Source organism: Suncus etruscus, chromosome 16 (genome assembly GCF_024139225.1).
Source record: "Suncus etruscus isolate mSunEtr1 chromosome 16, mSunEtr1.pri.cur, whole genome shotgun sequence".
In the NCBI taxonomy this organism is placed as follows: Eukaryota; Metazoa; Chordata; class Mammalia; order Eulipotyphla; family Soricidae; genus Suncus; species Suncus etruscus.
The window spans coordinates 9,619,915-9,764,093 of record NC_064863.1 but is presented as its reverse complement, the minus strand read 5'-3'; the positions used below and the strand labels follow the sequence as shown (position 1 = coordinate 9,764,093).

Here is a 144,179-nt window from a genome sequence, read left to right as displayed (position 1 = left end):
CTGCACCATCCTGACTGCAATATAGGATATGCAGATTCCAGGATCTTGAATACAGAAACATGAGAGACTGTGTGAAAAATAAAAGTGTATTGGCACTACAGACAATGACCTGGATTGGACAAACTAGTTTGCCTGGAGCCTAGAGTTGGTATTATGCCAGGAAACTTCAGGGGTAGGGTCTTCTTGTATTTAGGCCAAGGCTTTTCCTTTCCATGTCCCTCATATTTTGGTGGGCCTATGCAAACAATAATTGCCACTCTAACACCATTTTTACTGTACTCCTTTGACTCTAGTCCTCTAGAAAAACAACCCACTTAAACATTTGAGGTTAACTTAAACTAATATGCATGTGCATGAAAATGTAATAAAGTACTTTGCCTTCAATGTTTAAGGAGTTACATAAGTTTTATGTCTTTAGATTGTTTTGTATGCTGCTAAGAAATATTATGTACTATAATCTGAGGACTTGAGGGATAAAGTAATTGTACACGGGTTCTGCTTTATTTTTCTTAATGTTTTCTGGCTGAAAGTTCAAAGTTAAGATATCAGCAATGGGGGCTCCCTGTGTGTGACACCAGGCGGGGAAAATCCGCGAAAGTACACCGGCCCAGTGGGGCTCAGCTGTGAAAGACTGTGAGTGTGACCTGTCTATGTCTGTCTACTGTCCTCTTGCGTGAAACTCTTGCGAGTGGGGCAAAAAGAGGCTCAGAGGAGGACGGCCGCTCCGCTTCGCTACGTGGCCGTGCACTCTTTCTAAGGAAAGAACTCCATTGCAACAAGAAGGAAAAATCACACTAAGAACGGCGCTATATCACAGAAGCAAACATTCCTCTCTGGACTGTCTTCTCTGTTGCAAATCTCGGGCCTAAGATTTGACCCAGTGTGAGGCTTCATCCACGGAGAACTCCCCTCCCATAGAGGCAAGTCAGCCCATCCAGAAAGGGAGGAGCCAGAGGAGTGTGCTGCCTACATCATATAGACAATGAATACCACTACAACACGTAGAAAAACCCACAATACAAGTGTGACAATGGGGAAACAACGCAGGCCAGCATCAGACATAGAGAATGAAGATGACAATTCTGAGGACCAGATAATGACTGAACAACTAATCAACCTCTCAGATAAGGACTTTAGACTAGCAATATGGAAGGTGCTCAACAGACTCCAAGAAACCATGGATCGAGTTGAACAGAACACTAATAAGAACCAAGAAAATATGAAGGCAGAAATGACAAAACTCCAAATTGAAATAACATGTCAACTAACAGGACTGAAAAAGTCAGTAAACGAAGTGAATGACAAAATGGATAAGCTCTGGGACAGGGTATCAGAAGCTGAGAATAGACTTGGTGCTGTGGAAGATGAGATACATAACAATTCCATACAGCAGGAGAGATTGGACAAAAAACTTAAAGCAAATGAGCAGACAATGGAAAAATTAGTCAAAGAATGGGAACAGACGAAAATAGAAGTCTATGATAAGATCAACAGAAACAACTTAAGAATCATTGGAGTCCCAGAGACCCAGGAAGAAAATTTCCAGGAAGAATCAATGGTCAAGAACATCATTAAAGAGAAACTTCCAGAGCTAAAGAATATATGTGATCAAATCCTGCATGCCCAAAGAGTACCAACCAAAAGAGACCCCAGAAAAACCACCCCAAGACACATCCTAGTTACAATGACAAATCCCACAGATAGAGACAGAATTCTGAAAACAGCAAGATCAAAAGGGGAAATCATGTTCAAGCAAGCTTCCCTGAGATTTACAGCAGACCTGTCACCAGAAACGCTCAATGCCAGAAAGCAGTGGTGGGATATTGTGACAAGACTGAATGAAATGAATGCTTCACCCAGAATACTATACCCAGCAAAACTCACTTTCCGGTTTGATGGAAGAATACATGGTTTCACAGACAAAAAACAGCTCAGAAACTTCACAGACACAAAACCAGTCTTAAGAGAAAAACTGAAAGACCTAATCTAAGACAAGACTACCCAAAAGACACACCAAATTTTGAAATAAAGATGGCGTTAAATCCCAGGACAATTCTTTCTCTCAACGTCAATGGACTAAATGCACCAGTTAAGAGACACAGAGTGGCTAAATGGATCAAAAAACTCAATCCAACCTTCTGCTGCCTACAAGAAACGCACCTGAATAGTCAGAACAAACATAGACTCAAAATAAAAGGCTGGAGAAAAGTTATCCAAGCAAACAACACCCATAAAAAAGCTGGAGTGGCCATACTAATATCAGATAATGCAAACTTTATACTCAGGAAGGTTGTAAGGGACAAAGACGGACATTTTATATTAATCAAGGGGTTCGTAGAGCAGGAAGAATTCACTCTCCTAAACATATATGCACCGAATGAGGGGCCAGCAAAATATTTAATACAACTGTTGACAAATCTGAAAAATAATATCAACAACAACACAATAATTGTGGGGGACCTTAACACGGCTTTGTCAACACTGGACAGGTCAACCAGACTGAAACCCAACAAGAATATACTAGACCTGAGGAGAGAAATGGAAGAAAGAGGCCTAGTGGATATATATAGGACACTCCATCCCCAGAAACCTGGATACACATTCTTCTCCAATGTACATGGGACATTCTCTAGGATAGACTACATGCTGGCACATAAAACATACCTCCATAAGATCAAGAGGATAGAAATTTTGCAGACTACCTTCGCTGACCACAAGGCTCTGAAATTATTTGTGAACTCCAAAGGGACTCAGAAGAAACACTTTAACACCTGGAAGTTAAACAGCCTCATGCTCAATAACCAGTGGGTCCGAGATGAAATCAAGGAGGAAATAAAAAGGTTCCTGGAAACAAATGACAATAAAGACACAAACTCTCAGAACTTATGGGACACAGCAAAAGCAGTACTGAGAGGAAAATTTATAGCTTTGCAAGCACACATCAGGAAGGAAGAAGGAGCTTACCTGAGTAGCTTAATGACACAGCTAATAGAACTAGATAATGCTCAACAAAAGGACCCAAGAATAGGAAGACAGAAGGAAATAACAAAGCTGAGAGCAGAAATCAACGAAGTGGAAACTCAAAAAACAATCCGAAAGATCAACGAAAGCAGAAGTTGGTTCTTTGAAAAAATAAACAAGATTGATAGACCACTGGCAAACCTAACAAAGAAAGAGAGAGAGAGAAACTTGATAACTCGTATCAGGAATGAAAAAGGAGAGATCACTACTGATATGACAGAGATTCAAAGGGTAATCAGAAACTACTTTGAAAAACTCTACGCCACTAAAAATGAGAACCTGGAAGAAATGGATAAATTCTTGGACTCTTATAATCTTCCACGGTTGAAGGAAGAGGATGTAGCATATCTAAACACCCCCATCACCATTGATGAAATTAAAACAGTAATCAAATGTCTGCCGAAAAACAAAAGCCCGGGTCCAGATGGATTCACTAATGAATTCTATCAAACTTTCCAAGAGGAACTACTGCCAATCTTGGCAAGACTCTTTCATGAAATTGAACAAACAGAAACACTTCCAAATAGCTTTTATGAAGCCAACATCACCTTGATACCTAAACCAGACAGAGACGCTACCAAAAAAGAAAATTACAGACCAATATCACTGATGAATGCAGATGCAAAGATCCTCAACAAAATCCTGGCAAATAGGATTCAATGCCTCGTTAAGAAGATCATCCACTACGATCAAGTAGGTTTCATCCCAGGAATGCAAGGCTGGTTTAACATCCGTAAATCTATCAACATAATACACAACATCAATAACAAGAAAAATAAAAACCACATGATCATATCAATAGATGCAGAGAAAGCATTTGATAAGGTCCAACACCCATTCTTGATCAAAACTCTCAGCAAGATGGGAATGGAGGGAACCTTCCTCAATATAGTGAAGGCCATCTACCACAAGCCAGTGGCAAATATTATCCTCAATGGAGAAAAACTGAAAGCCTTTCCTCTAAATTCTGGCACAAGACAAGGCTGTCCTCTCTCACCACTCCTATTCAACATAGCACTGGAAGTACTTGCTATAGCGATTAGGCAAGAAAAGGATATCAAGGGAATCCAGATAGGAAAGGAAGAAGTCAAGCTCTCACTGTTTGCAGATGACATGATACTCTACTTAGAAAACCCTAAAGACTCTATCAAAAAGCTTCTAGAAACAATAGACTCATATAGCAAGGTGGCAGGCTACAAAATTAACACACAAAAATCAATGGCCTTTCTATATACCAATAGTAATAAGGATGAAATGGACATTAAGAAAACAACCCCATTCACAATAGTACCACACAAACTCAAATATCTTGGAATCAACTTGACTAAATATGTGAAGGACCTATACAAAGAAAACTATAAAACTCTGCTCCAAGAAATAAGAGAGGACACACGGAAATGGAAACACATACCCTGCTCATGGATTGGCAGGATTAACATCATCAAAATGTCAATACTCCCCAAGGCACTATACAGATTTAATGCCATCCCTCTAAAGATACCCATGACATTCTTCAAATAAGTGAATCAGACACTTTTGAAATTCATTTGGAACAATAAACACCCTCGAATAGCTAAATCAATCATTGGGAAAAAGAATATGGGAGGAATTACTTTTCCCAACTTTAAACTGTACTACAAAGCAACAATTATCAAAACAGCATGGTATTGGAATAAGGATAGGTCCTCAGATCAGTGGAATAGGCTTGAATACTCAGAAAATGTTCCCCAGAGATACAACCATCTAATTTTTGATAAAGGAGCAGGAAATCCTAAATGGAGCAGGGAAAGCCTCTTCAACAAGTGGTGTTGGCACAATTGGATAGCCACTTGCAAAAAATTAAACTTAGACCCCCAGCTAACATCATGTACAAAGGTAAAATCCAAATGGATTAAAGACCTCGATATCAGCCCCAAAACCATAAGATATATAGAACAGCACATAGGCAAAACACTACAGGACATTACAGGCATCTTCAAGGAGGAAACTGCACTCTCCAAGCAAGTGAAAGCAGAGATTAACAGATGGGAATATATTAAGCTGAGAAGCTTCTGCACCTCAAAGGAAATAGTGCCCAGGATACAAGAGCCACCCACTGAGTGGGAGAAACTATTCACCCAATACCCATCAGATAAGGGGCTAATCTCCAAAATATACAAGGCACTGACAGAACTTTACAAGAAAAAAACATCTAACCCCATCAAAAAATGGGGAGAAGAAATGAACAGACACTTTGACAAAGAAGAAATACGCATGGCCAAAAGACACATGAAAAAATGTTCCACATCACTAATCATCAGGGAGATGCAAATCAAAACAACGATGAGATACCACCTCACACCCCAGAGAATGGCACACATCACAAAGAATGAGAATAAACAGTGTTGGCGGGGATGTGGAGAGAAAGGAACTCTTATCCACTGCTGGTGGGAATGCTGTCTAGTTCAACCTTTATGGAAAGCGATATGGAGATTCCTCCAAAAACTGGAAATCGAGCTCCCATACGATCCAGCTATACCACTCCTAGGAATATATCCTAGGAACACAAAAATACAATACAAAAACCCCTTCCTTACACCTATATTCATTGCAGCTCTATTTACCATAGCAAGACTCTGGAAACAACCAAGATGCCCTTCAACAGACGAATGGCTAAAGAAACTGTGGTACATATACACAATGGAATATTATGCAGCTGTCAGGAGAGATGAAGTCATGAAATTTTCCTATACATGGATGTACATGGAATCTATTATGCTGAGTGAAATAAGTCAGAGAGAGAGAGAAAAACGCAGAATGGTCTCACTCATCTATGGGTTTTAAGAAAAATGAAAGACACCCTTGTAATAATAATTTTCAGACACAAAAGAGAAAAGAGCTGGAAGTTCCAGCTCACCTCAGGAAGCTCACCACAAAGAGTGATGAGTTTAGTTAGAGAAATAACTACATTTTGAACTGTCCTAATATTGAGAATGTATGAGGGAAATGTAGAGCCTGTTTAGGGTACAGGCCGGGGTTGGGGGGGGAGGAGGGAGATTTGGGACTTGGGTGATGGGAATGTTGCACTGGTGATGGGTGGTGTTCCTTTTATGACTGAAACCCAAACACAATCATGTATGTAATCAAGGTGTTTAAATAAAAAAAAATTAAAAAAAAAAAAAAAGATATCAGCAATGGGACTACCGAGAATTCTGTTTATGGGTGATTGTCCTTCCACTGTAACTTTACCTTGTCCTCTTTCTTTGCATCTTTGTTCTCATAATTAAAAATAAAAAATTAATAAACTTAAAAATAAAAGAAAAGACCATTATGAGAAAGATAGTTGGAAATGGTCTGGTCAAGAACTGGGTGCTGAAAGAGGATAAAGTGATATGCATGATAATCCTTTAGTAGCAATGTTGCAAATAATATTGTCTAAAAGAAAATAAAGGAAGAGTGAGATAGAAGAAAAATGTCTGCCCCAGAGGCAAGCAGGGGAGAGGGCAGGGGGATAGGCAGGAAAGAAACTGGGGACATTGGTGGTGGGAAATTTGCATTGGTGAAGGTTGTTGGACTTTATATAACTGAAATTCAATCATGAAAAACTTTGTAATGTGAAACAGCTATATTATGAATAACTTTGTAAACCCCTTTGTTTAAATCATATTTAATTTTTTAAAGCATCCATCATATATATGTGATATGAGAGTTTTGCTCATTTCACATCCCCCTGGGATCACCACTCAAAAGGGAGAGAGAAGATTTTTCATCTGCTTCAACATTCCCTTGCTGGTGAAATATTTCTTATCAGAGTGCAAGTTGGCAACCACACCAAAAGTGTGTAGATAACTCCAGATTCCTAGCTGGCTTGTAAAATTGCTCTCCTGTGAAGGATGCCTCTGACTCCTGTTATAACTTCAAATCGTGCCTGGTAATTTTCAATCTAAAACAAAGAAAACTCCATTTTGTTTCTGTCCCTGAAACTATTGAGTTTTATCTCCCCAGATTTAGTTGACCTTCCAGGGTTTTTTTTTATATGTTTTCTTATATTCTGTTTCTTCCACTTATCTAATTTATTGAAGCATCAGTTTTGCAGAATAGACTTTGTAAGTCATTTTGTAGCAGAGCACAGCAATCTCATATATTAGGTATCAGTGGGAAACGGTGGTAGTGATGGTACCTGGGATCTGCTGTCATATTTTTGTGTATGCTCTCTATAATATCACACATTATTAGAACTTATGGCTTAAAATCCTTCCAGTTCTCAACTTATTGCATAGGTGGTATGCCCCCATAGTCCCTTTCCAAACAACTCTCAAGTTTTTAGCAAATCCATCAGCCCCAGAGAAAGAAAAAGTGTTTGCTAGAAATGCAGCTAAGAGTTATGATATGCTTCCCACTATTAATAAGGCAGAGCCATTTTTGCCAGATGATGAAAGACTTGCCAAGTTCTGTTGTTCCATATATTTGTCAGTCTCTATGCCCGTGCAAGTTCAAAGCAAAACATTGCCAGCTGTTTCTAAGTTCTGACCAGCACTAACCTAGAATGTGTTAAGTGTGAAAAATATTCATTAAATTATTCATTAAATGTGAAGGAAAGAACCAGAAGATCATGTCATCCCTGCTGCTTCTCCATCGCACAACAATGCTACCCTCCAGACCCTACCAAACTCTTAGCCCTCTGCCACCATCTTACTTGGTCCCCCATCTTGTCTCACTGACAATACTATCTTTCTCATTCATTTTCTTCCCAATGAGTAACTTTCCTTATATTTCTGAAAGGTTTCCCTGTGAATGCAGATTAATGTTTGCATATATCATGCTGTTTAATAACCTCCCTAGAAAAAGTTCTTTCCTCTGGACTCCTTCCCTTCATTCCTATCAGTACATACAAACATTCCCTTTTAATATTCAACAACCAAGCTCAAGATAATTCAGCAGTCCTGAAACCTTTTACCTATGCTGCAGTTCTCTTCTGCCTGAAATGTATTTCACTCTCTTTCATCACCATCACGAGTAGGCTTAAAAGGCACCTTCCCCAAAACAACTTCCAAATACTTACGAATAGCTCGTATCTCCTCCTACCCATGATAAAGCTCTTTGTTATTATTTTCCTGGGTGCCTCTCTCTTTCCCCCACTGCAGGGGTTCCGTTCACACTGCACATATCAGAGTGAAGTTCCTGGGAGTTGAACAGCATGGAGGTTGACCCCCTATTGTATTCCAGGCACAGAACAGAGCTGGGGGTACACGCTGAGCCCTGCTATGTTCCAAACCCCTCACTGTTAGAAATTTAGCTAAATCAATTCCTTACCTATCACTCTTGTCTTTCACATCCTCTGTTTTTGCTTATCACCATGACTGTTGGAGGCCAGCTCTGAGTGAATGAGCCTGAAACAGGGTTGCCATGAAGATTAAGAAAACAAGACAGACATTAGAGAGAAAGCATGAAGGTCAGGGGCTGTCTGTCTCATGAATACAGAGCCCCAACTGTCCTCTCCGTTGGATATTTATTGTTCAACAATAAATAGTCACAGAAAGAAGGGTAGATAACAAATAGATTCTCAATTAATGCTAACACTAAAGAAGTTTAAAATCTCATAAGGGAATGTGAGGAATAAGGAGGTTTTAGGTATAATTTCTGAAGGTCATCTTCCGGGGGAGATAGACAGATAGACAGGGTGCCCATCCTCAGGGCAGCATTCCCTGAGTGGCCTTGGCATTCAGATAACCTGCTTTAGGAGTCCTTTATTTTACTCTCTGTATTATCTTTCAGGTTCCTAAACATCTAAATAAAGGTTTGGGTTTTTCTACTATGTAACTTCCCCCTATAATATCCACTGTCTTTTTCTAGAGACTCTTCTGCCTGGGAGTCTTCTTTCTTCTGAATCTTTCCATTCTTTAAAGCCTGCTTTATTAATCAAACCTTTACAGGCCCTATACTTTGGGATCTCAAAGTATTCATTCTTCCAATAATTCTCAAGTTCAAGTTTGCCCAAGTCAGTATATCCTTGATTTCCAGTATTGCCCTATTTCACAAGAATAGACACCACCATTTTCCCCCATAGACCTAATTCCCCAAATTCTACTTGAGCCAAATTATCAAAAATCAACTGACCAATAATAACTCAGCCTCAGAGAGGTGCTCAGGAAGAGTCAGAAAACCTGAGTCCTTTAGCTATCAACATTAGATCCTTATGACAATGGTCAAAATTTCTATTTCTTTGAGTGTTTTCTTCCTCCCAAAATTGGCTTAATCATAAGCTGTACATAGCAAAATAGTCAATTATTTTTTAGGTGAATGCACCTGAGACTTAATGAGGCATTTTGAGCTCTGAAGTATTATTTCTCTTCAGTTGAGATATTCACTCTTAACAAAATAACAGAAATTAAACCAAAGGCTTCTTTTGAGGCATGAAGAATTAATGCAACATTTTGTTGATTTTGTTACTAGACTTTGTCTACAGACCCGAACATTACTTACCAAAGCCTGGAAAAAGTAGTTATAGTCATGTCTATTTGCATCTGTATAATCAATAGACAATCTTTTTGACAGATAACCTATTCCTCAGTAAACAAATAAGTTTCCTTGGTTGAGGGTTGCTTATTCTCAATTTGATGAGGACACAAAGACTGAAGTCTCCCCCAAAGTGGTATATATTTTCACATATAACATTGCTCAACTATAGAAGGTGAAATAGTGCATGTGCTGCCAAATTCGTGCATTTGATTGCCTTGCACACAGCCAACCCGGTATGACCACTGGCATCCCATATGGTCCCCTGATCATCCCCTGATCTACTCTGAGAGCAGAGCCAAGAGTAATCACCTTTGAGCATCACCTGATGCTGGGGCTGGAGTGATAGCACAGCTCTAGAGCATTTGCCTGGCATGAAGCCTCCCTGGGACACTGGGACAGACCTGGGTTTGATCCCTAGCATCCCATATGGTCCCCCGAGCCTGCCAGGAGTGATTTCTGTGTACAGAGCTAAGAGTAACTCCCAGAGCACCACTGGGTGTGGCCCCAAAAAAACAATTTAAATAGTGCATTTAATAATAATATGTTTTAATTTAGAAGGGTGTATGGTTAGTGAAATAAGTCAAGCTGGATAAAGAGATGAATGGCAGGCAATTTTTCTCATAGATGTAGGAGAAAGAAACAAAACAAACAAGCAAACAAGGCCCATATGGTAACAGAATGGTACTAGCAAATGGGAAGAATACTGGTAACATGGGCAAAGGGGGTCATTGCATGTGAAAAACATAAAACAGATTTGTGATGGTGATAACAACATAAAATATACAAATGTCAAAATATAATGCTACTTACTTGAAGGGTGGGTGAAAAGCTGGAGACATTGATGGAAAGAAGGGCACATTGATGGTTGAACTGGTGTTGGAATATTGTGTGCTTGAAACAACTCTATTAAGAACAACTTTGGAAATGTATCTTTTTTTGTGTGTGTGGTTTTTTTTTTTTTTGGGGGGGGGGTCACACCCGGCAGTACTCAGGGGTTATTCCTGGCTCCAGGCTCAGAAATTGCTCCTGGCAGGCATGGGGGACCATATGGGATGCCGGGATTTGAACCATGACCTCCTGCATGAAAGGCAAATGCCTTACCTCCATGCTATCACTCCGGCCCTGAAAATGTATCTTAATAAAAATATTTTTTATTAATTTCCTGGCAGAAAAAATACCAAGATCATGAAGGTGGTTACCCCAGGGTGAGGCTCATCTACTGCACTTTGGATGTGCTGACCCTTCGATTTCCCCAAAATATGAAACTCGACTCCATAATTTGTGATAGTGGGGGACTGCATTCACAAAATTTTAAAATGTATGTGTGTGTGTGTGTGTATATATATATATTTAAAAGCTATTTACCTGAAACCCATGTTATGAGTAAAAGTAGATGCACCCAGGGTCAGAGTGATAGTACAGTGAGGATGTTTGCTTTGTATAGACCTGGGTTAGGTTCCTAGCCCCTACAAATGGTCCTCTTGAGCCAACCAGAACTGATCCTTAAGCATAAAGTTAGAAAAAAAAAAAACAGACTATAACTGGGTATGGCCAGAAAATAAAACCAAAAAGTGCCAATATATGGAGCTAGAAAGATAGTACAGCAGGTAGGGCATTTGTCTAGCATGAGGCTGACCTAGTTTCATTCTTCAGGACTTCTAAGCCTTGAAGGACTGGTTCCTGAGTGTAGAGCCAAACCAGATACATTCTGGGCCCCACCTGGTGTACCCCCCCCATACACACACACACACACAGATAAACAGTTTTAAAAAAGGAAGATGGGAACTGGGTAACAGGGTGTATACAATGACTGATTTTGTTTCCAACTATAGGAGTAATTTCTCTTCCTCAGTTCTGCAGTTTGGGGAACAGCCTAGAGAACCCATTCTGACCATTTAAATTTTTCCTCATTTAAAAAAAAATCAACATTCTCTGTTCAAACCTCTAATGGCCAGTTGAAAACATTCAGCTCTTGCTTTGGAGTTTCTGCTCTGCTGGCAGATCACAGGTGCCAGAGGTGGGCACCCGTGCGTCTTCGGTCAAGTCTCAGCTCTGATCTCATTCTTAATCTTTCATCATAAATCAGTTCTGCTGGCCTTTTCATCACTTGATGCCATGTTTGAAACTGCTTTCATGGCAATAAATCAATTAGAAAATGTTTATAAAGTGACTTAAAGGATAAAAAATAAAATGTGTTCAGAGCTGCACATTACAGGAACAGGGCCATGCACTGAAGCAGAGATTTGCAGCTTTACAAGTGACCTTGTATGCATGGGGACTTGTTCCCAATAAATTTCACAGTCGTCTTGCAAATTTCTCCTTTGATAGTTTGGTTGTTTCTTAGAATAACAAAAATATCTTTACAGCAGAAGATACCATGTTTGGAGATGAGAGCTTGCTGGCTACTGAATAAGAAAACAAAGGAAGGCTTGGAGATTAGGTTTCTATCCATGCAGATCTTTGGGATAATAATGGGATAATAATGAGAGACAAGTCGATTGGGGGAGGTCCTCCTGAATTAAGACTGGAGATATCAAAGAGGCTTCAAGTCAAGTTCAATTCTAATGCATTTTATACTAGTAATGGCTGCTTGTAAAGATTCTTTGTAAAAACACAGATCCATGCTCTAGCAAGGTGGCAAGGTGTTCTGACTTATTAGCCGTGTCTGCCTGAATGAGGAGAAGCAGAGAGTCCTGCATGCTCTTTCCTAAATTAAGATACTCAACAGCCTAAAATATAGGTGTTGGTCCTACACCAGAAATACCTTCTCTTGAAATAGTCTATATTTTCTTTTAAAACAACCTCTCAATGAGCTTTTTGTTCTATAGAGGAATCCTGTATCCAGTTTTTTAACCTATGTAAACTGTAGCCCTTCTTGACAGTTGGTTCTATGGTTGAGTTCTTATAGGTGAGTAAAATACATTACAGTTATATCATAAGTTTACAAGAATTGTTATCCATGCTTTATTTTTTATTCTTATCAGTAAGGATGCACTATGCTTACAAGGTGTTAGATGGCGACTTCAATGGAATTGAGGCATGGATAAATGCAATCAATATTATTACTTAAAAATAGTTCTTGCACTTCTGGAAACATAATAAAAGACTATCCTATGCCACAGCATGCATAAACTTTTAGGGGAGCTCAGCCCACCAGAAGTATCCTCAGATTTTCCTGGTGGAGAGAACTGAAATAACCCCCACAGGGTTCCTCAAGAGGCCCTCTGTGGATGCCTTTTTTCCCTGCTTGGATGGTTGAGGAATTTTCAAAGAGATGCTTGGCATTACATTTTCAGCCATTATTTGGCTATCTCTCCTTTGTAAAATCTCAGGCAAAATTGTGGCCTCTATCAAATAATTTGACTCAAAAATTCCAGCACCAACGATTACTAAGAGAACCCCTTTTTCTGTATAATATTTAGAACCTATAAATTAAGACAATGTTTTTTCTCTTTTTCAAATATGTCCTTGTAGCTGCAGTTTCTGGTAATCAAGGGCGAAACCAGAGAGCAGATCCCTGGGCTATTGACTCTCCTTAGAAAAAGGGAACCACACCTAACCATAATTTAGGGGATTTGGCTCCTTCCTTTACTTGACCTCTAAAACAATAGAGTCCAGCCCAGTGAAGATCAAGATCTTAGATAATTCCTACTTCCTCCTTATCCTGATTTTGCATTTGAAGTAAGCTTGCAAAGAGCTGCCTTGAGTTGCACCTTCTCCTTTGTAACTTAGATTTTTTACAGTCACACCTATAGTTTAGGTATTGTTATTGTTGTACTTTGCTTTGTGATTATAATTATTCTTCTCTATACCTATGGCTGGTTTTACCCCTATAAAACCCCTTGCCTAAAGGTTAAATTTGTTGCAACCCTGCCAGAAAACGTGTTGACCCCACATACTCTGTGTGGTTTCATTATTTATACTTCATATTTCGCCACCCGTGCAACCCACTCTCCCTAAAATGGATTCACCGAAATCTCACTGATGGCTGTAGAACAGAAGCCGCCTACAGCAATCCTAGACTTCATCCTAGGATTGGTGTAAAAAATCAAGACCACCAAGTACAGAATACTCATTAAAACTACAGTGATAAAACAGAACTTCTAGAACCATAAATAAAGACTCCATCCTATGACATGTGCAAATACCAAGATCTCTAGTTACAGAGGCTGGATTTTATCATCCACAACTGAGCAGAAAGTTTCCAGACATCACAAAAAGACCTAGGGGAGAGTAAAAGTGCATATACAGAGCCTGTAGTTATTCCCATGACAGTATGCTTCAAGGGTGGAGTAACCTTATCTCTCCAAGGGAATTCCCTTTCTAATCTCCCCAATATTTACTGTGACTATGCAAAAAAAAAAAGAAGTTCAAATTAATTTTTTGTTATTGTTAGTTGTTGCTTGCTTTTTTCTTCTTTTTTTGGGTGTGTGTGTGCTTTGTTTTGTTTTTATTTCAGGACCTTCGTTATTGTTTGGTTGTTGTCTTTATTGCTGTGGTGTTTTTTAGATTCTTTTGTTAAATTTTTGTATTGTTTTTATGTTTTTCTTCCTTTTTCCCTTTCTTCTCTTACATTGATATTTATAGCCTCTTTACAAGGAATTTTTTTTTTTTGCTTCTTTGATTTTTTTGCTCTCCATTTTTTTTCTTTCCACCAAACAGAACCACATAACTTGAACCATCTTGTTCTGGCTCACAAATTGGGGGGGGGGGGGGGGGAATAATGGAGGGTACCAAGACCAAACAGTTGTATGAACATTGAGTAGAAATAATAAATGATCAGACTTAAACACCAAAATTCAAAGCCAATAACAACAGAATCTATATCCAATCTACAACAAGCTAGACACAGAGGGGACCACTTAAACTAGCAGCCTAGGGGTAAAAGGAGGGGGATATGAGATGCATGCTGGGAACAGGGGTGGAGGGAGGAAAACATTGGTGGTGGGAATGTCCCTAATTCAATGTCAATATGTACCTAAAATATTACTGTAAAAGATTTGTAATCCACTTTGGTCAAAATAAAAATTATTTTTTAAAAAAAGTTCTTGCATAAAGGTTAGAAAAACAAAAAGCAATATAAATATGTTTCTTGCCTTATTAGTCTGTGGAGATTACATTCTCATGAGAGTAGGAAGAAGATGGTAAATATCTTCTTCACATTTTGTAAAATTATGTTACATGGGCATATCAGAACTCTAGCCAGAAATTCCAACTATAATTTTTTGTTTACTGATATTATCTCTGTAATCTTCTTTCACAACAGTCATGATGCTGAGAACCACATCTTTCCTGGACCATACTGACTTTCTGGGGCTCCATCTGATCTCACCTGGGCTTCCCTGGAATTTTTGTCCTCAACTATATAAGGTTTAATGAATCCTTCAGAGAATAATACTCTGAGCATATATTTGAGAAGATCTCACACAGAGTTAAGCAATAGGGAATCAAGACCAATTCCAGAAAGCAGATAGGATCCAGGTTGGGGAAGAAAGAAGAAGGCATTATAAGTGGAGACTGGGGAAAATAAGCATAAGAGTTGAGTAATGCCTGAAAATAGAAAGTTAAAACAAATTAGTGACTTCAGGAAACAATGAGAAAATAAGTTTGGTTGATTCAAAGCAAGAAAGTATTTGGTTTGTGTCAATTGCACATGTGAGTACACACATGTGTATATATATACATATATACACACACGTACACACACATCAATAGATCTTTAATTGCATGAGTGGAGATGACAGACAGTTCCTCATTTCTATCCTTATTAAAAAACCTGTCAAAGTTCACAGAATAGAGGCAGAGCCAAGATTCCTGTCCAAGTCTTTCTACCTTCATATTCAGTTCCCTCAATTCATTGTGTTCTTGATAATAGGAAAAGCTCACAGGGTACACAAAAGTGATAGTAGAAGAAGAGTGAAAGTGACACCAAAAAAACAGAGAAGAAAGACTACCTGTTCTAATTTGAGGAGTTCTTTCCAACTCTTGCCCAATACATTATAACTTCCAGCAAAGATGGGACAACTCTAATGAATCAAGTCTTCCATGTGAGATACTTGGCCATTTCTACTCAATACATGTTATAAATCAAGACGAATTCCTCTAAGGACCTTTCCTCTCTCCTGACACCTTCGATTTCCTTCCTTCTCTGCTTCTGATTGAAGTTATACAACTGATAGATTCTTCAAGATTGGCCTGTTCTACTTACTTTCTATAGAACCTCAACTTCACTTATATCCACCCTTCAGTTAGAGGCATTAAAGAAGCAAGAGGTACCCCAATCCTGCTCAATGTAATCAATAGTAATTATAATATTCTAACCAGGGCAGATCAGACATGAGAATAAGTACACATGAAAATTCTGGAAGATATATGTGTACAGTTTAAGGTACACAAGGAAGAGATCAATTCTACTGTCTTTGAATATTTTTCTATTCTTAGTGTCTTTACCTGTAATATCCATTTTGCAAACAAAAGAAAACTAGAACAAAAAATAATCAATCTTTGCCCATTTGGTGGTTGTTGTCACTCTTACCTACCCTTACCAGACAGATATGTGATATATTGAGAGAAAGATGATTTACTATATGATTTACTATATGATACACAATAAATTACACATGGCTGCTCTAGGGACATTGAAAAATAAAAAGTATGGTCTTTAGAGGTCTGAAACAGAAGTTAACATTTTAGGGATCAAGGTAATTGTATAATGGGTGCTATGTAAAGGATTTTGAAAAGATGAGGAAAGTAATAAATTTTTTAAAATAATTTTTGTTTAGAACTACTCTTCTTGAGTACAAGTACACTCAGAAACTAGACAACAAATGTAGTTTAGTATTTCTATTTTCAACTATATGAAAGCAGGTAGGTCTGAGGGAAATGAGTCCCAAAACAGAAGACAGCTGTTATTTGCACATTTGTTGATCTTGTACAGACTCTTCTCTGTAGAACAGGGATTTGCCAACTATAGCCTTTGGGCCAAATCATGCCTGCTGCCTCTTTTTGCAAATAAACTTTTGTTGGAACAGAGCCAAATTCACTTGTTTACATATTTCCTGTGACTTCCTTCTGTGTCCAAATGTCAGAGTGGAATAATTGCTTCAGAGTTTGCAAAGTCCAAACTTTTTTCTACATCATCTATTACAAAAAGTTTGTTCCCCTGATTTAAAAGAAGAGGCTTAAACTGACAGAATGTATGAATGACGGTGGCAGGTAACAATGACCTATAAGAATTCTGATCCATAATCTACAGCCATCAGTTCAAGAAACCAATTTATCATCTACAGTAGACAGCTCAGAAAGCAAGCCTGCTCCTATAAGTCAAGCCTGCAGGAAGAAGTGTACTGTCTTTAGAGGTCCAGGAAACCAAATAATAACTGCTATAACCATCAACCCAACATAGCCAGCACCTGAATAATAACTAACAAGTTTCCTTTGTTGTTGTTTTTTTTGTCCCCACTTTAAACTCAAAGTCAAACTTTAAGTTGGAAAAAAAACAAATATGAGATTTTTCTCTGAAGAATAAAATCCAACATGAACCTCAACTTACCATGACATAATATTCAATGAGTCTAATGAAGAGTATCCATCCCAGAATCTCCTTCTTTGAAGGCTCCTGCCCCTTTTTTTAACGAATTCTTTTTTTCATTTATTTATTGATTAATTGTTTTGTTTTGTTTGGATTTTTGGGTCATACCCGGTAGTGCTCAGGGGTTACTCTGGCTGTCTGCTCAGAAATAGCTCCTGGCAGGCACGGGGGACCATATGGGACACTGGGATTCGAACCAACCACCTTTGGTCCTGGATTGGCTGTTTGCAAGGCAAACGCCGCTGTGCTATCTCTCCGGGCCCCTATTTATTGATTAATTGATTGATTGGCTGGTTGTTGGGGCACACCCAGTGGAGCTCAGGGGTTACTCCTGGCTTTGCACTCAGAAACCACCCCTTGCAGGCTGGTGGACCAAATGGGTGCCAGGTATAGAACTGGGTCCCTCCCATTCTTTAATAAATTCTTCCCCCTTTTCTAAAAATCTTTCAATCTCTGATAGAATGTCATCAATGGTTGCTGATTTCTTTTTTTTTTTAAGCAGGTTCAAAATAAAAATGTTTTGGACTGAATGCATCAAAGTGGTCCAGTAACAGAAATGATATTGGAGTAGGAAGTCCTGAGTCTGAATCCCAACACAATATAAAATCAAACAGTCTTTGCTTCTCATTTGTTCATCTTCATTTACATCCACAAAACTTGGAGTACAAGGATTCAAATGCCTGGATCTAGATCTCCCATTTAGTCTATCAGTAATGTTGATTAAATCACCAGCTGAAAATTAAAAAAAATAGAGCATAGGGTTTGTGTCAAATGTATTTAAATGGAGATATAAACATGAAGGGTGAAATATTATTGCAATATTAGAAGTGTGTGTAGCAGATAGGTGCAGCCTTGGAGTAGGAGTGCTTGATTATATCTGGGTCATATAGCTGGCAATTATCTAGCATTGATCAACTGATTATCATTGCTACCTTTAACCAGTAATAACAGAGCTGTTAGAAAATACTTTCCTTAAATTCACAAATTTATTTCTTTCCAAGAAAAACCATGCAGTTCAAAGTACTGACTAGTCATTTATTTGACAGTTCCTTTCCACAAATGGTTCATGTGGTAAAGGAACATTTTAATGGATTTTTATTTAAAGCTTGACTCAAGCTCTCTTTTATATGGTCTACATTAATGGGATCATTTGAATTTGTCCAAAGGACTGTCTAGTTTGTTTTGTACATGTTAGAAAAATGTCCACTAATATCACATCTAAAATTTTGCTTTAGTAGAAAAGCTACGTGATTTATGGGGTGCAAAAAGAAACACTAATTGTACAGAATGTTCACTGAGATATAACCCAATGCTTTGATTAATACTTGCATACTTTTATTATCTGTAGCATTCAGCAAATATCCTTATGTAAATCCTAAAAATTTTCATTGTTAAAAAATATTATTAATGGGGCCAGAGAGATAGTACAGCAGTAGCGTGTTTGCCTTGCATGCAACAAACCTGGGAGGACCTGGTTCGATTTCCAGCATCCCATATAATCTTCAGCCGTCCAGGGGCAATTTTTGAGTGCAGAACCAGGAGTGACCCCTGAGCGCTGCTGGGTGTGGCCCAGAAACTAATCAATCAATAAATAAATAAATAAAGTTTAAAATATATATATTATTAAGCCTGCCACTGCCTTGATCTCCTTGCTATCCCACACCCCATCTCAGGTCTGTGTTTGTGCAGAGAGAGGGATCCTCTGATCCCTTCCATCAATCATGGCCAGTGCTGCCTATAGTGTAGTGTCTTCTCCCAGCCTGCTTCCACATCCTGCTGCCAACCCTGATCCCCCTGCCATCTTGAGCCCCATCTCAGGTCTTTGTGTGTGCAGGGAGAAGGAAACTAAGGTCCCTCCCATCCACCCTCCTCTTCCCAAAGCTCACAGACATTTCAATTTATATAATATATTTCCAGTCAGATTGAGCCTAGCACTTCTTTCTTTTAGAATATATACAGGTCAACACAAAATGGACTTATTACACCAGTAGTCCATAGGGGCTAAGAGTGGAGGTTTGGGATAAGTCAGGAGTAACCCCTGAGCACTGCTGGATGTGACAAAACACACACACACACACACACACACACACACACACACACACACACACACACACACTGGTGGTGGGAATGACCCTGATTCACTGTGAATATGAAACTGAACTACAACTGTGAAAGACTTGTAAGTCACATTGTTCTCAATAAAAAAAAAAAAAAGAAGAATATACCTGGGTCAAAATTCAATTGAACAAACCAATGAATTACTTTGCAATATTTTTGAAATACTTAGATAACCTCGCTTGTTTAGGAAAATAACTTCTAAAGTAAATATAACTCTAGCCACATGTTTATAAAAATCAAGTCAATGGATAAAAATGGTAAAATGTTTGTCTTCTGGTGTTAGTCTGACCTCCAAATGAAATACATTTTCAAAAAAAGAATCAATATTATCAAAATGACCATCTTACCTAAGCTACTATACAGCTTCATTGTGATCCCTATTCTAATTTAGATATCATTCTTCAGGGACTTAGAACAAACAATTATAAAGTTTGTATAGAACCATAAAAGACCTAGGATAGCTAAATCCATATTGAAGAACAAGAAACTGGGAGTCATCTCATTACCTAATTTGAAGCTCTGTTAAAAAGCCATAGGGATCATAACAGCATGATATTGGAACAAAGACAGACTTTCAGATCATTGGGTCAGAATAGAAAATCTAGTGACAACCCCCCATGTATATGATCAATTAATCTTTGACAAAGGAGCCAGAAATATAAAATGGAATAAAGACAATCTCTTCAACAGGTAGTGTTGGAACAATGGGATAATCATGTACAAGAAATGAATAATTATCCATATCTCACACCTTTCACAAAAGCCAATTCAAAGTGGATTAAAGATTTTGAGATTAGGCCAGAGTCTATAAAAATTATTGAGAAAAACAACTGAGTGGATCATGAAGATGTGGTACAAATATACAATGGAATACTACATAGCTGTAAAAAATGATGCAATCATGCAATTTGCAGCAACATGGATGGAATTAGAAATTATAATGTTAAATGAAGTAAGCCAGAGGAAGGATAAATAATGATATCACTAATATGTGCTATTTAGAATAACTGCTTGCAAAAACAGAGTGGACCAAATGGTAATTGTCTTGAAAACCATTAGCTCCAGAGTATATCGAGAAGGAAAGAAACTGAGCAGGAGAAACAAAACTTTATACTCTCTTTTAAACTTCAAAGAGACCTGCAGCAACAGACATGGCTGTTTAGACTGAGCAAGTGTCCAATAAACTGCTCTTTATATATGTTTATAATAATATTTTAATGTTTCTATCTACAGGAAAAAATAACAGAAGGCATTTGATTCTGTATGTCTGCAATCCAACTATAAAGGACTTTGTAAATCACAATTTTTCAAAAAAAATAAAATTTAAAAATTATGTTTAAGCCACAGTTTTTATTTAAAAATGGATATAAATATATATTTGGAATTTACCAAATTAATTCAAACATGTGATATTTGAAGCAAATTTTAGTAGAAAATCCCTAACATTCCTAATTTTCTTTTTATAAGCAAGTTGCAAAGCACATGGGATAGTGTTAGACGATCTAGTTTCTAGGCTGGAATCTACCCCTGACTTCCAGTTTCAGCTCTGGAAAGTAACATCACCTCTTTGGATCTCAGATTTCTTTGTTATTGGTTATCACTAAGGCTTATTTCAGACCAAACAAAAACTATCGTCAGAAAACCTAATGATTATCTGAGTTAGAAGTGGAAGAAAACTTGTTCCAGGCATCCAACTAGCTGGTTAAGATCCTGAAAGAAACCTAAGATAATGAGGTTTCAACAGACATCAAATCAAGGAACTGTGAGTTCTGAGTGGAGTTTAAGAAGACTTCTCTCCAGAAGATGTTCCTAAACAGAAAAATACTTTGTAAGTATCAGCAATAAGGTATGATGGAAAAAAACAGTGAAAAGAAAGCCTTTACTACATTACCTTAGAGCAAGGTTCTAGACTAGAGCAACTTCTGGAGGTTACAGAGTATATAAAACATAGACCTTCCAGATGCCTACAGGAAGTTGAGACGATGACTTAAAAACAAACAAATCATTTAGTTGATCCAGATCTCATATGATCAGTAAGAGGAAAAATGGGTGACTGTTAAGAGTCTAGAGAAGATAACACAGTGGGGAAGATAGTTTTCTTGGCTTGCCCCCAGCTGACCCAGGTTAGATTCCCACACCCCATATGGGCCCCTGAGTACTGCCAGAAGTGATCCCTGAGTGCAGAGATAGGAGTAAGTCCTGGCTATGACCCAAAACTAAAAAACAAACAAACAAACAAAAAACCAGAAAGAAATGTGTGATTCTTATTAATATCAGAGTTCATGTAGTAATTACTAAGAAGTATAAATAAAATCAGCCTTCCTTAGTTCATATTCCCCCTTTTGCATTTTCAACCAAGCATTGTATCTTCACCTTACTAATAGCCCTTTATTTCCCTTATATGTAAACCAAGCATAATAATGACACCTGCATCATTGAATTTTTCTGAGTTAGTAGTTAATGAATTTTAAAAAATCCTTATATGTGTGTTGTTATTCTCCATTACCACCTGATTGAGTTTTAACCAAACACTATATGTGCATGGTGATGCCTGTTCACTAAGGTAGGTCCTATTATTTCTACTGTCTGAATAAAGAGACACTTAAACCACTTTGGTGAACCATGACTCAAACTAGAGCCAGGCTCTGTGTAACATGAAAACATACAATATTTGGAGTATACAAATGATGAATACACAGTTTTAGCCATAACAAGTCGGCATTTCACATTAAAATTTACATAACATAATCATAAATTTATTAGATAGTTGCAAAACACAAGTGATACCACTCTTGCCCACAAGAGGGCCAACAGCATAAGGTATGAGCAATATCATACAACAATCTAAATCAATAACAATGAAACAAACAAGTGGCTATTTATTTTTAGCAAACATGAACACAACCAATATACCATGTTGGTGAAACATAACTAATGATGTACCCAGAGAGCAAAAGCACAAGCCCCTGGAGGTGGCCATCCACTGAGAGTTGGGAGGCCACTGACTTCTTGCATAACATCAATTCCAAACGTCCTAAAATGGGGGCAGCTAAGTTCAGTCTCTAAATGCTAAAAGTTACATAACTCTCTGGAAAAGTAGAAATATATGGTATTCGCTCATGGGGAAAAATAGGAAGAGAGAGTGGAAGGGAGAGAGGGAGGGAGGAAGGGAGGGAGGGAGGGAGGGAGGAAGGAAGGAAGGAAGGAAGGAAGGAAGGAAGGAAGGAAGGAAGGAAGGAAGGAAGGAAGGAAGGAAGGAAGGAAGGAAGGAAGGAAGGAAGGAAGGAAGGAAGGAAGGGAGGGAGAGAGGGAGGGAAGGAAGGAAGGGAGAGAGGGAGGGAGGGAGGGAGGAAGGAAGGAAGGGAGAGAGGGAGGGAAGAAAGAAAAGAAGGGAGGGAATGAATGAAGGACAATTTTTAGAACTTTTCATTATCCAGAAATAAGAACTGAGGGATAAGTAATCTTTTATTCTAAAATCTTAAGTGCAATCATAGCTATCTTTGTCTGTTCTTCTCACTGGAGTTCATGAACTTTAAAGCCATGGTCACTCCAAAAGAAGAAATCTCAATTATATTTTTCTTTAGAAACTGCCATTTCTACTTTACCAGCCAATCCATGATTAGGCCCAGAGTGTAAATTCCTGACTTATTTCCTTCTGTACTTCCTCCTAGGATGAAATTACTGGTAGTACAAGAAAATCAGTATCAGCTTTCCCAAATACTGCCAAATAAAGCTTGTAGCAAATATCTGGACCTCCGTTACTAAAATGGCCTATCTAGGAGCCAGGAAGGAAAACGAATGATCAGTGTATTTAAGATTCAAAAGATGCTGGTGGCTATTATACCTTTAAGTTTAAGGTTGTTATATTCATACATCTTTATCTCCTCATCCCACCCTCTACTGGCCTGGTTCTCTGCTCAGGCTCCCTGATTCAAAGAATATGCTTTTGAATACAAATTATCTCCCTATGTGATAGGCATATTCCTTTCATTTCAGCATGTACCAATATTGAATTTCAGCCCAAGTCTTAGTGAATATAAAATGTCACATCACCCAGCATTTTTCATTAGTTTTTTTAATCTTTTATTACCTACCCATTTGTATGGAAATTCAGAGACCATAATTCTCATCTTCCTTTAAAACTGTTCTTTCTTATAAGCCCTCAGATACCTTCTGTACCTGCATTTTTCTCAGAGTTATATGTATAATGCTCCAAAGCAATTATTTTTATGAATATTTCTAACTTCTCTTATATATTCATTTCAAGGGCTACCTACCCAGCACATTTCCACATTCTTTCATATTAGAGAAAAGCGTTTGCCTTTGTAGAGACTAGAAATACCAAAACCAAGATGCTAGCAAGATTGGTCTTTTCTGCAAGTTCTGGGGCATAATGAGCCCCTTACCTTTCTCTTAATTTCTATTGGTTACTAAAAATCCTTGCCGTTCCTTGGCTTGTGTAGGAAAACTCACCACTCCCTGCATCCATTAGTATGTGACAGTCCAACCCTGTTTATCTCTCTGTGTCTTCACATATCTTTTCTCTAAGTCAGTGGAAATGGGCAAACCTAGCTCAGTACAACTCATTTTCTGTACCTGCAAAATCACTATTTCCTGTTCACTTGAAGGTTATGAACTAAGAATTTAATCAACCTTTGTGTTGGTTGTTTAATTCACAATACCTCGACATTGGCTTATGTCCTTGCATTTCATGAGCAAGAAGACTTGTCTTCCTTCACTGAGAAGGAAGCATCATCAGCTCTGTCTTTGCCCCATATCTCAGTCTCATCACCCAACATCATCTTTGCAGCCAGCGTTTCAGCTCCCAGATCTTTCATTCAATCCCAAGACCAAAACATCTATATAAAGTATATTTTTTAAATTGTCTGAGTTTTTTCAGTTTCTAACTTTCTGAAATTCCTTTCCTACTTAGTGCAGGTCTTCCAGACATAATTAGGAAAAAAGTAATAATAAGGTAATGTAGGCCCTTGATCAAAACTCAAAATATAGCCATGATGTAATACAGTTATGTTCCAACTGTCCAGATTATAGATAGAATTTAAGACTGTTATCAGATGAACCTGGATATTGGCTCTGGGCATTTTCCACCTGGGTGATCATTAACAAGATATTTAATCTCATTGGGCCTCAGATTAGAAATAAATCTAAAAAATGAAGTTATGAAGAGTACCAGTCATTATTTGCACAATGTAAAATGTTGGGTATGATGCTTGTTGTGAGCTAAATGATGTTCTTCCAAAATTCTTATCTCTAATATATTGTAACTCAGTAAATGACTATAGTGATTGGCAGGACATTTAAAGAAGTTGTTAAGTAAAAGAATGACTTTAAAGGTGTGTCATATTCTTATCTAGCTGAAATATATACATAAAGGTAAATTTGAATCTACAGCAAGATATCACGAAAACATACACACAGGGAGAGCTGTGTAAGGACATAGGACACAGCATCAAAGTGACCAGCTGCAAAGACATATGATTTATAACTACTTCCTCCCACTCTATATATTTTCTCTGTTCATAATTTTGCACGCTGGAGTTTTCTTATTTCATACAGTTCCACTTGTCTCTTTTTATTTTGTTTCTTATCCTATTTTTACAAATATTTTCTGTATCTATTGATATAATGGTATTTTTGCACTTTAGTTTTTATAAAGTCTTTAAGCAACATGATTATTTTTGCACTTTAATTGAAATTCTGTGGTTTATAATGCCATTAATAATGGTATCCCATATGCATCATTCCAACACCACACCTATTACCAATCTACTTCCATCTTCTAAGTAGCCCATTAATGTTTTGTACCCTTTAGTCTGTTAATATACATATTTATTTGCATATACTGAATCATCCATGCATCCAAGGAATAAGTTCAAATTGCTCATGGCATATGGTCTTTTTTAGTGCACTGTTGCATTATGTTTCCTAAAGTTTTGTTAAATTTTAAATCTGTGAGTAGTAAATATAATAACAAAATATTTTGGAAAATATTTCTCTAGTTTTGGTACAAAGGTAATTATAACCTTGGAAAATTATGTTAGTTGTATTTATGTCTTCTCAGTTTAGGGAAAGAATTTGAGAAAGTTTTGTTTGACTTCAACAAATGATTTAATTGCAAGACAATTCAGCTCCCATTGTTTCAAAACAATATTGAAGTAGATGGTTATAACTTGTTTAAAATTTACTTGACATATAAAATTCGCTTGACTTAATAAAATTTACTGACATATGCATATGAGTTTTGCATTGTTATATTGTGGTTCTTGTATCACTCTTCCTAATTTATTGTTGGTCTCTTCAAATTGGCTATTTGAATTACCAGACTTGGTAATTTGCATGCTTTAAGAATTTAACAATTCTCCTGGTATCCAGTTTTGTAATAGTTTATTATTCTTATATTTCTGTAGTGTTTGTGGAAATAAATCCCTTGCCTAAATTTTATTCTTTGGTTCTTTCTTGTTTTTTAATTTAGCTCAAGATTTGCGTATTACATTGATCTTTTAAAAAATAATCACACTTAAACACCCTATCTACAACATGGACCACTTATACTAGCAGCTTGGGGGGCAAAAGAGGGGGCTATGGGATGCATGCTGGGAACAGGGATGGAAGGAGGACAACACTGGTGGTGGGAATGCCCCTGATTCAATGTCACTATGTACCTAAAAATTACTGTGAAATATTTGTAATCCACTTTGGTCAAAATGAAAATTAAAAATAAAAAGAATTAAGGCCGGAGAGATAGCATGGAGGTAAGGCATTTGCCTTTCATGCAGGAGGTTATCGGTTCGAATCCCGGCGTCCCATATGGTCCCCTGTGCCTGCCAGGAGCAATTTCTAAGCCTGGAGCCAGGAATAACCCCTGAGCACTGCCGGGTGTAAGCCAAAAACCACAAAAAAAGTAAATAAATAAAAATAAAAAAATAATAAAATAAAAATAATTGAGAATGAAAAAATTCAGCCTTGCTCTTTTCTATTGTTTTGTCACATATTTTTCATTCATTTATGCTATAAGTATTACTCCTGTTAGTTTTGGGTTTCATCATTAATTTCATATTTCTTGAAATTTTAAAGTAGGGTGTTACTTGAGATCTTTCTTCTTTAATACAGGCACTATTACGATGAAACATCCCCCTTTGAGCTGCTTTTGATACATCCCATAGTGTTATGTTATGCTTCCATTTCTTTATTTTATTTTAATTTGTTTAATATTGCTTATTTTTATTTTATCCTTGTTGCAGAATGTGCTATTTTGATTATCAACTACTTGAAAATTTCCCATTTTTTCTTCCTTTAGTGTTTTCTGTCTTTATACTATTGGAGTTAAAAAAAGATATTTTTTTAACCATTGTTAGTTTGTTAATATTGGTTTTGTGGCATAATATAGCATATATTCCAATGATTGATCTATAGGTACATGATAAAAATGTATATTCTTCCTGTCACAGAATTCTACATATGCCCACTCGGTTTTTTGGGTCTTTATTGTTGCTCAAATTCACTTTTTCTTTCTTTATTTGTTTATTTATTTATTTTTATTGTGACTGAAGTTCATTACACAGAATTATTTATGGTACATAGTGACAATGAATGAAGGGCATTTCCACCACCAATGTTGTCCTCCATCCACTCCTGTTCCCAGCATGTCTCCCACATATCCCTCCTTTACCCCCCAGATTCCTAGTGCAACTGGTCTCCACCTTACAGCTTGTTACAGGTTGGGTATCTATTCTGTTTGATGTTCCAGTCTGGTCATTTTTTATTTACACTACATGTTAATATGACTGGTCCAGGTATCATTCTTTTCCCCCTCAATTTATGAGGCTGAATGATTCAAGTTATGCTATTCTGTTGGAGATAAAAAGATTAAGGAAAAGAGAAGAAAAAATTTGGTATCAACCACTAAAAAAGAAAAAAAAATCACCGAATTATATCCACAAAAGTGAAAAAGAAAGAAAATGTGGAAGTAAAAAGAGAAGGAAAATAATATCAAAAAACAAACAAAAAGTAAAACAAAACAAAACCAGAAAAAGTGCTGCAGTGGCAGGGTTTGGTGTTACCCCGCCATTTTTTTTTTTTTGTATAGGCACAGTATCACTGTTCCTTTATTAATTTTCTCTCTAGGTGGTTTATTTATTGTTAGAAAGTGGTATTAAAATTTTAGTGTTATTATATTGCTTGTATTTTTATTTATTTTACTATTAATTTAATTTGGGCATTTTGATGTGGAATATATATGTATTAACAATGTTATTTCTTAATTAATTGACATTTTAGAAAATAATGATTTACTCTGTATCCTTTAAGATTTTCTATTTAAAACTATTTTTTCTGATATTAGTATAGTCTTCTCCTGAATCTATGTGCTACCATACAGCACATAATTTCTTTCTTTTTTTTTTTTTTTTGTCCTCTTCTTGTCTGTGTGTGTGTCAAAGATAGAGTAAACCCTTTGTTGGTTCCATATTATTGATCTTTGCTTCACTAGGCATTCAGCCACTCTATAAACACAATGTATTTTATTGTATTTCTTTATGATTCTTAGATACAGCATTTTTATAAAAATAAAGGTTTACAGGGGACCGGAGAGATAGCACAGTGGTGTTTGCCTTGCAAGCAACCGTCCCAGGACCAAAGGTGGTCGGTTCAAATTCCGGCGTCCCATATGGTCCCCCGTGCCTGCCAGGAGCTATTTCTAAGCAGACAGCCAGGAGTAACACCTGAGCATTGCCGGGTGTGGTCCAAAAACCAAAATAAATAAATACGTAAATAAATAAATAAAATAAAGGTTTACACCACAAGTGGTAAATGCAAATAAAAAGTTCTTCTGGGGGCCGGAGAGATAGCATGGAGGTAGGGCATTTGCCTTTCATGCAGGAGGTCATCGGTTCGAATCCCGGTACCCTATATGGTCCCCCGTGCCTGCCAGGAGCAATTTCTGAGCCTGGAGCCAGGAATAACCCCTGAGCACTGCCGGGTGTGACCCAAAAACCACAAAAAAAAAAAAAGAAAAGTTCTTCAAGGAAATGCCAATGGTATTTCAATGAATGCACAAATGCTGAGAACATGAAGCAACTGATAGAAATTGAAAACTGTCTGTACAGACCAAAGCAGTTTTTAGTCTTTATTTTTTCAAATGGGTGAGAAAAAAAAAAGAGCAGAAGTTGCAGAATAAATCTTGTACACTAGCAGAAATTGGTTCATAATATTTAAGGAAAGACCTCCTATCCAGAACAAATAAATGTAAAAAGTGAAGTTTAAAGTGATGATCTAATAGATGCAGCACTTTCTCCACATCTAGCTAAAGTAATTAAGTGGACTAATCTAAATTAAAGATTTTCAATATAGATGGAATAATCTTATATTGAAAGAAGATGCTATCTAGACCTTAATAGTTAGAGGTAACTTTCTAACTTCAGAACTTTCCAGAACCATCTTAGCCCTTTTTTATTTCCCTGAAATCTTTTGTAGAATATTGTAAGTGGTAATTTTAAGTAGAATCCAATGCTCATTTACCATTCTGAAAATGTTTAGGGTACTTAAGAATTATGCTAAATCAATTCAGCCTGTGCTCTATAAATGAAACAATAAAATCTTGATGACAACACATCTGTTTACAATATAGATCACTGAATATTTTAAGCCCGCTGATAAGATTGATGCTCAGAATTATAAAAAAAACAAAGATATCTTTTAAAATAGTATTGCTCATTTAAATGCATATGGTCAACCAAGAACTCTGTTGGATATGTATAAGGAAATCATTGTTGTTCTTATGCCTGATAATATAATATCTATTCTGCAACCTATGGGTCAAGGTATCATGTAGCATATGAAAAAGTTTCCATAAGATGATTCTTGGGATTGTTGTATATAAAAGTGTTTACTTAGGATTGTTCTGTGACTATTGCCCCACCTAGCCCTTTCAGGTGGGCACTGTGGACTTGGCAATAAATAGCTTGATGGACAGGGGAGAGGGGACCTTTTGTGAAAGCTGCTGGCTGCAGGAGGATTCTCTGGCTCTCCTTGCCCGATTTTTTAAACCCTATTCTTCTTGTTTGTGTGGATTATTATTTGCTGCGGATAAATATTACCAAGGTTTTTCCCCGAAAGGGGACAAGGGGATGGGAAGTAATTTCTCATTTTGGGGACTGTTCTTGGATTTACAAATACCCAGCAAAGTTAACAGCGAAGATACATTGCAGTATCATATTAACTTGTAAGTCTTATTATTTAAGAACAATACTTTGGGGCCCGGAGAGATAGCACAGCAGCGTTTGCCTTGCAAGCAGCCGATCCAGGACCAAAGGTGGTTGGTTCGAATCCCTGTGTCCATATGGTCCCCCGTGTCTGCCAGGAGCTATTTCTGAGCAGACAGCCAGGAATAACCCCTGAGCACCGCTGGGTGTGGCCCAAAAACAAAAACAAAAAAAAGAAAAAAAGAAAAATACTTTGGAACTGGAAAGATAGTACAGCAAGTAGGGCTCTTGCCTTTCAATTGGCTGACCCAGGTTTGATCCCAGCACCCCATATGATTCCCCAAGCTCAGCACACTTGAGCGGTGCCTGAACACAAAGACAGAAGTAAGCTCTGAGAACTTCTGGGTGTGTTGCAAAAACCTAAAAAGAAAAAATACATTGTTAAAACTATTACTGCAAAAAAAAAAAAAAACCCACAAAACTATGACTGCAATAAAGACTAATTCTTCTAAAGAATCTGGTCAAAATTAGCAGAAAATCCTCTGGAAATGATTCAGTCTTCTAGATGCCATTATAAGTATTCATGATTCATGAAAGATGGTCAAGTATCAATATGGAGAAGAGTTTGAACAAAATTGATTCCAACTTTCATACAACTACTATTTTTCATGTGACAATAAAAAAACATTTAAGTATCCCTGTGACTGATAGTTTATGTCCATAGGAAGGCATGTCTCTAAAGCTGTTGACTAGAAATCACTGACCATAGCTTCACTCTTTTATTTTGAAGTCAACAATGTGTTACTAGCTCTTATAAACTGGTTCCCTCCCCTACATGGTACCGGCATGTCACGAGGAAGTAGGATTTTTCAAGCACTTCACACAGGATGTGGGGTGAAACTTGTGATGCAGCCTTCCTGCCCTGAAAAATAGGGGTAATATTCTCTGAAGAGTAATAACATAGATATCATGTTTAGCATTGTCCTGGGCAAGCAGAAGGTATACAATAAAGGTTAACTCCCATTGCTAAATTCATAACACTCAAAGAGTTCTTCCAACTCCTATAGAGGTAAAGAGTTCTCATGTGAAATTGATGAGAAGAAAAGGAAAGAGCATCCATTATGGGGCCACTCTAGTAGAACCCAAAAAAAGTTTAAATAAATATCCAAACACATCCTTCACTCTGCTACAAATATAGATTTTAAGGTTTACTATGTCCATTGAGTCAATTTTGTGAATTTGACTCAACTTAAGTTTTTCATGCAATCATTGCCTTCTTCCGTATATATCAAGATCTAAATATCTTGAAAATCTTCGCTAACAGCCTACGTCCCTCATTAACTCTTCCCTTGGGAACCATCTGCCCTTTTTCTAACATATACCAGAGACCAGGAAACACAGTCTGGTTCCTGTTCAATTTACTTTCTCTGCATTGCTCAGTAATGGGCCCCACTGATAAATCCTTTTGGCATAAGGCAGAGTGAGATTAAAACTTGTGGAAGTACCAAGACACTGTCTACCTAGGAAATAGCTTTATGTTAGAAAATTTGGCAAAATATAAAACTGGAAACCTTGACAATTAGATTTTCTAATTCAATTGCATTCACCATGATGGAATTCTACCAATATCTCCAAGAAAAACACACCCTTAGTGTACAACAGGAAATGAACTCACCTCTCCTGAGTAAAAATAAAATGTATGCTAAAGGATAATTACATAAGAACTACACCCCAATTATCTCTGCAGTGGTGAAGACCCAATGCTAAGATAGCTTTGAACAAAAATTCAAATTAATAAATGAAGAAATATTCTGTGTTGTCAAAGACAAGTTATAAAACTAAAAATGAATGTGAGGGGCTGGAGCAGTGGTGCAAGCGATAAGGTGTCTGCCTTGTCTGCACTAGTCTAGGATGGACCGGGGTTTAATCGCCCAGCATCCGGTATGGTCCCCCAAGTCAGGAGCTATTTCTGAGTGCATATCCAGGAGTAACCCCTGAGTGTCACTGGGTGTGACCCCAAAAACAATAAATAAATAAATAAATAAATAAATAAAATGAATATACATTGCTCAAAGAGATAGCTAAAAGCTCTGAGAAACCAACTGGGATATAGGTAGGCAATGTGTGGGATAGAAAGGTCTAGATGCTACAACAACAATGCTTACATTCCATCTCAGCCTCATCCCATAGAGAGCAGGATTCTGGACATGTTATTTCAATCTGTTGTGCTGTCATTTCCATTTATATGAAAATTTTTATGTAGTTCAATATCAAATGAATTATTATTGTGTTAGATAATGTACGGATGCTTTTCATGTATCCATGGAGCATAAAACAGAATGAACTGAGTTACATAAATTCTTGGTTGAGAGCACTTAAGATAGCAAATAATAGTGGTTGTGATGGTGGTGGTGATGATGGTACTGGTGATGGTGGTAATGGTTATTAAGAAAGATATTATCGGGCCCAGAGAGATAGCACAGCGGTGTTTGCCTTGCAAGGAGCCGATCCAGGACCAAAGGTGGTTGGTTCGAATCACGGTGTCCCATGTGGTCCCCCGTGCCTGCCAGGAGCTATTTCTGAGCAGACAGCCAGGAGTAACCCCTGAGCATCGCCGGGTGTGGCCCAAAAACCAAAAAAAAAAAAAGATATTTTCAAATAAAGAAAGATGTTATCCCTATTTTGTATAAAATAATTTTAATCATTTAGAAAGTTGAAAGACTTGCTTCATTCCCCACCAATTATATGACCTTAGTTTAAATTTATGAAACATATTAGCCTTCATGTTTCTGAAATTCCCAACTGCATAACAATATCTTTTTTACAAGATTATTAGAAGACATAGCTAGGTTTTTTTAGTGGTGTAAACCTCTAAAACTTAAGATGAGATTATCCTGATTACTACTCTCATAGCTGACTTATTTTCTTGTTTCATTCCATGACAAATGGCCATGAGTTCGCATTTAAGAGGAGAGGAGAAATATACCCAGATTTCCCATGGATAACTGTATGGAAGCAAGCTGTTACTATGTGATGTTATTCTAGAAATCAAAGTCAGAGAATACTATAAGACAAACCCCAAAGGAACCATAATAATGTGATTTTTTTTTATCAATATATGCCTAGCCCTTAAAGTTGCTATCACATCACCTTGGCTGCAAAGAGGTGCTATGTAGGTCAAAAGTAGCTGAAATGATAATGTATGCCAAGGTAGAAGGTATTAATAACATGGAAGTTTTATCAAACATTCTAAATCAGTGTTTCTCAAATAGTGGGGCACTCCCCCTGGGGGAGGGTGCAGCTAAACCCTGTGTTTATGTCTCTGTATGTCTCTGGAACTGAGAGTTACTGTGTCCTGCTTCAAACCCAGCTTAGAAAGCTATGCATTGCAAAATGTGCTCATTGTAGCCATTAATCCAGACATCACCTCTGATTAAAAAATCAGCTCAAATTATTTTATATATTTTTGTTTTGCAGGTTAAAGTTTTTTTAATAAAGATACTATTTAAAGTTGCATGAGGAGGGAAGCAAAAAAGTTTTCTTCTTTCAAGGGGGGCATGACAGAAAATAATTGAGAAGCACTGTTCTAAATGTAGCAGTGAGGTAAGTGGAAAGGGGTTCATGGATTTTAAGGATACAACCATAAGAAGAGTACACAACAGTATCCTGACTAAAAGTCACCTTTCCTGATTTTATTATCTTTAAAAAATATCACATTTATCCTCTTTACTTTATTTCTGTGCGCTCAGTTTTTCTATTTGAAAAAAGTAATAACTCCACCTACCTTTTAAGGTGATAGTAAAGAATAAATCATACAACTAAATGTTTCCAAAAGATGTGGTACAGTGCATTTAATGGGTGTTAGCTTTTTATCAGTATGATTATCATTACTAACTTTATATCATCAGTATTTTATTCCAACATGGATGAAATTCTAAAAGCATAATTTTGGTTATTTACTTACTTTCAGAGTTATCTGACTTTCACGCTAGGTCTTAATCTCCATAAAAAGAGGCCCAGGGTCTCTATCTACTCTCTAAGTACTTCATAAACATCACTTTGGCTTTATGAATAAATGATTTAGTGAGTGGCTTCATGAATAGGCAACGATGAAGCTCTCTAAACTAATGTTTCATCTCCCAATAACATATTTGAAGGTTATGGTTTCTTATCTAAATTTCAGGCATGATGAAATGATGTCATTAAAAATCTGAGTGACATGTGTGTGAAGAAATGTAAAGAACGAACCACTTACTGGTTCTGCCAAGCACCATGAGGAGGAGTTGATTGATCCAGGCTTTTGGTCATTTTCTCTATAACTCTACTTCCTGCTCTGACCCATGCATAGGCTCCCCAGCCTCCACCCACAAGTGATGTTGACCATGCATGACATCCTACCTTTACTGTATCAGTCTATCCATAGGAAAACAAGATTATTTTTCCCCAGCTGTGAAGTTAGTACATCAGTAATTTTTCACATCTTGGTTTATATATCTTTCAAGAATAGAGTGAGTCTGTGGAACTGACCAAATGCAAACATGGCAACCTCATTTGTAGGTATGGTTTCAGTTGCCAAAACTTTTGGAAGTATTAGAAGGCAGCAAGAGTGGGAGACTGGCAGAGGATGGGGAGAGTTCCTGCACTCACTCCTCTCTTTTCTTTTTAAGATTTTTTTAAAATAATTACTTCATTTAAGTATACTATGATTGCAAAATTGTTCATGATTGAGTTTCAGTCTTACAGTGTATACAGCCCTTTATTAGAGCACATTTCCCACCACCAATGACCCCCGTTTCCCTCCTACTCTCTCCCACCCTTCCCTTCCTGCAGCTTGGCAGACATTTTATTTCTCTCTCTCTTTCTTCTTCTTCTTCTTCTTCTTCTTCTTCTTCTTCTTCTTCTTCTTCTTCTTCTTCTTCTTCTTCTTCTTCTTCTCCCCATTTTCCCTTTTTTGACAGTGGGGTTTGCACTATTGTTAATGAAGGACAAAAGTGGCGTGCTAAAACAGAGGTAAAGGATAAAGGAAAGCAAGATTTAGAGCAGACTTCACAGTATGAAGGAAGCAGAGGAGTGTAGAAACCTCTCCTGCCCCATTCCAATTTTGAGTCCTGAAGCATCTGAGGTCCCGATGAATCTTTTCACCCTATGACCTGATGTTCTCATTGATTTCAGATCCAGAATTCAATCCCCCCCAAACTGAGGAAGGATGTCTGGGTTTGGGTATGTGAACCCCAAAAGTCTAGCTTTACAGCATTGTTCATTCTGGTAGGGTGAGGGTGAGGGGCACTGGGTTGATAAGCATCACCACAATCAAGACTTGCCTCCCAGGACTTACCATTCATTTCCTAATCTGTCATCACATTTTGTTCCAGACTTACGCTGACCTATTGTATTCAATGCCACATTCCAGCAGAAAGCTGCTGCTGAGTTTATTGGGGGGAAGCCAGCCAGCTTCTGTCTTTGCTGCCTTAGCAGACTTCAGCAGTTAAGACTTAAGAAGCAAACTCTCCTAATTATCAGGAAATTTGCATTTAGAGGGCTTTGGGGTGTTTTGTTTTTGTTTGGAGGCCATATCAACTGATGGTGCTCAATGCTCCTCCTGACTCTGTGTTCAGGGAATCATCCTGCTGGTCATCCTATGTCAGGGAATTACATGAGGGTGCCAAGGATTGAATTAGGCTAGGCAGCATAAAAAGAGATAGTACCTATCTCTCTGGCCCAGGTGCTTTGATCAAAAGGTTGTCTCCTTCCAAGAAGAGGGTGAGCCAAGTCCCTGCCCTGCAGAAGCCACACCATCTGCACCCACCATCCAAAACCATTTATTTCACAATAGTTCAGCTTCACTACTCAATCACGGATTTCTGCAGAGAAGACAAATCAACCAAAACTCCTGATATGCCAGTATTTAGGCTGACATCTCCAAGACTTTTTTGGAGTGAGTGCAGGCACCCTCCCTGCATCTTCTTATACATCTGGAAGCCCAGACAGACAAAACCACACCCCACAAAATCTACAATAGCCAAAGAACTTGGAGTTCCTAGATCACACAGACACAATCCAAATTTTGTCTCTACTGTATTCATAGTAGGAACATACTAATTTAGATGTAAAATGGATTCAAAGCTACCTAAATGTTTAAATAAAACAACAGAAAATCAACCAGCAACTACTCAGTAAACCTTCTGACAATGACTTTATAACCTCCTTGTGAGATACATTAATTTTCACAAATTTCCTTATTATAGTAATTTGCCTAAAAATATTTATTTCCACTTACCTGTAAACAAGCAATATAAAGTATATTATTTCATGCATTCAAGGAGTAGGGAATGGGTGGGAATCTGGGTATAATGGTACAGAGAATTTTGCACTGGTGGTGAGATTGGTCTTAGAACAAATGTGTTAGGAGCCACTATGTAAGACATGGTCTTTAAATAAAGTAATTTATCTATAAAAATGAACGTCTCCCTCCAACTAATTTGCTTTTTCCATCTATGATCAAGAAAATCTGAATTACTTTAAGTAGCTCTATTACTCCATATCTAGGTTATAATAGTATTCTACTCTTCCTCACTCCAGTTACCCACCTCCACTACATATACACAAACATACCCACACTTACATGCACATGTGTTAGTAGAAAGAACCTTAACCAAATCACATCACTGATTAGTTATTGGGGAGGTTGAAGCAGAACTTTCTGTTCTGCATTACACAGTTCTAATGTTCTCTTGATTCTCAAATTCAAGTTGCAAATTGTCTGAAATGAAAGACATGACTAGAAATAATGCACTATTATACCCCATATGTCAATCACATTGCATCATTTGTCACAAGTAGAATCATCACTAATGGAAAATTAATGCAGTTTGAGATCATTATAGCTGGGTGTTCTTACCAGTCCAATGCCCACAACCTGCTCTCTTTTAGAAAATATTAAAAGTTGCTATGGTTATGTTCATACCAAAGGAGACATTCTCTTCATTCTACCAAACATAGAAAAAAGGCATAACTCTCTCTAGAGAAGTTCTGGTACTAGTTCATAATAATAAAACTGAACACCACCCATCAGTACTTCTAAGAACTTCTTTTGTCATTATGGTTCTTTTTCACTACTGTCATGAGTCCATCTCATGCTCCAAAGGATCCTCATTCCATATTTTCATTATAGTCTTCACCTATGGACATTCCCAAGAAGCTGGGATGAGAGACAAGAAACCACACACCTTGATCCATACTCACCAGCACAAAAATGTTTCACCAAAAGCTAGAGCGGTGGTGCAAGCGGCAGGGCATTGGCCTTGCACACACTGACCTAGGATGGACCTCAATTCAATCCCCTGGCATCCCATATGGTCCTCCAAACCGGACATAATTTCTTTTTTTTAATGTAATTTTTATTTTAATTGTAGTGGCTTACATATCGTTCACAGTAATATTCCAGGTACATATTTACATTGAATCAGGGGTGTTCCCACCATCGAATTGTCCTCCCACATGGCTCCCATTCTGCCTCCCATGTCCTCCACCCTTCCCCACAGGGGCTGCTAGAATGCATGGTCCCCTCTCTGTCTAGTTAATTACTTAGTGGGCTTATACCTGTTTGGTCTTGGTGCCTCCATTATTTCCCCCTCTAGTTGGGAGGCGGGGCTAGAAAGATCAAGTTATGTGAATTTGTTTGAGAAAGAGAAAGGCAGTATAATGGGGTAAAAATCGACTACGCAGACTATGAGTGGAGTCATTCTAGAGGCTCTCGTCCTTGAAACCAGACATAATTTCTGAGTGCATAGCCAGGAGTAACCCCTGAGCATCACCAGGTGTGGCCTCCCCCCCAAAAAAAAGTTTCATCAAAAATATACCCAAAGGACTGAACTTCGCTGGATCTCAGATGCCAGCACCCTTCTGCCTCTCTACTCTGTTGTCCTGCATTTTCGGTCTGATTTCACCCTTGGTGCGGCTCATCAGCCAGCCTGCTTTCCTGTGAGCTTTCCGGGGAGTCTGCCTTCCCGTGAGCCTTCCTTGGAGGTGAGCCGACACGCCCAGAAAGGGAGGAGCCACCGAACTCTGCTGGATCTCAGATGCCAGCACCCTTCTGCCTCTCTACTCTGCTGTCCTGCATTTTCGGCCTGATTTCACCCTTGGTGCGGCTCATCAGCCAGCCTGCTTTCCTGTGAGCTTTCCGGGGAGTCTGCCTTCCCGTGAGCCTTCCATGGAGGTGAGTCGACACGCCCAGAAAGGGAGGAGCCACTGAACTTCGCTGGATCTCAGATGCCAGCACCCTTCTGCCTCTCTACTCTGCTGTCCTGCATTTTCGGCCTGATTTCACCCTTGGTGCAGCTCATCAGCCAGCCTGCCTTCCTGTGAACTTTCCGGGGAGTCTGCCTTCCCGTGAGCCTTCCGTGGAGGTGAGTCGACACGCCCAGAAAGGGAGGAGCCACTGAACTTCGCTGGATCTCAGATGCCAGCACCGTTCTGCCTCTCTACTCTGCTGTCCTGCATTTTTGGCCTGATTTCATCCTGGGTGCGGCCCATCTGCCAGCCTGCCTTCCTGTGAGCCTTCCGTGGAGGTGAGTCGACACGCCCAGAAAGGGAGAAGCCAGAGGAGCATGGTTGCTCCGCTCCCCTTCGCGACGGTGCACAGCATTTAGCCAATGAATACAATCACAACACGTAGAAAAACACGCAGTACTAGTGTGACAATGGGGAAACAACATGGGCCAGTGCCAGACATAGAGAATGAAGATGGCAACTCTGATGACTTGAACATGATCAACCACCTAGTCAGACTCTCAGATAAGGAGTTTAGAGTTGCAATATGGAACATGTTCAAAGAACTCAAACAAAGTATAGAAGAGAAAACTAAAAAGAATCAGGAGAATATGAAGATAGAAATGAGAAAACTCCAAACGGAAATTTCAGATCAAATAACAGGTCTGAGAAACTCAGTAGATGAATTGAAGAAAAACATGTTTGAGATTTCCCACAGGTTAACAGCAGCTGAGGATAGAATCAGTACACTGGAAGATGAGATACATAACAATTACATACAGCAGAAGAAATTGGAAGAAAGCCTCAAAGCAAATGATCAAACAATGGAAAAATTACTCAAAGAATGGGAACAGATGAAAATAGAAGTCTATGATAAGCTCAACAGAAACAACTTAAGAATCATTGGAGTCCCAGAGACTCAGGAAGAAAATCTCCGGGAAGAATCAACAGTCAAGAACATCATTAAAGAGAAACTACCAGAGATAATGAATACATGTGATCAAATCCTGCATACCCGAAGAGTGCCAACTAAAAGAGACCCCAGAAAAAACACCCCAAAACACATCCTAGTCACAATGACGAATCCCATAGATAGAGACAGAATTCTGAAAGCAGCAAGATCGAAAAGAGAAATTACATTCAAGGGAACATCCTTGAGATTTACTGCAGACCTGTCACCAGAAACACTCAAGGCCAGAAGGCAGTGGTGGGACATAGTGACAAAACTCAATGAAATAAATGCTTCGCCTAGAATACTGCACCCAGCAAAACTCACTTTCAGGTTTGAAGGAACAATACATAGTTTCACAGACAAACAACAGCTCAAAAACTTCACAGACTCAAAACCATTCTTAAAAGAAAAACTGAACGGCATACTTTAAGACAAGGCTTACCAACAGACACAACAAACTTCAATATAAAGATGGCACTAACTCCCAGGACAATTCTTTCTCTCAATGTCAATGGACTAAATGCACCAGTTAAGAGACACAGAGTGGCTAAATGGATCAAAAAACTCAATCCAACCTTCTGCTGCCTACAAGAAACGCACCTAAATAGTCAGAACAAACATAGACTCAAAATAAAAGGCTGGAGGAAAATCATCCAAGCAAACAACACCCAAAAAAAAGCAGGAGTGGCCATATTAATATCAGATGATGCAAACTTTATACTTAGGAAAGTAGTAAGGGACAAAGATGGACATTTTGTATTAATCAAGGGATATGTACAGCAGGAAGAAATCACCCTCCTAAACATATATGCACCGAATGAGGGGCCAGCAAAATATTTAATACAACTGTTGACAAATCTGAAAAATAATATCAATAAAAACACAATAATTGTGGGAGACCTCAACACGGCATTGTCAACACTAGACTGGTCAACCAGACTGAAACCCAACAAGAATATACTAGACCTGAGGAGAGAAATGGAAGTAAGAGGCCTAGTAGATATATACAGGACACTCCACCCCCAGAGGCCTGGATACACATTTTTCTCTAATGTACATGGGACATTCTCTAGGATAGACTACATGTTAGCACACAAAACATATCTCCATAATATCAAGAGGATAGAAATTTTGCAGGCTGCCTTTGCTGACCACAAAGCCCTGAAATTATATATAAACTACAAAGGGACACAGAAGAAAAATTTTAACACCTGGAAGTTAAATAGCCTCATACTGAATAATCAGTGGGTCCGAGATGAAATCAAAGAGGAAATCAAAACCTTCCTGAAAACAAATGACAATGGAGACACAATTTATCAGAACCTATGGGACACAGCAAAAGCAGTACTGAGAGGAAAATTTATAGCTTTGCAAGCACACATCAGGAAAGAAGAAGGGGCATACCTGAATAGCTTAATGACGCAGCTCATAGAATTAGAAAGTGCTCAACAAAAGGATCCAAAAATAGGGAGGCAGAAGGAAATAACAAAGCTGAGAGCAGAAATCAATGAAGTGGAAACCAGAAAAACCATCCAAAAGATCAACGAAAGCAGAAGTTGGTTCTTTGAAAAAATAAACAAGATTGATAGACCACTGGCAAAACTAACAAAGAAAGAAAGAGAGAGAAACTTGATAACTCGTATTAGGAATGAAAAAGGAGAGATCACTACTGATATGGTAGAGATTCAAAGGGTAATCAGAAACTACTTTGAGAAACTCTATGCCACTAAAAATGAAAACCTGGAAGAAATGGATAAATTTTTGGAATCTTATAATCTTCCACGATTGAATGAAGAGGATGTAGCATATCTAAACACACACATTACTATTGAGGAAATTAAGAAAGTAATCAAATGTCTGCCCAAAAACAAAAGCCCAGGCCCAGATGGATTTACTAATGAATTCTTTCAAACCTTTCAAAAGGAACTACTACCAATCCTGGCAAGACTCTTTCATGAAATTGAAAAAACAGGAAAACTTCCAAATAGCTTTTATGAAGCCAACATTACCTTGATATCTAAACCAGACAGAGATGCTACGAAAAAAGAAAATTACAGACCAATATCGCTGATGAATGCAGATGCAAAGATCTTCAACAAAATCCTGGCAAATAGGATTCAATGCCTCATTAAGAAGATCATCCACTACGATCAAGTAGGCTTCATTCCAGGAATGCAAGGCTGGTTTAACATCCGTAAATCTATCAACATAATACACAACATCAACAGCAAGAAAAATAAAAATCACATGATCATATCAATCGACGCAGAGAAAGCATTTGACAAGGTCCAACACCCAATCTTGATCAAAACTCTCAGCAAGATGGGAATGGAGGGAACCTTTCCCAATATAGTTAAGGCCATCTACCACAAGCCAGAGGCAAATATTGTCCTCAATGGAGAAAAACTGAAAGCCTTTCCTCTAAATTCTGGCACAAGACAAGGCTGTCCTCTCTCACCACTCCTATTCAACATAGCACTGGAAGTACTTGCTATAGCGATTAGGCAAGAAAAGGATATCAAGGGAATCCAGATAGGAAAGGAAGAAGTCAAGCTCTCACTGTTTGCAGATGACATGATACTCTACTTAGAAAACCCCAAAGACTCTACCAAAAAGCTTCTATAAACAATAGACTCATATAGCAAGGTGGCAGGCTACAAAATTAACACACAAAAATCAATGGCCTTCCTATACACCAATACTAATAAGGAAGAAATGGACATTAAGAAAACAACTCCATTCACTATAGTGTCACACAAACTCAAATATCTTGGAATCAACTTGACTAAAAATGTGAAGGACCTATACAAGGAAAACTATAAAACTCTGCTCCAAGAAATAAGAGAGGACACGCGGAAATGGAAGCATATACCCTGCTCATGGATTGGCAGGATTAACATCATTAAAATGGCAATACTCCCCAAAGCACTGTACAGATTTAATGCGATCCCCCTAAAGATACCCATGACATTCTTCAAAGAAGTGGACCAGGCACTTTTGAAATTTATTTGGAACAATAAACACCCTCGAATAGCTAAAGCAATCATTGGGAAAAAGAATATGGGAGGAATTACTTTCCCCAACTTTAAACTTTACTACAAAGCAATAGTTATCAAAACAGCATGGTATTGGAATAAAGACAGGCCCTCAGATCAGTGGAATAAGCTTGAATACTCAGAGAATGTTCCCCAGACATACAATCATCTAATTTTTGATAAAGGAGCAAAAAATCCTAAATGGAACAAAGAAAGCCTCTTCAACAAGTGGTGTTGGCAAAACTGGGTAGCCACTTGCAAAAAATTGAACTTAGACCCCAAGCTAACATCATGTACGAAGGTAAAATCCAAATGGATTAAAGACCTCGATATCAGCCCCAAAACCATAAGATATATAGAACAATACGTAGGTAAAACACTCCAGGACATTGAGGCTAAAGGCATCTTCAAGGAAGAAACTGCACTCTCCAAGCAAGTGAAAGCAGAAATTAACAGATGGGAATATATTAAGCTGAGAAGCTTCTGCACCTCAAAGGAAATAGTGCCCAAGATACAAGAGCCACCCACTGAGTGGGAGAAACTATTCACCCAATACCCATCAGATAAGGGGCTAATCTCCAAAATATACAAGGCACTGACAGAACTTTACAAGAAAAAAACATCTAATCCCATCAAAAAATGGGGAGAAGAAATGAACAGACACTTTGACAAAGAAGAAATACAGATGGCCAAAAGACACATGAAAAAGTGCTCCACATCACTAATCATCAGGGAGATGCAAATCAAAACAACGATGAGATACCACCTCACACCACAGAGAATGGCACACATCACAAAGAATGAGAATAAACAGTGTTGGCGGGGATGTGGGGAGAAAGGAACTCTTATCCACTGCTGGTGGGAATGCCGTCTAGTTCAACCTTTATGGAAAGCGATATGGAGATTCCTCCAAAAACTGGAAATCGAGCTCCCATACGATCCAGCTATACCACTCCTAGGAATATACCCTAGGAACACAAAAATACAATACAAAAACCCCTTCCTTACACCTATATTCATTGCAGCACTATTTACCATAGCAAGACTCTGGAAACAACCAAGATGCCCTTCAACAGACGAATGGCTAAAGAAACTGTGGTACATATACACAATGGAATATTATGCAGCTGTCAGGAGAGATGAAGTCATGAAATTTTCCTATACATGGATGTACACGGAATCTATTATGCTGAGTGAAATAAGTCAGAGAGAGAGAGAAAAACGCAGAATGGTCTCACACATTTATGGGTTTTAAGAAAAATGAAAGACATTCTTGCAATAATAACTTTCAGACACAAAAGAGAAAAGAGCTGGAAGTTCCAGCTCACCTCAGGAAGCTCATCACAAAGAGTGATGAGTTTAGTTGGATAAATAACTACATTTTGAACTGTCCTAATAATGAGAATGTATGAGGGAAATTGAGAACCTGTTTAGAGTACAGGCGGGGGTCGGGTGGGGAGGAGGGAGACTTGGGACATTGGTGATGGGAATGTTGCACTGGTGATGGGTGGTGAAAAAAAAAAATATATACCCAAACAACAGTATCTGAGCTATAACTTCTCCAAGTCACAGCACTAAGAATTTCTGATCTGGGGCTAAGAATCTCTGACCTGGGGGTATGGAATACCATTGTCTTTTCCAAAGGGATCATTAGTGTCCTGTGAAATGAGGATCAGCAGCCACTAAATACCTGGGGAGCTTAGTGAGCTGGTATCTTTCCTCTCTCTCCTCTAGTTATGAGCACTGTAGAATAAAGAAAGACTTCACACATCTGTAAGGGAAGAGGTACAGATGGGACACATGGGAGGGAAAAATGAAGCCCAGGGAAAGCACCATCTTCCACAAGTTGATATGGGGAAGAGAAAAAATAATTTTATATCTTAGCTTTGAATATAGTCTGGCTTCAAATTCTGGTTCGAGCACTTTGCAGCAGCATGATGCTTTGTCTCTGTGATTTTATCTTGTCCAGCCGCTATAACTAATGTCATATCCTGCCACTATTTTTGTCAAGATAGAAAGTTGCAGGAGCTTCAGTGCCAGCCAGACACAGAGACAGTCACTCAACACTTTTCTTCCCCTTGAGCCTCCTTTATGACCATCTCAAATCTGCCCTGTTTTGACTTGCTTGTTTGACTGTTTATTTTGCCTTACAAATCCTGAATCTCATCTGCAAAGTCAAAGGAGAGACTAGAAGAACTGTGAATTTTCATCATTTAAGGCTTCTTTTTTTTCCTATGAAGAGTCATTTTTCATGAAAACTGATGTATGGATTTGATACAAAGGGGGACAGAGAGAAAAGATATTCCACCTGCCAAGCCCTAGCCAGCTCCTTTGGGAATCAGCATTAACAGTCTGGTAAAAGTTCCAATTCCCTCAAAAAATTTGATTGGAGTGGGGGATGAGAGAGAGCAATGACGTGAGTCTAAAAAATGTGGTGCATTTTGTATGTAAATTTGAACTTAAGAATCATTTATTGCTTTTGCTTAGGAAGTTGGGATAAAAGAAAAAAGCTAGAAAAACAGAGAAATACTGTCCTCTGCTGCATGCCTAGTAAATGGCAGCACTGATGTGAAAATTTTCCATGTCAATAAAAAGACTCTCCCTAAGTATTTGCAAAGGAATCATTTTCATCGTTATTCATTATCATCCTGCTCTGATGACACTGATTGGAATTTTTGGGGATTCATGTTCCTTTCTGAAGTTACTTTCAGATATTACAAAGCAAATTCTCAGGGGCCAGAACAATAGCACAGTAATTTCTGAGCTCAGAGCCAGAAGTAACCCCTGAGCACAGCCTGGTCTATCCCTAAAAGAAAAGAAAGAGGAAAGAGAAAAAGCTCCACAACAATAAAGACACCAACCATACAATAAATATGGTCCTGAAATAAAAACAAAACAAAGTACAAAAAAGAAAGGAAAGAAAGAAAGAAAGAAAGAAAGAAAGAAAGAAAGAAAGGAAGGAAGGAAGGAAGGAAGGAAGGAAGGAAGGAAGGAAGGAAGGAAGGAAGGAAGGAAGGAAGGAAGGAAGGAAGGAAGGAAGGAAGGAAGGAAGGAAGGAAGGAAGGAAGGAAGGAAGGAAGGAAGGAAGGAAGGAAGGAAGGAAGGAAGGAAGGAAGAAAGAAAGAAAGAAAGAAAGAAAGAAAGAAAGAAAGAAAGAAAGAAAGAAAGAAAGAAAGAAAGAAAGAAAGAAAGAAAGAAAGAAAGAAAGAAAGAAAGAAAGAGCAAAAGTAAAAGTACCTGGGAATTTTGTTTTTATTTTTTTTTTATTTCATAAGAACAGAAAAACCATACCGTGATTTTTATTTATTTATTTATTTATTTTTGGTTCTGGGGTCACAAAACAGAGTTACTCTCAGCTCTGAACTCAGAGATCACTCTTGGCAGGCTCAGAGGACCATATGGGATACCAGAAATAGAATCCGTGTCCACCCTGGGTTAGCCATGTGCAAGGCAAATGCCCTACCACTGTGCTATTGCTCCAGCTCCCAGACCATGATTTTAAAGTCAAACAATAATGGTATAAAAGTAAGAATTGAAAATTTTTTGTCCTTGAGTTTCTTATCCAAAGTGATACCATTATCTGGATTTTATGAACATTTCAGCAGATGTGGCATGATCTTTATGTCCTTATCTCTCATCCCCAAGACTGTTACTTTTTTTCTCTTAACATTAAATTCTGGCCTTCTTTCCATTTTAGGAGAAGCTCAGCATGCTTTGTCTTGCTTCACTGAGTATTTTAAATGTGAAAAGACAAGGCACCAGTTGGGAAAACATACAAATTGGTAAAAAGCATTGCAAAATGTGAAAGCTACAAAGAAATATTTTTCAATATAGAAACATATAGACCAGCACTGTCCCTGACCTTTTATAATGTCCTGCTCTCCTGCCTATATTTTACCCCAGTGCTTCCACTGATGGGATCTCACTTGTGGATGTCTACCATGTTCCAAGGCACATCAGAGCTTGTCATCACTGAACTTTGGAAGCTGGTATTAGAATTAAAAGGTCTTTGTACCACCAAGATTTCTATTTTAAATCACAAGGTAAAGGAAAGAGCCTTTGGTTTCTACTAAAATGTTCTTGTAACGGGCAAAACAGAAACAATAAACAGCCTTTTTATTAGCCTTTTTCCTAGTAGAACCCCACCACCAGCTCTCTCAGAGACTTCCAGCTCTTTCCCTATTTGTTTGTTTGTTTGTTTGGGGGCCACAAACGGAATTGCTAAGGGCTTACTTCTGGCTCTGTCCTCAAGAATGCCCTCATGCTATTCTCAGGGAATCAGATAAGATGCTGAGAATCAAAGTCAGCTCAGTATTGTGCAATGCATCCTACCTACCCATTGTACTACCTCTCCAGCCCAGAGACCTCCCAGCACTTAACAGAAGCCAGAAAGACCTCACTTTTTTAGAAAGAGTTCTAGAAAAAGTTGTAAACAGTGTCTTCAAAGCATGCAATGAGCTAGTAAGACTCTCAAGGTCAAAGAAAAACGCAATTACCCATGGTCCGAAATCTGCCATGTCATTAAATTATACCTGTCAAGAAACCATTTCATCCTAGGCAACCGATTCTTCCAGAAAATTTGCCCTTCAATCAGTCTGGGCTATTTATTGACACACAGTTTACCAATTTGCTTCTATGGAATGGTACCCCACCATGTCCACAGCAGAAACACCAGTGCTCTCCCTTCATTCTTCTTGACCCTCCCTGGAGCAGCATTTTGAAGGCCCTGTTTTTCTCTCCATGAAGCCGTTTCTGCTACATAAGGATGATCTGGGCAGTCCTTAAGGCAGAGGATGACAGAAGAGTCTAGAGTTACCAATGCCAAGAGCAATACTCAACTGGTGACAGAAGTATGGTAAATACTCAGACCCTGTCTCTTGCTGAGGTACCTCTAAATATGCCCAAGACCCATTCCCCATATGTCTCAGAGAAACCCCAATGTGCTCACGATGTCATGTGGAATTTCTTTACTTTTACTTGTCCACTCTCTGATCATCTTCCAGGAATGGCTTCTAGTGGTCTCCTGGGTCTGATCAGGAGATTCACCTACAGGGATGTCAATATAGAACTGGAGCCAGAGTACAAGAGGGAGGGCATTTGCCTATGCACAGCCTACCTGGGTTTGATCTATGGCACCGTATATAGTCCTTCAACTTGCCAAGAGTGTAATCCCTGAGCACAGAGTCAGATGTAAATCCTAAGCACCATTTACCATAACCCAAAGCAAGTCAACAACAAATAAACAACAACAACAAAAAATCAATGGTGATACAATACCAAGAATCATGAATTATGATTGTTGCATTCCCCTGTGATGCTGTTCTCAAATAGCCTGGCAAATAGAACCCTCATAGTACAACTATTTCTGGGAGAGCCCTGTAGAGCCATTTCTCCAGGAATTTTTCTTGAAGCAAAAATCTCCAAGGTAAACTGCTCCAGAGATAGGGAGAGACAGCACAAAGATGGGCTCCATGTCTCAATAATCAGAGGTCATTCAGTCTTAACTAATCTGGGCCTTCCATCCTGCCTCACAAAAAACTCTGCTTAAGAGAGATAAAGTTACTTTTATGACCTGTTGTGTTGTTCCCAAACATTCTCAGTCCCCAGTATTTATAGTTAACTTCCCCCTGGTGCCTTATGTCCCTAGTTGCCCATCTTTGTATCCTGGGCTCTATCACCCTGCATATTTTCTAGTTTGTCTTCTAGATAAATATTGTTAGAATGGAATAGTGTCTTTGGTCATCAACCTCGGTCCTGTTCTTTACTGGACATCAGCTGGGGGTGGGGAGAGAAATCCTCATCCTGGATGCACCAAGAGGAGGGAAGCTGACACTTGCCAGTCAACAGAATAGGATGATAAAGATTAACAAAGATATAGAGTTGAGGGTAAGAAGGACCCAAAAGAGACAAGTTTGGAAGGGATCCAGTCATCTTTGGGGAATTGGCTTCCAGCCTATGAGCGAGCAGAAAAGGGTACTATTTGAGTTTGGCTGGAGTAGATCGGAGGTGCTTCAGACATGGGAGCAGGGGTGACCTTGGTCCAGGGTCAGCACTTATGAAGACAACAATCAGCCTCTCCTGGTGAAATATGGAGGCCAGGAATTGAGGCGGGCGGGAGTCCTTTGGAGCATGTGGGCTAGTCTGGGGCCCTGGTTTCCAGGCTGAGATCATTTAAATCACTCAGAGACACAGAACTTTTCACCTCTCAACGGCAGTTCAGTCCAAGAACATGCACACTTAGGGTGATGGCTGGGGTAGGAATCAGAATGTCCTCAGAACTCCCATGGAACCACATGGAGCACAGAAATGGGCAAGAAGTCCAGGGATCTCTGCTACAAAAGCTTAGTATCAAAAAAATTTTTTTTGTTTTATTTAAAATAAATAAAATAGTTTATCATCATACTCATTCTCAGGGTAAAAATACCCGGACCAGGGGTCACTTGCCTAATATGCATTCAACCTAAGTTTGATTCCCAGTTGCATGTTGGATGAATATTCGGGGAATAACTTCGGCCTCTTTTGAGACTGCTTGAGAGGATCTAAATAAATACCAAACAAAAAATAGTAAATGCCTGGGAAATGCCAACTATGGTGCTGAGAAGCAATAAATTGCTAGCAAATACAGCTCCCCATAAAAACTACTTGCACTCATCTCTACATTTAAGGCGTTTGCTTCTGAAAGAGCCCAAGTCACGAGAATGCTTATCAGACCTAATTTTAATCTGGCTCTGTTTGAACTCAAGGATCTGTAAAATGGAGCTAAACATAAACAAAACCCAACTCAAAGGGAATTGAAAGAACAAAGGTAAAAAAAAAAAAGACCCTCACAAATGCATTGTTTGAAGACAAGATAAAAGCTTTAAAAATTATTTTTGTTTCCCTTCCTCCATTTCAAAGCCAACTATAGCCTCTGCTGTTTCTCCACAGTGTCCACAGGCTTGGAGATAATCAGTTCAAGACATCTTGTCCTTGACAGGGTCCAGGATGGATTTGATGAGGTGGGGTTAGAAGGACACTTTGCCCTGGAAAGAGCTTTTGAAGCTCCCTTTGGAAACAAAGGATAAAAAAGGAATTGCTGCTCTGCAGAGAAAAGCTCAAAAGGAGAATTGCTCCTGGAACACAATACATTCATCTCTGTTGCTACATAAGCAATAAGATTTAAAGGTCTGTAAAAATAGCTACTATTTATTGAGATAGCATCGAAAGACAGAAATTTATAGCTATAATTTCAGCTAATCCTCCCAGTAATTCCTTCAAGCAAATACTGGTATTTGTTTCTTTTGGGGAGCGAGGGGGTTGGGGTTACACCCAACAGTGCTCAGGGGTTATTCCTGGCTCTGCATTCTGGAATCCCTCCTGGTGCTGCTTGGGGGATCATATTAGATGCCACGGATCTAACCAGGGTTAGCTGTGTACAAGGCAAGTGCCCTGCCCAGCAATTTCTGTTTTGCAAGTGATGAAACACACTCAATAATGTTAATGAGTCAGGATTTGAACCCAAATTAGATGAAAATTTCCACACAGCAGAACTGAGGATTAGATTCTGAAAATTTTTTTTTATTTTGTTTTGTCTTTTGCTTTTTGGTCACACCCGGCAGTGCTCAGGGGTTACTCCTGGCTCTATGCTCAGAAATTGCTCCTGGCAGGCTCAGGGGATATATGGAACGCCGGGATTCAAACCACTGACCTTCTGTTTGAGAGGCAAACACCTTACCTCCATGCTATCTCTCCAGCCCCACATTCTGGAATTTTACACAGCACTTCCTATTCCTGTAGAGACAGAGATGCAGGCCCATCTATCAAATACAAACTCTATTAAAAAAATATATATATATAGCTCTGTTATGGTCCACAAATTACTCTTTGGGGTGAAGGAGTCAGGAGGTCTTTTTTTTTTTTTACCTCTAAATTCTTTTTTATTTTTTGGGGGGGTGGGGCTCACCCAGCGACGCTCAGTGGTTACTCCTGGCTATGCGCTCAGAAATCGCTCCTGGCTTGGGGACCATATGGGACGCCAGGAATCAAACCCAGGTCTGTCCTGGGTCAGCCACATACAAGGCAAACACCGTACCACTGTGCTATTGCTCCGGCCCCTCTTTTTTATCTCTAAGTTCTTATATTATCTTGGTAGAAGTTATTCCTTATCCAAAACTGGATCATATGCTTTGCCTCTGGCAGACATAGTTTGATCCCTGACACTGAATAGTTTCCTGAGCATTGTTGGGTATATTTAAAAAAATAAATGGGTCTCCTCTTCTCCTCTCTCTCATCTCTCCTCTCTCTCCTTTCTCCTCTTCTCTTTCTTTCCTCTCTCACTCCTCATCTCTCTCCTCTTTCCTCCTCTCTCCTCTCTTTCCTCTCCCTCTCCTCTCACTTCTCTCTGCTCTTTCTAAAAAGAAAGTGAAAAAAAAAAAAAGAAAAATGGGGGTGGTAAATTTAGTTCTTGGAGATTTTTCAAAGTTCAAGTTTTCAGTTGGATGAACTGTTTAAGTGCACATGAGAAATTTATATGTATGATTTATATGTATGATTACCAGCCCAACCTGATAAGGGCACAGAATGGTCTCCCCTCCTTTTATTTTTGGTTTTTGGGTCACACTTGGCAGCGCTCAGGGGTTACTCTTGGCTCTACACTCAGAAATCGCTCCTGGCACGATCGGGGGGCCATATGGGATGCCGGGATTCGAACCACCGTCCTTCTGCATGCAAGACAAACACCTTACCGCTGTGCTATCTCTCCAGCCCCATGTTCTCCCTTTCTAATAGAAGTTTCTGCTGTGCACACTCCCAATTTCTCCACCAAGAGATAGCCACTCTTTTGCTATGTATTGGTTAATTTTCATGCTAACATCACATCAGTGACACAGTAATTTTATTCCTGGGTATGACTTCTTTGTTCAATATCAAGTTTCATCTATGTTGCTGTGTTAGGAATTCCTTTTAATTTTTTTTAGTGAGGCCATTGTGAATCACAAGTCTTTCAAGGTTGTATTTCAGGTGTTTAATGACAGTGAATTAGGGCTATTCCCACCACCAGTGTTGACCTCCCTCGACCACCAGAGTTCCCTGCATGGATCCCAAACCTTCACCTTTAGCTGCCTGGACTACTAGTGTAACAGGTTCATTTTGTGTATAGCTTGCTGTAGTTTGGGTCTCTTGATTTTAATGCCATTGACTTTGGCTTTTGTATTTAGACCTGATCTCTTTTATTTTTTTCCACTCAATGTTTCTGAGATCACTTGGCCCCTGGGCCCCATCCACTATTTTTTTTTTCTTTTCTCAACTTGTAAAAAGACATAATGTGTTAGGACTCCATTGTGTTAATATACCATGATTTCTTTTCTCCTCTTGGGAAAATTTTGATTTTCAGTGTTTCACTATTATTAATAAAATTGCTACAATATTTGTTACACGGATTCAATAGAGTTTTAATGCCTCTGGAATGTTATATATACTTATTCCCTTGAGTATATAATTAGTAGTTAGGATGAGTAGGAAATCATGTAAGAATTTGGCTTATTTATTTATTTATTTATTTATTTATTAAGAAAAATAAAAGACACTATAGTAATAATATCCAGAGACAATAGACATGAGGCTAGAAGGACCAGCCCATAATATGAAGCTTACCACAAAGAGTGGTAAGTGCAGTTAGAAAAATAATTACACTAATAACTACCATGACAATGACAGAGAAAAATGCAATATCTGTCCAAAGACAGGCAGGGGATAGAAGAGGAGAGGATTGGGGACACAGGTGGCAGGAAAATTGCACTGGTGAAGGGGTGTGTGTAATTGGCTGAAACCCAATTACTAACATGTTTGTAATTATGGTGTTTAAATAAAGAAATTATTAAAAAGAAAAATTTGATTTATTTGAGGGCCAGAGAGATAGTACAGCAGGGAGAGTGTTTATCTTGCGTGTGGCCTATATAGGTTTGATCCCCAGCATCTCATATGGGGTAATCCCTGAGCATTATTGGATATGTCAAAAAATACTTGTTTAATTTTTTGAATGAATTAATATGTAGTGTCTATTAATAAACTGAAAGGTAAAACTCTCCTCCCTATAATCAAATCCCCCTTTTAAAATAGTTTATAATTGATACTGAATATCTTGATAAAGGGTCACATATAGCACAATCCACCTGCACACATATTTTTTAAAATATCAGTATGATATTCTATTGTGTAAAGGAAAAAATAAGAAGAAAGTAATGAGACACAGGCTGATAAAAGTTAATCATTGAAAAAAAACGGAGGTGTAGGGAGGACAAATTGGTGATGGAAATTCCCCCTGATTTTACGTAAATATGTACCTAAAATATTATTGTCAACAATATGTAAGCCACTATGATCAAAATAAAAATTATATTTAAAAAAAGTTAATCATTGAAAACACAAATCTTCTGGAATCAGGTAAATTCAAATTAAAAACCTGATTCCATCACTTCCTACTTTGTCAACCATAGAAAAAATCCTCAACACATCTGAGTTCAGGTCTCCATTTAGTCATTAAATTTGGATAGGCATTGCATTGAATCTATATAGTAGATTACAAAGGTTAGATGGCTGTTTTGATAACATCCATTTTTCTAATCTGTGAACATGGAATGTTTTTTCTATTTCCTTGGGTCTTCTTTAATTTTTTCTTGTGTTTCAAAGTTTTCACAGGATAGATCTCTCACCTCCTTTGCTAGGTTGATTCCTAGGTATCTCAATACTCAAGTATAAGCCGAGTTTTTTCGGTACAAATTTGTGCCAAAAAAAACAAACTTGGCTTCTACTTGGGTCATACAGGTTATTTGATTTGATGCATGCACAAAAACCAGATCTAATGCATATAGTCAGTCTCCAGTCCTCTTCTGCCTCCAGTCTGCTGGAGGGGGTGGTGCTTCAGCTCAGTCCAAAGTCGTTCTGAGCTAAAGAGGTAGGCAGCTGAACTGAACTGGATGCCGCTAAACTATTGAACCCACAATATTCTGTGCTTTGTATGAGACTGACAGCAGTGATGATGATATCTGCAAACTCAGTGTTGATGACAATGTCTATGCTGATACCCTCACAGTAGATACAGCTGAAGCTCCTTTTGGACATATAGATGAGGAGGAGGAGGAGGAATCCAGTTTTGAAGGATTTTTAACCTTTATGATTAAGCTTGATTACCTGTTAAGCTAGGGTTTTCTACACTTTATTTGAATTTTAAAATTATTGTTGCTAGTTTACAGTTTTTCTTTAGCGATAAGTATTGCATTTTCCACCTTAGTTTATACTCAAGTCACTAAGTTTTTCCAGTTTTTAGGTAAAATTAGGGGATTGGCTTAGACTCAGGTAGGCTGATACTTGAATATACAGGGTACTTGATAGTTTTAGACACTATTTTAAATGGGATAGATTCTGATCTCTTTCTCTTCTGTGTCTTATTTGTATAAAGGAATGCAACTGTCTTTTGTGTATTGACTTTGTAGCCAGCCACTTTGCTGTATTGGTTTATTGTGTCTAGGAGCTTTTTTGTAGAATTTTTAGGGTCTTCAAAGTATATCATCATGTCATCTGCAAATAGAGATAGTTTGACTTCCTCTTTTACAATTTGGATTCCTTTGATTTCCTTCTCTTGCCTGATTGTGATTGCTAAGACTTCTTATGGTATGTTTAATAAGAGTGGCGATGATGGACATCTTTGCCTACTGTCTGACCTTGGTGGAAGTGCTTTCAGTTTTTCACCATTAAGAAAAATGTTGGGTGTGGGGTTTTTTTGTTTTGTTTTGTTTTGTTTTGTTTTACAAGATAGCTATTACTATCTTGAGGAAGGTTCCTTCCACATATATTTTGTTGAGGGTTTTAATTATGAGTGGGAGTTGAATCTTGTCAAATGCTTTCTCTGCATAATTGTTAAAATCATGTAAATTTTATCTTTCCTTTGACTGATGTGGTATATGATGTTGATTGATTTGCATATATTGAACCATCTTGCATCCCTGGGATGAAACACAACTGGTCATTTTGATGTATAATCTTTTTGATGTGCTGTTGGATTTGGCTTGCTATGGCTTTGTTAAGGATTTTTTGCATTAATGTTCATTAGTAAGATTGATCTGTAATTTTCTTTCTTGGTAAGATTTCAGTCAGCTTTGGATATAAGCATAATGTTAGCTTCATAGAAGGTATTAGGGAAGATTCCCATCTCTTTGATATTTTGGAAGAGTCTAAGGAGCAATAGTAGCAATCTTCTCTAAATGTTTGATAAAACTCACCCATAAACCTATCTACCACTGGGCTTTTATTCCTAGGGAGATTTTTAATTAGTGTTTCAATTTTCTTACTTGTGATTGGCTTATTTAGGCTTTCTACTTCCTCCTCATTCAGTTTTGGAAGATTATAAAAGACAATGCTCCCTTTTAATGCATCACTAGAGAGAAAGCTAGCCAGGAGGAGGCTTATTGCTCTGGGGCCCAACTGCTACAATAAATACTGTTTTGGATTTCTGGGGGTCCTTTTGTAATCTCTCCCCTTTTGTTTCTGATACAATTTATCTAAACGGTTTCCCTTTCTTTCCCTTGTGAGTCCTACCAATAGTTGTCTATCTTGTTTATTCTTTCAAAAAGCCAGATCCTGGTTTCATCATTTCTTTGTATTGTATTCCTTGTTTTTATATTGTTGAAATCTGCTCTGGTTTTTATTATTTCTTTTTTTTTCCTGATTGTGTTTGGGTTCCTTTGTTGTTGGTTTTCCTGATATTTAAGGTGTGACTTTAGGTTGTTGATTTTGCCTTTTTATTCTTTCACTATGTAGGCCTGTATCTCTATGAGTTTTCCCCCAATTACTGCTTTTGCTGTGACCTATCAATTTACGTAATTTGTGTTTGTTCATCATTAGTCTCGAGGAATCTCTTTATTTCTTCCTTGTTTTCCTACTTGACCCAGCTGTTGTTGAGCATTATGTTGTTTAGTCTCCAGGTATTAGATTTTCTCCACATCTTTTTATAATCAATCTTGATCTCTGTCGCATTGTGGTCTGATAGGGTGCTAGGTATAGTTCTTATGTCTGTGAAGTTTTGTAAGTTAGACTTGTATCCTAAAATGTGATCTAGCCTAGAGAATGTTTCGTGTGCTCTTGAAAAGAATGTGTATTCATCCAAAAAGAGGGACGGGGGTGGGGGAACAGAGTGATAGCACAGTGATAGCACAGTGATAGGACGTTCCACACAGCCAACCCAACCCAACCCCAGTACGATCCCCTGCATCTCAAATGGTTCCCAGAGCCTGCCAGAAGCGATTTCTTAGTACAGAGCCAGGAGTAATCCCTGATCGCCACCACGTGTGCAACTTTTTGAGGATGAAAGTCCCTGTATAGATCCATTAGTCCCAGCTCTTCTAGTTTCTCATTTAGGCTTCTTATTTCCTTGCTAATGTTCTGCCTAGTGGATCTGTTTAGTGACAAAACTGGCATGTTGAACTCTCCCACTGCTATCACTTTTCCATCCATATGTTTCTCTAGGTTTGTCAGCAAAGGTCTTACATTGCTGATTCTACATTTGGTGCATATATTTTGATCAGAGTTAGTATTTCTTTGTCTATTGATCCCCTGATCAAAGGGTAGTGTCCACCTTGACTCTAAGTACTTTCTTGAAGTTGAATGCAACTTGGTCTGATATAAGCAAGGCTGCCCAGCTTTTATTTGTTTTGTTTTACAGTAGCTTGTATAATTGTTTTCTATCCTTTTACTCTGAGCCTCTGTCTATCTTGAGATATTTTTAATATATAAAATCTTTAAGCACCATGATTACAAGCATGATTGTAATTGGATTTCAGTCGTAAACAGAATACCCCCTTCACCAGCACAACATTCCCACCACCAATGTCTTTTTCTCTTCCCCCACTCCTGCCTGTATTCAAGACAGGCATTCTACTTATCTCTTTCTTTAACATTGTCATGCTAATTGTTAGTGTAGTTATTTCCCTAATAGCATTCACCACTCTTTGTGGTGAGCTGGTCCTTCCAGGCCTTCTGACTCTTAAATCTATTGTCTCTGGGCCTTATTACAATAATGTCTTTTATTTTTCTTAAAACTCATAGATAAGTGAGACTATCCTGTGTGTGTCTCTCTCTCCCTCTGACTTATTTCACTCAGCATAATAGATTCCATGTACATCCATCTATAGGAAAATTTCATGACTTCATCTCTCCTGACTGCTACATAATAGCAAATGGTGGATTTTGTTTCCTCATCCAATCTGCTACGTTGTGCCTTTTGATGGGAAAGTTTAGTCCATTGACATTTAAGGAAACTATTGACAAAGGAGACTCTAGTGCCATTATATTGTGTTGCAATTGAAAATTTTGGTTTATATAATTGATTTTTAGTAGTTCATTTAGATTTGGTTTGATTAGGAAGAATGTTGCAAGCTCTTTTTTTCTAAGAATGTTTTTATACCTCCCTCTCATATGAATGAGATGTTTGCTGGTTAGTGGACAATAGTTTGAAATTTTCTTTCATTCAGTAATTTGAATATGTCATTCCACTTTTTTCTTGCTTGGATTATTTCAAATGAGAGATCTGATTTAATTCTTATGTTCTTTCCTTTATACTTAAGGTTTTTCTTCTTCCTTACTGTTTTAAGGAGTCTATCACTCTCTTAATTAATTAATTTATTTATTTGCTACTTGGATTACTATATATCCTGGCTTTGTTCTGAAAAAATATGAAACACATCACAAATTTGTGTGTCATCCTTGTGCTGGGGCCATGCTAATCTTCTCTATATCACTCCAATTTTTGTATATGTGCTGCCCAACAGAGCAATCCCTTTTTTCTTTTAGACACTGTGGTTTGCAATATTGTTACTGAAGGGATATCATGCATTTCTTCTTTCAGCACCCAGGTTTTGTCCAGAGTGATTTCCAATTATCATTGTGATAGCATTTCCTTCTTGACCTTAGCTGCACTCTCCCACTACTTGTGCCAAACTTCCTAGCATGGGCTGGTCCTCCTGACCCTTGTCTCTATTGTTTTTGTATATTATTATCATACTATCTTTTTTAGTATCCAAAAATGAGTGCAATCATTCTATTTCTATCCCCCTGACTCATTTTGCTCAGCATAGTATTCTCCATATCCATTGATGTATAGGCAAATTTCATGATTTCATTTTTCCTAACATCTGTGTAGTACTCTATTGTGTAGATATACCAATTTCTTTATCCACTCATCTGTTCTCAGGCACTTCAGTTGTTTCCAGATTCTGGCTATTGTGAATAGTACTGCAATGAACACAGGAGGGGCACACATTTCTTAAAATGTCAGCGGTCACTAAAACCCCAAGCTTTTCAACAACAAAATTGTATGTTTAGTAATGTCAATGACAAGTCACAAGCCTTTCAGATTCTTTTGAAAAAGACAAAGATATCCAAGGAACCCAATTAAAATATTTCTAAAAAGCCTGTCCAAAAAATAAAATAAAATAAAATGAGGAAATACAATAAATTCACTAGTTAACGTTTTGTTCTGTTGAATTTACAACTGGTCTCAGACCATATTTTCCTCTCATCTTTTCATACTCCCCACAGGACCTTTGGGTCTATCCAGAGAAAGAACAAACCCAAAGAAATCTTGGCCAAGAATTGATCTCCTAAAATATTATGATAAATCGGACTAAAAGAGACAGCAAATCACACTGGATGTATAAAGCTTTATTTCAGCAAAAAGACCATGTCCCTTGTCCTAAGGTGTGATTTCTTGGTGAATTTTTCTTTCCTAACTTGTTTCAGCCAAGGAATAAGGAGCCCAACTATGGTTCTTCCCATCTGCAGATTAAAAACTAAGACTCTTGGGCATCTTCAGAGAGGTGTTGAAGACGAGAAGAGAGTTGCACATGCTGGTCATATGAGCATTTGGAAGATTACAATCGCTAAGAGACTTAGCATAAGGGAGCCCTTTTTGTATCTGATGAGCTGTTGGGGTCTAGAGACTTTCAGGAGATGAACGTGGTGGACCAACTGGGGTTTAGAAAAGTTTCAGAAGAGGACTCCAGCGTTTCTTAGCTCTCACTGCATAGAGAATTAATTAGCCTGGGGAGCTTGAAAACAGACTGATGCTTGGATTGAAATCCAGCCTTTTGGAATAAAACCAAGGAAGGGGTGTGTGTTTTTTAATGCCTGAACCTCAACTACAAACATGTTTGTAACCATGGTGCTTAAATAAAGACATTTTAAAAAGGGGGGGGAGAACAACTATTTTTAAAATATAGTCTTAGATCAATGTAACATGTAAAAAGAATAAAGGAGAGGGGAAAGAGGAGGGAGGAGGAAGAGAGAGAGTTAAGTCAAGAATGATCAATAGATGCTCCCAATTTATGATTTAGGAAACTTAGAGTTACAATTTCAAATGAGCAATCTCAAGTTATTCAGCCTAAGTAGCAGAATCATATCTAATACAGGCCAGACTGTTGACAATAAATTAAAAAGAAACCAAGACAGATTTAAAAAAAAATGTCCTAAAGATAGGTATAGGACTTTTCAAAATGGCTCATATCCTCCCAGGCAACAAAAAAGGAACGTTTTGCACAGAGACACAAAATACTCTTTCTGCAAGTCAGTGAAAAACCCATTCAAACCAAATCTAAATGTTTGAAGGAAGCTGTGTTCTGCCCTTCATCCGAGGGTTAGATGCAACTGGGGCAACCCCTGCGAGGCTGAGGGGGCTTGAAATCCCGGGTAAATCCCACCCCTTGAGCCACAGGCAGAGGGAGAGTGCCACCTGGTGGGAAAAATTGGATAAAACGGGCTGGCTGCTGAGTTTTTCATACCCAAAGCAAAAAGGAAAGGCTCCTGTAATTGTGAACTTCAGAAACAGGAGACTGTGAGCCTATGAATCTCCAATTAACAGCACTGTAAAGTCAATTAGGGCTATCACTCATCAAACGTTTACAATGCACCTATTCTAAGCAAAGCTTTTCATGGGAACCCTCAGCATCTCCTCCTAGGACATCAACATTCAAATATACATAGGCTGTAAGCTTACCTATATTCTCTTTACCAGGATGAATCCCAGACATATTCATAACTGACTAGCTGCAGAGCAAGTAATTGGAAGAACAAAGCCCTGGGGTTAGGGAGGACTCGGAGTCCAATTTGCTTCCAAGAACGTGAGGTCCATTGGACCACCCAGCTAGCTCTTTGCAAGGTAGGAGCTGGTCTTGTGGGGTGAAAGGGCACATAACTGAATGCCAAACGAAAGCCTGTTCAAGAGACTGAGCCTTGTTTTATGACTAGACAAGAGAAATGGGGAACCCTAGAGAATAGGAGAGGGGGATAGTATAGTAAAAACCCAGCAACGGGTTGAAAATGATTGGGCAGGGGTAGGGGTGGCACATTTGCCTATTTCTGTGACACTACTAGACACACTGCAGACAATTGCACCCTACCAACTTGGTGTCAACAGAAGAGCTGATTCTAGCATGTATGTGTGGGAGCTAGTGCCAGCACCCCAGGTCATCCCCACTCTCAGGGAAGAATGCAGTTGATTAGAGAAAGGGTCTTCCTTCCTCATGCTCCAGGACAAAGTAACCTTGAAGGTTTTAGCATTACTTAGTTTCAGGTCCCTCCACTTCCCAAGTACCATCACCAACACACACACACACACACACACACACACACACGCGCGCGCGCGCGCGCGCGCGCGCGCATGCAAGGCTAATGGTTAAATTTTTTTCTTTTGGTAGATACGACCTGGCTGAGGGTGATGGCGGCGTGTCTCATATGTTAATAAGTTGAAGCTCTGGACTTTGAAAGATTGAAGTCTAGACAAAGAAAATTAATTCATAAAATATGGGTAGCCAGAGAAGAGGTACAGTACAGCCCACTGTTACTGAATTCAATTAGTAAAAAGACAAAATAAAATATTCAAAGCAAACCAATACTTACAAATACTCACAAATACTTGTGGGGAGAAAAGAGGGTCACAATGACTCACAAAATAGGTCTTTTAATTTGGTTTGTCTTAGTTTTGGTCCACACCCAGAAGCCCTCAGGGGTTACTCCAGGCTATGGACTCAGAAATTATACCTGGTATGCTCAAGGGAACATATGGGATGCCAGGATCAAACCCAGGTAGGGCAGTATGCAAGACAAATGCCTTACCCACTGTGCTATTGCTATGAACCAACAGAATATGTCTTTAAGAACCATCATTAAGTATGGTTATCAGTAATGAGATGGCAGCCAAAGAGACAGAACTTCTGTCTTTCCTTAGCTTCTGATTGTTTTTTTTAGGCCTGGATTAAATTGGCTCTTTCTGGAATTAGTACAGTGGTATGTTTCAATACACAGACTTTGGGTGGAAACATGGCCTTGATCTAGGTAGTCAGTATAGCTAAGCCTCAGTTTAATTGTCTGCAGAGTGATACTAGTGATACTGCCAAAGATTTTTCTCAGATGAATTGAGTATAAAAATATATATTATTGGGCCCGGAGAGATAGCACACCGGTGCTTGCCTTGCAATCAGCTGATCCAGGACCAAAGGTAGTCGGTTCGAATCCCGGCGTCCCATATGGTCCCCCGTGCCTGCCAGGAGCTATTTCTGAGCAGACAGCCAGGAGTAACCCCTGAGCACCGCCAGGTGTGGCCCAAAAACCAAAAACCAAAAACCCAAAAATAAATAAATAAATAAATAAATAAATAAATAAATAAATAAATAAATAATAAATAAAAAATATATATATATAATTGTCATTTCAAGCTTTCTGGCAGATAGATAGGTAGGTAGATAGATAGATAGATAGATAGATAGATAGATAGATAGATAGATAGATAGATAGATAGATAGATAGATAGATGGATAGATACACACACACTGAAAGAATGCAGTGAATACAGCTTTAATATAGTTTTAAAAGAGGATTTTAGTGTAATTTTAAAAGAATATATTTGACATTAATTAAAACATTAATTTTTCATGTTTTAAATATTATTTGATCCTTGAATGTCTAGATAAAGACAACTGACACATCTAGTTGCTAAGGCAGTAGAATGGAGTCCATCTCACTTCACAGCAGGACTCAAAAATGCATCCAAGTCCATCTGAAAAATACTCCATCGCTTTATGAGAAGAACTAGCTCCTTCTCAAAGGAGCAGGAAATCACATCAGGGTTACACAATTGAGCCCCGGATCAGGTTTGGAATGATTTCCTTTCACAAGGAAATCATAGGGCTGCATAGGGCTGGGAGCAGGTGAAATGAATGAAGTGCTAAGAGCAGCTGAAAGACACTGGCTGCTTTTCCAGGAATGGTACCAGTGGAGAGCACTCTGACTCCATTGGGGAATCATGTCACGTAAAGTTTCAAGGTCTCTGAGGGATCTTCACTACCTTCAAAACAACACATGCTCTCTCTCCTCGTGGTCAGGGTCTTACAAACTCTTCATTGACTCCTTGTCCAATAGCCTCCAGTTAGATTGCCCTTATTTCTGTTCCTCAATTGCATTGAACTGGCTCGTGCCCTGGAACCTTAGTACAGCTCCTCCCTCTGTGGTTCCTCAAGTCTAGGTTGACCAGAATACTCAGATCACGGGCCGGAGAGATAGCATGGAGGTAAGGCGTTTGCCTTTCATGCAGAAGGTCATTGGTTCAAATCCCGGTGTCCCATATGGTCCCCCATGCCTGCCAGGAGCAATTTCTGAGCATGGAGCCAGGAGTAACCCCTGAGCACTGCCCGGTGTGACCCAAAAACCACAAAAAAAAAAAAAGAATACTCAGATCACAACCAGATCTTCCCCCTATGTTACAATGCTCATTAAAACATTCCTCCCAATCCCCTATAAAGCCCTTCTTTCTTCTCTATCTGATCCTTGATTCAGGCCTTCATGTTTGGGTTTTATTTCCCCTTGAATTTTTTTTTTCTTTTGGGGGCCGCACTCTGTGATGCTCAGGGGTTACTCCTGGCTATGCAATCAGAAATTGCTCCTGGCTCAGGGGATCATAGGGGATGCTGAGGAGGATTGAACCAAGGTTCATCCTGGATTGGCTGCATAGGCACACACCTACCAAAGTGCTATTGCTCCAGCCCAAGGATTTTTTTTTGTTTGTTTGTTTTTGGGCCACACCCAGCGGTGCTCAGGGGTTACTCCTGGCTGTTTGCTCAGAAATAGCTCCTGGCAGGCACGGGGACCATATGGGACACCGGGATTCGAACCAACCACCTTTGGTCCTGGATCAGCTGTTTGCAAGGCAAACGACGCTGTGCTATCTCTCCGGGCCCCCCAAGGATTTTATTATTTTAAAGAAGGGAGAGGATAAGAGAGACAATAATAAATACCTCAAGAGAGAGCATGTGCTTCCCCAAATGTAGAGAGAGCCCTGGTACACAACCCAGCATGAAAGCATGACAGTCCGCATTTCAAGAGGGGAAATGCAGGCTACATGTACCCAGGCAGCACGTATGTGCCTACCCTTAGACTTTTGGGGCCACACACACTGTTGTTCAGGACTAAATCCTAACCCTGTGCTCAGGGATCCCTCCTGGTGGTAATCAAAGAATTCTTGTTACATCCCATTTAAGGAAAGCACGCACCAGACATGGTTTGTTCCTTCCCTGGTGCAGTGCTTTCCTCTAAAAGAATTATTTGCCAAAAGGCCCGCTTAGCGAAGTCAATCATTTGACCCTTTGTGTCTAGAAAACATTGGCGGTAATTCCAACATGGCTGTAACATTACATTTTTCTCTCTATTTGGCCACTATAGAAATCCAGTCTCAGCTCTCCTACAGACAAAAAAATGTCAGTGCCAAAAGCCCGCCAAAAGTCTCCTGCATAACCTGGCACCAACAGCTTGTTTTTCTGAGTCTAGCTCTATGATGGTAAACAATTATTTCTGTCCCCCCTAAAATCTATTTTGCGGCTACCACAAAGACATCAAAAATATCTCTCTCTCTCCTGGTTTCTTGAAAAACCTGCTTTTGGCTAAACCAAAAACATCTCTGGCTCTGGTTTCGCTGCCCTCCAGCAGAGTTCTTTCTCACCTGAAGAACAGTCTTTTAATATGTTAATTAAGGCTTATTTGCTCTCCTGCTCTTTGAGAACACCCTGCATTCCAGAATCTGTCCTTATAAAATGTCATCGGCTGAAAAATAAATTTATCTCTCGTCCCTTGGGCGAGGGTCCCCATACAAAGCATTCTGTGTGGTCTCATTTATTTCATATTTCATATTTGTCCACTCGCACTCACGCTTCTCTCCCCGTGAAAGGTTTCCCGGACTCCACAGACGTTCTGCTTAGCAACGCTAACCCGTCTGCAGCAGATTCTAGTTACCAGCTATTAAACCTAAATGGGTTAGGATTGAGAGTTAGCACAATGGTAGAGCATTTGCCTTGCATGTGACCCGCCCGGGACAGACCTGAGTTCAATCCCAGGCATTTCATATGGTTCCCTGAGCCTGCCAGGAGTGATTTCTGAGTGCAGAGCCAGGAGTAATCCCTGAGCACCAGCGGATGTAATCCAAAAACTAAAAATGAAACAAATAAACCTGGATGATTTATGAACAAAGGAAAGGCCTTATCTGCTAAACTGTCTTTCCAGCCCTGGACTCAAGCTTTTGTTGGATGGACAGTTAATTCTACTGGAACCAACCCCCTGGCTGGTTGTATATGGGATCAGGGTTTGCTGGCTTCATTCATCTGCTTTCTCTTTCATACCTAGGATAGTACCTAGTCAAAAATATACCATTAGAATGACCCATCTCAATGCACACACATCCCGCCCAAATCTCATGGTAAGCTTTATTGTCATTTTGTTTCTTGAAAAAGTATATATGAACTTAAACAATCTGCCCAGAATCATAAAGTAAGAAAGCAGCAAAGCTACAAGCCAATTCAGGTATGTCTTCTAAGCTTTCAGATTCACTTCTTCATCCATCATCAAAATGCTTAAAGAAATAAGCTGGCCCACTCATCCTTCCTTGTTTATTTATTTATAGTTGGTCTAGAAAACAGAAACAAAGCTGCCTCTGCTTTCAAGTTTATTCCAATTCTCTGGCATTCTTTACCAAAAGTTTACCCACTTTTTCAAGCACAGCAAAATTAAAAGTGCCCTCTTGAGAAGTGAATAGGCCTATAATAGTAAGGCTGTATCTTTTCATGAAGAATTGAGCAAATTCCAGTTTACTCCACCCTTCCTGCCCCTCTGCCAAGTCAGTCTCCATGATTCATTTCAAACCCACTTCAAGGCCACTTTTCTGTGACCCAATTCATTCCACCTCAGCCACTCCCCACCCCCCCTTGGTGTTTTCATCTATATCTGTGTCCTTCTTGTTTCAAAAGTAGCCAAACTCTGTATTTTATCTCCTGTGTTTTTGCTTCTTAGTAACAAGCCAGTTTTATCTTTAGAATTAAGCTCTGGTTCCCACAGATCTTGAATCATCTTGTTCTCCCTCATAACTTGAGGGGGGAAAAAAGTGGATGGTACCAGGCAATCAATGGTATAAACATTAAGTGAAAATAAAAAATGATCAAACTTAAACACCAAACCCAAAGTCAACAACAATAGAATCGACACCCAATCTACAACAAGCTAGACACAAAGGGGACCTGTTATACTAGCAGTCCAAGGGGCCAAGGGGGGGATGCATACTGGGAACAGGGGTGGCGGGAAGATGACATTGGTGGTGGGAATGGCCCTAGTTCTTTGTCACTATGTACCTTAAATATTACTGTGAAAGATTTGTAATTCTCTTTGATCACAATAAAAATTATTTTAAAAAAGTATTAAGTCTGAACGGTCCTTCAGATGCAGAGGCCACACTTGCTGGTCATCTGACTCCAGTTAAAGGGACAACTAGATGATATAAGACACTATTCATTGTCTGACTGCCCAAAAGGTGATTGTTCAGTACATAAACAGACATTTTCTTATTCCTTTCTGGTCATAAGTTCTGCTTGCTTTCTTGAAAAATTCACTGTTTAATTTTCTTTTACTTGTATTTACCACATCAAAGTACATATTTCTTTTTTGTTGTTGTTGTTTTTGGTTTTGGTTTTCTTTTTTTTTGGGGGGGGGGGGGGCAACACCTGATGGTGCTCAGGAGTCATTTCCTGGCTCTGCACTCAAAAATTACTCCTGAGAGTCTCTAGTGGGACCCTATGGGATGCCAAGGATTGAACCCAGGTCAACTGTGTGCAAGGTAAATGCCCTACCCGCTGTGCTCTTGCTCCAGTCCCTCAAATAAGTGATAAAATACAAATTCAGTTATGGTCCATCAAATAGAATTTTGTGGAGACAGAGAAATAGGACACAGTAAGATTGTTTGCCTTGCATGCAGCAGACCTGGGTTCAATCCCTACTGCCATAGATGATCCTTGAAGCCCTACCAGGAGTGATCTTTGAATACAGATTCAGAAGTAAACCCTGAACACCACTGGATGTGGCACCCCCCCAATAAAAATAATTTCAGTAATTATTTAACCTTTTTATTTTGATTTTTTGTTTTGAGGGGTCCACACCCAGTGACGCTAAGGGGTTACTCCTGGCTATGTGCTCAGAAACCGCCCCTGGCTTGGGGGACCATACCGGACACTGTGGGATCGCACTGCGTTCTGTCCTAGGCTAGCGCCGGCAAGAAAGGCGCCTTATAGCTCTGTGCCACCACTCCAGCCCCAACCTTTCCATATTTTTTCAACCCCTCTCCCTTTCCCTTTGTTGTTGATGCTGCTATTGCAACAAGCCTAGAAACTGCCACAGTGCTTGCAGGTTTTTATTTTATTTTATTTTATTGTTGGTTTGGTTTTTGAACCACACCTAATAATGTTTAGGGTTCACTCCTAGCTCTTCACTTGGGAATTATTCCTGGTGGTACTCAAGGTACCATATGCAATGCTGGTTATCCAACCTGACCACACACAAGGTAAGCACCCTACCTGCTTAGCTGTGATTCTGGGTAGATGTCTCTTGTCAGTGCTCACATACTCAAACACCTACTCAGAAGGCTGACACTCTTTTAGTTGCAATGCTGGGGGAGACATTTTAAGTTAGACACACAATGTATGGAGGTGGTGCTCCCTGGGCTCACTGTGATGCGCACACATGTGTTGGGCAAGGATTAACCTCCTGGGTGCTCACACAGTTTCTAGGATACTCACAGATCTCTTTTTGCTCATTGTGCTGTTTGCTGGATGTCTTTCCCCTTTTCGTGGTGTTTACATACCTGGCTGTGAAGAACTTGTAGCATTGGAAACCAAGGACTTTGAAGGTGCCAGGATCAGACAACTGAGCTGCCAAGGTCTTACTTGGCACATGTGGTACACCAGGGATTGAAGCATTGGCTTCATGCTTGCAAGCCAATAGCTCTCTAAGGCTCTGCATGATTCTATACTTCGGGGACATGTATGTGTTGCCAGAAATTGAATCCAAGTATTCCACATGCTTGTATGTGCTTTACTTCTGAGTCAGCATCCCTGACCTTTTTATCTTTTCTTTTCCTTTTTCTTGAGCATTTACCTGAATCTCATAGTTTAATCATGGCCAGAAGCCATATCACAAGAAAAAAAATAAAAACAAGTGGCATAAAGCCACTATACAAATCCTCAATTAAATCCAGAAAACACACGATTGTCAATTTGCTACTCATGGCCTCTAATCACTACCAAAGGATATTTCTATTTTTTTTTTCCCCAGAGTGAGCATATCACTTTTTTTTCCCCAGGCAACTCTTGGCTCTTTTCAGACATATGGCTTGATTCCCTGGCAATCAATCATTCTTTCATCTTATCTTTCTAGCAAGAGGGTAACTCCACTTTCTCACTATAGCCATGAACTCCTGGAGGGCCTAAGGTTCAAATTCTTCCCAGGCGACCCATCTGCTGTGATGCACAACAGCTCTATTAACACTGCAGTACGCACAACACCCTGTTGGTTGGAAAGTGCCAAGTCAAAGTCCAGTTTGTTCCTCTCTGCTAAAATCTTGAGCTGCCTAATAAATATTGTGCTCCCATTGGCTGTACCTTCCGGCAAACCTTTTACCCGGAAGTGATTGTCAGCATGAAAGATAAACATGGAGGAATGGTGGTTTCTGGCAGGCTCCTGTGAACACCGCACCACTTCCCACAATCCCTTTCCATTTGAGTGTCTTCCCATCACCAGAACAGAGAGTGTGCCACAATCAACAATGAGAATTGTGGTGGAGGAAGCTTGGGGTTGGTGCCCAGAGAGAGAGCAGCTGTCATGTACACTTGAGGCTGACAACTGGATCCCCAGAGACCTCCCTGTGCTGAGTGTGATGATAGAACACTACCATTGGGACTCAAGCTCCACTCAAGCAGCACACAAAGTTTTGTATACTTTTTTTTTGGGGGGTACACTATATGTTAGACATACAAGTTATGGTGGTAGTGCTCCTAGGGATCACTGTGGTACTCACACTTGTGTTGGGCAAATATAAACCTTCTGGGCTGATATTCACACAGCTTCTGGGGTACTCACAGATCTCATACAAAAGTATACAAAAATGTACAATTGAGGTACCCTAGAACAACTCAACAGTAATGGGAGAAAATGTGTGTGCATATGGAGGAGAAAGTGAGAGTATTAGGATATTTATTAGAATTTTTTTAATGCATTGGACTGGAGAGATAGGACAGCAAGAAGGGCACCTGCCTTGTGCGCAGCTGACCTGGGTTCAATCCCCAGCATCACATATAGTCTACCAGGAGTGATTCCTGGGCAGAAACTCAGAAGAATGCCCTGAGCATAGCCAGGTGTGGGCCCCAAAAAATATTTCCTAAGGACCAGAGACATAGTATAAAAGGTTAAAATTAAAAACCACTTGCCGGAGAGATAGCATGGAGGTAAGGAGTTTGCCTTTCATGCAGAAGGTTGGTTGTTTGAATCTCAGCATCCCATATGGTCCCCTGAGCCTCCCAGGAGAGATTTCTGAGCATAGAGCCAGGAGTAACTCCTGAGCGCTGCCAGGTGTGACCCAAAACAAAACAAAACAAAACAAAAACCACTAGTCCTGCATTTGACCCTGTGGGCCATAAATCTGGTTTTAATCCATTCCTGGCACCACTTATGGTTACCCTGAGTGCCACCAGGGGTCAGTCCTGAGAGAAAAGTCTAGAAGTGCTCAAAAGTACTGCAAGGTATGACCCAACTCTCACTTGCCATTGTTTTCCATGACAAATGGAGAGTCAGATCATGTGCAAGTGGGCTTCACAAAAAGATGTACACGAAGACCTCTGCTAACTATCTCTTTTTTTCTTAAAATAATTATGTTTTATTGAATCACCCATGAGTTACAGTTCCAAAGTTCATGATTGAGTTTTAGTCATAAAGTGTTCAACACCCCTCACCAATGCAAGTGTCCTCATCACCTATGTCTCCAGTTTCTCTCCCTCCCTCTCTTTTCTTTCTTCCTCCCTCCCTTCCTCCCCCTCTCTCTTTTTCTTTTTTCTTTTAGGCACTGTAGTTCACAATATTATTACTAAGGGGGGATCTTTCATACTCCTTTCCCTCCTTTTAGAGTCCTATTCTTGTCCAGAGTGATCATTTCCAATTCTCATTGCCATAGTGGTTTGAACTTCTCTGCCCTCACAGCCCTCCCCACCACCCTCATTTGGGCAAGTTTCCTACCAGCTCTTATCTGGACTTCACACCCGCACTTGGAAAATGCCTTTTTCTATGCAAGACTGGCTCTGTCCACGTGGCACAGAAATGGACAGAGAACCACACCTGACACCTGCGTATCATGCTGTTGCCTGACCACCAGAAAAGAACCCTGATGACTTTCAAAAATCCCCGGGATGGTTCCAAATAGCACAGCTTGGATGCAGGGCTTATCTCCCCCTCCTGTTAGCAAGCATCTGGATTTTCCTAATTTCCTACAAGCTACCAGTAGTCTGAGCCAACAGTATATTTACTGCCACTTGAATCTGCAATGTGTCCAATCAAATCGCATGTTATCGGAGAGAGACCAGCTGGGCTCTGCAGACTGGCCCCTCTGGCGATACTTCAATGTGGCCACCATGATGTGGGGCCAAGTATTCCAGTCTTGCAAGGTCAGACGGTCAGGCAAAGAATGCCTTGGACTCCCAGGTGGTTTCCTAATTAACCAAGCTTTCAGGGACATGAATAAAACTTATTTCCACAGAGAGGGATAATTGCCAAGGCAAAGCATCTCTGGTTTGCCAAGTAGCACTTCTCCTTAGTATAGACAAATCTAAATATGGAGCCAGATATCACTCAAAGGTTGTTCAATGACCTCAGGATCAAAAAAATAAAAGGAATGAATTGGATGCCCCAGTGACTGGAACCTCATATGAAATGCTTGTTTTCTGCAGGGCGAAAGCCAGTTCTAGACACTAAAACACTCTCCTTGACCTAGGCATGAATGTCATCTTTCTTGTAGAAAGATTTTTCTGGTGGGGCCACCCCTGATGGGGCTCAAGGGCTAATCTTAAGTAGGTGTTCCAGAAACACTCAGTGATGGGGAGAAAAACCACGTTTTCCACAGGCAAAGCAGGAACCCGTCTGCTGAGCTATCTCCAGCCCAGACTTGGAAATTCTTTTTTCAGAGGTAGAATATTCTCTCATTACTTAGGGATATGCTTTCCGGGTTTTAAACCCTATTTTATTACTCTTCTTAGAATTTTCCAAGATGCTCTGGATTAGGCTTAGTCTACTACAGAGGTTTCATTTCTAGTTTTCCAAAGATCATGATTGATGGCATCACTTTGGATGTTTATAATATCTATATTCTATCTAGGATATGAAGGAAACATGATAAAGGTAATAGAGATAAAGACAATCTTTTCAAAGACAAATTTTTTCAAACCTTCTTTTCCTCTATAAAAACAAACATCTGTTTGGTCTTGGTACCCTCCATTGTTTCCCCCTCAATTTATGAGGCAGAACAAGATGATACAAGTTGTGTGGTTCTATTTGAAGAAATGGGGTGGGGGACAAAAATTGAAGAAGCAAAAAACAGGAGGAGTCCTTCTAGAGGCTATAAATATTTTTAAGTGCATAGCCAGGAGTAACCCTGAGCATCACCGGGTGTGGCCCAAAAAACAAACAAAAAAATGCTCTTTAAAAAAATATTTGAGGAAAAGACACACCAGCAGTGCCAGAAATTATCCCCGCCTTTGTGCTCATGTCTGACCCCTGTCAGTGCTCAGGGGACCATATGTGATACCAGGAATTAGAAACCAATTTGGAGAATTGCAAGGAAAGTGCTTTACTGTAAAATTTTGTTTGTTTGTTTGTTTTTGGGACCCACCCAGCAGCGCTCAGGAGTTACTCCTGGCTCTATGCTCAGAAATCGCTCCTGGCAGGCTCAGGGGACCATAGGGGATGCCGGGATTCAAACCACCAACCTCAGGCCCAGAGAGATAGCACAGCGGCGTTTGCCTTGCAAGCAGTCGATCCAGGACCAAAGGTGGTTGGTTCAAATCCCGGTGTCCCATATGGTCCCCCGTGCCTGCCAGGAGCTATTTCTGAGCAGACAGCCAGGAGTAACCCCTGAACACTGCTGGGTGTGACCCAAAAACAAAACAAAACAAAAAAACAAAAACAAAAAACAAACCACCGAACTTCTCCATGAAAAGCAAACACCTTACCTCCAGTCTATTTCTCCGGTCCCAGCTTTACTATAATATTTACTGTCTGTTCCCTGTACTATTTTTCAGTCCAACTCCATCCATTTATAATCCTTCATCTTAATCATTTCATCTGAGCAACATTTTACAAATCTTTGTCCTTTACATGATCTGGTTTGGTCCCTACAACAACCTTAAAAGTCAAGACATGGGGCCGGGAAGGTGGCGCTAGAGGTAAGGTGTCTGCCTTACAAGCGCTAGCCAAGGAACGGATCTCGGTTCGATCCCCCGGCGGCGTCCCATATGGTCCCCCCAAGCAAGGGGCGATTTCTGAGCACATAGCCAGGAGTAACCCCTGAGCGTCAAAGGGGTGTGGCCCAAAAAAAAACAAAAAAAAAAAAGTCAAGACATTGCTTAGCCCAGAACAAATCATTACCCATTGAAAGGCAACATTCCATGAAAGTTTCCCAGTTACAAAAGCTCATAATCATTCTCGTCTTGATTTTGAGCAACAGCCTAAGGGGTAACAATATTTTTTTTAATTAAGTATTGAAAGGAGACTTTTCAGTATCAAATGATTTTGTAAACTATACACTGTCTCAACCTGACCTCAGAACAAAAGCCGTTCAATCAGTGGAAACAAACCAAAGCCAATAGACAGCAGCCATGTACAATAAAACTTTATTTCTAGATACAGGGTGCATAGATTAAACCTGTGAGTCAGTTTGGCTGGTTCTATATTTTCTCAAGAAATCTTCCACCTTGGAGCTGGAGTAATATCACAGGGGTAGAGTGTTTGCCTTGCACGCAGCCTACATGGGACAAGCCTGGGTTTGATCCCCGGCATCCCATATGGTCCCCCGAGCGTGCCAGGAGCAATTTCTGAGCATAGAGTCAGGAGTAATCCCTGAGCACCGCCAGGTGTGACTCAAAAAAACAATGAAATCTTCCACCTTTCTTTAGAATCACAACATCCCAGTGCCATACCCTACACCTTCCAGCAAAAGTGTCCCTGCTCTGTGGCTTAACCTTATCAAACTGCCAAGCTACTAATTTGTTTCAGATCTATAAAATCTAGACTGTAGAGCTGCTCCACCCTGTAGTATCACAGCAAATCTCATTGGAAAGTTCCACAGAAATCTACAAAGGTGAGTGAGCCTAAACAGTTCCACAAAAACTCAACTAGCATCAACCATTCTCAGTAAATCCTTAGACAACTTTTGTAACAACATGAAAAAATCAGACTATTATTTCAAATTGACCCCTGTTGATCTAAGTTTTCATCATTTCATTTGTGTTGTAACAAGCAATATGAATTATATTTGTTTGTGCCTAGGAGGCAGGCTATGGTGATTGGTGAGAAATTGAAGACACGATGAAAAAAATGTGCATTGATGGTGGTATTGGCATTTGAACATTTAATGCCTGAAATGCCCATTTTGTTAACAACTGGTAAATCACAATGTTATGATTAAAAAAAATTTTTTTAAGTCTTCCACCAATATTTGTGACATAGACTGTGGGAGACGGAGCATCCCACATATCAAAGGAACTCTGAATGAATTTTCCATCGCCTGATTCAAGCCATAAGTTTGCTTAGCCCCGAGCCAAAAAGAAACTCTGCAAATAAATTTAGCCCGGCACACAGAATCTGGCTTAACCAGATTCCTTAACCTTTCCATGGAACCTGTTTTTGTAACTGCTCTCAAAACGTAATTATAGATAGGTTTTTGTAAAGTTTAAATTATGATCCTTATTGCTTGCACAAAAGAAAGATTTAAATGGAAAATAGGCTAAACAAAAATTGTATTTGCGTAAATATCAATTAGCTATTTGTTTAAGGATTTGCTTCCCCTCCCCCCATCCTGCCAGGTTCCTCTTTATCCTTCCCGCCATCAAAATGTGTTTATGCTCCCATTGGTTAAAATTGTTGTACTTGTACAAATCTGATTGGTTTATATTTCAATCCTATGTTACTACCCCTCCCACAGGAGCAGAGCATATAAACCCTGCTCTCCCTCATTAAAGCCTCTTGACTGGAACACACCTTGAGCATTCTACTAATTTCTACAGCTTAATTTTTTAGGTGTTCACAAAAGAGCTTAACACTAGCGAATTATTTGTAGCTGCTTTCTGCCTTCTGTCCCGGTTGAGAGAAAGCTGCTGGCCGGAATTCTCTCCCAGCAAAGGGCAGGAGCAGAGGCAGTTACAATAGACAAAGTCTCAGGGCCTGCCTCAGACCTATCAAATCAGATATTGACTAGGTTGGGCCAACTTTATCATTCAAAAATCACTGTTCAGGAGATTCTGGTGAGTGCTAGCTTTTGAGACTTTGCTTAAAAATATTTATTTAGGTGGCCGGCGTGGTGGTGCTAGAGGTAAGGTGTCTGCCTTGCCAGTGCTAACATAGGACCTCGGTTCAATCCCCAGCGTCCCATATGGTCCCCCAAGCCAGGAGCGAATTCTGAGCACATAGCCAGGAGTAACCCCTGAGCATCACTGTGTGTGGCCCAAAAGCCAAAAATATATATATTTAGTTATTTTTTTGTTGTTGTGTTTTTTGTCATTGCTTGATTTGTTTTTTTTTCTTTTATTCTTCTTTGAATTTATAATTTATAGCTTCTAGATGGGCTCCTCCCAGCTTTCTTTTCTTTTTTTTCAACAGAACCACAGAACTTGAATCATCTTGTTCTGCCTCATAAATTGGGGGGGGGGGGAGGAGAAGGGAGTAGATGGTACCAGGAGCAAAGAGTCGCATGAACATTAAATGGAAATAAAAAATGATCAACCCTAAATACCAAACCCAAAGGCAATAACAATAGAATCGATATATCCAAACTACCCAACCTACAACAAGCTATCCGCAAAGGGAACCTGTTACACTAGCAGTACTGGGGCAAAGGGGGAGTTATGGGGTGCATACTGGGAACTGGGGTGGAGGGAAGACAACACTGGTGGTGAGAATGGCTCTAATTCACTGTCACTATGTACTTTAAATATCACTGTAAAAGACTTGCCATTCACATTGATCTCAATAAAAATCTTTTTTTGAAAACTATTTAGATAAATTTAAAGGTATTTAATGCATCAGGCAGCATTTATCTGAATGTAGAAAATTCATCTGGAAGTAGGAAAGCTCTTTGAGGGATTGTACGAAATGAAAGGATTTCTAGAACAGGAGGAGATAAGATCTTTCTTTCAATCATATGTTTTGCACCAGGCCAGGTAAGCTTACTCTCGAGATAGGCAGACTTTATCAAGAAAAGAATCTGCCATGGTTGACATACACTTGTTAGATGACTTTTCTGGAAGGCTCTAGAGCCTTCAATGTTCAATCTACTTTTCATCTGGTGTGGCACAAGTGACTCAGTTTTGGGGGATAGAATAGCTTATTTTTTCTTTCTTTTCTATTTTGTCTTTTGATACAGCTACTGAATATCTTTTGATCATTCTCAGGGGATTCTTCTGTCACATTAAGTATTTATAGATTTTTTTTTTATCTGCTGGTCTCAAAATTCTTTTTTAGTCATGGAAGGAACTCATTTAGCAGCAAAGACTTCCAGCTTCTTTATTGTTTTAGAAGCTTAATCATTACATCCAAATAAATTTGTGAAATCTTGCTTAATATAGAGCACTGTTGCTGCAGTTTACATTAGTTAAACGACATGCAACTGTCAGCTACCTATAGGATATGCTGAAATCAATGTTTTCATCTTTGTCTTGTTTGCGGGGGAATCACATCAGGCATTACTGGATGCTACTCTCCACACAATACTAGAAGAGAGTTCACTGCCTGACTTGGGGTCTAGTGTGAAGCTATTTCCAACATGCAAAGTATGAGCTCTAGTCCTTTGAGTCTCTCCCCAGTCCTTGCTGGATTTTGTTTTGTTTCGAAGTTATCCCTGATCTTAGTCCTTCAGGGTTGCTCTTGGAAGTACTTCAATAACTGAGGTGCCAGAGATTGACCTGGACCTCCTGAACACAAAGCATGTGCTCATACTTCTGAATTTTGTCTATAACCCATGCAGTGTCAGAGATTGAACTGGGCCTCCTGCAGGCAAAGAGTGTACTCACCCCTTTGAGCTATGACTCCAAATTTTGCTGAATGTTTTGACATAATTTGTATGCTTCTTCATTGGTTGGTTTGGTTTTGGGGTCACACCAGGTGGCCCTAAGGGCTTATTCCTAGTTTTGGACTCAGAGATCACTACTGGCAGAGCTCTGGAAACCATAAAGTGTGCAGGGAATAGAGCCCCTCATATGGGTTGCACGCAAGGCAAGTGCTCTACCTACTGTACTATGTCTAACTTCTTGTATGTTTGGCTTTTACCATGGCCAACTAAATGAGTTACAGTCAGATAGCTGTAGAAGTACCATGATTTTGCTCATAGTCATATTTCATGAACAATACACATTAACAACACACTATATTGCATAGCTGATAATTAGGCAAAGGAAATAATCATATTTTTAGTGTTCTCTTGTGAATAATTTTGAAAATGAATGTCACAATAATATTCCACATCATTTGAAGATTTATTGCTTTTAAGTGATGAATCTTTTAAAATTCATTGCATGGCTGTGGCTCTCTGTAATTCAGTATATTCTGAAAAGTGCATGACAACTTATTTGAATTGAAACGATAAAGTCAAACTGCATCTGACAGAAAGCAAATTTGATTGGGTTAGTTTGAGGATGAAAAAAGATTGGGAATTAGGTTACACAGAAAACATCTATATTGGACATACAGTTTTTATTTAAGACAACTTTATTATTAGCTGTGAAATTCTGACCCAAAAAAGCCCAAAACAAAACAACCACCCAATTAAAAGCTAGAGAGATAGTTCTGAAATTTCGATTCCCCACTTTTCATATGGTTCCTTGAGAGTGACCCTTGAGCACCCACCAATCATTGTCCCAAATGTCCATCCTATCCCCCGAAAAAAAAAAAAGGTTAAATCACCATAAAAGCATTTTACCCAAACCTGTCTATAAAAATGAAGAATTTAATGGTGTTCCCAGTTTTGAGTATATCAGGTTAAACAAGGTACTTTTTGTTGTTGTTGTTTTGTGGCCACACCCTGTGACACTCAGGAGTTACTCCTGGTTATGCACTCAGAAATCATTCCTGGCTTGAGGGACCACATGAGACACAAGGGTCCATCCTAGGTCAGCTGTGTGCAAGGCAAATGCCCTACCTGCTGCACTACCACTCCAGCCCCTAAACAAGGCATATTTAAAGATGAAAAAAAAGTTGAGATGACCTAATTTGGTCTATTTTCCAGAAAATAAAAAAGTGGAAATTTAGGGTAAGTGGAAAGAAATTCATAGGCATGTCATGCTTTAAACACAATTGAAGGAGGGCTTGAGTGTATAGACCAATAGTCATAGGCCATTAATCTGTAAGATCAAGTTCAGAGATCATAGAATCCAACTTTTTTAAGTCTAGAATCTAATGACATCAAAATTCCATTCCAAGGTACAATACTCGTTTATAGGTACACCGGCTTCTGGGCATTCAGCTCTAAAACCCAGAAAAAAAGGGAATAAAACTAATGCTCAAACTTCAGAGTAAGCCTAAATCCTTCTCCCATAGATGCATTTTCAACAGCAGCAATGCTCATGGCACTGAAAGACATCTTAATACTGCTCCATAGTATTCCACCTTGAGAATGTATAATTAATTTTGATTTACTCATTGTCGAAGAATATTGAAATTGTCAAAGAATTTGTCTACTCATTGTCAGCTCAGCCCTGAGTCAAACATGGTGCCATCTGGTTGCAACCTTGGGCACATATCCAGTAGCTCCAGGGCTTCGATTCTTGCTTTGCAAATCAGTAAGTGCAGCAAAACCTGTGGGAAGTTCTGTGGGATGAACTGAGTTAGTGTGTTCAACTCATGGGAAAGCCTTGAACTTCTAGGCCCGGTGCCAAGTGAGCACCCTAAAGAGCAGCCTTCACCTGCCTTGGGCATGATTCCCCGAAGCAAAGCATTGACACTGATAGCCTGTGAGTTGCTACTTTAGGGCATTAGCTGGATGGGAGTCACCCAGAGAGAGATAGGAGGCCTAGCTAAGATGGGGAGAAACTGGAGGAGGACATGGAGCTTCGGGCTGGGAGGAAAACTGAGCAGAATCACCAGCTACAAACAAAGAGGGCTGGGCATTTAAGATGGAGGTGCACATAGGCTGGTGCCTTGGCACAGCAGATACTGTGTTTGCCTGGCAGGTGGTCACCCAGGTTGAATCATCAACATCCTCCCATGTGGTGACCAGAGCCTGCCAGAAGTGATTCCTGAACTCAGAGTCAGGAGCAAGCATTGAGTACTGCTGGGTGTGTGTCCCCACGCCCCCAAAAAAACAAATGCACAGACACTGAGCATTTAAAAAGTAGAAGTGTTGGGGCCGGAGAGATAGCATGGAGGTAAGGCGTTTGCCTTTCATGCAGAAGGTCATCGGTTCGAATCCTGGTGTCCCATATGGTCCCCCATGCCTGCCAGGATCAATTTCTGAGCATGGAGCCAGGAGTAACCCCTGAGCACTGCCGGGTGTGACCCAAAAACCACAAAAAAAAAAAAAAAAAGTAGAAGTGTTGTGTGAAATAATTAACGATGGGGCTGGATGGCGGTGGATTTCTCTCCGTGCCATCCCAGTCCAAGTGGCTCTGCAACCTTCATGCAGTCTGCGAGTCCCAGGCCCAGGTGAAATCACTCACTCACAGTCAGGCGTCAGGAAGCAACAACTTTATTCAAGCCCTAGCCACCACGTGTGTGTGGCCTATTTCCTAACCTTTCAAGCACAGCCATTCTTAGCTAGCCCTGCATCTTATCTTCTGTTAGCCATCTTCCCTTTGGGTTCCATGCTGGTCAAAGACCAGAACACAGAAACCCAGAAGCCAGAGCGCACAGCAGCGCAGAAAGGGCAAAGAGCCAAAAAGGGGGCCGAATTCCCTTGGTTCAAGCCTTATCTAACATTTCCAAGACCCCTCCCAGGAATGGGAGGGTCTCGCAGGTAAGGTTACACCTACTATCCGGTTCCCAAAACCCCTCCCAGAAATGGGTGGGTCTCAGGGTTAAAAATAGGTACACCCACAAGAAGTATATGGCCCGGAGAGATAGCATAGCGGGAGGGTGTTTGCCTTGCATGCAGCCGACCCAGGAAGGAGTATGGTTTGAATTCCAGCATACCTTATTGTCCCCCAGCCTGCCAGGGGCGACTTCTGAGTACAGATCCAGGAGGAATCCCTGAGCGCTGCCAGGTGTGACCCCTATCCAAAAACAAACAAACAAACAAACAAGAAAGAAAGAAACAGAAGTATATACTATGGGTTGTGTTGGGTTTTGGTGTTTTGTTTTGTTTTGTTTTTTAATATCCCCACAAATGAGTGCAGACCTTCTATGTCTGTATTTCTCCCTTCGACTCATTCTGCTAGAAACAATGGGTGGGAAGTGCAGTTAATTCATGACAATGATAACTGCACATGATAAACTCTGGGCCAAAATTGGGAATTGAAAGAAAGTAAAGTGATATGCATGATACCCCTTCAGTAATGGTGTTTCAAACCACAGTGCCTAAAAGGAAAGAGACAGAAAGAGGGACACTGAGAGGGAGGGAGGGTGGAATGGAGAGAAAGACCCAGAGAGACAGAGACACACAGAGAGAAACAGAGGGGGACAGAGACAGAAGAGACAGAAGAGACAGAAAGAGAGACAAAGACAGAAAGGAGGATCAAAGTGTCTGCAATAGGGGCAGGCTGGGGGTGGGGTGCAGGGAGGGAAACTGAGGAAATTGGTTTTAGTGGCTGGAAATGAACACTGAAGAAGAGATGGGTGCTGGAATGACCAAAATTCAACTATCAACCACTATTTTTATATTGACTTATAGTGTTATTACTTCTCTATTAAACCTATTTCTTATTGAAACACTGTGGTTGTTCATAGTACAATTTTCCCCCACGAATAAAGTTGTTCATGATTGAGTTAATGTCATACAATGTACAATTCTGTCTCTCTGTCTCTGTCTCTGTCTCTCTCCGTCTCTCAATTTTGTTGCATGACAGTTAATGAAGTGGGGGTTCATACATGTCACTTTATCCTCTTTCAGCACCCAGTTCTTGGATAGTTGGATCTTATCATTCTGAACATGGTGATTTAAATCATCATAATAATAAATTAAGTAAAGTGTGGGTGGCAGGAGACAGGGTGCATTGGTGGTGAGAATGTTGCCCGAGTGGGGAAGGGGGCTGTCCTTTTTGTGACTGAAACCCAACTACAGTTATGCTTGTAATCAAGGTGTTTAAATAAAGACATTTAAGAAAATAATTAATAATGATGATGATAATGAAAATGAATAATAATAGTGACATAATAATAAAAATAACAATATTATAATGGTAATATAATAATAAGAGTAATAAGAATAAGAATAGACCAAAAGGCTGATGCAGAGCCCAGCAGCCAGCTGTAGATAGATCTCCCCTTTCCCGTAGGCGGATTCCCGACTCCAGCAGACGCCCCCAAGTCCCCCACCGGGACCCCTTAGCCTTGGCAAGCATGCTAGCTCGCCCTGCTAACTAGTTTCCTCTTTACTTCCGCGCAGCGCAGTCGGGTGTCGGGAACTGTCCCTTCGCGGCCACCGTCTTTGCCCACAACCGTCATGGCCGCCGAGGCTTCTTCCGCCCCTTTTCCCCTTTCCCCTCCCAGGCTTCCCCTCCACTTCCGGGTCAGCGGCGCCGCTTCCGGGACGATCACAACAACCCGTTGGCTGCGCGCGCGCGAGCGAAGAGGCGAAGAGAGGCGGCGGCTCCGCGGGCCCAGCTCAGGGTCCGACGACTCCGCCGTCGCCGCCGCCGCCGCCGTCGCCATGGCCAGCAACCCGCAGCCGCAGCCGCCGCCGCCCCCGCCGCCGCCCCAGCCGCAGCCGCCGCCCCCGCCGCCCCCGCCGCCCCCGCCGCCGGGCCCGGGCGTGAGTGACGCGGGCGGCGCGGGCGTCGGAGCCGGGGACTCGCAGCTCGTGGCCATGATCGTGAACCACCTCAAGAGCCAGGGCCTCTTCGACCAGTTCCGCAGGGACTGCCTGGCCGACGTGGACACCAAGGTGCGCCCGGGGGCGCCCAGGCACGGAGCACCCCGAGTCCTGGGGGGACCCCCCCAAACCCTCTCATTTTTGCAGATCCTGAGCCCCCCTGCACGGCTGGGCTGCATGCAACGCCGAGCCAGGCGCCTCCATGCATGCATGCATGCATGCATTCATTCATTCATTCATTCGCTTCTTCAGTGACAGGGGTCCTCCCACCCCCAGAATGGGGAGATTCCCTCTCCCCCTGCCCCAAGAATTGGGCCTGCCCGCCTACGCAGGCCATGCTCTGAGGTGAGTGGCCTCAAGTGTGGCTCGAACCCTGAACCCCTCCTCCTTGCACTCGGAGAAGCAAGCAGGATGGATGGTGGGTGCAAAGTTTTTGTGTGGGTGCCCCGCCCCTCCCACGCCCTCTCACCCCAGGTTCATTCACTTGGGTGTTGGGATTTGGGGAGATCGGTTTGCTGGAAGGTTGTTTATTGTTGTTGTTGTTGCTGTTATTGGGTTTGGGGTTATTATTATTATTATTATTATTGGGTTTGGGGTCATACCCAGCTGAAACCAAGGGGTTCCTTCTGGCTCTACGCTCAGAAATCGCTCCTGGCAGGCTGGGGGGGATCATATGGGATGCTGGGGTTCGAACCACCGTCTTTCTGCATGCAAGGCAAATGCCCTATCTCCATGCAATCTCTCCGGCCCCTGGGAGGTTATTTTTTTAATAAAAAATCTTTTGATTGATTGATTAGTTGGTTTTGGGGGCACACCCAGAGACCCTGAAAGGGTTGCCCTTGGCAGGCTCAGGGGGGACCCTACGGGATTTCAGGGATTGATTGAACCCGGGTCCATCCTGGGTCAGCATAGCATGCAAGATAAACTGCCCTACCGCTGTGCTATCTATCCCTCCGGCCCCTTGAAGGGTTTGGGGGGGATTTGGGGGGGTGTCTTTTTTCTTTTGCATTTGTGCTTTGAAGACACACTGAACACACCTTCTAAGTGGACTGCTGGACAGTCCACTGCGGAGTGGGCATGAAAAGGGGGGACTGGATAGGGTGCCCCAAGTCTGCAGGCAGCGCTGGGCATGGGAAAAGGGAGTGGGAGGACATGGGACCTCGCTTTGCACCAAAGGGCTCTTAAAATCCAGGTTGTGGGAATCGAGGATCATTGTTGGGGAGATAACATCTAACATGGGGGGTGTCGGCTGGACAATACGAGGAACCCTGGATCAGCAGAATGGAAGTTAGTTGTTCCCCACACTTTTGGAAAAGCGCTGGCAAGGGACTGCTGGATTCCAGAGTGGCCCAGTGCAGTGAGCTTGAGATGCAAAACCAGGTTCTAACCACTGACCATACAGCGAGTAGAGAGCCAGTCGGGGGCATACAGCAGGGGTTGGAGGGGCAGCACAATCCCTCACAGCTTGCATCTGAGGGTCGGGGTGAAGCCAGAAGCTCCACGGAGCAAGGCATTGGGGGTTTCTCTCGGTTTAGATCTGTTCGGTTCCATCAGATTATGGAGAAGGGATGTTTGGAAAGTTACTGGGCTCTGCAGGGGCTCAGAAACTCCTTTCTGTGATAAAGGGATGTTGGCAGCGAGTGTGAATTCCTCCCCAGAACCCACTGCTGATGACCCTGACATGCTTGGGACAGCCTGTTCCATGTTCCCGACAATCTGGCCTCTTCTTGGCTTGCTAGAACCCTGCCCTGCTTAGAGACCAGAAGTAGAAGGTGGAGCCGGAGTGGTGGCACAAAGTAGGGTGTCTGACTTGCACAAGCTGACCTAGGACGGACCGTGATTTGATTCCCCGGCGTCCCATATTGTCCCCCAAGCCAGGAGCGATTTCTGAGCACAGAACCAGAAGTAACCCCTGATCATCACCGGGTATAGCCCAAAAATAAAAATAAAAAAAAAAAAAAGGAAGAAGTAGAAGGTGTCTTTTAAGGAGCTGGTGGCATTGAGAATTCACCGTACTGGGGATGTGTCTAATGGAGGAAGCGCGCTTTGGTTCCTTCTCCATCATGCCCACCCTTCTTGCAGACTCTGTGTCTGTTAGGTGAGGTGCGAAGTATAGACCAGCCTGGCACAGGTTAGTGTGGAGCAGACGAAGTTGGTGTTTGTGTCTGGGAAGTAGAGATTTCATCTAAAAACCACCCAACCTGGAAACCTGGAAAGGCAGGAGGTCTGGCCCAACGCTGGACAGTTCCTAAGGCTGCTCTTTTTCTTCCCCTCCTCTCCTGAACCTCACTGTGATTTTCTGCTGTCATTTGCCATATCTCAGTCCAAATTCTTCGTGCCAGGAGGGGTTGGGGGGAGGCACTGTCGCTTTCAACAGTCGGATGACACCTGGGTCCTTCCCGTCAGAGGAAAGCCAGTGCACAGCTCTTCTTCCCAAGGAAAGAAGTTTCCTGTGTGCAACTCCACGCATGTCAGCACTTCATCCTGCTTGCAGGCACCCAGAGCAAGTCCTCGCATTAATGTTGGAGGGATCCTCATCTCTGGGCAGCAGGTGCTGGGGTGCTGGGAGGTGTACTTGATATCTCTCTCTGTCTCTGTCTCGCTCTCTGCTTCTGTCTCTCTCCCCTCCCCTTTTCCTCTTATCTCCCTCTCCTTCCCCCTTTCCCCTTTCCTTTCCTTCCCTCTTCCCTCCATCAGTTCCCCCTCTCCCCCTTTCTGAGCACCTTCCTGTCCTCTCTTTCCTCCAACTTTTCCTCTTTCCTTCCTTCTTCCTCTCTTCCCCTTTTTCTTTCCTTCCATTCCCCTCTTCCCCTCTGTTCCTTCTTTCTCCTGTCCCTTCTCTTCCTCCCTCTCCCCTTCTCCCCCCTTTTACTTAACTTCTCCCTGCCTTGCACCCTCCTATTCTTCCCCTTCCTACCCTCAACTTCTTCCTCCCATCCCTCCCTTTCTCTTCACTTTCTCTCCTTCCCCCTGCTTATACCTTCTCTCCCTCCTCCCCTTTCTCCATTCTACTGCTACCTTTTGTTACTCTGTTTTGTTTCTTTTTTTTTTTTTTGGTTTGGGTGCCACAGCCAGCAGTGCTCTGGGCTTAGCCCTAGCTCTGTACTCAGGGATCACTTTTGTGGCTGTGGTGCTGGGGGATGAGAGGGGGCAAGAGAGGGGTGACCCTCTGAGGAACCCCTGATCAGGCAGGGGTCAGCAGCCCACAGGGTAAGTGCTGTAACTCTTACCATAACCTTGTGTAAGCCTCATGCTGTGTTCATTTACTTCTAATTTCTGCTTTTTAATTTTGTTTTTTGGGCCACACTTGGCGGCATTTGGGTTAATTCTGGCTTTGTGCCCAGAAATTACTCCTGGCAGACTTGAGGGGACTATATGGGATGCCCAGATCAAACCCAGGTCGGCCACGTGCAAGGCAAACACCCTACGTGCTGTGCTATCACTCTAGCCCAGATTTTTACCTTCTTTTTTTTTGGTTTTTGGTTTTTGGGTCACACCTGGGAGTGCTCAGGGGTTACTCCTGGCTCTATGCTCAGAAATCGCTCCTGGCAGGCTCGTGGGACCCTATGGGATGCTGGGATTCAAACCGCTGTCCTTCAAACGCCTTACCTCCATGCTATCTCTCCGGCTTCTTTTTGGCCCTTTTTTAAATCTTACTTTTTTCCTTTGTCCTTTCTCCTGCTGCTTTTCTTCTATTTAACCTGCAGTTCTGTGGATTTCCTTTTTTTTTTTTTTTTTAAGTTATTCTTGAGCAATATGCTATATTCTCTTTATCTTTTACCCGTTTTAAGTGGTCTAAACAGCAATGCAAGGTCATTTTTCTCAGACCCTTTTTGTCAGTTCTCAGTGTTCAGTCGCTGCGAGCTGAATGGGCCCGACCTAGTTGACCGGGGATCCCCAGGTCCAGCCCAGCACTGGCTGCAACTCTGAGGCCTTCTTCTCTGGTTGAGAAACTTCTCGGTTTAGACCCTTCTCAGTTCAGCCGTGGGGTGCTCTCCATCACTGAACCCCGATTTGCTTTCAAGTTATCCGAGACACCAGCTCCTGCTGCTCCTCTCCACCCCACACGCCTGTGTCACTGATAACCCTGAGGCATCAGCCCTCCCACTCAAACAATTGCCTCTGCAGCCCGAACCCCTGCAGAGCTGAGGCATCTCCACTGGAGACCCCCAGATTTCTGGGGTCAAGCCCCAGCATCCAGAACTACTCTGCCCAGGTGATGCCACAGGTCTAGTTCAGGGCTCAGAGAACAAGCTCAGCTGGCCACTGCCTTGATTATCTCATTGTTTTCTTTTTGTCTTTTTCTTTTCCAACTCAAAAGGGATGTTCAGCATATAAGTACCGAGCTTGACCCTCCTCTAGCCCTCAGGGATAGGTACTTCCCAAGGGGAAGAGGGACAGAGACGGGGGCCCAGGGGAGGACAAGTTTGGATCCTCTCCCTACCCTGACCACCAGCCCTCCATGTGTGTGTGTGTGAGCAAGCTTGTTCTTGACTCCGGTTAACTGCAAGAGCATCTGACGGTAGACCCTGTTAATTTCTGGCCTCCCCTTTCCTGCAGATGGCCAGTTGTGGACAATTTTGTGGTTGCCTGGACTGCCAGCATACTGAGCCCTGGGCAGAGGGAGGGCATGTCAGGGGTGGCTGGCCAGGCTCCCCCTAGCATCAGTGTGAGCCTCGGCAGGATTCGCTGATGGATTTGATAAGGGAAAGGAATAAAAACAAAAGGAAGGTGCTACCTGCTCCCAGGCTTGACTAGTCTGGGAGTTTCCACTTCTCTACCGATGCCCACAGCACCTGTCTGAGCCTGGGCAGGGCCTGGCCGGTGCTGGATGAGAGGATGGAGCCTTTTCATGGCTGCAGTTGGGGCCTAGAGGTTCACAGGACCCCCCCCCCCACCCCCAGTTGGAAAGTACAATTAAAGGGGGCCAGAGTGTTGATGTTAATGTAATATTTTCCAAGAATAGATTTCTCTAGTCACATTGCTTTTTACTTGGAAACATAAAAATCACCTATTGCGGGCCATAGAGATAGTACAGTGGGTAGGACACTTGATTTCATGTGGCTCGCTGACTTGGGTTTTATCCCCGGTGTCCCAAAGAATGCCACAAAGCGCCCCCAAGCGTAGCCCCTAGGTATCACCAGGGGTAACTCAGAAACCAAAATAATGTTATTGTTGGTTGAACTTGTTATACAGGGGTTATAGTTTGTTGCACATTGTGACTCTTGAGAAATGAGAGTATCGGAAAGTGGAGCTGTTGGAAAGAATGCCAAAATATTGGGGAGAAAATTTTGTTTGAGGCTCTCTCTTCGGGCCCACGTTCTCTCCTGAACACACATATCTTGTTGGCTTGTCTTTTTCTTGACTTTCCACTCAGAATTCCTTGTTGTCTCTCAAACTTAAACTCTTCTCCCTTTCTCATCCCCCAAAAGAAAGAAAATTAGCACGAGTGATTTTGGGGTGAACTGAGAGGACCGTGAGCCATGACCTTGAGCCTTTCTTAAAGAATTGAAACTAGGTCTTGGCAAAGGTTTGGAAACTCCAGGGCCTGAAAGCACACGGAAAAGGACCTGGCTGGAGGGTACCCCGGGCCCCATTTACCTTGGCTTATCTGCAGCATGACCTGCTGTGGGAGCTCAGAACAGAGAAGGAAGATTTGAGGGGAGGGTTGGAACAGGCTCCCACATCAGTAGGGAGATAACTCATCCTTGCCTTCACAAGATACAAAGTATTCCAGAATGTTCCCCAGGATGGCTTGTACAGAAGACAGGCAGGGCTGGGAGAAAGAAGGGCCTGAGAACTCCAGAGAGGAAGACCAGGAGGCCTCCCAAGGTGTTTGAATAAGGGACAAAAAAGGGTGAGCTGTGAAGCGTGGGAGTTTGGCCAAAAGCCTGAATTGGGGGCACATTATGGGGTTCCTTGGTGTGGAGTCTGAGGTCTGAAAGGAGCACCAGAGCACAGGGCAGAATCAGCCTGGCCTTTTGCTCAGCTCAGGACCCTTCTTCAGTTACCTGCCCTGTGTGTGCTCTGTGTGTAGTGTTATTCTTATTACTAGGGTGGGGGTGCCCCTGGGAATGGCATGTGCTGTCCTGGTCAGACTCTGGGCTTGTCCTTTCAAGGAGAAGCGATGCTGCACGTCTCCTCTCCTGCTTTGCTTTCTTCTATAGGTGCTTTTCGAAGGCCTCAGCACTGCTGGGGCAACTGGGACTAGTGGTGCAGTGCGTGGAGGTAGTGGCCATCCTGGCTGCCACCCATTGGTGATGGTCATGCTAGCCCCTCAGTTGGGCCTTCAGAAGGTCTCCTGGTTCCTGCAGTGTGGATTTGGGCCTGATCCGGTGTTGCAGCACCCGGGATTTCTCTTTCTCTTCCTCCACCCCACCCCTGCCATCCCGCTTCCCACAGGCTTGGCTGACTCTGGTCACTCACTCCAGCACTGTCATATGTTACTCTGCTCATCTGGGCAGTGAGTCCCCATTCTCTTTCTGGAATTCCATAGATAATGGATGCAACTGCCTAAAGCCTTCTGGCTCTAACTCCAGCCGCCTTTGCTTTTCTGTGTGCTCTTCTCCAACTGAACTCCCCAGATTGTTGGCGGGGGGAATGTCACTTGATGCTCCCAATTTCATTTACTCTTCCCTCTTGATGTTGCTGTCCTTGCAGGACTCTTGATGCTCCGCTTCGTGCATTGTAATGACCTTCCCTAGATGCAACTCACGTGACAAAATCCAGACAGACGCCGCCTCGCTTTCCTTCTTCCCTGACACCTAACGTTTATTTGTGTTTTATATTCTGGTGCCTTAGGTACAACATAGAGGGTATGTCTTTTGTCTGTGGATTCTTTGAAGTCATGGTGCATCTTCTTGGATATATTTGAATGTATTTTAATGTCCCTTTTTTTTTTTTTTTACCGGTGCAGGACTTTCAGAAAGTGAGATTTCTGGGCAAAGTGACAGAGTAACTTGCGAATTTTAATATTGTTAAAGATATTCGCATCCTGGAGACCGTCAACTGTTTCGAATTCAGTGGTCCTCAAACTATGGCCCGTGGGCCACATATTGTATTTGTATCTGTTTTGTTTCTTCATTGCAAAATAAGATATATGCAGTGTGCATAAGAATTCGTTCATAAGGGGCCGGGCGGTGGCGCTAGAGGTAAGGTGCCTGCCTTGCCTGCGCTAGCCTAGGACGGACCGCGGTTCAATCTCCCGGCGTCCCATATGGTCCCCCAAGCTAGGAGCGACTTCTGAGCGCATAGCCAGGAGTAACCCCTGAGCGTCACCAGGTGTGACCCAAAAAAAAAAAAAACAAAAAAAAAGAATTCATTCATAAGTTTTGTTTTTACTATAGTCAGACCCTCCAGTGGTCTGAGGGACAGTGAACTGGCCCCCTGTTGAAAAAGTTTGAGGACCCCTGGTTATAGGATGTTCAGTTTTCCTAATGTTTGTGGATTTTTTTTTCTCTCTCCGTCTCACTCTCTCACTTTCATTCTCACTCTTGCTCTCATTCACTCTTTCTGTCTCTCTCTTTCTCTCTAGCCTGCTTATCAGAATCTGAGGCAGCGGGTTGACAACTTTGTGGCCAACCACTTAGCAACTCATACCTGGAGTCCTCACCTCAACAAGAACCAGCTGAGGAACAACATTCGACAGCAAGTGCTCAAGTAAGTGTCGGGTTTGAGCCCCTCTGGGGACCTCGGGGTCGTTTGGCAGAGCAGAACTTCACCTGGAAGCAGAGACATTCATTGCACAGAAACTTATTCGTGCAACACGAATTCTGTCAGGTCGGGGGTGTGACAATTTCAGAGTCTATTGCAGTGTGGTTCTGAGAGTGTCCTCATTGCTTCATGTTTTCATGTTTTAAATTTTAAGAGTCAGGCTTCTCCTTCGGAAATCCTTGAAGGCTGAAGATAAGATCACGAGAATGAAAAGAGCAAATTTTTAGAGATACTTAAAGCTGATTGATTCCCCCTAAGCAGAGCTACAGCATCTTCGTGGGGTGTTTTTATTTTTATCTTTTTCCATATAAATATTGGCCAAGACCAGATTCTGATCTTTAGTCTTTGCTTTTACTTCAAACAAGGGTAGCTTAGTAAGTTGTTTTGAGGGAGTTCAGACTCTCCAACCTTGACAGATACTTACTTCCAGACGCATCTGTTCGAACCAGTTCCGGTTTCCAAAGAGTCCAGTCTGTTTTCTTCCCCTGTTGAGGCTCTATTGCATTGAGAGTTCACGCCCACAGGAAACACCCCAAAGAAAGCTTCCCACTTTGACTCAAAGGCCCATTTAGCCAAGGTAATGCTAGAAGCCCGGTGCCTGAGGACGCGGGGTCTTGTATCCCAGGAATAAAAGAGGGAACATGAATGACAACTTTGTTTCCCCCCCCCTCTTCCATTGAAAGGATGGCTGAGGAACTGGGAAGAGATTCCAGGGGAGAAGCAGAGATGCTCCGGAGTATGTGTGGGGGGAAAAGCAAGGCCTCTTCTGAAGTGGGAGCTAGAACATCAAGAGATAGCTTTGGTGGTCCCTAAGGCTTTGTCATTTCCAGGGAAAATGTGTGGGGAATTGGGGATGGCCCACCATTCTCCTCCATATCTCTTCTGCCATCTTCACAGCTTGAGTAGCTGCTTCCCTTTGTACAGATGATTAGGCGGGTTTCCAGGTAGCTCGTTCATATGATGGACATATTAGTTATATGATGGAGAAGAGTCAGTGACATGTTTTTCAGGGACCACATTTTGGTATCACCATTTCACTTCTAAGTTTCCAGAAACCTTTGGAAGATGTTCATTACCTTGGGGAAAGACCTGATCCTTTATTTCTTCAAAAGTGATCTTGGACCGGGAAGGTAGATTTTTTGGAACCCACATAGCCCTTACCCATTCCTTTCCACTCTGGAAAGGAAACTCAAGCTTGCCACACCGTGTTTCAACACTGCATGCCCTTACCCATTCCTTTCCACTCTGGAAAGGAAACTCAAGCTTGCCACACCGTGTTTCAACACTGCATGAGATCAAACACTTCAAATTCTTGTCCAAATATGAGATTTTTTCTCACACAGTGAGGGATTTTTGTGACGCTGATAATGCAGGGGCGGTTTGGGTTCTCTGCGGACATTGAAGAAGGCGCAGCTGCTTTTCTGAATTCTGCGTCATGTCTCTTGTATGTCTCTAAATGGTCTCCTACCAATTCGTTATTAGTTTAGGGATTCTTTTAGTTTAAGATTAGTTTGTGGGGTGGGCCGGAGAGATTAGCATGGAGGTAAGGCTTTTGCCTCGCATGCAGAAGGACGGTGGTTCGAATCCTGGCATCCCATATGGTCTCCTGAGCCTGCCAGGAGCGATTTCTGATTGTTGAGCCAGGAGTAACCCCTGCGAGCTGCTGGGAGTGACCCCCCCCCCCAAAAAAAAAAGATTAGTTTGGGGGACATACCCTCCTCTACTCAGGACTTACTCCTGTCTCTGTGCTTGGGGATCACTCCTGGAAGGACTGTCAATATTTGGTGCCACCTCTAGGGAAGGCCAGCACCTTGCCCGCTGTACTGTCTCTCCAGCCTCCATTTATGTATCTTTTGTTTTTATTAAAAGTATTCTCTATTCAGGGGCCAGAGAGGTAGCACAGCAGTAAGGCATTGGCTATGCTTGCAGCGGATCCAGGACAGAATCCCATATGATCCCCTGAGCCTGCCAGGAGCAATTTCTGAGTGCAGAACCAGGAGTAACAACCCCTGAGCACAGCAAAAAAACAAAACAAAACAAAAAAAAACTATTCTCGCATTTGAGTGTGACCCAAAAACCAAAAAAAAAAGTATTCTCTGTTCAAATCCCATTTATAAAATCAGGTATTATGATAGAACTTTATGTTGTTGGGGAGAGGACGTTAAGTCCACACATGCCTCTGCGTGGAGGTCACTCCTGGGGGTGTTTGAGCGGGGCATGGAGTACTGGGATCAGGAGGGTGACTTGACTGTAATCAAGGCAAGTCAAGTCCTCCTGTGCACTCTCTGGCCTGGTGGTGATGGGAAAGTTCCTTACATCCTAAAGGGGTGACATTTTCATTTCTCTGGGGCTGACTCAAAGAGCCTGGGTTAGTTCCCCTCTTAATATGCCCAGATTGATTCTCCCCAGTCTCACTTCAAGGTGCACACCAAGATGAGTGTGTTGCCACTAACCTTTGTATTTATTTAAGAATACAGCTGTGGGGGCCGGAGCGATAGCACAGCAGTAGGGTGTTTGCCTTGCACGCGGCTGACCCCTGGGACAGACCTGGGTTCCACCCCCGACATCCCATATGGATCCCCCAAACCTGCCAGGAGTGATTTCTGAGTGCAGAGCCAGGAGGAACCCATGACCGCTGCCAGGTATGGCCCAAAAGCATAAATAAAATAAATAAATAAATAAATAAATAATAGTAAATTAATAGATAAATAAATAAATAAAACTTTTTAAATAAAATAAAATACATACTCTGTTAAGACAGACACTTTATGTAAAAGAAAAAGAATACTGCTGTAAATTATTTGTAATCCACTTTGGTCAAAATAAAAATTATTAATAAAAAGTAGAATATAACTGTGCATGGGGTTGAGAAAGAACTAAAATTAACAGAGAGCTGGCATAGGTAAAGTGACGGACACTGGAGTATGGGTGTGGGTGAGTTTTATTTGTTTGAGGTTAGGTCTTTGTATGAACACCTTCAATATTTTCTCCAGATCACTCACTCATCTTTGTTTCTTTTCTACTGTCACCGTTTAGAGATCCCTGTACAGTGTGAGAATGCTTGTAGGCCTGGCTTATTTTTTTCTTAGAACTTGGAAAAGCAGGTTACCTACTTTGTGCTTGTTTTCCTCTATGGCCCACATAAGTAGAATAGTAGATAGTATCTCACAGTTGAAGATGCCTCGGGGCATGAAAATGAGATGAAAATGGAATCCATCCTTCACTCGAGACAGGGCTCCACTCAAAATAGCACTGGGAGAGTGAGGGCAGAACCCTCACTTCGGGTTCAGAGCTTGAGGCCTCGGAACGAGGAACAGCAAATACTTCCATCTCCCAACACTTCTGGGCAACTTGGACGTTCTTGAGTTCTCTTTCAGGGAGGAAGGGGGGCTAAAGGGCTTTCTGAAAAATAAATTAACATTCTCTCGCTCTCCTCCATTGCTGCCCTTTCTGTTCCTCTGTCTCCTATGTATTGTTTCTCGCCTTACTTGCTGCTGCTTTCGTGGGAATGAGGCTCCCGTGGCCATCTTATCTTTATAGGTCATCTTCAGGTTTCCTTGGACCTGTCTGATTCGATTTCACTCTTTTTTTTTTCCTTTTCCTACAGGATATGGTGTGTGTTAGCGCCTGTCCTCATGGTTTTTTTCCAGCGGGTCTGTCTTCCCCACCAGGACAGGGACTGGGTCTGACTTGCAACTGACCAGTGCCAAGCCTGGTGCTGTTCTGGAGCAGACACTCAGGGCATAGTTTCTGAATAAGGATCTCATCCGCATTCTGTAGCAGGAACATATGAAAGCCAGAAGGGATCGGAGAGAGGCGGGTCTCGGGACAAATGTCAACACAGGAAATATTCCACATAGATTGAAGGGAATAAACCAGGTTTAGGAAAATTCCACCACAAGCCTTTCAATCCTACCAAGAGATACTAGCAGGCAGATTAGCTGTGGATACTGAAACTGCAAGCAGCTTCTCCATGAGAACTGAGGTCTTTATTGGGAAGAGAAAGACCACCCCTAGGGTGGAAAGCAGGTAGAATAAGGGTCCAATCCAGAAGTACTTCTAGCAAAGCACTATCCTCAATAGAATGAAAACCCATTACTCCAACATATATTTAAGTGTCTCTCATCTAGAACAGGCGCCTGTTCTTTCCATATATATCTCTAAGTGAACGGCTTGTTGAAATTAAAGTAGTAAATTGGTGGGGAATTCAGTCATCATTTCTGCTCCCAGAATTAAAGCAAATAAAATGGGAGTATCCTTCTCGCTGCATGTCAATGATTCTTTTATGTCGATTGTGTTTCAGATCGGGCATGTTGGAGTCTGGTATTGACCGCATTATTTCTCAGGTTGTGGACCCAAAGATCAACCACACTTTCCGGCCTCAGGTGGAAAAGGCTGTGCATGAGTTCTTGGCCACACTGAACCACAAGGAGGAGGCCAGCAGCGCCACGAGCCCCGAGGAGGAGAAGGCCGACTCTGCTGGCCCGACCCAAGGTGCTTTGCTTTGACTTTCTCAGCTTCCTCAGGTCAGGAACGTTTGGCGCTGGGAAAAAACACTTCTCACCAAATCCATCCCGGCCCTCAAATTCCTCATCTGCAGTATCATTTCTTTCTTGTTATCAATACAGACTAGAGCCACGCGAGGGAATGGTCCTGTGTCGTCTATGACAGCCTAGTTAGGCTGTGTTTTGGGGTGGGGTGGGGTGGGGGGAATATAGACTAAACTCAATCATTGCATGGTGCCATTTCAGAGAATCTGCTAGAAAAGTCAAGACTGGATGGAATGTTTAGGCTACTGGTGCTGGCACTGACTTAGCAGTCGAAAGAGCCACAGATGTTCGTTCTAGATGGCATCTACATCTACGAATGATGGCAGACCCTTAGCTTACATTCCGCGGAGGTGTTGAGGCATTGGCCTCCTGTATAAATGTTTTTCAACTTGCCTTTCCCACCCAGGTGCTCCTGTCTCGGGGCCCAGTGCCAATGTAGCCAGTGACGCCATGTCCATCTTGGAGACCATCACTTCCCTTAACCAAGAGGCCAGCGCTGCCAGAGCGTCCACAGAAATCTCCAATGCCAAGAGCAGTGAGCGAGTCTCCAGAAGGCTCTCCTCTCAGCCAAGCACCGAGAGCAATGTCGACAGAGAGAGAGGCTCAGAGGATGCGGCTGACAGGGAAAAGGCCCCGACGGAGCCTGTCGGGGAAGGCCAGGAAGTCACGCCCAAGTCCGAGGAATCCAGTGATCCACCTTGTCTTGCCGAAGAATCGAAAGGCCATGCCCGAGAGAGTAACCTCTCAGCTCCACTCCCTAAGGATACCCAGCAGGAAAGTAGCGAGCCGAAGGGTAAAATGGCAGACAAAGGCGAAAAGAAACCCGAGGCTAGCGAAAAGGAAAGGAAGAAAGAAAAGAAGGAAAAGACAGAGAAGAAGTTGGAGCACTCCAAAAGGAACGAAGACGGGCAAAAGGTCAAAGATGAGAAACAAGCAAAGGAAAAGGAGGCAGAGGTTCCAAAGCTTCCTTCGGAAAAGAACAGTAATAAATCCAAATCCACTGACGGGTCTAAAGAAGGTGTGTAACAAATTATTTGTTGGGAATAGGGGAAAAAGGTAGAGTTACTTTCAGGGGCCAGAGTGATAGCACAGTGGGGGGTGGGGGGACATTTGCCTTGCATGCAGCGGACCTGGGTTTGATCCCTGGCATCCTATATGGTCCCCCTGAGCCCACCAGAACCAGGAATAACCCCTGAGTACCACCCAGTGTGTGTGTGCACCTTCCCCCCCAAAAAAGAAAGAGATACCTTCAAATGTTGGTACCTTGACTTGAAACTTGTATGTCAAAGGTCTAGAAACTCATACTCCCTTTGCCAAACAATGGGGGAAAGCAGGGTTTTATAAATTTTTTCAGTACTTCTGTATCAGTTTACAAAGTAGATGACAGAGAAGGCACATTTAACAAAAATTGATTGACATGCTTGATAATAAGCAACTTGATATCTAGTTCTGTGTCCCTAATATATTAGTGAAATTTTCAGTTACTTAAAACTTGCTTGGGTATTTATATTACATCATTTTAATAATTTTTACAAGATGCAGAGAATACCTTTGTATTCTTTGGAAAAAGCTCTATCTTATATATGATTCTGCTTACTATCAATGAGAAGGTATCTAAAGTTGAAATTCTTCGGGCCTGGAGAGATAGCACAGCGGCGTTTGCCTTGCAAGCAGCTGATCCAGGACCAAAGGTGGTTGGTTTGAATCCCGGTGTCCCATATGGTCCCCCGTGCCTGCCAGGAGCTATTTGTGAGCAAACAGCCAGGAGTAACCCCTGAGCACCGCTGGGTGTGGCCCAAAAAAAACCAAAAAAAAAAAAAAGAAATTCTTCGGACCTTGTGTAAAGCAGAAAATTTTGGACTGGAGCAATAGTACAGTGGGACAAGCACTTCTTGCCTTGCACATGGCCAACCTGGGTTCAATTCTCTGGCATCCCTTATGGTGCCCTGAGCACTGCCAAGAGGATCCCTGAGCTCAGAGCTCAGAGTAACCCCTGAGTATTGCTAAGTTGTAGAAGATGCCAGTGATGTCTGATCGGGAGTGAGTTCACGACCTTGCCCAGATTGGCTTAGGGTGGGGCAGGAAGCAGAGAAGTGCGAATGTATGGAATAAAACCTCCAGGAGTTACTACAGTGAAACAACCTTTATTTAATCAAAGGGAAGGTATAAAGTGGGATTTACCTGCATGTGGGAAGTGAGGGTCCTTCCTGGTCAGGTGTACGTGCAGAGCAGAATGTCCGTGGATGTGACCTATGTGACTGGGAGAATGTAACCTGTGTGACTAAGGGAGCGTGACCCGCGTAACCTCGGAAAGCACAGCAGGTGGGCTCCGTTGCAACACCAAGTGTTTGCTCTGACAGGCTCTCATGTCCCTCTCCCTCAGCTAGGGTGGGGCTGCCTTAGTCTACAGCGGGGCTTTCTTTCAAGGGCTCCGTTCAGCAGATATGAGTGTCTGCCCTGCTAGAGCAGCAATCTCAGTGGGGTCCCAAGCCTGTCTCTGAAAGGCTCCAGAGACTTTGGCCCCAAAGCAAAAATAAATAAAATTTCAAACAAAACTTGGGACCTGAGACCTGAGTATTTTAACTGTTGTACCAAAATGATTCATTTGTGTTTTCCTACCTTCAAGATGGCTCTTTAATAGATTCTGACATGGATGGTCTCACAGACATCACAGTCAGCTCTGTCCATACCAGCGACCTTTCGTCATTTGAAGAAGATACCGAGGAGGAAGTGGTAATGTCCGAGAGCATGGAGGAAGGCGAGATTACATCAGATGGTAAAGTGATGCCTCTGGGAAGCTTTTTGCTCAGCCTTACTGATACTCAAGACTTTCCATCACCAAAGACACGTGGTCTAGTGGCATAACAGGAGCTTGGGAGTTTGTAGTTGGGAGCTTTGTTTTCAAATCCCAACTCACATGTCTTCTCTAACATTGGTGTATATGAAGACCATTGATTTTCTTTTCATGTTAATTTTGTAAGCCTACCACTTTGCTATATGAATCTATGGCTTCTAGAAGCTTTTTGGCAGAATTTTAGGGTTTTCTAAATATACTATCATGTCATCTGCAAACAGGGAGAGCTTGACTTCTTCCTTACCTGTTAGGGTGCCCTTGATATCTTTTTCTTGCCTAATCGCTATGACAAGTACTTCTAGCACTATGCTGAATAGGAGTGGTGATAAAAGGGCAGCCTTGTCTTGTACCAGATTTAAAAGGAGAGGCTTTTAGTTTGTCTCCATTGAGAATAATATTTGTCACTGGCTTCTGGTAGATGGCCTTGACTATATTGAGAAAGCTCCTTCCATTCCCATCTTGATGAGAGTTTTTATCAAGAATGGATGTTGGGCTTTATCGAATGCTCTCTCCTCATCTATTGATATGATCAGACCTTTTTTTCTTTTTTGTTATTGATATGGTGCATTATGTTGATTGATTTATGCATGTTAAACCACGTGGATCCTATTTGTCAGGATTTTGTTGAGGCTCCCAAGCTTGCTCTTTCTCTCTGACCAAGCCAGCTAAGTTATTAAACTGTCACTTGGGTTATAAGATTATTATCACTAAGGTTATAATCATAAGATAATAGCCATTAGATGGGAGTGGACAGATAAACTCCTGGAAGAAGGAGAGGTTTCGAGTTTTCTGCAGGTGACATTTGGAAGCCCTGTCCCTAGGACTGCCCCATTTCAGACACCAAGGATAGTTTGGGACCCCTGAGATCACCGTCAGGTGGGACAGTTTGCTTGAACTCAACAGAACTGATTTGAACACTGTGGATAAACTCACAGCTACGGTTTCTTCTTGGGAAGGGACACCTTCCAATCAGCCCAGGGCACAAGGTACTTGCCTTGTACACAGGAAGCGGGATTCCTTCCTTTCATTCCTAGCATTTTGTATGGTCACCTGAGCATGCCCTGGAGTGATGTCTGAGTGCAGAATCTGGAGTAAACCCTGAGCATTGCTGAGCGTAGCTCCCACATCAAAACAAAATCACAAGTCCGGTTTGAACTTTAGTTCAATGGTAAAGCTTTGGCCTTGCATTGCGTGAGGCCCTAAGCTCATTCCTGGCATTGACTTCCACTCCATGTTTACTCTAAAATACAGCTGCAAATGAATTCAATCATTTCAATAATGGTGACACATCCCTACTCGTTCCACTGTGTGCGAAAGAAGACTTAAGTCATTACGATACAGCTGACAGTCTCGCAAAATGCCCGTCTCTGACTTTTCATAAACCTGAGTCCCTCCTGTTGGACCTAGAAAAGCACCTGAACTACACTGATGCTACCCTGGCTTCTTGTCATTGACCAAAATACCATGTCACTGTTCCTGCTTATTTGCTAAGGCGCTCTTGCTGTCTGTTGGCTTCCTTTCAGATGAAGAGAAGAGCAAGAAGACTAAAACTCAGACTCAATCCAGCAACCCCAGTGAGGGAAAGGCAAAAAGCGTCCGGCATGCTTATGTCCACAAGCCGTACCTGTACTCCAAGTATTACAGCGATTCTGATGACGAGCTCACCGTGGAACAGCGACGTCAGTCCATTGTAAGTCAGATGGGCTTTGTTTGTATTTTGGGGGTGGGCCACATGATGGCACTCGGGTTACTCCTGACTTTGCACTCAGAAATCACTCCAGGCAACTCGGGACCATATGTGATGCCAGGGATCAAACCTGAGTCAGCTGTGTGCAGGCAAACACCCTAACCACTGTGCTATCGCTCCTGCCCCCTGTTTTTCTTCTAATGAACAAGTGAGGTTGACAATTGGATGGGTCTCTGCCAAGAACTAGTGAGCATAGGGAACAGTCCCACAAGATGGTGCCTTCAGGGATCTGCCCTATAGGCAAAATACACATGAAGATGGGACAGACATGTACTTGACATTATATGATCAATAGTAATGAAAACCTGGTAAACATTTATATATATATATATATATATATATATATATATATATATATATATATATGGGGTGTGTGTGTGTGTCTTTAAGACCACACTTGGTGGTGCTCAGGGCTTTTTCGTGGCTCCATGATCAAGGATCACTCCTGGCAGAGCACAAGGGGCCATATGTGGTGGCAAGAATAGCACCCTATGTCAGCCCCGTGCAGGGCAAGCCCCCTGCTCACTATGCTATCACTCTGGCCCACAAATTAAGGACAAATATTTGGTCCTATGGGGATCAAGCCCTGCAAATAGAGGGTGCAGCCAGTAGCATACTAGGATGAGTTTACGGACTTTCTGGATTTCAATACTCCGCTAGCTATAAAATGCCTTGTACTTTTTAGTCTTTTTTTATTCCTGTTCTGGGGTTTCTTGGTTTGGGTTTTTGGTGTCTTTTTTTTTTTTTTTTTTAGTTTCTAATGACCATGAATTACAGAATTAGAAACTTACTCATTAAGTTTCAGGCATACAGTGTTCCAGCATCAATTTCTTCATGAGTGTTCACTTCCCTCCTTCCATGTCCCCAGTTTAACTCTACCACTCACCCCCAACCTGCCTCTGGGGCAGGCACTTTCCATCCATGATTGTCTTTCTATTCCTGTCCTTAAAAGTTGTTATTCCACTGTATACATTGATTTAAAGGTGACACGGTTTCAGCAACATTTAAGTAAGAAAAGCTGTAAATCAATATTCCTTCCTTCCCTCCTTCCTTCCCTCCTTCCTTCCCTCCTTCCTTCCCTCCTTCCTTCCCTCCTTCCTTCCCTCCTTCCTTCCTTCCTTCCTTCCTTCCTTCCTTCCTTCCTTCCTTCCTTCCTTCCTTCCTTCCCTCCTTCCTTCCCTCCTTCCCTCCTTCCTTCCTTCCCTCCTTCCTTCCCTCCTTCCCTCCTTCCTTCCTTCCTTCCTTCCTTCCTTCCTTCCTTCCTTCCTTCCTTCCTTCCCTCCTTCCTTCCCTCCTTCCCTCCTTCCTTCCCTCCTTCCTTCCTTCCTTCCTTCCTTCCTTCCTTCCTTCCTTCCTTCCTTCCTTCCTTCCTTCCTTCCTTCCTTCCTTCCTCTCTTTCATTCTTTTTTCTTTCCTTCCCTCCCTCCCTCTCCTCCTCCCTCCTTCCCTAACCTCCCTCTGTCCCTCTCTCCCTCTTCCTCCCTTCCCTCTGTTTTTGTGTCACCTGACAAAACAGTAAGTAAGTGATTTACTTCTGCCTCTGTGCTCAAGAATCACTCCTGAAGGGTTCAGGGGACAACGTGGGGTGCCGGTGATTGAACCCAACTTGGCCACATGTAAGGCAAACACTGTTCCCACTGTACTGTCAGTCTGGTCCCCAAAATTATACCTCTTCTAGTGAGGAAATATTTTGCAGGAAAATTAACTAAAGGAAGCTTGCCAAAGTTACAGTAGTTGAACCACAGGACTGCAGCATATAGAGCCCCCAGATCAGTGTGTGAGACCACTTGGTTCCCTGAGCAGTGCCAGATCTAGTGCTGGGCGTCTCTAAGTACAATCAGGGTGACCTGGTGGCCTGAAGCACCACTAGGTCTGGAACTGCACTTCCTCGCGGTTGAGAGCACCGGACCTTCTGGACTACTTTGCTGTTGTAGTCCCTTAGCATGAGTTCAGAAAGTCATGTCCCATCCCCACACAATCAAGGACAGAAAAATGACAGATCCCTGACTACGTATACTTGAGGCTCATGTCGTTTTCCAGCTCTTACAGTGAGGTCACCGGTTTCTTAAAGCACTGTTTTCCAAAAGGATACCTTTCTCATTTCAATTTAACATACTCAAAGGCTAATGGACACATTTCATATCTGTCTGCTTCTTTTTTTCGTCTGCTGGCTTCCCAGTTGTGTTGTATGATCTGCACAAGCAGAGTTTTACTCATTCGGAAGAACATCTAAAGGACTATCTTTGTTTCATTGTTCTTCTTGCCTGAAACTTGTTGAGGGTATTTATGAATATTTTGTGGTTGTAGGCCAAAGAAAAAGAAGAGAGACTTTTAAGGAGGCAAATTAACAGAGAGAAACTTGAAGAAAAACGAAAACAGAAAGCAGAAAAAACAAAGTCTTCGAAAGTTAAAAGCCAAGGTAGTGGTCATACTAATGTTTACTATGTTGAACTGTTTTGTACAGGACATTATGTCATAGAATGTTGTGATTACCTATGAGATGTAACTGAGAGGAAATGTCCTAGATTGGATACTAATAAAACTTGTGTATTTTTTGTTATCTGTTTTCAGGTGTAGACTTAATTTGTTGTCTTATTTAAACAGTTTTTTTTTTAATTATCTTCTGCATAAATCAGACTTTATATTAGGTCTGCCACCTTATACAAGTCACATGAAAGCAATTTATTTTCCAGTGACTGAAATGAGTGCTCAGTTCTGGGAAGTTGATTGTTAACAATTGTGTAACCAATTCCTGTTAGTGATATTAATGAAATTAATTGACGGTTCGTCAGTGAAATGTCAAGATTTATCTGGAATATTTCATTGAACAAATGTGAACCTTCTCTGGTTCAAATCCTGCACAATATAAAAATATACTTAGAGGGGCCAGACTGATATTATAGCAAGTAGAACATTTATCTTGTGTGAGGCTGACCTGGGTTCAATCTCTGGCATTCCATATGATTCCCCAACACCACAGGAGAAATTTTTTGATAGTAGAACCAAGAGTAACACTTGAGCATTGGCGGTCCTGGTTACTGAGCTCTGCCAGGAGTAATCTTAGATCACTCCCTAGTGTCTCCCCAAACCTGCACCTATAAAAGTTTTTTAATTCTAACGCAGCTTGAAAGAAATTATTAGAATTACACAGTAACTAAAAAATCCTAATGAAAAGAATCACACTTCATAAAACCTTTTCCTTTAAGATACAGTTTATTGATTGCTTCTTTCACAGGCAAAAGTAATGTGGATTTAGAGGACTCATCTTCCAAGAATTTGGAACCTAAAGCCCCTGGAATAAAAGAAGTCCTTAAAGAGCGGAAAGTTTTAGAAAAGAAGGTAGCCTTGAGCAAGAAACGGAAAAAAGATTCACGGTACATAGTTTCTCTGTCCATCTGTCCAAAACTCCCCGCTGTGATATTCTCCAACTTTCTTTTAGAAGACAGGCCTTGAAATTGGCAGTAAAGAGCTCTACCTTGAATATGTGTCTTATTTAATGTTCATGACTGACCTTAGATTTTATGGGGCCGTAGAGATGACATGGAGATACGGCATTAGCTTTGCATGCCAAAGGATGGTGGTTTGGATCCCCGTATCCCATATGGTCCCCTGAGCCTGCCAGGAGCGATTTCTGAGCACAGAGCCAGAAGTAATCCCTGAGCACAGCGAGGTGTGACCCAAAAACAAAAAAAAAGAGAGAGATTTTATTCCTAGCAGAGGATTTATAATCCTCTGCATTAAAATATAGAATGTGTAATATTTTGAGGTAGAAAGTTTAAGTGTTTTTAGTATTCTAGAAGTTCTGAACTTTCTGGAAAATATTCATGCATAGTCTCTTGAGTCTCAGATTATATAGATTTCCTGGAAGTACTCAGGAAGTTGGTGTGTTTCAAATCTCCATTAACTGCTTTACATACCTGTCTCTAGCCCCTCTTCAGTATTTCCAGACAATTCTTTTGAACCAAGTCAAACAGTCCTAGTATTTATGAAGCCAAATTTATGAAAATTGGAAAGCTGATGAAACTCGCAGAATGGCTATGTAGTTTTATGAGCCATGGCTATAGTTTTTCCCTCAAGATACTGTCAGATGGGGGCCGGAGAGATAGTACAGTGGTAAGGCGTTTGCCTTAGATGCAGAAGGACAGTGGTTTGAATCCCGGCATTCCATATGGTCCCCTGAGCGTGCCAGGAGCGATTTCTGAGCATAGAGCCAGGAGTAACCCCTGAGCACTGCCAGGTGTGACCCAAAACAAAAGATACTGTCAAATGAATTTACTCTAAAATAACCTAATCGTAGTGCCAGAGTGATAGCACGGTGTGTAGGGCATTTGCCTGGCACGTGGCTGATGTGGGTTCGATCCCTAGCATCCCATATGACCCTTCAAGCCTGCCAGATGTAACTCCTGAGTGCAAAGTCAGGAGTCACTTCTAAGTGCCATTGGATTTAGCCAAAAATAAAAATAAAAAAAGGGAGGGAAATGATTTGGCTCAATTTTCTTTTACCTTATTCCAGTCAATCTGAGTAAATAAAACTACCTGTTTATCAAAAATAGTAAAAAAAAAAATCAGAATATATTTTGAAGCAACAAATTGGATCAGGAATTTTTATTTCCTTTACCTCCAAGAATAGGACATATCTCATTTTACATTGTGTTCTCTGTTGAGCAAGAACAGAGATCTCTGTTAAAATATAATGACTTTCCACCATGGACCAAGTGTTACAGAAGAGAAAAGTGAAAATATTCCATTGATTTTAATGAAAACTTCAAAAATATAATTTTGATTTTTTTCCTTCACTTAGGAATGTTGAAGATATTTCGAAAAAGAAACAGCAATCTGAAGAAGATGTCAAGGAAACGATCAAGACAACTGAGGTGTGTGTCTTCTTACTGCCCGCCCTGTTTATGGCAAGCGGTTGAATAAGTTGTACTGTGGTAGTCAGTAACTACTTACAAATCTGTGCTTAGGAACCACTCTCAGCGTTGCTCAGGAGACCACGTGATGCCAGAAATTGAACCCAGGACTGCCCCATTCATATATTCTAATTCTGTATTAGCTCTGACGCATAAAACCCATTTAAATGTCCTTTTGGAGTAAGATAGTATTTTTGAGGGAGAAATCAATAATTCACAGGTTATTTAAAGTTAATACATTTGGTATTTTAATATTTATTTTTATTTGATTGAGTCACCATGAAGTTTCATGATTGAGTTTCAGGTATAGAACGTTCCAGCACTGATTCCTTCAATGTACACTTCCCACCCCTCCTGCCTTCAGCCTGCCTTTATGACAGGCATTCTTTTCTTTTCTTTTTTTTTCTTTTCTTTTCTTTTCTTTTCTTTTCTTTTCTTTTCTTTTCTTTTCTTTTTTCTTTTCTTTTCTTTTCTCTTCTCTTCTCTTCTTTTCTTTTCTTTTCTTTCTTTTTTCTCCTTTCTTCTCTCTCCTCCCCTTCCCCTCACTTCCCCTCCCTTCTCCTCTTCTCCATTCCCTTCCCTTCCCCTCCCCACCCTCCTTCTTTTCCTCCCCTCCCTTCTCCTCCCCTCCTCTTCCCTTCTCTTCCCTTCTCATGAGTTTTAAGTACTGTTACTGAAAGAGGACCATATTTATCACTTTACCTCCTTTCAGCATCCAGTCCTACTACTCCAGAGTAATCACATGCCTCTATCATTGTCATACTATTTTCTTCCCGATTTGACCAAATTGCCAAGCTTCCTACTGAGGAACCATTTTGCTCTTTGTTTCTTTTGTTCTTGGGCATTAATTAATCCTCTACATTTCTTTTTATTTCACATTTGAGTAAGATCATTTTGTGTATGCTCTTCTTTCTTTTGTGTATGCCCTTCTTTCTATTAACTGATTTCATACAGCATGATGCTCTCCACATGATCCATCCATGTATCATCAGACTTCATGTTTTGCATGACTTTATCTTTAATTAGAGCCGAGTCGTATTCCATTGTGTACCTTAGTAGTACCATAGTTTCTTTATCCAGTCATCTGTTGTGAGGTATTTCAGTGATTTTCAGATTCTGGCTATTAAGAACAGTTCTGGAGGGGCTAGAGAGATAGCATGAAGGAAGGGTGTTTGCCTTGCATGCAGAGGGACGGTGGTTCAAATCCCGGCATCCCATATGGTGTCCTGTGCCTGCCAGGGGCAATTTCTGAGCATAGAGCCAGGAGTAAAGACGGAGCAGTGCCGGGTGTGACCCAAAAAAACAAAACCAAAAACGAAAAAAAAAAAAAAAAAAAGAACAGTGCTGCAATGAACATATAACAATGTAGAGCTTGGGGCCAGAGCAATAGCACAGTGATAAGGCAAGCTGCCAACACAGGACAGACCATGGTTCGATTCCTATCATCCCTATGGTCCCTGGAGCCTGCTAGGAGTGATTTCTGAGCACAGAGCCAGGAGTAGCCCTGAGCACTGCCGGGTGTGATCAAAATATTCACATTAATGGCTTCAAGTTTACTGTAACTTTAGATCAGTGAGATCACCATTCTTTGACTGCTATGCCTTCATTCCTATATCTGTCAATGTACATTATGCTGTAAAACTGTAAAAAAAAAAAAAAAGTGCAGCAGTAAGCAATTAAAGACATGTATGCTTATTTGAGGGTCCCAATTTACTGTGGTTAGTCAATATCCCTCAGTAACCTCACTGCCATTCTGTGATGGACACAGGTATAGATGCTTTCTGTATTAGAATTTTTCTTTAGATAAAATGTACATACTATACATAAAGTAAGTACACTTTATCTAATGGATGCTATGAGTTATTACATCAGAAATAATTTTCTGAGTATCCTAAGAAGAACTGAAATATTTGAGATATACATGAAAAAGCACGTAAATTAAATCAGTAAACTTTTGCTTCGGTTCATTTTTTAATTGTTTACATGCATAACACAGCTAAAGAGTAGTAACTGCTTTACAAACGATGTATCTGTGTTGAGGTAGAGAGTACCTGACTTAAAATGAGCTCACCCAGAGCCAAAGAGATAGTACAGCAGGTAAGCTGCCTTGCAGGTTCGATCCTTGGCATATCATATGGCCCCCTGAGCACCATCAACAGTAACTCCTGTGGTCAGATAGATAGCACAGAGGCAGGGCATTTGCCTTGCACACGGACTACCTGGGACAGACCTGGATTTGGTTTTCAGTATCCCATATGGTCCCCTGAGCCTATCAGGAGTGATTTCTGAGCACAGCCAGGGTGAGCACTGCTGGGTGTGGCCCCCACAAAAAAAAGTGACACCTGAGTGCAAAGCATCACTGATCATTGCTCTGTGTGACCCCAAAATAAAGAAAGAGCTCACCTAAGCTTTATTAAATGTGAAGATTACTGGATACAACTGAGCTCCCATTTTCTGAGATTTAAAATACAGCTAATAAGGGTCAGAGAGATAGCACAGTGGTTAGGGCAGTTACCTTGCACAGAGCCAATTCAGGATCGACCTGGGTTCAATTCCTGGGCTCCCAGCCTGCCAGGAGTGATTTCTGAGCAGAAAGCCAGGAGTAACCCCTGAGCACTGCTAGGTGTGGCCCAGAAACAAACAAACAAAAAAAATACAGCTAATTGTACCTCACACAGGGTGCTTGCAAGGACTAAGAAAGGTATACATGTACATAGCTTCAACAGAGAAAATGCATCATAATACCATATTTTAATGTGAAAGTTGATGTTCGAATTTTTTTTTTTACAGCATTGTGAAAAGGAAAAGGTGTCTTCTTCAAAGGATTTGAAGCATGTTCATGCAAAACCTGATCCAAATAAACCTGCCCGGAGACTTTCAGAGTCCTTACATTCAGCTGATGAAAACAAAAATGAAAGAGAGCATAAGAGACGAACATCTACCCCAGTTCTGGTAGAAACAGCCCAGGAAGAGACTGACACTAGAGAGGGGAAAAGGCAAGCAGAGAGCTCAGAAACTGGCCCAGAAGAAACTCAGAAACCAAAAAGCACATTTAAAAAAGACGAAAAGCATCTAAAGAAAGATGATTCCGAAACATTGCATTTGAAAAGCCTACCTAAAAAGGAGGCAAAATCCTCTTCTAAGGAAAAGTCTGAGAAAGAGAAAACTCTGTCTGAGGACAAACCGTTTATGAAACATAAGTACAAAGGTGATAGTCTGAACAAAGCAGGTGATGAGGCTGAGCCTCACTCTTCTGAGAAAGGCCTAAAAGCGGAAGAAAGTTTGCAGAAGCAAAGTCAGCAAACAAAGCTTTCTTCTGATGATAAAGCCGAACGGAAGAGTAAACACAGAAACGAAAGGAAACTATCAGTTTTAGGCAAAGATGGAAAGCCAGTCTCTGAGTATATTATAAAGGCGGAGGAGAATGCTCGTAAAGAAAACAAGAAAGAGAGGCACACGTCAACTGACAAAACTAAGACCGAGCATAAATCGAGACGACTGAGTGATTCCAAAATTCAGAAAGATTCTCAGAGTTTCCGGCAACATGGCATTACAGGACAGAGAAGAAGTGAGAGTTACTCAGAGGATAAATGTGACACGGACTCAAATACTTTAGATAGTAACTTAAAACCTGAAGAGGTGGTTCACAAGGAGAGGCGACGAACAAAGAGCTTGGTAGAAGAGAAACCTGGATTAAAGTCGAAATCCAAAAGTCAAGGCAAATTGGTAAAAGTAGTTGAAACGGAATCACATGAAAGTGTCTCCAAACAATCGACCACTGCAAAACCAGATAAGGAGAAGAACACAGAAGAAAGTGATCCAGATAGACAGCGCAAGTCTAAAGTGGAGGACAAACTTGAGGAAGCGGGTGTGGAACCCGCTTTAGAGAGTCCTGCTTCTTCATCTCATAGTACTCAGAAGGATTCCGGTCACCGAGCCAAATTGCCCTTGGCAAAGGAGAAGCACAAGGGTGAGAAAGATTCAAGCTCTTCCAGACCAGAGAGAAAACTGTCTGCTGGGCACAAAAGCAGAAGCCTAAAGCACAGCAGCAAAGACTTGAGAAAGAAAGAGGAAAATAAGTCAGATGACAAGGATGGTAAAGAGGCTGACGGGAACCATGAAAAGGCTAGGGGGAGTAGTGCAGTCACAGAAAAGAAAGTAAGTAGAAAGTTAAGTGAAAATCGACGAGGAAGTTTGTCCCAGGAAATTCCCAAAGGCGAAGAAAAACTCACAGGCAACACTCTGGGCACTTCTCATCTTCAGAAACCAAAGAAAAGTGGTGAGACCACGTTGACCCCTGAACAAGAGCCGATGGAAACGGATTCTGAGCCGGCCACTGAAAATGTATGTGAAGTCTCTAAAACCCAAGACAGCAGCAATAATGCTTCTAATCAAGACATTGACTCTGAGTCTGTCACAAAACTGAAAACGGCTGCCACCACTGTAAAGGAAGAAGTGAAAACTTCCACCGTTGACGCGAAAACAGTCACTCCAGCCAGCAAATCTAGACACGGATCAGGTCTTGCTAGTAATGCTGAAAAGCACGCTGACCATAAAAGCTCTCAGACCAAGAAAGTGCAAAGCAATGCATCAAAACTGAACCCTGGTGAGAAAGAAGTCACTCAACCTGGGGCACATGAAATGAATGCAGACCTTCCAACTGGTGCTAGAACGTTTCCTCAGCTCCCAGCAGGGAACAGTAGGGCGCAGAAGAATTTGAAAAACGCAGTCAAACCCACTGAAGACTGTGCCGCTCCACGAGAAACTGCGCTAGAACATTCCACGAATGTAGATCGCTCGCCACATTTCAGTTCAGTGACTCTTGCCCATCAGACACAAGCTCATGATGCAGATGCTGTTTCTTCAAATAACAAAAGAACCGTTTCAGAAGGTACCAGAGCCAGTATTTCCCGTATGAACTCCTCTGAAATCTCTAACCGGAGTTTGGCTGGTAAGCAGTCTGAAGCCTCCAGGGCAAGTGACAGCAAAGAAAGCGGTGCAGTTCCCACAGAAGAGACACGAGCAAAAGCAGGCACAGACAGCAAAAGACACAATGCAGAAGGGTGCCAGGCAACTTCACTGCTTAGTAAACAAGGAAAAGTAAACACAGCTCTTGATAGTAAGTCAACAGCCTCAATTCCGGGAAACGAGAATGTTGACAAAGATGGCAACTTAATGGACAGGGCAGAGAAAACACGTGGCCTAAGCTCAGGTCTCAGTTCTAAGCAGACAGTGAGAGCTGCAGTCGAGAACGGCAGAAAGGATGGTGGTGCCATGGACCATGTGGTGGGCATGAGTGCAGAAAGAGATACTGAAACTATTGAACATAAAGATAGCAGAGACCCATGTGAAGTAGATAAAACACCGTCCAAGATGGAAAGAAATAGCGAGGTTGACACCAGTGCTGGAAATGACACAACATCCTCAGTTTCACCCCAAAGGAATGGAGAAGCCAAGAATATTTCCCCTGGGTGTGGGGAGCCAGAAAAGTCTCCTATAGCCACCAGCACTGAGAGGACAGCCAAGGATGTCATCTTAAACCCAGCAAGTGGTGGTGGGGATGCCGCAACCACCACTTCTTCAGAAAAGGGGAAAGGCAAAGTGGCCATTCCATGCACAAGCATTGAGGCAGATGAAGGCATGATAGCAGGCAGGTGCTCCATTCCTCCTCTTGGAGGGGCAGAGGCTAGTGGAGGAGGAACTGTTTTTGCTGCAGCCGAGGAAGGTGGGGGGTTTGTGACAGAAGGATTTGCTGAAAGTGAGACCTTCCTCACAAGCACCAAGGAAGGAGAAAGTGGAGAGTGTCCCACGGCTGGATCTGGTGACAGAGTAGAAGACCCAGTGACAGCTCACACGGTTAGAGAAGAAGATAGCGTCAACAGCATCAACATTGTGACTGAAGAGAAGGATGATGCCGTAACCAGTGCAGGCTCTGAAGGAAAATGCGACGCTGGCTCTTCTGGTAGAGACTCAGAACGGGTTAGAGGAGCGGCGGCTTTCATTAGTGAGGTTGAGAGTGATGGGGCGGTGACAAGTGCAGGGACGGAGATAAGAGCGGGCTCCATGAGCAGCGAAGAGATGGATGGCTTCCAGAGAACGGTGACGAGACTAGGCCCCAAGAAAGAAACTGAAGGGGCCGTGACATGCACTGGGGCAGAAAGGAGAGGTGATGACTTTGTGATGTGTTCGGTGACTGGGGCAGGGCCACCAGAGGAGCTCATGGTTACAGGTGCAGCCGTGGTCCTAGTGGATGACAATGTGCCTCCTGGAACAGGTGCTCCACAAGAACAAGATGGCCCCGTGAATGATGGCACCGAAGGTGAAAGCGCGGTCACCAGTACAGGTATCACAGAAGAAGATGGTGAGGGGCCCGCGAGCTGCACAGGCTTAGAAGAAAACAGTGAAGGCTTTGCGCTAAGTTCTGAGTCTGAAGAAAATGGCGAGAACGCCATGGACAGCACAGCCGCCAAAGAAGGCTCAAATGCACCGCTAGTCGCTGCTAGCCTGTGTGATGACGAAGGCATCGTCACCAGTACCGGTGCCAAAGAGGAAGATGATGAGGGTGAGGGTCTGGTGACGAGCACCGGAAGAGGCAACGAAGTTGGGCATTCCTCGACTTGTACAGGCCTAGAGGAAGGTGAAGGGGCTATGGTTTGCGAAAGCGCAGAAGAAGGGCCTGGTCAGATTGGGACTGCTGCTGGGCACGTGGAAGCAGAGGCTGGAGCGGCCGTCGCACATGCGAATGAGAGCAATGTGGATAGCATGGGTGGGGTAGAGAAGGAAATGAAAGATCCAGAGATCTGCTCCAGCGCCAAAGGGATTGTAGAAAGCAGTGTGACCAGTGAGGTCCTAGGGAAGGCTGAAGTGACCGGTGCTGCTGTCGGTTCCGAGGGTCCTGGGACGAGTACCACTTTAAAGGAAAGGGACAGCCTGCTCTCCAGAAGAGAAAAACTGGAGGATGGTGCCATTTCCACGGGCCTTGTGGGGGGCAGCTATGAGGTCCTTGTCTCTGGTGCGGCCCCAGCCTGTGAAGTCGATGGCACGTTACCCAGTGGAAAAGAAGCCGAAGGTGTCATCACCTCAGTGGAAAATGAAGAGTGTGGCGGCCTCTTGGCTACCACAGCACATGACAATGATTCTGACCAAACGAATTCAGCTGGGGCCAAAACAGAAGGCAAAGGCTTGATCATTTCCACCAGTGCGACAAACAGCTATACCATCCCGTCAAGCAAGACTGTTGATGTGGCAGAAGGTCATTCACGTGCTCTGCGAACTGAGCAAGATAGGGAAAGCAGCAGAGGGAGCATGGAAGAATTTGAGGCCCCCATGCCCAGTGCAGCGTCCAGAGTTGACAACCAGACCGTTGCTTTACAAAGCGAGGAGAAAGATGAATGCGCCATGATTTCCACCAGCATAAGAGAAGAGTTTGATGTACCTATCTCCAGCGCCACGACCACCAAGTGTGCTGAGAGTCAGCAGCCTGGAGCCACAGCTGAAGCGCAAGTTGAAGGTCTTGCCTTGAGAAGCACCGATGATTTTGAGGTACCTATGCCCAGTGCATCCACAGCACCCAGAAGCCCTCTTGCCTCCACCAGCAAAGAAGAGAAAGACGAATGTGCTCTTATTTCTACCAGCATTGCAGAGGAATGTGAGGCCTCTATCTTGGGTGAAAACAGGTGCTCTGCTGTCATAGTGGAAGAAAAAGATGGCAGTGCCATCATCTCGACCAGCTCTGTGGAGGACTGTGAGGGTCCCGTGTCCAGCGCTGCCCCCCAGGAGGACATCCAGCCCTCAGTCACGCTGACTGAAGAGATCAGTGATGCCACCATGATTTCCACAAGCACGTCTGAAGGATGCGAGGCTGTCATGATGGAAGCTGCCCCTCAGGACGAGGCCCAGCCCGCCTCGGTCCAGAGAGTGGAAGACTTGGGTGATGCTGCCATCATCTCCACCAGCACAGCGGAGTCAGCTGAGTGCGGTGGGGTAACTGCCAGCAGTCTAGACAGGCACGAAGATGGTCTGCCAGCTGCAGCCAGCCAAGAAGGCAGAGATAAAGATGGCCCGGCAGTGGCCAAAGTCAGCAGGGGTGAGGTCCCCATGCCCAGCCAGATGAATGAGAACAGCTGTCAGCAGCACCCTGGGCCTTTCACAGAAGAAGTGGGCAGCGTAGGAGCCACAGATCCCACGGAAGGCCAGGACAAGGAACTGGCCAACGTGCCCTCTGCAGGAGACCAGCCCGGCACCAAGGAAGAGAGGCAAGTTGGAGAACTGCAGAATGCAAGCTTCTCACACCAGAGTCCAAAAGAACAGACAACCTCCTTGAGTCCTGTTCAAAGAGAACAAAACCCCTCTGGGCCAGGGATGAAACGGGACAGTCCCTTAAGGGGCTCGGAGAACAGTGCCAACTCCTCCGTGGGTCCGAGAGGGAAGGAGCAAACGTCCCGGCCAGTACCTGGGGACTCCTCCATCGGGGTTGGCTGTGCAGCAGCAGTCAATTTCGGTGCTACAGAAGCTGGTGACCTACCACACATCAGTGATGCTACCTCAGAAAGGTCCTCACTTCCTCCAGACCAGCAGGGGTCTAGGGGCAGTGTGCAAACACCCGCTGAATGTATTAATGGCCAGGATTCAACCACGACCCCCTGCCACACCCTAGTCCCCCCAGCTGCCAACGACGCCGTGCCGTCAGCTGCTACAGGTGAGCAGGATTTGACTGGAAAGAGTGAAAGCGGAGATGGTGTGACCAAATTACCACAGGAGGAAGGGGACCCCAAAATCACCATCTATTCTGAAGCAAGTTTGGGTGACCCAGGTGAGATTCCATCCCCTTCACACTGGAGTTTGGCTGAGATGATTATATGTATTGTTAACCTCTAAGATGACCTGTTAAAAGATACTTTGAGGGGCTGGAGAGATGGCACAGTGGGAGGGTGTTTGCCTTGTATGCAGCTGACTCAGGACGTATGGTCTGAATCCCGGCATCCCATACGGTCCCCCGAGCCTGCCAGGAGCAACTTCTAAGTACAGAGGCAGGAGTAACACTGGGTGTGACCTAACCCACCCCCAAAATTAAAGACCCAGGTTCCCAGCTCCCCGAGCCCTGATCTTGTCGACGATGGTGACTTGCGAAGTTGTGTAGGCTTTGGCCTGCCTAGTTTCACTTCATAGACCTTGGCATTCAGTCTTGGTCACTCAACTAGGTCCCACTGTTAGACAGAATCTAACAGCTTCAAGCAAGCTGACTTGGTAGCTCAAGTTGCATTCACAAGGACTTAAGAGACATCTTGAGGTAAGTAACTTTGAAGTTTGAGCCTGGGGTAGGTTGAGTGTTCTGGAGATGTTTATGACTGACTTTTGCTCCAATCAGTTGCTTCTCTCTACCTCAGAGAGTTCCTCTGTGCCTCTGAAGGCACGGATAGTAAACCAAAAGAGAGGGTGGGTGTGCCTTGGAGACATAAATAGGCAAGTGAAGTAAGACTTCATGGCAAAGGGGAGAAGTTGGATAGAATTGAGATATTTTTCACTAGAGAACATTATTTTGAGAAGGTTTTGGGTTTTGGAGTTTGGGGGCCACACCCAGTGGCACTCAGGGGTTACTCCTGGCTCTGTGCTCAGAAAACACTCCTAACTGGCTCAGAGGACCGAATAGGATGCTGAGGATCAAACCCAGCTCTGTCCAGGATTGGATGCCTGCAGGGCAAACGTCCTACTGCTGTGCTATCTCCCAATTCCTCACTAGAGTAAATTCTAATTTACTGTTTGTCCATTGAGGGTTTTTTTTTTTTTTTTTTGGTTTGTTTCTTTGCTAGGTAGGGGTTAGGGGGTAGAATTGGTTAAGGGGTTAGAATACAGCTGCATACACCTAGCTGTAGTCAGGACTCGATTCTAGCGGTCTATAGAGGATTACATATTGTAATCAAACCAGTGATCAAACTCCAGGTCAGCGGCATGCGAGCAAGCACCTTGCCCACAGTGCTATTTCTCTGGCCCAGCCCCAGAACATTTCTTAAAGGGAGAAATCATGTAGCTTGCCGTAGAAAAATACTTGTAAATAAGATGTATCTACAAATAACATTTAATCACTTTTTTTTTTTTTTTTTTTTTTTTTTTTTTGGTTTTTGGGTCACACCCGGCAGCGCTCAGGGGTTAATTCTGGCTCTATGCTCAGAAATCACTCCTGGCAGGCTCTGGGACCATATGGGATGCCAGGGTTTGAATCACCGTCCTTCAGCTTGCAAGGCAAATGCCTTCCCTCCATGCTATCTCTCCGGCCCCCATTTAATCACTCTTTTTGGTATAATAATAACCAAAAACATTCTCCAAGAAAATGCAGTATATATGATCCCTACCTTTGATTTGAAATTTTCCATAGAGCAGTAAAAGGAGGAGGAAGGTTTGATATGCTTGGGGACATTTTGTTACCTTTTTATGCTCTGTGGGGATCCTTCCTTGGCTGTTCTTGAGGGGACCGTACGGGGTGGAGGAGGTCACAACTGGGTGGGCCACATGCATGGAAAACACCTGAACCACTGTGCTCTCTCCAGCCCCCTCTGTTACCTTTTGATTCCGGAGATACTGTATAAAGTTGGTTTTTTGTTTGAACACTCAGCAGTGTTCAAGACTTACTCTTGGCAGGTTCTAGGTCCTGTGTGTTGGCCCAGGCTCAGCTGTGTGCGAGGTAAGTATCCTCTCCACTGTACTCTCTACGATAGTATTGTGAACACAGCTTCATGTTTTGAATTTCATTAGACAACGAAGAGTCTCCGTCGAATGTTTTGGGAAGCTCGGAGCAGAAACCTGAGTTGAAATCTGAGGTAAGACTGATCATTTGAGTTTTGCTGAGCTCTAAATGGTGCAAGCTCTTCTCACCGTGTGTGTATGTATAAATCTATATAAGCTGTTTGTAGCTCCTATTCTCAATAATTAGGGTTCTTGTCCTATCCTGGGGGAAAGCCATCTCTGAATACTCTCATCACCAGCACCTCGGTACCCAAGCCTGAAACCTAAGAGTGTCCTCAGTTTCTCCTGCCACCCATGTTTATGTCATGACAATGATAGTTTTGATTTACAAACTGAAGCCTGGATCCATCTACTTTCACATCCACCACACCAGTGTAAATTACTGCTGCTGATTCTCCCTTTGGGCTTTCTCCACTTCTGATCTTCTTTAGTCTGTGATTCATTCAACCCTGAGACTTCTTTGATTGAGGGAACAGGTGTGAACCACACATACAGGCTCTGGGGGCCACTCCTGGCTCTTTGTTAAAGGCCATTTCAGACTCTGCTTTGGCACCTCCTGGTTCTGCTCAGGAACCACGAAGGGCTCTCTCGGGTGCAGAGGTAGGATTCAGTAGGTAGGGAGGAACCGAGATTGGACCTGGGTCTCCTGTCTGCAAACCAGGGACTCAACCCTTGGAGCTATTTCTCCAACCTGAGTACTTTTTAAAAACAGTAAGCCAAGTCATGTTTTTGCTTAACATTTCAAATGGTTTCTCAGATCTGTAGGCTTGGTTTTGTTTAGCCTTCATATTCCCTTTTCAACCCAGCCTCTTAGCATGTGTAAAGGTAGCAGTTAACTTGGGGACTCTGAACAGAGCAGAGAACATTCTGCTTACCCGGTGGGAGCAAAGGGCAGGGATATAGGAGCCCTTTCAAAGAGAATTTATGAATTGGATTTTGAGCATAAAAGTTTGTGGAAGATCAAAGAAAAGACAGCACCTACCAGGTAAAGCAGCATTTTCTGGACACAGGTAGGCTGGTGGTGAACTTTGGACTCTGCATTGGTTCAAAGGTGTGCAGCCTTTAGATCCAATCGGTGCCTGGGGTCAAGAGTTCTAGGCCTCTTGAGTAGTATTAAATCACAGATTTGACTGTGAAGTACTAGGAAGCCCATTGACGGTTGCTATATGGGATTTGATTTTTTATTTCTAAAAGCATTCACTTATTAAGTTTCCATAGATAGGCAAATTATACTTTTACATTATTACAAGCCACTGGATATTTATTTGCTGAATTTTAGTCATGCCTTGTTTACAAACCTTGATGAGCTTATATATATATATATATATATATATATATATATATATATATATATATATATATATATATATATATATAAAATTTTTGTTGTGACCAATGTGAATTACAAGTCTTTCACAAGTTATCTTTAATATATATAGTGACAGTGATTTAGGGCCATTCCCACCATCAGAGTTGTCCTCTCTTCATCCCTGTTCCCAGGATGAATCGGAAACCTACCCCCTGTACCCCATGGACTGCTACCGTAATGGGTCCCCTTTGTGTATAGCTTGTTGTAGATTGGGGGTTTTGATTCTTTTGTCGTTGACTTTGGGTTTGATGTTTAGGTCTGATCATTTTTTGTGCTTCTTTTGACTTCAGACATGTATACCACCAGAAAAAGAGAAAAGTCATGAAACTCCAGCACACTGTGAAAGAACCTCGAGTGGAGCTGGTAAGCACTTGTTGTTCTTTTATCCTTGCACAGGGTAAAACCTTTCATAGTTGCCCAAAATCTGTAGTTGACTTAAGTAAAACGTTCATAGGTTCAATAAATTTGACTTCTGTTGTTTCTAAGAGAATTTAGAAAAAATACTATTTCTTTTCTCTTCTTTTACTTTTTTTTTTTTTACTAAATCACCATGAGATACAGAGATAAAAAGTTGTTGATAGTTGAGTTTCATACAGTGACCCAACTGCATCCCTTCACCAGTGTTCATTTCCTACCACCAATTTCTGCAGTTTCCTTTTCATCATCCCACCCCAGCCTGCCTCTGTGGTTTGTGGCAAATTCTTCTCTCCTCCTCTTCCCTCCCTCTTCCCCCCCATCTTATTTTTTTCTTTTAGATAGTGGTTTGTAATTTGTTACTGAAGGGGTATCATGCACATCACTTTTACTTCCTTTCAGTTCCCAGTTTTAGTCTAGAGAGAGTAATAATTTCCAATTATTGTTGTCATAGTGGTCTCGCCTGTGTCCTAACTTACTCCACCCCACCATCTCTATTGTCTTTGGGTATTATTCTCATGCTATGAGTATGTTTTTCTATATCCCACAGATGAATGTAATCATTCTCTCCTTCTCCCCTCTGACTCATTTCACTCAGTATGATACTCCCCGTGGCTTTATTTTCCTAACAGCTACTTAGCATTTGATTGTGTGAGATATACCACAGTTTCTTTTTCCCACTTACCTGTTCTCGGGCACTTTGCTTGTTTTCAAGGTCTTTTATATATAAGTGATGCTACAATGAACATAGGAGTACAATACCTTTTCTACATTGTGTTTTCAGGCCCTTAAAGTATATTCCCAGGAATAGTATGCTGGGTCAAATTGAAGCTCAATCCCAGGAGTTTTGAAGAATGTCCATATTGTTTTCCAAAAATGCTGGACAGTCAGACATTCCCCCCAGAAGTGGTTGAGAGTTCTTTTCTCCCCACATCCACTCTAGCACTGCTTATTCTTGTTCTTTGTCATGTGTGCCAGTGGGACGAGGTAGTAACTGGTTGTTGTTTTGGTTTGCATCTCCCTGATGAAAATATGTCTCGGTTGTTTTTTTTTTCATGTGTCTTTTGACCATCCGTATTTCTCCTTGAGGAAAGTTCTGTCTATTTCTTTTCCCTATTTTTTTATGGGATTAGCTGATTCTTTTCTTAGGTTTTTGGAACCACGTCCTGTGGTACTCGAGTTTTTCCTGGCTCTGAGCTCGGGTATCACTCCTGGCAAGATGTTTAGGACCATGGCAGGATGTTTTGGGTCAAACCCAAGTCAACTACATGTAAGGCAAGCACCCAATCCACTATACTATTGCTCCTATCTGAATCAGTATTAAATATAGAAAGATGCACTGAAGTAAATAATAAAATTATTAATTCCTATGGGTTTCCATATTAAATATGCACGTGATAGTTGCATCCTAAAATTGGACATTTAAATGAAGTGGGAGGGGCCGGTGTAATAACACGGCAGGGAGAGCACTTGGCTTGCAAGCAGCAGACCCGGGTTCGATCCCCAGCATCCCGTATTTTCCCTGAGCCTGCCAGGAGTAACCCCTGAAAATGCGGTTGTTAGTCATACAACACACGAATTGAAAAGACCAAAGAATACAGGTAGTCAGGGCTGGAGAAATAGCGTGGAGGTAAGGTGTTTGCCTTGCATGCAGAAGGTAATTGGTTCGAATCCTGGCATCCCATGATCCCCTGAGCCTGCCAGGAGTGATTTCTGAGTGTAGAGCCAGGAGTAACTCCTGAGTACCACCAGGTGTGACCCTCCCCCCCCCCCAAAAAAAAGAATAGAAGTAGTGAATTTTTTTTTTTTTTTTTTTTGGTTTTTGGGCCACACCCGGTGGTGCTCAGGGGTTACTCCTGGCTGTCTGCTCAGAAATAGCTCCTGGCAGGCACAGGGAACCATACGGGACACTGGGATTCGAACCAACCACCTTTGGTCCTGCATCGGCTGCTTGCAAGGCAAACGCCGTTGTGCTATCTCTCTGGGCCCAGAAGTAGTGAATTTTTAATCTCTTCCATTAATCTGGGGACAACTGCGAGAAGTCACATGTTAGGTGATGACAGGGACAGAAGCCTTGGAGGTGGGGCCAGAGACTGGGGAGTAGTTGTTGTGAGAATTCAAAGCTCACCTAGGGTGATCTGAGGCAGGTAGAGCAGGGACCTTCCCAGACAAAACTCTCAGAACAATCCAGCTTTTGCTGACATGAGCTCAAAATCCTTAGAAGCAAGAGTATGAGCAATCCTGGATAACAGCCACCCCAGGTCCTATAAACAGTTGAGTGCTGGAATGTCAACACTGGAACAATGACTGTCAAAAACCCAGCATGGGCGTTCGTTGACATTTGTCTGTTTGTATGACAGGACAGTAATGAGCGCCCTGTTTGTTTCCAGGAGGTGGCATTTGTTGGCATCAGAAGTCTCTGGTTTTCACAGACTTTACTGGATGAGGTCAGGTTCAGCAGGAGTTGTGCTTATGGAATAGGAAGTCGTTTAAAGGACACTTAGTGTACTCTGCCATCTTTGAGTCAAAACAGTTGATGTTCTATTTTCCAAAAAACACATATAAACACACCATTGCTGTTTGAGGGGGAAACTGCCGTCTCATTTGGTGGCATGATTTTAACTGAGCTGCTACCACCACCATATGGTAACAGTTAGGGGAGTCCTCTGCCTCTCTTTATAGCAGCAGCAGCAGCACTGAGTCAGGGAGGATTTCTCAGGCCCCTGTCATGGTTCCGTAGATTGCAAGACCATTCTGTTCTACTGGCCTAACAGGAGGCAGGTTGCAGAGATAAAAGGGTCAGTCTATACATGTTCAGCAGAAAGCAGTCAGATCTCTTGGCCGAGGCCTCACTACCCTGAAGGGCTTCCTCTAGCTTTGTTTCTCTGTGGTTCAGAAACCTCATTCAATCTCCTTTTTTCTTTTTCATTTCTTATAGCTGACCTGAGGAGTGAACCTCCGCTGGCCCAGGAACCGCTCAATGTAAGTCGCAATCAGGGTTGATTGTGGTTTCCTGAGAAAATGGGAGATAGGAGGTGTTTAGAGCGGGCTCTCCGGCCTGGGCCATTAACCAGGTTCAGTGGGGCCATGCAGTATCGTCGTTTCCTCTAATTTAAAAAAAAATAGATTTACTCCCAATTTAGCAGCTCTGTATTTGAGAGGAAGACCCAGATACCGCAGTGAAGACTTTTACTGAGAATGCAATGAATAAAATCTTTTGCAGACTTTGAGCTTGCTGGTATCTCTCTCTACAGTGGGATGAACACAGTGATTTCAGTGATCCTCTTGCTAAAGACAAAGCAAGTCATACTTTGCAAACTCAAGTTTCACTTAAAGTTTCCCTGATGAAGGACTGGAGTAATAGCACAGTAGGGAGGGCATTTGCCTTGCAGGAATCCTACCCTGGTTCGTACCTCCATGTCCCAAGTAGTTCCCTGAGCAGCACCAGGAGCAAATACTGAATGCAGAGCCAGGAATAAACCTTGAGGTCTTTGGCGTGTGGCCCCAAAAGAAGTTTCCTTGATGAGACTGAGATAGAACAACCATTGCCCCCCCCCTTTTTTTATTTTGTGACTCTTATGATCCACATGAGTTAAGCCTACAGGGTGTTTATTTTTTCTTTTTTGGCATTGTGCATTCCTGGTAAGAACCTGTGGAAGATTGTGATTTGCTGACTGCTGCCTTCTTCCCAATGCCCCTAGCAGACCAACTGAGCCCTCCTAACTGCTAGTCAGCCAGAGGCCCAAAGGCCTCCCAAATCTCACTGCAGAGACAGCCCGCTCTGCAACCAGAAACCCCTGTAGTTTGCAGAGTGAGACAAAAAAGGCCCCTTGGGATGGATCCCCCTCCTCCCAAAGTCGAAATCTCTCACTGCGGCTGCATCTTCCCATTGTGGGAGGTGGTTAAGAGCCCCAGCCTCTTAGGCTTTCTACCTTGCACCTCCAAATTCTACAGCAGCTGCCTTTTCTCCGTCAGAGCAGAGCCTGCTCTTTCCCAACAGCACAGAATTTTGTAGCCAGAATTTCAAATGATATGTAGAGAATATTCTGAGATTTATGCCCTTTTTTTTTAAATTACTATTGGGGCCGAAGCCATAGCACACCAAAAGATTCAATCCACAGCATTCCATATGATCTGCTTCTCCCTCCCTCTGAGCCTGCCAGGAGTGATTCCTGAGCAGAGAACCAGGAGTCACCCCTGAGCACTGCCAGGTATGGATTCTCCCCCCCCCCCCCAAACCTCAAAAATTACTATTGGCAAGATTTGCCAGCAGTCATTTGAGAGAATCATTTTAACTTTGCCCCTTATCTTCCACCTTTCTGTTTTTGTTTTTGTAGCAGTTGTGTTATCAGGGGATCACACATCCATGCCCCCCCCACACACACACACCCGCTACATCACTGAGGTCCCCAGACAGCCACATGCTCAATGCTGCAGGAGAGGTGCCAGGGATCAATCTTTAGCCCACACGCTCTCAGTGGCTGCTGGTTTAGCAATGGAGCAACTTCTTGGCCCCTCCATTTAGTTTTATTAAGGAAAAAAGTTCATAAGCAGTCTTTGAATGGGAAAGGAACTCCTCAGATTCCTAAAACTTATTTCTTTTACTACGAATGTTCGAAAGGACAGAGGAACACACACACAGTGGGATGCGAATTGGTGGGCTGAAGCACCTTCAGCAAAGTCAGATGCTTGAAACTTGACTTCCTGGTTGGAATTCATCGGCTAGCATTGTGAAGCCCCTTACAGCATTCCCACAGCTGGAGTGTGTGAAAGACCCCCCTACATTATTTTCTTCTGCCTTTATGGTCTTGTGTGAGATTATGCCCAAATAACTTGCTGTTTCCTTTCAGACTGAAAATTCAGGCTCGAGACCCCCAAAGAAGTGCAGAGCAAACCTTATTATCCTTTTAATGAGTCCCAAGAGAGGGTGGAAATGTTACTGTTTAATTTATCGCTTGCCGTCAGTTGTAAAAGATAGCTTGACTTTGTAAATAGTCAAATAAAAAATATTGTTAAATCGTTTTATTGTGCAAGTATTGAAGTGCAGCCTATAACTAGGAATATTTGGTTATTTTGGATTTTTATTTGAAAACAAAAATGTGAGTCGAAATTACTCTAGATGCCTGAAGTAGTGTTCATAAAAATGTATATAAGAGGGCCCGGAGAGATAGCACAGTGGTGTTTGCCTTGCAAGCAGCCAATCCAGGACCAAAGGTGGTTGGTTCGAATCCCGGTGTCCCATATGGTCCCCCGAGTTTGCCAAGAGTAATTCCTAACCACAGAACCCAGGATAAACCATGAGTGCTGGGGGTATAACCCCCAAAAAAACAAACAAAAAAAATGTGTGCAAGATCTTATTTCAAAGGCTAATTTAATTTGCCTCTTTTCAACACCCATGTATTCAAATTCTGTTGGCTTCACCTTAGTCATTCTTAATTCCAGGATGAAGAGGAAGAAAAACTTATGCCTAAAAGGAAAAGAAAGAAGCTTTGCCCCTCATCAGATGACGAACTAGGTATTTAGGATATTTCTGTTTATTCCTGCATTGATATGTCTTTGAAAAATCACAGCATTTTCACCTCTAAGATGTGGGCCAATGACAGAAAATTCTGGGACGATTTATTTCACAGCTCTTGAGACTGGTTAGCTTCCAAAGTAGCTTGACAAGTCTTTTCTGGGTTTGATCCCCTGTTCTTCGCAAAAGGTCCACTCCCACGACCCAGACAGGTCCTGGGTCGCCCTCTGCTACATATGAGAAACACATGCTCTGAGTGTGGGAGACACTTGGCAGAAGGTGCCGGAGCTGCCTTGGTGCCCTGCCCTGTGCCTTCCATGGCTCTGGGTAGCAGGACCAGCTGTCTCGGGAACTGCTTTGAGCTCAGTGTGACTGAGAGGCCTGGATTTGGTGTACTTCCTGATTTCCTACTATAGGGACTGTCTGCTATTCTAGATACACATTCGCAGCCACTCACTCTGTGGTAGGTGTTGCTGCCATTTTAGAGGTAAGGACACAGAAAGAATGTGACTATGCAAACAATTGACTTTTGGGCTCTAGTCTTATTTTTCGTTTTTTGTTGTTGGTATCTCCATTTCTTTAGTTTGTATCTTTTTATAGTTTAAATGCATTTCACTTACTGATAAGGGTTCTACTCTAAAGTGTTACTTACAAAGAGCTAATAAGTCAGTTCATTACCCAGATCTTACTTGTACAGGTGGATCTCAGTTTTATAAACACTAACAACAGCAATAAGATCATTTGCTTTTTAGCTAAATTAGTTTCCTGCATTTACTTTTTTGATCCATAGTGTATAGATTCACATAAAAATGATTTCCATTTCCTCCCTCCCTTACTATACCTGATAGTGTCATGTGAAGCATGTATCATGTATCTGGTTAAAATACATGGTGACGAAGTAAAGTGAATGATGCGTAATTCTTAATATTGACTCAGAAGACAGAAGGAACTGTCCATGCTGACAATTACACTGGTGAAAAACACATGGAACCTCAGCTGAGTGCTGTATTTTTACACCATCAGGCCTCAGTGTGAACCAGAGCTCTCCACACTGTTGAAGAGTAGCCTCTCTTTGAACTTAGAAGTCTTTCTAACATGCTTTTTGCCCAGCCTTCCCTGATGTTCCATATGAGTTTCCATTTGAGTAGTTGTGGGTGTCTTTTTTGCTTGCTTTCTTGTTGTTTTTTGCGTTTGCCAGAGCTTGAGCTCAGTATTCAGCGATCAAATCACATTTTAAAAATACATTGAGGGGCCGAAGCGATAGCGCAGTGGTAGGGCCTTTGCCTTGCATTCAGCTCACCCAGGATGGACCTGGTTTCTATCCCTGGAGTCCCATATGTTCCACCAAGCCAGGAGCTGTCTGAGCCCAAAGCCAGGAGTAACCCCTGAACGTCACCAGGTGTGGCCCCCAAAAATAAAAAGTAAATAAGTAAATAAAATAAAAATACATTGAGACGAACTCTTGGCTTCCAGTGTATCACAGGCCTGAGGGAAAAAAGACTCACAGATTGTCTTAAAATAGAACTGTGCCTTTCATTCTTTTATTCTATACTTTTATTTCATTGTGACTTTGTCCAACCTGATTTACAGATGATAATCTAGATATTCTGGATTCCAAAAGAGAAACACAGAAGCCACTTTCTGAAATTGAGCCACAAGATTCAAAGGTACCTTTTTTTGACATGCGAATGTGTATAATTTGTAATTTGTTTTCTTGTTCGATTACCCTCTATGTAACTAATAATCAGCACCTTATTATAAGAGGTCATTTTAGGCTCTCTCAAAAACAAAGGTTGTATTTTGTAATTTTAAGCTAAATATTTTAATTGAAATCACAATTTGAAGGTAACTATAGGTTGGTTTTTGTTCAGTGCGTGTGTGGGTGTGTGTATCTGTTTGTCTGTTTTTCTGTCTGTGTACTGGGCATGCTTTCCTGCCCTTTGACCTGTCTTTAAACAGCACATACTTCTCTGGTCTGTGCTGTGCCCCAGGAACTGAGATCAAGGTCGCCCTGAACAGATATGTTCAACCCAATGAACAAAATCCTTCCCCTGGCCCCAACCCTACTTGGGTCTCAGTTCGCTCCAGTTTGTAGTTCTACCCACTGTCTCAGGGTGAGTCGCTCCGTCCAGCCAGGAGCGCTGGCCCTTCAAGGCCTTGCCAAGTCCCTGAGTTCTCTAGCATCCCCAGCCTGTCTTTTCTTTCCTAAGTTTACCCCTAGTATCTTTTTTGCAGCATCAATTGCTTTTTCTTCCTTTCCTATCAAGTGAAATCAAGTCCTAATTCTATTACCTCATTTTCATTTTCTTGTCTGTTTTTGAGCCAAAATTGGCAATGCTCAGAGCATACTCCTTGCTGGCTTGGGGGACCATGTGGAATTCAGGAAATCAAATCTGGCTTTCTTGCCTGCAAGGCAAGTACCTATCTACTGTACTATTTCTCTGGCCCCATTTGTATGTATGTGTGTTTGTTGTTGTTGTTGTTGTTGTTGTTACTATTGGTATTGAAGCCACACCCTGAAATGCTCAGGACTCACTCCTTCCTGGCCCTGCACTCTGAATCACTCAAGGCTGGTTCAAGGGACCGTATGGAATGCCTGGGATTGAACCCTGGTTGATTACATGCAAGCTTGCACTATCTTTCCAGTCCTTCCTGTTGTTTGGTTTTTAATACTTTTTTCTAATTTCTAATTTTTTTCTCTAATTACTCATAGAATCTGTGCGCAAAGATTCTAGCCAAAAAGGACAACGTTCCTAGTTAAGATTATCACCAAATGCTTGGAACTTTTATTTGCAGAAACTAATTTAGCACATCTGACTTAAAAGAGTCAAACTTACTTTTTCTGTTTCACAATGATTAGTCTTTTCCTAGTTTGGACTCCAATATTTGTCCCATTTTGTCTCCCTGAGCCTGCTAGGAGTAATTTCTGAGCACAGAGCCAGGAATAATCCCTGATGTGTGGCCCAAAAACAAGAAAGGAAAGGAAGAAGAAAAGAAGAGAAGAGAAGGGGAGAGGAGAGGTGGAGGGGGAAGGAGAGGAGAGGGAGAAAGGAAAGGAGAGGAGTGGAGGGGAGATAAAAGAAAGGAAGGGGAGGGGCCGGAGATACACAGAGGTAGGGCGTTTGCCTTGCAAGCAGCTGACCCAGGACCGAAGGTGGTTCAAATCCCAGCATTCCATATGGTCCCCGTGCCTGCCAGGAGTGATTTCTAAGCAGATACCCAGGAGTAACTCCTGAGTGCCGCTGGGTGTGGCCCAAAAGCAAAACAAAACAAAAAAAGAAAGGAAGTGGGGGAGAAGTGGGGGGAATGGTGTGTGTGTGTGGGGGGGGGGGAATGGTGTGTGTGTGTGTATGTGTTTATTTTTCTTGGAGGCCACACCCAGTGGTGCTTAAGGCTTACTCCTGGCTCTGATTTCAGGGATCATTCCTAATGGTGCAGGGTATCAGACCCAAATTGGCTTCGTGCAGGGCTTCTCTGCATCTGTCTGACCCCTCAGCCATTTATTGACGTCTTATGATGTCTACATGCTTTCCTCCAAATACTCATGCTTTTTACAGATCTGTTTATATGAAAACAGTGAAAATTAGTGGTAGTGATTATTGTATCTTTTTTATTCTTCCTTTCCTTTACCTCCCACCCCTAAGATAATTAATTGATAAGGACTGGCCACACAGCACACATTGTCTTTTCTTTCTTACAGTTTTATTTCCTGTAAAGATTTGGGGGTGTAGCTCACAGATGCCTACATCTGCTCTGGCTCTGTGCCCAGAGTCTTCCGTTTCCTGGCAGAGACCTCTATTGGGTGTTTGTCTCTTTCTGAATGTTAAGTTACCATTTTCTGATCTGAAACACCTCTAACTCCTCGTTTCTGCTTTTCCCTTAAGTTTTCTTCCACATGTTCCGAAAGTGTTTGAGTAAGCAAAAATGGGGAGATCACTTTTTTCTCACTCTGAGTGATTTAAAGTCTGTCTTTACCGGAGTAACTGGAGATGTAAAATAATTACTATGAAGTTAAGAGTTACATACTGTCCACAGGGTAACTTCCCAAGGTCCAGCGCAGCCCTGGGTAATGCCTTGTACCAGTACATGTCCTGACATGCGGAAAGTATTTGCATGTGTGTCCTGCCCTCTAAGCTCCCTAGTATACATTGGGCATCTGCCTACAGAGCTGTATTTGTTCCCAAAAGGGACCAAGGGATTTCAACAGAGAAATAACCAAGACTGAAAACAGTTAATGATAAGTGGGAGGAGGAAGATACACTATGACACTAGAAGTAACAGCAAAGAGAAAGTTCCTATTTTATAGCCCTTAAACTTTATTCTTTATATTAACATGCCTATATTATGCCTTCCTTAACAAACATCAGTACGGGGTCAGAGCTCTAGTGGAGCAGGAAAGGCGTTTGCCTCGCAGTTAGCCAACCCAGGTTCCATCCATGGTATTCCATACGGTTCCGCAAGCCCCACCAAGAGTGATCCCTGAGTGCAGAGCCAGAATTAAGTTCTGAATAGCGCCAACTGCGCTCCCTGCAACCAAAAATAATGAATCTAAAGATCAGTAATTACACGAATCATACAAATTTTGCTTTATGATTTTCAAAAAAAAAATAAAAATAACAAAGAATAAAGTCAAGCACTATCCCAAATATCAGGAAAGAAATTGGCTTTTTAAAACCTCATTAATCTCCTGGCTTTCTCCAGAACAAGGATTCTGACAACAAACTCAGTAATTTGGAGAGTAGCAGATAGATGGAAGGGGAGCCTTTTTATCTCCCCTCCTGGTTTCATCTGTTATTTGTTTGGGGGCCACACCCAGGGTGTTTGGGGCAGTGTATTTGACCTGCTTTCAGTGCTGAGGACCAGAGTAGTACCTCCCACAGGCCAAGATGCACACACGGAATTTTCACTAGGATAGGCATTTATTCAAATCTTTCATTCGTTATAATTTCCATTCATTTCTTACTATAAAACTTTTGGTGTTTCGTCTTTAAAGCTCTTTCAAGTAACAGTGAGCAATTTAAGAGTTGGGTTTTAGTGCTCTTAACATGTCCCAACTGGATACCCAGGAATTCTTTTGGGCACCGTCTGTCTTATTCTTTTTCCATAGCCCCTCCTCCATTACCCCAACACAAACATCTGTTGGAGCAGGCTGGAGAGGTATAGTATTAGGGTAAAGCACTTCCTTGGTTGCATCCATCCCTAGTTTAGTCCTGACTTCTTCTGTGGTCCCTGAGCACCATGGGATGTGGCACCTAAGCAACAAATAATCTATTATAAACATCTGTCAGTTTTTTCCTTTGGAATTTCTTCTAAAAGACCAAACCCAGAATGGGGGAAAAAATAGAATGATTTTCATGGTGGCAGGAGGAAAAATAACCGTCTAGTTACATATAATAGCTGTATATAATATATATGAGAATCTATGATGTCATGTTTTTACTGCCTTCAGAGTGCCTTTTTTTCACAGTCTCAATGACAGCAAAAGTGGTCACATTTTTTAAAAATCTACCAAAAAATTATTCTCATAGGCTAACATCTTTTTGACATAGGAGGACTTTGGGAAGAAGCAGCAGAGGCAGGATAAAGAAATTATCCTAAAGAAATTAAGTTGGATAAAGAAATGTCTCATCTTGTTCCTCTTCTTTCTAGGAAGAGAATGCTAGAGAGCTGGATGAATTATCTACAATAAGTGCAAAGACCAGCAGCGCTGCTGCTTCCGCTGCTGCAGATGAAAAGGGTGAGTAATGCCACCCCTTAAGGAAGGCAGTTGGGGGTCGGGAAACCAACACTGTGTGGCTGATTAGTGGTCCAGACTCCAACCTGTAAAGTAAAATAGATATGTGTGGGTGTGTTTGTGAGAGATGGAGAGATAGGGCATGGTTGGGACAGTGCAGGTGGCATAAACGAGAGAGATAGAGAGAGAGAGAGAGACAGACAGAGAGAGAGAGAGAAGAGAGAAATCAGTTGTGACAATGCAGATGACATAGGCCTGGGTGAATGGGTGTGTGGGTGTGAGAGAGAGGGGAGGAGGGAGAAAGGAGAGAGAGAAAAAAAGAGAAGAAGAAAAGAGAGAGAACATGATGAGGACAGAGAGAGAAAGAGTATGACGAGGACAGTGCCAATAACCCTGACCGTTTGCACAGGCATGAGACAGCCCAGGCCCATAGCCGTGCACTGTACTACTTAGCTTTTCCATTTCTGCAGATGAATCTAGCAGTAGTGAAGCTGCTGGAGAGAAGACGGATCAGAATGAAGAGGACAGCGGCAAATCTCAGGAGGTATGGGATGGCTTCCCTCTGTACATTTTTTTTCTGTTTCTCTAAAGAACCAAGCAAAGAGAAGATAGTCAGTACAGTTCCTTTTTTTTTTATCCCCAAGTACCTTGGGAGGACTTTTTATGGTTGGTTTTGTTCTTCAGTCCAGTGGGACCTCATTTCTTAGAGTGTATTTTATCACTGTCACTTTGATTTATTGTGTTCTTCACTTGGTTTCACCCAAACATTTCTACAGAACCTACTTAAGTTGTGACCAGACAGGGGGAGCCCAGAGCTGAGCCTCAAGGGCATGCCAGGTTCCCACCTCCAGCTTAGCACAGCCAAGATGAAGGCCAGGGCAGATGGGGGAACAGTGGACCCCAGAGGCCGGACAGGAAGAAATGGGAGCAGTTGCTGCAGGGTGTGTGAAGTCCTGTTGCAGCAACCAAGACCCAGTTTCTCACTGGGTAGGGCCAGGCTGCTTGACGCCCAGAAGGCTGCAGGAATTGGCCGAGCTCCATCCACAGCCATTTGGGGGAAGCCCAGTAGGACTGGGTTTGAGCCAAGGGGTTCAGGGGAATAGGCAGCCTGTTGCCAGCAGGTCCAGAGTTGTGATTGGCCGAGTGATGCTGGCAAGGACAGAAGCAGCTTCTTTGGGGTGCGTTTCCTTTGCCTCACTTGAGGGAGAATTGCAGCCCCCCACCTCCATTCGTATATTCATATTGATCATAGATATACGTTTACCTAGTGCAGTGCTTCTCACTTATTTTCTGTCAGGCCCCCCTAGGAAGAAGAAAACATTTTCTGCGCCCCCTGCACGACTGTAAATAGTATCTTTATTAAAAAGAAAAACTTGAACCTGCAAAACAAAAATATATAAAATAATTTGAGCTGTTTTTTAATCAAAGGTGATGTCTGGATTAACGGCCCCACTATTTGAGAAACACTGACCCAGTGGCTCGGGCTGAACCAGATTTTACTGCTTATGCGAACGTGGCCACATGTGCTCAGTCATTGCCCGCCTCCATGTCTTTATTGTCCTCTCGCCTCCATGAGATGAAAATCTCACTCCAGTTCCCACTGTCTCAAATGAAGTGCTAGCTGAAGAGCACTTTTTTCTTTCCAAAGTGACAAAGCAAGGCTTCGAAACCTGTTTCTTGGGGGGCGGGGGGAAACGACACACCCAGCGATGCTCAGGGGTTATTTCTGGCTCTGCACTAGTGATTTACTCCTGCCAGTGTTTGGGAGACCATTCGGGATGCCAGGGATTGAACCCAGGCTGCTTGCATGTCAAGGCAAGCACCTTAGCTGATGGACTCTCACTCCAAACCCACCCCACGATTTGAAGCCTCGGAAGGAAAGCTAAACTTCGGTTTGAAGGCAAAAAACTGTAGGAAATGCTCTTGTGTTTCATTACTTTGCTTATGTGGGTTTTTTTTTCTTTTTCCTTAGGAAGGTCAACCAGTAATTATTAAAAGGAAGAGAGGAAGACCTCGCAAATACCCTGTAGAGTCGGCATTAAAAACAAGTAGGTATTTGGATGTTTTTCTTCCCATATTTAGCAGTTTTCGCACTGACTTTTTCTGAGTGAGATTTCTTTTCGTGTTTTTCAGAAGAAGACAGCAAAACAGATACTGGCCTTATAACTGTAAGTAATCCCAAAGGACAGGAGTTCTTCAAGTAGTTGCTTTTGACCTGATCGGGGTCCCCTGCAATATCTGGTATTTTGATCTACTTTATTTTTTTTTTAAGTGTATAAAAAAATTTTTGCAGCACTGCTTAAAAAAACATTGATTAAATATCTGGAGGGGAAAAAAACACTTCAATGGCTAGCACCATATAAACAGAATTCTGTCTGGCCTTATCTTTTGTGGTCATTCTTATTGGAGGTGTAGAAACTCACAAAATTACATATTTTTAGATCATGACTTCATCATAGAAGTCTCAAGTAAGTCTACTCCGAGAGAATTTCTATTGGAACAGAAAATCCTCAATGAGACTTTCTCTTTTTGGGTGGGGAGGGGGCCACACAGTGACTCTCAGGGGCTACTCCTCTCTCTGAGCTCAGAAATTACTCCTAGCAGGCTCATGGGTCTTTTTGGGACACCAGATCTCGAACCAAGGTCAGCCACTGTGCAAGGCATACACCTTCCCTGCTATGCTATGGCTCCAGCTCCAAGATTTTTATCATTTTTGGATGCTTCATTTTGACCTTGAACAGCATACCCCGTGAAATTGCCATCCTAATTTATTTCACTGAAATGCCTATTGGAAGAACAAACTCATGTCCCCTGTCGTGACACAGGTAACTGGAATTCAGGCATCAGCTCTGCCACTTTTCCCCCACAGCCTTCCAATCGCACCACCATAGAGAGGAAGTAGTGTGAAGTTCCCTCCAGCTCCTGCATTAGAGAATTTTGAACTCAGGGCCCAAAGAGATGGCTCTGAGGGCCAGAATACTTCTTATGGCATGCAAGAGTCCCACGTTTGGTATTTTTTGAGCCCCGTAGCACCACACGGGAACAGCCTCTGGAGCACCACCTGGTGTGGCCCCTAAACAAAAGAGGACAAATTAAAAGGGGATTTCAAGACGGGCACCTGTGGGTCTATGATTGACCTCACTCCTGTGATCAAGCTGCTGATTTGGAGATTGCCCCATGCATGGCCCTCGTTGTCCTGTGGACAGATTGTATATTCAGACCACAGGCGTCCAAGTGAGCTTGGTGTGGGCTTCGTCAGTGCAGAAAAGCCCCAGCCATGCTCTGTAAATAGACCAAAGAAAGAGCCGCCCTGTGACTCACTGAACGCCTGAACTAGGTCGACCAGCAGCTGACGGTTGTCTGTGTGTGTTTGTGTTCAGGTGGAGCAGTCACCTCCCGGCGGCAAGCTGAAAGTTACTCAGAACGGTAAGAGTATGTGTGTGTTGAAGCTGGAGAAATAACTGCACTGAGAACTAGCCTCACAATGTCAATGAGTGAGGGAAATATAAAGCCTGTCTTGAGTACAGGCGGGGGTGGGGTGGGAAGGGGAAGAGGGGGATTGGGGACCTTGGTGGTGGGAATGTGGTACTGGTGAAGGGAGGTGGTGTTCTTTTTATGACTGAAACCCAACTACAATCATGTTTGTAATTACGGTGTTTAAAGATATATTAAAGAGAGAGAGAGAGAGAGAGAGAGAGAGAGAGTGTGTGTGTGTGTGTGTGAGAGAGAGAGAGAGAGGAGAGACGTTTTAATAATACCTTGAGAGAGCCAGGATACTAATATATATATTATGTATTGGCTGATTGATTGCTTCATTTCAAGGAGGAAAACTTTAATATTTAAATTACCCAGACTATATTAGTAGTCTTTCATTTCAGGGGTAGGGTTTGGGCCACACCCAGCAGCACTTGGGTTGCTCCTTTTTTTTTTTTTTTTTTTTTCTTTGTTTTTGGGCCACACCCGGCAGTGCTCAGGGGTCACTCCTGGCTGTCTGCTCAGAAATAGCTCCTGGCAGGCACGGGGGACCCTATGGGACACCGGGATTCAAACCAACCACCTTAGGTCCTGGATCGGCTGCTTGCAAGGCAAACACCGCTGTGCTATCTCTCCGGGCCCTAGGTTGCTCCTTTTAAGTTAGGTGACTGAGTTAGTTTTTCAGTCCCATGATTTGAGTCTCCTCTTCCATAACTCTAAAATGGAACCGTGGTAGTTGTTGAGCTCCTGTCTGATCTCAGTGATGAGGAGGGCCCTGGCGCTCCCACTGCTCTAGATGCGAGCAGCCTTCTTTCTCTCTGGGTACAGAGCACTGGAGCTGGCAGAACCTTAAAGGTCCTGTGACCTGAGTTCTTACCTTAGAGACAGAGCTTCACCAGCTGAGACATTTACCCAGACCACAGAGTTTCTTAGTGACTAATTTGAATTCTGTTCTGCTATGCTGGTCTCCAATGACTGAACCAATTCACACCTTGCTGCAAAATGACAATAATCTGTACAACTACATAGTAATTAGCACTTCTAATAGACAATCAGCTAGACTGAAGTGGACCATGGAGGAAGCTGGCCACAAAGAGTGGGAAAGTGCAGTGAGGGTGGAGAAGGATGACTATGCCATTGAGCATTGGAAATGATCACTCTGGATGAGAACTGGAGGCTGAGAGGAAGGAAAGTGATGTGTAGTAACCATACTGCAAACTACAGTGTCTAAAACAGAAAAAGGAAGAGAAGAAAAGTGTTGCCACCGAGAGGCAAGAGAGGGGGCGAGAGGGAAACTAAGGACATTGGTGGTAGGAAATATGCATTGGGCAAGGGTATTGGACACTGTGTAGCTGAAACTCAATGATGAACAACTTTGTAACTGTGTATCTCAGCGATTCTCTTCTTTTTTCCGGGGGAGGGTCACATCCAGCGGTGCTCAGGGGTTACTTCTGGTTCTGCGCTCAGAAATCACTTCTGTCAGGCTTGGGGGCCATATGGAATGCTGGGGATCCAATCCGGATCCATCTCTGGTTGGCTGCGTGCAAGGCAAATGCCCTACTGCTGTACTTTCTCTCCAAGCCATCGTGATTCAGTTTTAAAAATAATAAAAACTGGACTCGGGCTTGAGAGAGAATGCAGCAGGGAAGGATCTGGCCTTGCTTTACATAGGTTTGATCCTCGACACCACATACAGCCCCTCGAGTCCCCCTAGGAATGATCCTGAGCATCGCCAGGTTGCGCCACCAAAACAAACATGACAAGAGCAGATTGTTGAGACCTAATTGTCTTCCAGTAAAATAGTCAACAGAGATTTGCTTTTTCTTAAAGATGAGTCCAATAAAGACGCAACTAACGTCCAAGAAAGGAGTACAGGCAACGTAAGTGTCCGTTGTCTTGCCCAGGGGTGTCCTTTAGATCCAGCTGCCTGAGTCAGTGACCATCTGACCGCCCTTCCCATCTTCATCTCCTCGCTTCTAGGACGATGAAGAAAAGACAGTGGCGAGTGCACGTCGGCGAGGCCGCAAACCCAAACGCTCAGCTGCGATCCTCGATGATGCTGGTATGTTTGTAGCAAGAGCTTTGCTGTGTTTTGTTTGTTTGTTTGGGGACGACATCCGCAGTGCTCAGCACTTACTCCTGGTGCTGTGTCCAGGGGTCCATCCCAGTGGAGCTCGGGTGTGGAACCTGGGTCAGGACACTTGCAAGACAAATGTCCTCCCTGCTGCGCTTTCATTCCAGCCCCACAGAGCAGCAAGCTCTTAATTCCACAGTTGTCTCCTTTCAAAAATCCCCCCAAACACCTCACAAGCTTTTCTTTGGAGGAGGTTAAAAAAAAAAATCCCGTGAGGTCCAGCTAGGATTAGTGTTACATAAATATGTGTGAAACGACGCTAATCCCATGTCAGGCCTGGTACATCCCAGACGCGCTTCTGAGCGCGTGAGAATCCTTCCTGAGTGCCGCCTGGGAACCGCCTAAGTAAACTTTTCCCTGTGTGTCTGCAGTGACATTAAACAGGGGTTGGTTCCCCTCAAAGGCCTCCCTCCTGCCTTTGGGAGGCCTTTGCTGTCCCAGGTCCTAAACCCCCAGGTCTGCCCTTTGAAGCACGTCCCATCCGGGTGTCACCATCCTATCTCCCTCGATTACCCTTCTATTACCCTCTGTCTGCAGAATCCTCGGAGCCAGAGAGAAAGCGCCAGAAATCAGTTTCTGAGACAGCCGAGGACAAAAAAGACCCGGAGTCGGAGGAGGATGAAGAGGAGGAGGAGGAGGAGGAGCCCTCGCCCTCAGGAGCCACCACACGCTCCAGCACCAGATCAGAGGCTCAGAGGTAAAGGGGTGTAGGTTGGGGGTGTCACCCCTCAGCCCAGCTCCACTGCAAGATCCAGGGATCTGTCCCCTCCTTTCAGTCTCCCATGTTCAGTGCCCACTGCACCCTGTCATCTGACCTCGCACAAGGTCCTGACTCAGGCTTCTCTGTTCTTCTTGGGGCCTGTTTTCCATCTTAAGCCATTGGGAGGGTCCCTTTGCCAGGTTTTGGGTGTCTATTGTTGGGACTGATTATTCCTGCGCAGGTCCTTAGCACGCAGAGCTGTGTCGGGCTGAGTGAAAGAGCTTGGCGGGCTCAGACATTGCTAAGGCCCAGCGGCCTACTCAGCCCTGCCCCCCAGGAGAGGCTGCGGGTGAACCCCAAGGTGTCTCAGCTGCAGGAGCCCAACTGCCACCATCTCTGTCCATAATAGCTACTCTTTTCATTCTTTCTGATGTTTCCAGAGGACTCTAGAAACAAATGCAAAATACCATGTTCATGGTCACATAATTTTTGAGAAAGCTCATAAACTCTTCCCCCTGCTTGTCAGAGACCACTTACGAGAGGCTTTGAGGGGGTCAGGGTGGAACTAAACCCAGAGTTCACCTCCTTTGTCCGCCAGCCAGTCCCACTTTTCTGCCCCGCATCTTCCACCTAAGCCCATCAAGCCCAGATTCTTGCATACACTCCGAGAAAGGCCACCTGCGCCTTGGTGGTCGCTTTTCCTGAAACGAAGGCATTGTCCATGTAGATGTGATTTCACACACATTCTCATTTCGTCACCAGGGTGAAGGGGGACACCCGAGAAAATGGGCCTGCCATGGTTCTGTCATGTCAGCAGTGTCTAGTGTCCGTGTAATGGCCTAAAATCCGTCTGTCTGAGCTTGCTCCGGACTTGCGCATCCAGTCGTCTTCTCTGCTGTGATCTGGTTTCATAAAGAATCAGGTTTCAAGGCTGTAGAGATTGTAACAGCAAGCCAAGCACTTGCCTTGCACGCAGGCAACCTGGGTTGAGTCCTGGCACTTCCTAGGGTTCCCCGACTATGGCTATGAGTGAGCCCCAAGAACCACTGAAGCTCCACCCCTGAAAACGCATGATTTAAATAGAGAATGGGCTGGGGCCAGAGCAATATCGCAGCAGTAGAGCATTTACCTTGCAGGGGGCTGACGCAGGACAGACCTGGTTTTGATCCTCCAGTGTCTCATATGGGTCCCCCCAAGCCAGAAGAGATTTCTGAGCAGCTAGCCAGGAGTAGCCCCTGAGCGTCGATGGGGTGTGGCCAAAACAAAAAAAAAAAAAGAAGAAGAAGAAGAAGAAAGAGAAAGTAAATAGAGAATAGGATTTCAGAGGCAAAAGACCTGAGGAACACATGGTGTAGTGGGTGAGGAAGCCGGTAGTCTTGTACTTGCTTTTCAGGTGACGCAGCCCAGATCAGTAAAAGAGCTAAAAGAGAATTCACAGGGATAGGGAGAGGGGTGTATAGTGTTTGCTGACTGACTCCATCTACTAAGGCCCCCAACAATCCCAGGGCCCCCTCTGAAAGAGCCTGGGAGTCACCCTCCTGTGTAGTAGGGCCCACCTAGGAGAACGTTCCAGAAGCTCGGCTCCGTCGTCTCCACAGCCCTCACGTCTGCTTTCTAGTGGCCCTTCTTTGGGAACTCTCAGAGGTTCCTGTGGTGCTCAAACCCCAGAACTCATGTGCGTTAGGAATGCAGCAGGTGGGGGCTCTCTTCTCTCTGGCTCCCAGATCACAGGTCCCCAAGTGCAGGCAGGACACCCCCTTCCTTCTCTGAACTATGCACCCAGTTCCTGCTCTTGGTTTTGCTCTGGGAGCCTCCTCTCCTTCCCCTCAGACATCTGGGAGCGGTTTCCAAAGTGTCTTCTTCTCTGCCGCATTTGCCCAGTCCCGCTGCTTGTCCCTCTGGCTTTCTGTCTTGCCCAAGGGGATGATGTGCACCCCATTAGGGTGAAGAGGTCTGGAAGAGAACCTCACCTTAGATTGGGAGTCTCCTGTGCTCCAACCTCAGCCTCATCCCTGCGTCTCTTGGGTCTTCCCTGCCTGCCAGCTCCCAGGCTGTCTCTTGGGGTGTCAGTCCATCTGTGTGCAGCTGCCGCTTGGGGCCACATTCAGGGCTTCCACTGCCCCATGTGCCACCTTGGGGCGCCCTAGAGAGGACAAGGGATTTGGTCTTGTCCACTGACCCACTTTCGGCCATATCACAGTGGCATCATTCTTGAGTCTGGCCAAGGTTTGAGGTTGTGCGTCCTAAGGACAATGCACAGCAAACGGACGGATGGGGACACACACACACACACACACACACACACACACACACACACACACACGCGCGCGCGCGAGCGCGCTTCTGGTGGGCATCAGGCTTCATCGTGTTCACGACACTTCCTAAGTCTTCTTCGACTGTCTTCGCCCATCTTCTTCCGGGGACCCTTTTTTTTGGGGGGGGGGGACGCCCTTAAAGGACTTCTTTCCTCTCTTGGTCCGAGGCCAGTGTCCGCAGCACTGCTATGGGCCCATGTTTGTACATCTGTTTCAGAAAGCAGCATAGCCAGCCGCCTGCGCGTGCGACATCCATCCCAGAGCCAGTTTCTCCCAGAAACCGCCACAAATTAGCCAAAGAGAAGGTGTCCATCTGCGAGAAAGTTAGTCAATCTCCCCCATTAGGAAGGTAAGTCCCTCCCCACCCCTGCTCGAGTCCTGCTCAGCACCGTACTATTTCACTGTTTCTGGGACTTTGGGGTGTAGTGCCGTCCCATGTTCTTCCTCCTGAGCCCCCTTCACATCTTCGTCTTGCTGCGTCACCGCTTGTGGGGGATAGCTGGTTTTCCTGGTAGAAACCTGTTCCAGAAGGAATAGGGGGGACCATCTCCAGCTCCTGACCTTGCAGCCTGTGTGGTCACGGCTATGGGACCTGGACACCACAGGCCTAAATTTGGGATGTCGGTGAGGCCACCTAGCATCTTCTGCCCATTGCAGCATGTACTGCCTGCTCTGGGCTTGCTCCCCACCTTTCTTCGCACACTTACCCCCACTCCGGCTGCTGCCCAGCCTCTCTCCTTCCTGGTGCATTTCCGTTCAGTGCCTAGGCTTGGTTCCTTTCTCCACATCCGGTGCTTGTCTTGCTCTCGAAGCGCCACAGTGTCTTCTGTCTGCCCCCCACTTTCTGCCTGAGATGGCAGTGCGCCGGCACCCCCTCACAGCACGCCGCTCACGGGCATCATCGGCCCACCGGGTCACAGACAGACTCTGTCACCACCACCACCACCATGCCAACCTCTGGCCATGGAGACTGGTCCAAGCCCGTGCTCTAGTTGGATGTTAGGCCCTGCATGGTCTGCCTTGAGCACACTGAGAGGCTCTGGCCAGGTGCAGCTTCTGCCTCAGCTGTTGGTCTCAGATGGGGTCCTGGGATCTGTATCTCTCAAAGACTCCCAGAGCTGTGGCCTCTGTTCATCCACAGCTCACAAACCAACCACAGTACTGTGGACCCACATAGGCTGGGCCTGGCTGGTGACCGCCATCCCACTGGACAGGGAGTAAGCTCAGAGTCGGGGCTTCTGCTCCCAGAGTAGAGAGGCTGCATCTAGCAGCTGACAGTCCTTCCAGCACTGCCTCTCCCTGGTCTCCGCTGTCCCACTCTCACACAGGGGCCACAGTGTTAGGCTGGCACTGAACTTAAGTTCCTGCAACAGAAAGCCAAGCAAGCCTGTATCTTTCTAGCCTGCCACACCCTTTTTTCCCCTCCTGGGCTGCCAGTTTAGGCTTCCTCAGGTAGACTCTGTTCCGAGTGCTCGCTCAGGCTGGCGCAGGCTGTGGACAGGGCACCGGCGTGGGAAGAAATGAGCGCAACCAGATGTCCTAGGGCTGGCGTGGAGTAGAGTAGAGCAGGGAGGACATTTGCCTTGTACGCGGCCAACGTAAGTTCGATCTCCAGCATGAGTAATTGCTGAGCTCTGCTGGGTGTGAGCCCAAAACAAGCAAAGGAAGATGTACTGGTTGTTAAATGTTCGTGTGTGTGGTGTGTGGTGTGTGTGTGTGTGTGTGTGTGTGTGTGTGTGTGTGTGTGTGTGCGTGTGTGTGAGTGTGATATTCCTGTGGCTGTAAATGAGTCAGACTGTGGTTCCGTGTGTGTGTGTGTGTGTGTGTGTGTGTGTGTGTGTGTGTGTGTGTTATATTCCTGTGACTGTAAATGAGTCAGACTGTGGTTCCCTGTTGTTCTCTTAGTATCTGTGAACATGCTTTCCTGGGGGCCGGTGAGAGGACAGGGGCTCAGGCTCTTGCCTTGCTTGCCACCACCCCTGCTTCAATCCCCTCAGCACTACCTGGACCCCTGATCCCTGCTGGGTGCAGCCCCTCAGCACAAAAAAGAAACACCTGAGTGTGAAAACCCCAAGGCAAGGCCATGAGTGATGCTTGGTGTTGTGGGGTTTCCCAGCACAGCCTTTGCCCTGTGTGAGGAAAGTTCAGGGGCCACAGCTGCAGGTGCCAAGGAGGGAGGCACTGAAAAAGCCTATGGATGCGCTCAAGCCCAAGGTAGAGCAGAAAGGACTTGGTGGGCCACTTGGGTGGCCTTTTAGCCTGCAAACATTGATGTTCTGGGCGTGACCCGTGCAAATAGCTCCCACGTGGCTGTTCCATGGAGCAGGCTAGTGGCAGCCTTAGATGGTTCTAGGGGGCCTGGATCCATATCCATCCTTATAGAGGTGGGTCCCCCGTGTTCGTCGTAAATCCCTCGACTGGCATTAATGCCCACTCTGACCTATTTGGAGCTTTCCGTGTCTGGGCTCAGGACAGTGGAGGGGAGGCTGCCGGGAATGTCACTGCATTGGCAGCAGAACTCTTGCTCTCAGCCCTCTCTCTAGAAGGAGCGAGACTGCCCTTCCGTTCCCGATGCCACTACCGGGGTTTGATGCGCACTGGCAAGGGCATCAGCGTGGCTTGTGTGGTCCTCCAGATTAGGTGAAAGTTGTGTCGACTCTCAATCCATTCATTCTCAATGCTTCAGTTCGTTGAGGGTCCCCGTGATATTCCGTGTCATCAAGTCCTGTCTTCCTACTGGGACAGAAGACACACAGCAAGCACAGGCCCAGAGTGTTGGCTCAGCAGGGAGGGCTTTTGTCTGAAATGAGTCTGGACCATATTTCATCCTTGGCATCCCATATGGTCCCCCGAGCCTGCTAGGAGTGATTCCTGAGCACAGAGCCAGGAGTAACCTCTGAGAACCACTGGATGTGACCCAAATACCAAAAAGTAACAACATTTAAAGAAAAATAAAAATAGTGAGCACACACTTGGAAAAATGGGAAAAACTTTAAAAATGCATGTTTCAGGGCTGGAAAGATAGCACAGAGGTAGGGCGTTTGCCTTGCATGCGGCCAACACAGGACAGACCCTGGTTTAATTCCCAGCATCCTATACGATCCCCTAAGCCTGCCAGGGGTGATTTCTGAACACAGCCAGGAAGAACTCCTGAGCGCCGCTGGATATGATCCCCCCCCCCCCCCACACACACACAGATGCATTTTTGACTCAGGTGCCGCAACCTTCTAAAACCAGACTTCCCCAGATTTCTGTAGATCTCAGGAAAACAAAGGTGCTACTAGGTAAACAGTGCTGGCTCTGTTCTTGGTTTCCTAGCCCCCCAACCCCATTGTGGGAGGAACCCCCCCCCAAAATCATTGCTTTCCTCTTCCTCTCATCACTGCCTCTACTGTCTCCCTGCAGAACAAAGGCCCAGCTCTCCCCTCCCACCAAACGCAGGCGAGAAGTCAGCCCTCCAGGGGCTCGCACCCGAGGCCAGCAGAGAGTGGAAGAAGCCCCCTCGAAGAAAGCCAAGCGGTAACGGCGACGCCCAGACCAAGCTGGGGAGCGGAGAGGGGCCGTGCCTGCGCCAGGCTGCTCCGGGCCTGCAGCTTTCCTGCCCCGTCCCATGGAATTGCTCCACAGACTCTTGGTTTGTTCCTAGGACACAGCAGGGCCCTGGAAGTCACATACCGGAGGCCACACGAGGTCCGCTCTGTCTCAGAACTCAAAAGTGCTTGTATATTTGCACATGCAAACCTGGGGTTGCCTGACACCAAACCCCCAGTGCAAACCCCTGTGGGGACTCTGTGTACAATATATAAACGTGTAAAAATAGGGTGTATTTTACTCTTATGTACTATGCTAATCAAGGAACACTTTATTTATTTTACAGAGGAAAAGCCTATCTGTGAACTTTACTATATATCTGTTTATGTTTTGTTTCGATTTTTTAATTGAAAAAGGAAAAAAAAAAAGGCGGTTTTTAAATGTGCTGCAGTCATGAGTTGGAATGTTTCAGGACTCGGCCGGCCCTCAGTATGACCTAGCAGGAAACACGGAAACTTCCCGCATGTATCCGAGTGAAGTAGTTTAGCTCCGGAAAGGGACCATTGCTTTTCTGCTCACGGCTGTGACTCCTGAGCGTGTCTTTAGATGTATTTGCATCTAGGATTTCTCCTCGCCACTCCCCCGACCCACCCTCCAGCCCCACTACCTTGGCACTTTCTGGTTCTGGTTTTGGTCAAGTCACAGCCTGAGCCGAACCCCATCTCTGTTCCTTCATTCCTTCATTCATTCCTTCATTCTGCCCCTGCCTCTTCCCAGCTTAATATTTTGTCTGTCTATGACACGAGCAGTACATTGAACATTATAGTTCACGCCTGTCCGCCTGGCTTCAGGACACATTGTTTTATACACAGTTATTCAGGCTGGAAACTGGTCTAGTTGCAGGTTTCTTTTTTTTAAACTTGTTTTAATTCCCCCATCTGAGCAAACAATCCCACTTCAGTTTTTCCTACGATTCCACTTTTCTTAAGATCAAATTTTGTCTCTTAGCAAAGATGTGATGAGTTGCCAAATATAATGAGATTATAAAAATGTTTTGTTCATATTCTTGTTTTATAATTAAAATTTACATTCAGTGTGTGTGGTTTTGGTTTTTGTTTGGGGTGGGTATTTTTTTTTGTGGGGAGGGGCTCTCTTAAAGCAAGGGGGATATTTCTGTCATTTTACATGGTTTCTTACTGAGATTTTATAAAGTATAAAATGTTTCCCAAAACTTGAGTGTAAAGGTTATTTTTTCCTCCATATTTAAACTTTTCTCCTCGTGATATCATTTCTTCATGTCTTTGGCTTTGACACATCACATTGTTCCCATGTGTCTGTCTGTGTGTGTGTCTCTCTCTGTCTCTCTCTCTGTCTCTGTCTCTCTCTCTGTCTCTCTCTCTCTCTGTCTCTCTCTGTCTCTGTCTCTGTCTCTCTCTCTCTCTCTCTCTCTCTCTCTCTCTCTCTCTCTCTCTCTCTCTCTCTCTCTCACTCTCATGAGAGTTTCTTCATTTTCCTGTCCTTGAATGAGCCTAACCAAAGCTCAGAAAAGTACATTGATTTGTCTTGAAGTTATGTCAGGACAGAATCCACATTATATGACTGGCAGCTTTAGCACTACTGTTGGGTTCAGGTTGGCTTCCCAGATGTGTGTGTCTGAAAATGTGTGCTTTCTGTGGTCCCAATGCCATTGGGGTTCATAGGGACAGTCCAGGCTGTGAGGACACATGACATCTCCACCTGTCAGAACTCAGCCCAGACACTGATGGTGCCAAAGTCAGTTGGGCATGAGGTCTCCAACGCTTCTGAAACCCTAGCAGGGAGAAGAGAACCACCAAATGGGACCCCAGACATGCACTGGAACTGGGCTTTTTCTATCATCCTGGTTCTTAGGGGCAGGAAGCAGAGCAGAAATGCTGAAAACCCGGTGCCAACCACCCTCCCTGATCCACAGTCTGGCCCAGGATGCCAGGAGCTTTCCACCATAAAATCAGCCTCCTGAGACGTAGATCAGCCCCAAACTGAGTCCACCAGTCTCAGCAACAACCTGAAAATTAACCTGTGCTGTTGTAGGATACAGCTTTGGGTAGGTTCAGGTAGGACACTGAAGCAGTGGCTGGAGGAATGGGCTGATTCCTTTTCATTGACACCAATAATAATCCAAAGGGGTCCTGCTTACACATAACCGACCATCATAAGTGACAGGAATTTACTGAATCCCATGGACTTCAATGGAAGGATAGTGCACCTTTGGTGGGTGAGATATGGTTATAAATTACAATGGAGTCATTAAAGTTATTGAGGATTAAAAAAAAAAAAAAAGGGAGGGCCAGATCCATAGTAGCATGGGGGAGGGCTCTTGCCTTGCACACTGCTGACATGGGTTTGATCTCTGGCATCCCGTATGGTCCTCCAGGCCATCCAGGTATGATTACTGAGTGTAGAGCCAGGAGTAACCTCTGCGCCACCGGGTGTGACCCAAAAGCCAAAAATAAGAGTCCTGCTCCCCCTCCTTGGAACTAAGTAACTAGGCACCTCCGAGCTGGACTTAAAGGATACCAGACCCTGATGACAGCCTAGCCATTGAGTACCTAGAGGAATGACCATGGGGTTCATCTCCACAAGATCCTATGAAGAGTTAGTGGCCAAGCTGTGTGTAACTTGTCTCCAGAGGCATCAAATATTCAACCTGTAGGGCCAGGAGCATCATTAACCTTGGGATCCTAAAGCAGTGATGTTCTCCCAAACAGCCTTGTATCCATCTGGTCACACTCCTAGATGATTTGAGGGCAGGTGATTCAGAGGAAATACTACAAGACCTTCATCTGGTTTGTGGTGTCAAGGCCTCACAAGGAAAAGCAAGACAGCTATGCCACTGCTGAGCCCATCTGTCATGGCATGCTGTCCTTACTGTTTATTATATTTGCATATTAGTTCCCTGAAATTCCCACTGAGCCCTCTTCAGGTGTAAATCAAGCAGGCCAGTTGTCAAGGTACAGACAGATTTCTCAGAGGAGGAAAATTGTTTTTTAGTCACTGTTTCCTCAGCCAGGAAAACATAACCTGTCCTCAGTCCCAGGACTGGAGGCGTTAAACTCGGACCTCAAGGCTGGCATCTAGTCAGTCACAGGGTACTGCGGGTGAGGGAAATTCCTTTCCTGAGAGAATCCAGACAAAGCAGCTGCTCCTGACAGACCAGAGCAATGAGATTTGGTCTTGTCTCCAAAACATGAAATGAGTTAAGAGGGATTTGTGTTTTGTTTTTGGTCTGGTTTGGTTTGATTTTACTTTTGGGCCACACCTGGTGGCGCTCACGGTTTACTCCTGGTGGGCTCAGGGGAACTCAACCAACCTGGGATGCCAGGTTGGCCATGTACAAGGCAAACGCCATATTGCTCCGACCTCTCAAGAATATTGGTGGGGGGAGGATTATTGTTTTGGTTTATGGGTCACATCTTTTGGTGCTCAGGGGTTACACCTGGCTCTGCGATCTTAACCAAGGCTAGAACCAATGGAAAAAAAAAATGGTCTCAGTAAACAACTAGAAGCAATAGAAACAATGATGGGCAGTATCATTCTTACCAGCAAGCTGACCTTCTAGAAACTTCCAGGAGTACCTCACACAGCAAAGATCTGGCTTTGCATGGCACAAAACACTGGCTCCAGAAGGTGCTTCCTCACCTTGTAGACCTGGGGAATATGTAGGGCACATTAGCATGATCTCAGAAAGGGTCTCAGAAATGAAGTATGGATCACAAAACCCAGAGTTTCCCGGAGATACTGAACTTAGAACTTAGAGCTTAGAGCCTGCTCCTTGCCTCACAAACTCAACACCATCATTTCCTTGGAAACTGAAAACTCAGGACACTGAAGAACAATTTTGCCCTAAGAACCCTAGAGAATGTTAGGAACCAGGTCATCATCTTCATAAAGAATTTTGTATCAGAATTGACTTCATCGGGTACTAAAGTAGGGAGATAAACAAGAACCCCTGCAGAAGGCTGTCACAGATGGGGCCTCAGAAACTCCTTTAGAGACCAGAATGGTGGAGCGATGACTCAGCAGATTGTGAATCCTGGGGTTCAATCTCCAGCCCCCTTCTCCTGAGTGCCTGCTCCAGGGTATGTTATTGTCTCTTTGCTTTGTTTTATTTTGTCTGGAGTGGGTGTTTTTGGTCCACCAGTGCTCAGAGATCACTCCTGGAGGATTCTGGGGGATCAAATAGGGTGCCAGAGATTGAACCCAGGCCTGCTGCATGCAAGATAAACATCCAATTTACTGTACTTTTGCTCCAGTCCTTTGTGTTGTTTTTTTTTTTTTTAATTGAATGACTGTGAGTGCAGAGTTAAAAAGTTGTTGATGGGACCGGAATGATAACGGTAGGGCGTTTGCCTTGCATGCGGCCAAACTGGGTTAGACTCGGGTTCAATCCCTGGCATTCCACATGGTCCCCTGAACCTACCGGGAGTGATTTCTGAGCCCAGAGCCAGAAATACCCCTGAGTGCTGCTGAGTATGGCCCAGAAAATAAAACAAAATTGTTGTTGATGATTCAGTTTTAGTCATACAATGTTCCAAACCCATTCCTTCACCAGTTTTTATTTCCTGCTACCCATGTCACCTGTTTCCCTCACCGCCAGCCTGCCTCTTTGACAGACACTTTTCTCTCTTTCCCTCTGCCATTTATTTTCTTTTAGGCAGCACCTTGATTTGCAATACTGTTACTGAGGGGGTAAATCCCTTATTTTTGGAGGACTACCAGGGCTCAATCTAGGAGTTTCTGTGCAGGATAGAACATGTGTGTGTGTGTGTGTGTGTGTGTGTGTGTGTGTGTGTGTGTGTGTGTTTGCTGACCACACCCTCCTGCCCTTTGACCTCTTCTTAAGCTACCCTCTTGTGCACAGCAGCATATACTTCCCTTGTTTGTGCTGTGCCCCAGAAACTGAGATCCAGGTCGCCCTTGAACAGGTTTATTCATCCCCGTGAACAGGTCCTTCCCCTCACTACCGGGTCATTCCCTTGGCCCCAACCCTACTCAGGGTCTCAGTTGGCTCCAGTTTGTAGTTCTGCCCACTGTCTCAGGGTGAGCCACTCTGTCCAGCCTAGAGCTGCTGGCCCCCCAAGGCCTGGCCAAGTCCCCCAAGGTTCTCTACCATCCCTAGCCTGTTTTTTCTTTCCTTTTTTGCAACATCGATTGCTTTTTCTTCCTTTCCTATCAAGTGAAATCAAATTCTAATTGTATTACCTCGCTTACATTTTTTGTTGGTTTTTGGGCCAAAATTGGGAATGCTCAGAGCTTGCTCCTAGCTGGCTTGGGGGACCATATGGGATTCAGGGAATCAAATCTGGGTCTGTTGCCTGCAAGGCAAGAACCTGATCTACTGTACTATCTCTCTGGCTCTGTGTGTGTGTGTGTGTGTGTGTGTGTGTGTGTGTGTGTGTGTGTGTGTGTTGTTATTGTTGTTATTATTATGGGTATTGAAGCCACACCCTGAAATCCTCAGAGCTTACTACTGGTCCTGCACTCAGGAATCACTCAGGGCTGGTTCAGGGGACCAAATGGAATGCCTGGGATTGATTGAACCCAGGTTGAATGCATGCAAGCTTGTACTATCTATCCAGCCCTTCTCCTTGCTGTTAATTTTTAATTCTTTTTTTCTAATTTCTATTCTTTTTCTTTAACTACTCATAGAATCTCTGTGATTCTATCCAAAAAAACTCAACTTTCCAAAATAAGATTATCATCAAATGCTTGGAACTTTTATTGGCAGAAACCAGTTTAGCACATCTGACTTAAAAGAGTCAAACTGACTTTTTCTGTTTTTTTTCCTCAACAATAATTAGTCTTTTTCTAGTTTGGACTTCAGCATTCCATTTTGTTTTCCTGAGCCTGCCAGAGTAATTTCTGAGCACAGAGCCAAGAGTAATCTCTGATGTGTGGCCCAAAAATAAGGAAGAAAATAAAGAGAAGAAAGGAAAAGAAGAAAGAAAAGAAAGGAAGACAGAAAAGAAAAGATGAAGGGAAAGGAAGGGAAGGGAAGGAAAAGGAAAGGGAAGGGAGGGGAGGAGCAGGGAGGAGAGGTTCTCTTCGCCCCTTACCCTTATCCCAGTAACCACAACATGAAGAGTTTCAGTGGCTGTCATAGTGCATTTCAGATTCTTAAATTTATAGAGTCAATTTAAGCTTCAAGCCAATGAATCTCTCAATGAATGTGTCTCTTCCTTTCTACCTGGCTATGAATCCTCTCTGCAGAGATATCTTGGCCATGGCACAGGAGCCTTTTTCTTTCTCTCTGATAGAAACTGCCCTGTTGGAATCAGCTCCACTCACCTGCCTGCCTAGTGGGTTTTTTTGTGTTTTTTGTTTTTTTTTTTTTTTTTTTTTTTTTTACTGCAGAGTCACCACAGACATCTGCCTTTGAAGACTCCCAGAATAGCTCAGGCCCTTCTGCTCCTGGGATGTTTCATGAAACCTGCCTCCTATCCCCATATCCTGTGTTCCTCTTCCTGTCTCTGGCCTCAATTACAGACAGAATGACAGAGCTCTCTCCAACTCCCTGCCATAGATCTCCCCCATCAGTTTGGTCCTCTCTCTCTCTCTCTCTGAAAGCCTTCTGGCCTCTTCTCTTTTCAAAACCCCAGTCCAAAATATCCCCTCATGAAGACAAGCTGTTCCAAGTTAGGTCTCAGAAGATGATTTCACAACAACAAAAGCTGTGTTCTTTGTAAAAAGGCTCAGGGAACACATTTTCCTCCCTCTGACTTCTCTAGTCTGAGTTCTCATTGGCTACTACTGCTCATCCCTTCCTTCATTTTTTTTTTTTTCCCGCTTTCTCTGAGTGAGATTGTCTGGTATTTATTTCTCATCTGCCCACTGACTTCTTCCACTTCACTTGGTTCCATTCATGTTGTAGCCAAGGGTTATAATCTCCCCTTCTTTTACAGCTGCAAAGTATTTATTTCTTTATGTGGTCACATCTTACTTTGTTTTGTTTGTTTGTTTATGGGTGTTTTTGGTTTTTGGGTCACCCCTGGCAGCACTCAGGGGTTACTCCTGGTCTGCACTCAGAAATCACTTTTGGCAGGCTCGGGGGACCATAAAGGATGCCAGGAATTGAACTGGATCCATCCTGTGTTGGCCTCATGCAAGGCAAACACCCTACTATCACTATGCTAT

General features: G+C 42.7%; 1 protein-coding gene, 1 non-coding gene and 1 pseudogene across 3 annotated transcripts; 2 read left to right on the top strand and 1 right to left on the bottom strand.

Moving 5' to 3' along the window:
• Nucleotides 1-10,673: 10,673 nt before the first annotated feature.
• Nucleotides 10,674-10,827, top strand: LOC126032819 (uncharacterized; annotated as a pseudogene).
• Nucleotides 10,828-56,399: 45,572 nt separating this feature from the next.
• On the bottom strand, nucleotides 56,400-56,506 carry LOC126033092 (U6 spliceosomal RNA). The gene has a single exon (XR_007504247.1). It is a non-coding gene; the product is annotated as a U6 spliceosomal RNA (small nuclear RNA).
• Nucleotides 56,507-79,141: 22,635 nt separating this feature from the next.
• BOD1L1 (biorientation of chromosomes in cell division 1 like 1) lies at nucleotides 79,142-137,028 on the top strand. 2 transcript variants are annotated; one of them, XM_049790058.1, is made up of 24 exons: nucleotides 79,142-79,375; nucleotides 86,838-86,962; nucleotides 91,320-91,510; nucleotides 91,973-92,584; nucleotides 94,193-94,342; nucleotides 95,944-96,110; nucleotides 98,475-98,586; nucleotides 99,403-99,541; nucleotides 100,969-101,041; nucleotides 103,871-109,892; nucleotides 111,830-111,894; nucleotides 113,480-113,552; nucleotides 116,542-116,585; nucleotides 119,046-119,118; nucleotides 120,709-120,785; nucleotides 124,768-124,855; nucleotides 125,323-125,396; nucleotides 126,825-126,900; nucleotides 126,986-127,020; nucleotides 128,233-128,278; nucleotides 130,157-130,206; nucleotides 130,307-130,388; nucleotides 130,998-131,157; nucleotides 136,881-137,028. In XM_049790058.1, the coding sequence occupies exons 1-24, from the start codon at nucleotides 79,142-79,144 to the stop codon at nucleotides 136,996-136,998; spliced, it is 8,886 nt and encodes a 2,961-aa protein (XP_049646015.1). In that variant the 3' UTR covers nucleotides 136,999-137,028. The 2 variants fall into 2 exon arrangements, with proteins under 2 accessions (XP_049646015.1, XP_049646014.1); XM_049790057.1 differs by lacking the exons at nucleotides 79,142-79,375; nucleotides 86,838-86,962; nucleotides 128,233-128,278; ... (2 more) ...; nucleotides 130,998-131,157; nucleotides 136,881-137,028 and adding an exon at nucleotides 89,558-89,658 and having other exon boundaries at nucleotides 91,363-91,510; nucleotides 126,986-127,166.
• The last annotated feature ends 7,151 nt before the right edge of the window (nucleotides 137,029-144,179 follow it).

What these genes read in the sequence shown, in the direction of transcription:
- BOD1L1 (XM_049790058.1), top strand. Translation starts at nt 79,142, where the DNA reads ATGGCCAGCAACCCGCAGCCGCAGCCGCCGCCGCCCCCGCCGCCGCCC. An exon ending in AGGCGAGATTACATCAGATG is followed by an intron (nt 94,343 to 95,943) that starts GTAAAGTGATGC and finishes GCTTCCTTTCAG; the next exon opens with ATGAAGAGAAGAGCAAGAAG. An exon ending in ACAGCGGCAAATCTCAGGAG is followed by an intron (nt 125,397 to 126,824) that starts GTATGGGATGGC and finishes CTTTTTCCTTAG; the next exon opens with GAAGGTCAACCAGTAATTAT.